Below are 121,896 nucleotides of genomic sequence, written 5' to 3'. Positions count from 1 at the left end.
CAAGGATCTTAAGATGGGTCGTCATTTCATCTTCCAACAAGACAACGACCCAAAGCACACAGCCAAGAAAACCAAGGACTGGTTCAAGAGGCAAAAAATCAAGGTGTTGCAGTGGCCTAGTCAGTCTCCTGACCTTAACCCAATTGAAAACTTGTGGAAGGAGCTCAAGATTAAAGTCCACATGAGACACCCAAAGAACCTAGATAACTTGGAGAAGATCTGTATGGAGGAGTGGGCCAAGATAACTCCAGAGACCTGTGCCGGCCTGATCAGGTCTTATAAAAGACGATTATTAGCTGTAATTGCAAACAAAGGTTATTCCACAAAATATTAAACCTAGGGGTTGAATAATAATTGAGCCACACTTTTATGTTTAAAATTAATAAAAATTTAACTGAGCAACAAAACTTTTTGGTTTGTAAGATTTATGCTTCTGTTAATAAATCCTGCTCTTGTTTGAAGGCTCTAATTTATTTGCATCTTATTAAACCTGCTAAATCTGCAGGGGGTTGAATACTACTTGTAGGCACTGTAACAGAGTAATCCACCAGGGTGTGCAGGGACGGGGAAGAAAGCAAAACAGGGACAGATAGGGAATTTCCAAGCGTACAAACCAAACAACAGTCGCTAATAAACTCCTCCAACTCTCCTCCTCCCACTCCAATGTCATGCAGCAAGAGCTAACTCTGACAAGGACTTGGCAATAGAGCAAAGATTTTATAGGGAAAAAGTATTGGCTAACCGAGCACAGCTGAATGTAGGAGTTTCCAATATGGCCGGTTAATCCCTGTTATCAGGGCCGGACTGGCCATCGGGCACTTTTGGCAAATGCCAGAAGGGCCGGTGCCAGGAGTGGGCCGCTGCCGCTATCAGCGGTGCCAGGGCCGACTCCTCTTGCCAGCACCGACTCACCCCCCCGATCACCTGTCCCCGCATTCAACTATACCGACGTCTATGACATTGAATGCAATGATGGAGGAGAGAGCGTCAGCTGTTGCTCCCTCTCCCATCATTCCCCGCTCTGCCTCTGACACTGCGGGTGCACGATGATGTCATATCATCACGTACCTGCTGTGTAGCCAGGCATATTGCAGCTGCTGAGACCGGAGCCGGGAGCGGGGCATGAGGAGAGGTGAGGAGAGTGTTTTTTTTTTAATATATCAATGAGTGATAACTGGATTGTGGGGCATTTGGGGGGGGGGGGGCTGTATTACATTCTATGGGGGCTGTGCTGTATTACATTCTATGGGGGCTGTGCTGTATTACATTCTATGGGGGCTGGCTGCATTACATTCTATGGGGGCTGGCTGCATTACATTCTATGGGGGCTGGCTGCATTACATTCTATGGGGGCAGGCTGCATTCCATTCTATGGGGGCTGGCTGCATTACATTCCATGGGGGCTGTGCTGTATTACATTCTATGGGGGCTTTATTACATTCTATGGGGGCTGTTCTGCATTACATTCTATGAGGGGTTGTGCTGCATTACATTCTATGGGGGCTGTGCTGTATTACATTCTAGGGGGGCTTTATTACATTCTATGGGGGCTGGCTGCATTACATTCTATGGGGGCTGTGCTGCATTACATTCTATGGAGGCTGTGCTGTATTACATTTTAGGGGGGCTGGCTGCATTACATTCTATGGGGGCTATGCTGCATTACATTCTATGGGGCTGTGCTTCATTACATTCTATGGGGCTGGCTGCATTACATTCTATGGGGGCTGGCTCCATTACAATCTATGGGGGCTAGCTACATTACATTCTGTGGGGGCTGTGCTGCATTACATTCTATGGGGCTGGCTGCATTACATTCTATGGGGCTGGCTGCATTACTTTCTATGAGGGCTGGCTGCATTACATTCTATGGGGGCTGGCTGCATTACATTCTATGGGGGCTGTGCTGCATTGCATTCTATGGTGCTGGCTGCATTTCATTCTATGGGGACTGGCTGCATTACATTCTATGGGGGCAGTGCTGTATTACATTCTATTGGGGGGGGGCTGCGTTACATTCTATGGGGGCTGTGCTGTATTACATTCTATGGGGGCTGTATTACATTATATGGGGGGCTGTATTACATTTTATGGGGGATGTGCTGTATTACATTCTATGGGGGGCTGTATTACATTCTATGGGGGCTACATTATATTCCATGGGGGGTTGTATTATATTCTGTGGGGAAGTGGGCTGCATTACATTCTATGGGGTGCTGTATTATATTCTATGAGGGGTGATTGCATCATACTCTATGAGGGTGCTACATTATATTCTATGGGGAGCTGCATTATACTATATGAGGAGGGCTGCATTGTATTCTATGGAGGGGCTACATTATATTCTATGGGGGGCTGCATTATGCTCTGAGGGGGCTACCATATATATGCAGGGGCTGCATTATACTATATGAGGGGGCTGCATTATATTCTCTAGAGGGGTTACATTATACTCAGGGGGGCTACAATATATTCTGTGGGGTGGCTGAGTTATACTCTGGGGTGGCATCATTATACTATATGTGGGCTGCATTATACTGTTTTGAGGACTATGGGGAATACATTATACTATATGAAGAACTATGGGGTTTATTATACTATTGGAAGTGAATTGTACTACATGGATGACAATGGCAGGACATTATACTATATGGAGCACTATGAGAAGTGTATTATACTATTTGGTGGACTGTGGCAGTACATTATACTATATGGAGGACTGAGGAGTGTATTATACTATATGGAGGACTGAGGAGTGTATTATACTACATGAAGGACTATGAGGAGTGTATTATACTATATGGAGGACTGAGGAGTGTATTATACTATATGGAGGACTGAGGAGTGTATTATACTACATGGAGAACTGAGGAGTGTATTATACTATATGGAGGACTGAGGAGTGTATTATACTTTATGGAGGACTGAGGTGCACATTATAATATATGGAGGACTATGGGAAGTGTATTATACTATATGGAGGACTATGAGGAGTGTATTATACTATATGGAGGACTGAGGAGTGTATTATACTATATGGAGGACTGAGTAGTGTATTATACTATTTGGAGGACTGAGGAATGTATTATACTATTTGGAGGACTGAGGAGTGTATTATATTAAATGGAGGAATTGCTTTGTATTTTAATATATGGAGGACTGAGGTGTTATGTTAACCAATTCAGTATCACAATGGACATGGAGGTCAGAGCACATACAGTGATCTGACAATAACCCAAAAATAAAGAACGAGCTCTGAGACGTGGGAACTCTGCAGACCGCAATCCCTGATCCTATCAAACCACACTAAAGGTAGCCGTGGAGCGCTCCTGACCAGAACCTAGGCGCCTCGTCACAGCCTGAGAAACTAGCTATTCCTGAAGATAGAAAAATAAGCCTACCTTGCCTCAGAGAAATTCCCCAAAGGAAAAGGCAGCCCCCCACATATAATGACTGTGACTAAGATGAAAACACAAACATAGAGATGAAACAGATTTAGCAAAGTGAGGCCCGACTAGCTGAATAGAACGAGGATAGAGAAGATAACTTTGCGGTCAGCACAAAAACCTATAAATAACCACGCAGAGGGGACAAAAAGACCCTCCGCACCGACTAACGGTACGGAGGTCGTCCCTCTGCGTCTCAGAGCTTCCAGCAGGCGAGAAAAACCAATAAAGCAAGCTGGACTGAAAAATAGCAACAAAATAACATAAGCAAAACTTAGCTTTGCAGAGCAGCAGGCCACAGGAATGATCCAGGGAAAAAACCAGTCCAACACTGAAACATTGACAGGAAGCATAGATCAAAGCATCAGGTGGAGTTAAGTAGAGAAGAAGCCAACGAGCTCACCAGATCACCTGAGGGAGGAAACTCAGAAGCTGCAGTACCACTTTCCTCCACAAACGGAAGATCCCAAAGAGAATCAGCCGAAGTACCACTTGTGACCACAGGAGTGAACGCTGCCACAGAATTCACAACAGTACCCCCCCCCTTGAGGAGGGGTCACCGAACCCTCACCAGAGCCCCCAGGCCGACCAGGATGAGCCACATGAAAGGCACGAACAAGATCGGGAGCATGGACATCAGAGGCAAAAACCCAGGAATTATCTTCCTGAGCATAACCCTTCCATTTAACCAGATACTGGAGTTTCCGTCTTGAAACACGAGAATCCAAAATCTTCTCCACAATATACTCCAATTCCCCCTCCACCAAAACCGGGGCAGGAGGCTCAACAGATGGAACCATAGGTGCCACGTATCTCCGCAACAATGACCTATGGAATACGTTATGTATGGAAAAAGAATCTGGAAGGGTCAGACGAAAAGACACAGGATTAAGAACCTCAGAAATCCTATACGGACCAATAAAACGAGGTTTAAACTTAGGAGAGGAAACCTTCATAGGAATATGACGAGAAGATAACCAAACCAGATCCCCAACACGAAGTCGGGGACCCACACGGCGTCTGCGATTAGCGAAAAGTTGAGCCTTCTCCTGGGACAAGGTCAAATTGTCCACTACCTGAGTCCAAATCTGCTGCAACCTGTCCACCACAGTATCCACACCAGGACAGTCCGAAGACTCAACCTGTCCAGAAGAGAAACGAGGATGGAACCCAGAATTACAGAAAAACGGTGAAACCAAGGTAGCCGAGCTGGCCCGATTATTAAGGGCGAACTCAGCCAAAGGCAAAAAGGACACCCAGTCATCCTGATCAGCAGAAACAAAGCACCTCAGATATGTTTCCAAGGTCTGATTGGTTCGCTCGGTCTGGCCATTAGTCTGAGGATGGAAAGCCGAGGAAAAAGACAAGTCAATGCCCATCCTACCACAAAAGGCTCGCCAAAACCTCGAAACAAACTGGGAACCTCTGTCAGAAACGATATTCTCTGGAATGCCATGTAAACGAACCACATGCTGGAAGAACAATGGCACAAAATCAGAGGAGGAAGGCAATTTAGACAAGGGTACCAGATGGACCATCTTAGAAAAGTGATCACAGACCACCCAAATGACTGACATCTTTTGAGAAACGGGAAGGTCAGAAATAAAATCCATAGAGATATGTGTCCAAGGCCTCTTCGGGACCGGCAAGGGCAAAAGCAACCCACTGGCACGAGAACAGCAGGGCTTAGCCCGAGCACAAATCCCACAGGACTGCACAAAAGTACGCACATCCCGCGACAGAGAGGGCCACCAAAAGGATCTAGCCACTAACTCTCTGGTACCAAAGATTCCAGGATGACCAGCCAACACCGAACAATGAAGTTCAGAGATAACTCTATTCGTCCACCTATCAGGGACAAACAGTCTCTCCGCTGGGCAACGATCAGGTTTATTAGCCTGAAATTTTTGCAGCACCCGCCGCAAATCAGGGGAGATGGCAGACACAATTACTCCTTCCTTGAGGATACCCGCTGGCTCAGATAAACCCGGAGAGTCGGGCACAAAACTCCTAGACAGAGCATCCGCCTTCACATTTTTAGAGCCAGGAAGGTACGAAATCACAAAGTCAAAACGGGCAAAAAACAACGACCTTGTCTAGGATTCAAGCGCTTGGCAGACTCGAGATAAGTCAAGTTCTTATGATCAGTCAATACCACCACGCGATGCTTAGCTCCTTCAAGCCAATGACGCCACTCCTCGAATGCCCACTTCATGGCCAGCAATTCTCGGTTGCCCACATCATAATTTCGCTCAGCAGGCGAAAACTTCCTGGAAAAGAAAGCGCATGGTTTCATCACCGAGCCATCAGAACTTCTCTGCGACAAAACAGCCCCTGCTCCAATCTCAGAAGCATCAACCTCGACCTGGAACGGAAGAGAAACATCAGGTTGACACAACACAGGGGCAGAAGAAAAACGACGCTTCAACTCTTGAAAAGCTTCCACAGCAGCAGAAGACCAATTGACCACATCAGCACCCTTCTTGGTCAAATCGGTCAATGGTTTAGCAATACTAGAAAAATTGCAGATGAAGCGACGATAAAAATTAGCAAAGCCCAGGAACTTTTGCAGACTTTTCAGAGATGTCGGCTGAGTCCAATCATGGATGGCTTGGACCTTAACAGGATCCATCTCGATAGTAGAAGGGGAAAAGATGAACCCCAAAAATGAAACCTTCTGCACACCAAAGAGACACTTTGATCCCTTCACAAACAAAGAATTAGCACGCAGGACCTGAAAAACCGTTCTGACCTGCTTCACATGAGACTCCCAATCATCCGAGAAGATCAAAATGTCATCCAAGTACACAATCAGGAATTTATCCAGGTACTCTCGGAAGATGTCATGCATAAAGGACTGAAACACTGATGGAGCATTGGCCAGTCCGAATGGCATCACTAGATACTCAAAATGACCCTCGGGCGTATTAAATGCAGTTTTCCATTCATCGCCCTGCTTAATTCGCACCAGATTATACGCACCACGAAGATCTATCTTTGTGAACCAACTAGCCCCCTTAATCCGAGCAAACAGATCAGATAACAATGGCAAGGGGTACTGAAATTTAACCGTGATCTTATTTAGAAGGCGGTAATCTATACAAGGTCTCAGCGAACCATCCTTCTTGGCTACAAAAAAGAACCCTGCTCCTAATGGCGACGATGACGGGCGAATATGCCCCTTCTCCAGGGATTCCTTCACATAACTGCGCATAGCGGCGTGCTCAAGCACGGATAAATTAAACAGTCGACCTTTTGGGAATTTACTACCAGGAATCAACTCGATAGCACAATCACAATCCCTATGCGGAGGTAGGGTATCGGACTTGGGCTCATCAAATACATCCCGGTAATCAGACAAGAACTCTGGAACCTCAGAAGGGGTGGATGACGAAATTGACAGAAATGGAACATCACCATGTACCCCCTGACAACCCCAGCTGGACACCGACATGGATTTCCAATCTAATACTGGATTATGGGCTTGTAGCCATGGCAACCCCAACACGACCACATCATGCAGATTATGCAACACCAGAAAGCGAATAACTTCCTGATGTGCAGGAGCCATGCACATGGTCAGCTGGGTCCAGTATTGAGGCTTATTCTTGGCTAAAGGCGTAGCATCAATTCCTCTCAATGGAATAGGACACTGAATCCACAAATGCCATGACAGAATACGATGACAAAGAGCAGATCAAGGTAACGGACAGAAGAAATTTTGACTGTACCGTACCAATGGTGGCAGACCTAGCGAACCGCTTAGTGCGCTTAGGACAATCGGAGATAGCATGAGTGGAATCACCACAGTAGAAACACAGCCCATTCAGACGTCTGTGTTCTTGCCGTTCAACTCTGGTCAAAGTCCTATCGCACTGCATAGGCTCAGGTCTAAGCTCAGGTAATACCGCCAAATGGTGCACAGATTTACGCTCACGCAAGCGTCGACCGATCTGAATGGCCAAAGACATAGACTCATTCAAACCAGCAGGCATAGGAAATCCCACCATGACATCCTTAAGGGCTTCAGAGAGACCCTTTCTGAAGATAGCTGCCAGCGCAGATTCATTCCATTGAGTGAGCACGGACCACTTTCTAAATTTCTGACAATATACCTCTATCTCATCCTGACCCTGACACAAAGCCAGCAAAGTTTTCTCTGTCTGATCCACTGAATTAGGCTCATCGTACAGCAATCCGAGCGCCAGGAAAAACGCATTGATATTACTCAATGCAGGATCTCCTGGCGCAAGAGAAAATGCCCAGTCCTGAGGGTCGCTGCGCAAAAAAGAAATAATAATCAAAACCTGTTGAACTGGATCACCAGAGGAACGAGGTTTCAAGGCCAGAAATAACTTACAATTATTTTTGAAACTCAAAAACTTAGTTCTATCTCCAAAAAACAAATCAGGAATAGGAATTCTTGGTTCTAACATAGATTTCTGATCAATAGTGTCTTGAATCTTTTGTACTCTTGCCGAGAGCTGATCCACAAATGAAGACAGACTTCTAATGTCCATCGCTACACCTGTGTACTGAACCACCCAAATGTCTAGGGGAAAAAAAAGACAAAACACAAAGCCAAGAAAAAAAAATGGTCTCAGAACTTCTTTTTTCCCTCTATTGAGAATCATTAGTACTTTTGGCTTCCTGTACTGTTATGTTAACCAATTCAGTATCACAATGGACATGGAGGTCAGAGCACATACAGTGATCTGACAATAACCCAAAAATAAAGAACGAGCTCTGAGACGTGGGAACTCTGCAGACCGCAATCCCTGATCCTATCAAACCACACTAAAGGTAGCCGTGGAGCGCTCCTGACCAGAACCTAGGCGCCTCGTCACAGCCTGAGAAACTAGCTATTCCTGAAGATAGAAAAATAAGCCTACCTTGCCTCAGAGAAATTCCCCAAAGGAAAAGGCAGCCCTCCACATATAATGACTGTGAGTAAGATGAAAACACAAACATAGAGATGAAACAGATTTAGCAAAGTGAGGCCCGACTAGCTGAATAGAACGAGGATAGAGAAGATAACTTTGCGGTCAGCACAAAAACCTATAAATAACCACGCAGAGGGGACAAAAAGACCCTCCGCACCGACTAACGGTACGGAGGTCATCCCTCTGCGTCTCAGAGCTTCCAGCAGGCGAGAAAAAACAATAAAGCAAGCTGGACAGAAAAATAGCAACAAAATAACATAAGCAAAACTTAGCTTTGCAGAGCAGCAGGCCACAGGAATGATCCAGGGAAAAAACCAGTCCAACACTGAAACATTGACAGGAAGCATAGATCAAAGCATCAGGTGGAGTTAAGTAGAGAAGAAGCCAACGAGCTCACCAGATCACCTGAGGGAGGAAACTCAGAAGCTGCAGTACCACTTTCCTCCACAAACGGAAGATCCCAGAGAGAATCAGCCGAAGTACCACTTGTGACCACAGGAGTGAACTCTGCCACAGAATTCACAACACTGAGGAGTGTATTATACCAACTTCTCCACCATTACAGAAGATCGACTCTCCACTCTACTCTCAAGATCGCATCTCACCACCTGTGCACTTGACCCACTCCCATTCCACCTCATCCCAAACCTCACCACAGTCTTCATCCCAACCCTAACCCATCTCTTCAACCTATCACTAACAACTGGTGTTTTCACCTCAAGCTTTAAACATGCCTCCATCACACCTATCCTCAAAAAGCCCTCTCTTGACCCATCCTCTGTATCTAGCTATCGCCGTATATCACTTCTCTCTTATGCCTCAAAACTACTGAAACAACACGTTTACCTTGAACTGTCCTCCCATCTCTCTTCTTGCTCCCTCTTTGACGGCTTACAATCTGGCTTCCGGTCACACCACTCCACTGAAACTGCCCTAACTAAGGTCACCAATGACCTATTAACCGCCAAGAGCAAGTGACACTACTCTGTCCTCCTCCTCCTGGACCTGTCGGCTGCCTTTGACACAGTGGACCATTCCCTATTATTACAGACCCTCTCATCCCTTGGCATCACAGACTTGGCCCTAACCTGGATCTCACCATACCTAACAGACCGGACATTCAGCGTCTCCCACTCACACACCACCTCCTCACCTCGCCCCCTATCTGTCGGAGTCCCACAAGGTTCAGTCCTAGGGCCCTTGCTCTTCTCCATTTACACCTTTGGCCTGGGACAGCTCATAGAATCTCACGGCTTTCAGTATCATCTCTATGCTGACGACACACAGATCTACATCTCTGGACCAGATATCACCTCCCTACTAACCAGAATCCCTCAATGTCTGTCCACTATTTCATCCTTCTTCTCCGCTAGATTTCTGAAACTTAACATGGACAAAACAGAATTCATCATCTTTCCCCCATCTCACGCGACTCCCCAACGAACCTATCCATTACAGTACACGGCTGCCCACTCTCCCCAGTCCCACAAGCTCGCTGCCTCGGGGTAATCCTTGACGCTGATTGTAACGGAGAAGCGGGGTCAGTGGGTGCTCTTGTCCGCTCCCCCGGCTGTCTTTAGCAAGACTGCATGGACCACGCCTCATACCACTGAACGCCCGCTCTATCTCCCAGTGGGCAATACACTAAACAAACAACACAGGGTTAAGGTAAACCAGTGTGGCAATACTTTATTGAACCACAGCACACAATAGCAAACAGAACAATCCCAACATGGCTGGAATTGTAGGGGTACATGGGCGCATATAAAAGATCACTGTGTCTCCACGTATTTCCAGTATGACATGATGTCAGAGCTCCCAGGGTCGCTACTCCATCTGTGGATGCACACACAGAGAAGAGGTAACGACAAGCATTGGGAGATGACCAAGAACTGTCCATAGAGTCCATACAAGGTCCAAAGCCAGTTGACACGAGAGTCACCACCTGTCTTATCGGACCAGCTCCATGGAACCAAGCGACCAGCGGGTCCCAACCCTGGCTTTCTCCAAACATATCCATGGTTCAGAGATGGTCACTGGATCAGATCTGTGTCCTTCCAACCGGAGCCGAAAAGCCCTAGGTTGTATCCTATAGAATCAAAGATCAGTGTCCCTCGTGATGGTGCCATGATGAATTGGCTGCAGTCCTTTCTCTTGTCTGTTGGGTGGTTTGCAGAATGTCCGACTGGTAGCTCTGTTTTACTTCAGTCTCCCAAGATGTGATCTCTGAGTCAATTTATACCCAAGGCATGCAAGCTATTTTTAGAATTACCCAGTGTCTTTCAGTCCAACATCAAGATAAGGTAAACAATGGTGATGGGATTAAGTAGCACTATTAGCATATAAGCACACATCAATAAACAAAGCTTAACCCACTCAAGGTACAGTCCCTATTACAGACTTAGGGTACCGTCACACTAAACGATTTACCTACGATCACGACCAGCGATATGACCTGGCCGTGATCGTAGGTAAATCGTAGTGTGGTCGCTGGGGAGCTGTCACACAGACAGCTCTCCAGCGACCAACGATGCCAAGGTCCCTGGGTAACCAGGGTAAACATCGGGTAACTAAGTGCAGGACCGCGCTTAGTAACCCGATGTTTACCCTGGTTACAAGCGTAAAACTAAAAAAAAACAAACAGCACATACTTACATTCTGGTGTCCGTCAGGTCCCTTGCCGTCTGCTTCCCGCACTCACTGACTGCCGGCCGTAAAGTGAAAGTGAAAGTACAGCACAGCGGTGACGTCACCGCTGTGCTCTGCTTTCACTTTACAGCCGGCAGTCACTGAGTGCGGGAAGCAGACGGCAAGGGACCTGACGGACACCAGAATGTAAGTATGTGCTGTTTTTTTTTTTTTAGTTTTACGCTTGTAACCAGGGTAAACATCGGGTTACTAAGCGCGGCCCTGCGCTTAGTAACCCGATGTTTACCCTGGTTACAAGCGAACGCATCGCTAGATCGCATCGCTAGATCGGTGTCACACACACCGATCTAGCGATGCCAGCGGGAGATCCAGCGACAAAAGAAAGTTCTAAACGATCTGCTACGACGTACGATTCTCAGCAGGATCCCTGATCGCTGCTGCGTGTCAGACACAGCGATATCGTAACGATATCGCTGGAACGTCACGAATAGTACCATCGTAGCGATCGAAATGGCAGTGTGTGACGGTACCCTTACACAGTATGTTAGATAGTATATCAGGGGGCAGTCTGTCTTTTTGACCCACCAGACATAAACACTTAAATGCACAAGCCAATATACAAATGAAAAGTCAGTTCTTATTGGTTTGCAAAAAGGTAGCTGTCTGGGTAATTAAGATACAATCTGGTTTCTTCACACTGATCTCTCCTTCAAACCACATATCCAAGCCCTTTCCACTTCCTGCCGCCTTCAACTCAAAAATATTTCATGAATCTGTTCATTCCTCAACCAAGAATCTGCAAACATCCTAGTCCATGCCCTCATCATCTCTCGCCTTGACTACTGCAACCTCCTGCTCTGTGGCCTCCCCTCTAACATTCTTGCACCCCTCCAATCTATTCTAAACTCTGCTGCCCGACTAATCCACCTGTCCCCCCGCTATTCCCGGACTCTCCCCTCTGTCAATCCCTTCACTGGCTCCCCATTGCCCAGAGACTCCAGTACAAAACCCTAACCATGACGTACAAAGCCATCCACAACCTGTCTCCTCCATACATCTGTGACCTCGTCTCCCGGTACTTTCCTACACGCAACCTCCGATCCTCACAAGATCTCCTTCTCTACTCCCCTCTTATCTCCTCTTCCCACAATCGCATACAAGATTTCTCTCGCGCATCACCCCTACTCTGGAACTATCTACCACAACACATCAGACTCTCACCTACCATTGAAACCTTCAAAAAGAACCTGAAGACCCACCTCTTCCGACAAGCCTACAACCTGCAGTAACCACCGATTGACCAAACCGCTGCATGACCAGATCTATCCTCACCTACTGTATCCTCACCCATCCCTTGTAGATTGTGAGCCCTCGCGGGCAGGGTCCTCTCTCCTCCTGTATCCTCACCCATCCCTTGTAGACTGTGAGCCCTCGCGGGCAGGGTCCTCTCTCCTCCTGTATCCTCACCCATCCCTTGTAGATTGTGAGCCCTCGCGGGCAGGGTCCTCACTCCTCCTGTATCCTCACCCTTGCCTTGTAGATTGTGAGCCTCCGCGGGCAGGGTCCTCTCTCGTCCTGTATCCTCACCCATCCCTTCTAGATTGTGAGCCTCCGCGGGCAGGGTCCTCTCTCCTCCTGTATTCTCACCCATCCCTTGTAGACTGTGAGCCCTCGCGGGCAGGGTCCTCTCTCCTCCTGTATCCTCACCCATCCCTTATAGATTGTGAGCCTCCGCGGGCAGGGTCCTCTCTCGTCCTGTATCCTCACCCATCCCTTCTAGATTGTGAGCCTCCGCGGGCAGGGTCCTCTCTCCTCCTGTATTCTCACCCATCCCTTGTAGACTGTGAGCCCTCGCGGGCAGGGTCCTCTCTCCTCCTGTATCCTCACCCATCCCTTGTAGATTGTGAGCCTCCGCGGGCAGGGTCCTCTCTCGTCCTGTATCCTCACCCATCCCTTCTAGATTGTGAGCCTCCGCGGGCAGGGTCCTCTCTCCTCCTGTATTCTCACCCATCCCTTGTAGACTGTGAGCCCTCGCGGGCAGGGTCCTCTCTCCTCCTGTATCCTCACCCATCCCTTATAGATTGTGAGCCTCAGCGGGCAGGGTCCTCTCTCCTCCTGTATCCTCACCCATCCCTTGTAGATTGTGAGCCCTTGCGGGCAGGGTCCTCTCTCCTCCTGTATCCTCACCCATCCCTTGTAGATTGTGAGCCCTCGCGGGCAGGGTCCTCTCTCCTCCTGTATTCTCACCCATCCCTTGTAGACTGTGAGCCCTCGCGGGCAGGGTCCTCTCTCCTCCTGTATCCTCACCCATCCCTTATAGATTGTGAGCCTCCGCGGGCAGGGTCCTCTCCTCCTGTATTCTCCCCCATCCCTTGTAGATTGTGAGCCCTCGCGGGCAGGGTCCTCTCTCCTCCTGTATCCTCACCCATCCCTTGTAGATTGTGAGCCCTCGCGGGCAGGGTCCTCTCTCCTCCTGTATCCTCACCCATCCCTTGTAGATTGTGAGCCCTCGCGGGCGGGGTCCTCTCTCCTCCTGTATCCTCACCCATCCCTTGTAGATTGTGAGCCCTCGCGGGCAGGGTCCTCTCTCCTCCTGTACCCTCACCCATCCCTTGTAGATTGCGAGCCCTCGCGGGCAGGGTCCTCTCTCCTCCTGTATCCTCACCCATCCCTTGTAGATTGTGAGCCCTCGCGGGCAGGGTCCTCTCTCCTCCTGTACCCTCACCCATCCCTTGTAGATTGTGAGCCTTCGTGGGCAGGGTCCTCTCTCCTCCTGTACCAGTTATGACTTGTATTGTTTAAGATTATTGTACTTGTTTTTATTATGTATACCCCTCCTCACATGTAAAGCGCCATGGAATGAATGGCGCTATAACAAATAATAATAATATGGAGGACTGAGGAGTGTATTATACTATATGGAGGACTGAGGAGTGTATTATACTATATGGAGGACTGGGGAGCACATTATAATATATGGAGGACTATGGGGTGCATTATACTAAACAAGCAAAATGCTGCCTATTGATCGAGTGATTGGATTGTTTATGTGGGAATAGAAATCCTTGTTCTCAGCAGCACATCAATGGTGTAAACTGTAGATGTGCTGCTGATAACATGATACTGTATGGGGACAGATTGATCTAATTGTGATTGTTCTGTTGGTTCTCATCATTCTTTCTCAGTTGGTGTAAAGAGGCCGGGAAACAAGCGAACGACTTCACTATTGTCGATCACACTCGTTTAGCGGCCTGAGATCAGCGCATGTAAATACAGCAGAAATGCTTCGCAGGGAGATGAGGCAAGGATGATGACAGTTGTAGTTAGCACCCGGTGCCTGGGAATAGCGCTAACTCTGCTGCTTTTCTCAGCCGCCAGAGCATTTAATTCTGGTATGTGTAATGATTTTAGGGTTGATGTCAGCTGCGTAATGTCAGCTGCTATCAATCCCTGGTGTAAGTAATGGAGAGGTGTCTATCAGACACCCCCACTACTAGCCCAGGCCTGGCGAGACCCAGCGACTCTGAAGAGCGGTGACGGTAGTAACAATACCGCTCTTCACAGTCGCCGAGCTCAGCGCAAGACCCGGAATATCTGAAGAGCGGTGATGTTACTGATGTCACCGCTCGTCAGAGTCACCGGGTCTCGTGCTGCGCAGCGGAACCAAAAGTGTCTGTAGGCAAAGTGTATGGAGCGTCAGAATGAGGTTCCACAATCCCTTCATTATCTACGAGATCCAGTTATGGAGGTAAAGTAGCGGCTTTTCTTGGTTCTGCAACTAAAAGCCATAAATAGGACTGAGCTGTAATGCTGGATACAGCTGTGATTGAATGTTCTATAGTCGTGTTACACTCCCCTCACTTCTTGTAACCTACAAGTGTACAAAGATATTATACAGTCACCATGTGACAAGTGGGCGTGTACCTTCATATGCCAGGGCTGAATGTTAGTCCCAGTCCGGCCCTGACTGTTGTTATTATTAATAATGTAGCGGTGGCAGGTGGGGTTCCTATTTGTGGGGTTGATGTCACCTTTGTATTGTCAGGTCACATGAGCCGGGCACAGCGCCAGAATATGAGCGTCTACTAGATGCGCCTTTTCTGGGCAGCTGCTATTGTTAGGCTGGGGGGGGCTATATCCACGGCCCCTCACCAGCCTGAGATTACCCCCCCAGCTGTCAGCTTTACCAAGGCTGGGTGTCAAAAATAGGGGGGCGCTATGCCGTTTTTTTCATTATTTGGCGCGGGGAGCCCTCGGTTCTGGACGGCAGCCCTGCAGAAGCTGAGGGGATTGCCTGACTGATTATCACACGTCGTCAGCTGACGAGTCCGCCCCTCCTCCGCTCTCCTGCTATTACCGGCAGCCATCTGACCCCGGTGACACCTCCGTCCCAGTGTGTGATCCGCGGGTGTCTGACCGGCGGCAGGATGCCACCAGTGATCGTCAGCAGCGGTGTTTGCTGCACTGTGAGGTTTATGACAAACACCCGGTGTTGGGGGGTCCGAACCCGAACAATAACTGACCCGCCCACCTCTAAGGAACCACCAATCACTGTATGTCTCGCCGGCAGGTTCGGAGATCACATGGTACATGACGTCATTATAGTTCAACCCACTACACCTGCATCGCGCCTATCACTGCAGACCCCGCCTATGGGAAACCTTTAGCCCCTCCCACTAGGCCTCTCCCCGCCCTTTCTCGTCGGTACCTCCCTATTAGGCTATCACCTTTTCGGCTCCGCCCCGTCTCCTCAGTAATAGTGGTTGTCTCCTCCCACAGTCAGTCACCTTGCCGTGTTGCCGGAGGTGCGCTCTGACGTCAGCCGGGTGCTCCTCTCTGATTGGTGGGAGCGGTTGCAGAGTTTGATTGCACGGCCGCCATCTTTGTTGATGTGTCAGTCAGAGGAACCGAGGATGGTGCAGAGCTGAGGAGAAGCGCGGAACCGGCGGTGAGAGAGTGCGGGGACACCGGGGGACGGAGATACCGAGGGACTGGGACACCGGGGGGCGGAGATACCGAGGGACTGGGACACCGGGGGGCGGAGATACCGAGGGACTGGGACATCGGGGGATGGGGAGCCGGGGGACGGAGATACCGAGGGGCTGGGACATCGGGGGACGGAGATACCGAGGGACTGGGACATCGGGGGACGGAGATACCGAGGGGCTGGGACACCGGGGGACGGAGATACCGAGGGACAGAGATACCGGGGGACGGAGATACCGAGAAACTGGGACATCGGGGGACGGAGATACCGAGAAACTGGGACATCGGGGGACGGAGATACCGAGAAACTGGGACATCGGGGGACGGAGATACCGAGAAACTGGGACATCGGGGGACGGAGATACCGAGGGACAGAGATACCGGGGGACGGAGATACCGAGAAACTGGGACACCGGGGGACGGAGATACCGAGGGACTGGGACACCGGGGGGCGGAGATACCGAGGGACTGGGACACCGGGGGGCGGAGATACCGAGGGACTGGGACACCGGGGGGCGGAGATACCGAGGGACTGGGACACCGGGGGGCGGAGATACCGAGGGACTGGGACATCGGGGGATGGGGAGCCGGGGGACGGAGATACCGAGGGGCTGGGACATCGGGGGACGGAGATACCGAGGGGCTGGGACATCGGGGGACGGAGATACCGAGGGACTGGGACATCGGGGGACGGAGATACCGAGGGACTGGGACATCGGGGGACGGAGATACCGAGGGGCTGGGACATCGGGGGACGGAGATACCGAGGGACAGAGATACCGGGGGACGGAGATACCGAGAAACTGGGACATCGGGGGACGGAGATACCGAGAAACTGGGACATCGGGGGACGGAGATACCGAGGGACAGAGATACCGGGGGACGGAGATACCGAGAAACTGGGACATCGGGGGACGGAGATACCGAGAAACTGGGACATCGGGGGACGGAGATACCGAGAAACTGGGACATCGGGGGACGGAGATACCGAGAAACTGGGACATCGGGGGACGGAGATACCGAGGGACTGGGATATCGGGGGATGGGGAGCCGGGGGATTGGGACACCGGGGAACGGAGATACAGAGAAACTGGGACATCGGGGGACGGAGATACCGAGGGACGGAGATACCGAGGGACTGGGACATCGGGGGACGGAGATACCGAGGGACTGGGACATAGGGGGACGGAGATACTGAGGGACTGGGACATAGGGGGACGGAGATACCGAGGGACTGGGACATCGGGGGACGGAGATACCGAGGGGCTGGGACACCGGGGGACGGAGATACCGAGGGGCTGGGACATCGGGGGATGGGGAGCCGGGGGACTGGGACACCGGGGAACGGAGATACAGAGAAACTGGGACATCGGGGGACGGAGATACCGAGGGGCTGGGACACCGGGGGACGGAGATACCGAGAAACTGGGACATCGGGGGACGGAGATACCGAGAAACTGGGACATCGGGGGACGGAGATACCGAGGGACTGGGACATCGGGGGATGGGGAGCCGGGGGATTGGGACACCGGGGAACGGAGATACAGAGAAACTGGGACATCGGGGGACGGAGATACCGAGGGACGGAGATACCGAGGGACTGGGACATCGGGGGACGGAGATACCGAGGGACTGGGACATAGGGGGACGGAGATACTGAGGGACTGGGACATAGGGGGACGGAGATACCGAGGGACTGGGACACCGAGGGACAGAGATACCGAGGGACTGGGACACCGAGGGACGGAGATACCGAGGGGCTGGGACACCGAGGGACGGAGATACCGAGGGGCTGGGACACCGGGGGACGGAGATACCGAGAAACTGGGACACCGGGGGACGGAGATACCGAGAAACTGGGACATCGGGGGACGGAGATACCGAGGGACGGAGATACCGAGGGACTGGGACATAGGGGGACGGAGATACCGAGGGACTGGGACACCGAGGGACGGAGATACCGAGGGGCTGGGACACCGGGGGACGGAGATACCGAGAAACTGGGACATCGGGGGACGGAGATACCGAGGGACGGAGATACCGAGGGACGGAGATACCGAGGGACGGAGATACCGAGGGACGGAGATACCGAGGGACGGAGATACCGAGGGACGGAGATACCGAGGGACTGGGACATCGGGGGACGGAGATACCGAGGGACGGAGATACCGAGGGGCTGGGACATCGGGGGACGGAGATACCGAGGGACGGAGATACCGAGGGACTGGGACATCAGGGGACGGAGATACCGCGGCATTGATCGGAGACAGACATCTCCTAAGGGATTTCCCTGCGATTTACCTCGCTTACAGTAGCATTTCCTCAGCGGTTCTCCTAAACTCTTCTTAGTACGTAACTGACGAAGGCCAGACCAGGCCGAAACGTTTTTCGTACTACGAAATAAAATACCACCAGTTTGACTCAAGTTGAGTGCCGGGTTCTATTTATCTATATGTATACGGCCTGGGAACCTACCCGTGCACCTAAGTAGCTGTGCCCACGTCTTTTGATTCTCCGATACCGAGGAACTGGGACACCGGGGGACGGAGATACCGGGGGACTGGGACACCGGGGGAGGGAGATACCGAGGGACTGGGACATCGGGGGATGGGGGACTGGGACATAGGGGGACGGAGATACCGAGGGACTGGGACACCGGGGGACGGAGATACCAAGGGACTGGGGGACTGGGACATCGGGGGACGGAGATACCGAGGGACTGGGACACCGGGGGACGGCGATACAGAGAAACTGGGACACTCAGGGATGGGGCGCCGGTAACCATACCTGTGTGACCGATCATGTAATGTGTCATCTCTGGGGAGAGGGCTGCAGACTCGTGTCCTGGGAAAAGAGGACAACTGGTGGGGGAAGATAGGGGGAGGACGGAGGTGCCCGTCTCCTTATTGTAGGGGGAGGACGGAGGTGCCCGTCTCCTTATTGTAGGGGGAGGACGGAGGTGCCCGTCTCCTTATTGTAGGGGGAGGACGGAGGTGCCCGTCTCCTTATTGTAGGGGGAGGACGGAGGTGCCCGTCTCATTATAGGGGGAGGACGGAGGTGCCCGTCTCCTCATTGTAGGGGGAGGACGGAGGTGCCCGTCTCCTTATTGTAGGGGGGGAGGACAGAGGTGCCCGTCTCCTTATTGTAGGGGGGGAGGACGGAGGTGCCCGTCTCCTTATTGTAGGGGGGAGGACGGAGGTGCCCGTCTCCTTATTGTAGGGGGGAGGACGGAGGTGCCCGTCTCCTTATTGTAGGGGGGAGGACGGAGGTGCCCGTCTCCTTATTGTAGGGGGGAGGACGGAGGTGCCCGTCTCCTTATTGTAGGGGGGAGGACGGAGGTGCCCGTCTCCTTATTGTAGGGGGGAGGACGGAGGTGCCCGTCTCCTTATTGTAAGGGGGGGGGGGAGGACGGAGGTGCCCGTCTCCGTATTGTAGGGGGAGGACGGAGGTGCCCGTCTCCTTATTGTAGGGGGAGGACGGAGGTGCCAGTCTCCTTATTGTAGGGGGGAGGACGGAGGTGCCAGTCTCCTTATTGTAGGGGGGAGGACGGAGGTGCCCGTCTCCTTATTGTAGGGGGGAGGACGGAGGTGCCCGTCTCCTTATTGTAAGGGGGGGGGGGAGGACGGAGGTGCCCGTCTCCTTATTGTAAGGGGGGGGGGAGGACGGAGGTGCCCGTCTCCTTATTGTAAGGGGGGGGGGGGAGGACGGAGGTGCCCGTCTCCTTATTGTAAGGGGGGGGGGGAGGACGGAGGTGCCCGTCTCCTTATTGTAAGGGGGGGGGGGAGGACGGAGGTGCCCGTCTCCTTATTGTAAGGGGGGGGGGGGGGAGGACGGAGGTGCCCGTCTCCTTATTGTAAGGGGGGGAGGACGGAGGTGCCCGTCTCCTTATTGTAAGGGGGGGGGGGGGGGAGGACGGAGGTGCCCGTCTCCTTATTGTAAGGGGGGGAGGACGGAGGTGCCCGTCTCCTTATTGTAAGGGGGGGGGGGGAGGACGGAGGTGCCCGTCTCCTTATTGTAAGGAGGGGGGGGGGGGACGGAGGTGCCCGTCTCCTTATTGTAAGGGGGGGGGAGGACGGAGGTGCCCGTCTCCTTATTGTAAGGGGGGAGGACGGAGGTGCCCGTCTCCTTATTGTAAGGAGGGGGGGGAAGACGGAGATGCCCGTCTCCTTATTGTAGGGGGGGGGGGGGAGGTGCCCGTCTCCTTATTGTAGGACGGAGGTGCCCGTCGCCGTGTGGTAGGGGGGGAGGACTGAGGTGCCCGTCGCCCTGTGGCAGGGGGAGGACAGAGGTGCCAGTTTGCCATTTTTTGGGAGTCTGGGGCACTAGTTGGGGGCATGAGGGGCACTGGTCACTTCTGTGAGAAGTGCCACTCCCTGGTTCTGTTTGGGGTCTTTGGTTGCAGAGGGGGGGGGGGGGGGGCAGTTGGTGTAACGTTGTTGTGGGGGTACACATTGGCACAGCAGCTGTGAGCAGAATATGAGGGGTCTCATATGTTCTTACATGGGGTCTGGCCTCATTCTCGCTGTACACATTGTCTGTCAGCAGACGTGCCGGGATCTCTGCATTTTTGTGCCTCCCTGTATCAGGTGCGGACCCCCACCCTCCCCCCACTCATCTATAGCAGGTGATGATCTCGGTATTCGGACGGCCTCCTGATCTCACAGGACGGAGTCCGGTCTCCTCCAGGGGTTGTATATACTTGTCCTGTACCCGGCTGTATACTCTGCTCTCCTCTATACAGCGCCCGTTGGAATAGCAGAGCCGGATTGTGTGCGCCACTCAGTATATATATATATATATATATATATATATATATATATATATATATATATATATGTATATGTGTTATCCTTTGTCAAGCCTTGACAAAGGATAACACATCCGAAACGTTGCCACGCCGTTCAGGCATTAAAGTCCACTTTTTTTCAATTATTTTGTGCTGCTTTTCCTTTTTTTTGACTATATATATATATATATATATATATATATATATATATATATATATATATATATATATATATATATATATATATATATATATATATATATATTCCGATCTCTGTAGATTATGTGCGGGAGAAATACACAGGCTATAATAATGAAGCCAGCGAGCTGAAGAGCCGGATCCCATGAGTCTGTGCTGACACAGGATCCCCGGAGCCAGCACCGAACGAACATGCAGGGAATGCTGGGAGATCTCGGCTGCAGAATGGTGAATTCAGCCCCAGAACGGTACAAGTCATGTGAGCGCCCGTTCCGTCACGGTTCATGCAGAGCAGGTTCTTGTCCCTGACACTTTTCTGTCTCCACTTTTCATATGGAAATTCGGTGATTTGCTTGTGGATGAGTTGCAATCCGGCAGCTGCTCTTCTGCTCATTGCTGGGGTCTGTGAGGGGCGTCGGAGCCCTGCACGGGTACTGTAGATTCTGTGCAGCCGGTGCGGCTTCAGATTACTAGTTTATATGATTTGCTCATTGGGACTTGTAGTTCCCTTCTGGCTCCTCGGCCTTATGGAGATGATTGTTCAGTTGTCCATCTGATAGTGGTCACAGGCGACCTCTGCACTCGTCATTTAAAGGGCCTGTCCCCTTTCAGAAAACTTTGGGCTATAAGTTGCAAGCAGAGATCTTGAAAATGATGAAGAAATGATTGCAAATTTGTAGTTTTTTATGATTCATTGGCCAAAAATAAGATGTGAGAGGATGAATGTCCTGATGCGATGATGAACCGTCAGGGTATGTGCACACGATCGGGCTCATGTCTGCTGCATCCAAAGTGCTGCCAGCTATTGACCACAGGTGAATCCGCATGTGATGACTGAAACGTGCGGATTCACAATGTCCAATACATTGCACGGGTGAAATTTCTCTTGTGGAGACATGGTGCTGTCTGGAGAGACGCGCTGCATGTCGGTCTCCGCGGGTGAGCTGCGGGCATCTTTGGAAATCTAGAAATCCCATCCACTATGCTGTAACGTCTAGACGCTGCACATGTACGCAGCGTCCAACCTCCAGTTATTACTGATCGTGTGCACAGACCCTCAGAATGCTTGTTGTCGCAGGCCTGTCCTGTATTCGTCACAGTGTGGCGGGTTTGCTGCGGCTCAGACACAAGTGCTCTGTTGTTTGGAGCCGCCGCTGGTTCTGCTGCTCAGATAATCGCTGTCGTCTGGGCGGCCACTAATTGTGCTGGGTCCACAATAGCCCAGTGTAACCCGTGTCCCCACTGAAGACGCTGAGCGGCTCATACCGTGACATGAAACATTTTACAACTTTCTACCAGACTTGGCTTCAGTCTTGTGTAAGATCTCTGCTTGCTGTGACGGGTGCACTTGTTGTTATGGCTCCGAGCGCTCGCTGTTCATCTCCGCACACAGGGTCAGGGCAGACAAGGTGAGTGGTCTTCAGCCTCTGGATGATTCCTGATCTCTGCTCCCTTGTTTCCATTCTCCGGCTAAACATGCTCCCTGAGCCTAGTCGTGCTCCCACAGCAGGGGGCTCATCACACCCGGCCTTCACATATCTACCCCGAAATGCTGGTTTCCAGGGAACCTGCCCAGTGCAGAGGCGTTAGCGGAGCTGATGGCTGCGGCCTTAACCGTCCTGTGCAGCTTCTTCTCTAGTGCCCTTCTATTCAGTGCAGACAGTAAATGGTATTCTTATCTGGCTTTAAAGGGTTACTCCTATCCCAAGCAGAGGTAATAACCTGTGGAGTCCTCCTCTGATCCTTTAAAGGACTGTAACTATGGTGCAGCGTTCAGCTGTCTCTGTCCCATATATATTCGGTGGAGCAGCGGCGTGCGCTCACGTCCTCCATTCCAATGCGGCACTTCAGAGCCTCGCTCAGCGGCTGAGCTTCTACCAATACCCAAGTAATGGCCAGTCCTTTGGAGTGTTGCGAATTGCCCATTTAAGGGGTCCTTATCAATTTTAGTCCCTTTAAATATGCAGTCTTTAGTGCAGTCAGTCGATTACTGAGCATCTTAGTTTCCCTGGAAAGAAGCTGATTTTGCTGAGCAATGTCATAGTCCGCCATAAAGTGACCCGACTACAGCCGCATAAGGGAAATGTCACCCACCTGGCCATCCATGTACTGAAAGGATTGCTCTGGGGCTGCTTGTAGAGGGGGTCCGTCCATGATGGTTCTATGGCCAACGAGGATTATGGAGGGGTTATTTTCATGGGAAAAGTCCATGTAAAGAGAACCTGTCACCAGTCTTGGCCATTATAAGATGCGGCCATCACCTTGCAGAGCTGATGTATAGCATTCTATAATGCTGTATATCTGCACCCAACCCGACCTGTAAGAGAAGAAAAATAACTGTTATTACACGCGCCTGCGGGGCGGTCCGGTCCGGTGGGTGTCGCTCTTCTTGGTCGGGGCGCCTCCATCTGTTTGCGATGCCGCCCTCCTGTTTGCATCGTGTGTATGACGTGTCGCTGCATCATCCACACAGTCCCCTCGGCACCGCGCTCCTGCGCAGGCGCGCTTATCTGCCCGCAGAGCAAAGTACTGCAGTGCGCAGGTGCCGGGACTCTTTGACCTTTTCTGGTACCTGCACACTGCAGTAGTTTGCTCTGCCCTCCAAAGGGGGAGAAGTGCTCCTGCGCCGGAGCAAGCCGGAGGAAGGACGTCACAAGATGGGAGGCGCCAGACCGAGAAGAGCGACACCCATCGGACCGGACCACCCGCAGGTGAGATCAAAGTTATTTTTCTTCACTTACTTGCTAGGTTGGGGGCAGATACACAGCATTGTAGAATACCATACAGTACAGACCAAAAGTTTGGACACACCTGCTCATTTAAAGATTTTTCTGTATTTTCGTGACTATGAAAATTGTACATTCACACTGAAGGCATCAAAACTATGAATTAATACATGTGGAATTATATACTTAACAAAAAAGTGTGAAACAACTGAAATTATGTCTTATATTCCAGGTTCTTCAAAGTAGCCACCTTTTGCTTTGATGACTGCTTTGCACACTCTTGGCATTCTCTTGATGAGCTTCAAGAGGTGGTCACTGGGAATGGTTTTCACTTCACAGGCGTGCTCTGTCAGGTTTAATAAGTGGGATTTCTTGCCTTATAAATGGGGTTGGGACCATCAGTTGTGTTGAGCAGAAGTCTGGTGGATACACAGCTGATAGTCCTACTGAATAGACTGTTAGAATTTGTATTATGGCAAGAAAAAAGCAGCTAAGTAAAGAAAAACGAGTGGCCATCATTACTTTAAGAAATGAAAGTCGGTCAGTCCGAAAAATTAGGAAAACTTTGAAAGTGTCCCCAAGTGCAGTTGCAAAAACCATCAAGCGTTAAAAAGGAACTGGCTCACATGAGGACCGCCGCAGGAAAGGAAGACCAAGAGTCACCTCTGCTTCTGAGGATAAGTTTATCCGAGTCACCAGCCTCAGAAATCGCAGGTTAACAGCAGCTCAGATTAGAGACCAGGTCAATGCCACACAGAGTTCTAGCAGCAGACACATCTCTACAACAACTGTTAAGAGGAGACTTTGTGCAGCAGGCCTTCATGGTAAATTAGCTGCTAGGAAACCACTGCTAAGGACAGGCAACAAGAGGAGAGACTTGTTTGGGCTAAAGAACACAAGAAATGGACATTAGACCAGTGGAAATCTGTGCTTTGGTCTGATGAGTCCAAATTTGAGATCTTTGGTTCCAACCACCGTGTCTTTGTGCGACGCAGAAAAGGTGAACGGATGGACTCTACATTCCTGGTTCCCACCGTGAAGCATGGAGGAGGAGGTGTGATGGTGTGGGGGGGGGGGGGGGGGGGGGGGGGCTTTGCTGGTGACACTGTTGGGGATTTATTCAAAATTGAAGGCATACTGAACCAGCATGGCTACCACAACATCTTGCAGCAGCATGCTATTCCATCCGGTTTGCGTTTAGTTGGACCATCATTTATTTTTCAACAGGACAATGACCCCAAACACCTCCAGGCTGTGTATGGGCTATTTGACTAAGAAGGAGAGTGATGGGGGGCTACGCCAGATGACCTGGCCTCCACAGTCACCAGACCTGAACCCAATCGAGATGGTTTGGGATGAGCTGGACGCACAGTGAAGGCAAAAGGGCCAACAAGTGCTAAGCATCTCTGGGAACTCCTTCAGGATTGTTGGAAAACCATTCCCGGTGACTACCTCTTGAAGCTCATCAAGAGAATGCCAAGAGTGTGCAAAGCAGTCATCAAAGCAAAAGGTGGCTACTGTGAAAAACCTAGAATATAAGACATATTTTCAGTTGTTTCACACTTTTTTGTTAAGTATATAATTCCACATGTGTTAATTCATAGTTTTGATGCCTTCAGTGTGAATGTACAATTTTCATAGTCATGAAAATACAGAAAAATCTTTAAATGACAAGGTGTGTCCAAACTTTTGGTCTGTACTGTATATCAGCCCTGAAAGGTGATGGCCGTATGTCTTATCGACCAAACCTGGTGAATGGTTCCCTTTAACATCAGAGTTTAATGTAACATTTTCTGCAGTGAAATTCTTAAATCATGAATTGAATACAAAGAAGTGACGCATTCTAATTAACGCTCCTGTGCGCATATTAATGAGCAAATCCAGTGCAGTAATTCCTGAGTGAGGTATTGTTGGCATCTGGGATGTATAACTAGCTTTACTGGATGACAATGAACTGACGCGTTGTATCGCCGGCTCCGGGCACATTGGACTAGTACTTTGTATCTCTGGCTTCGGGCACATTGGACTGACAGGTTGTATTGCCAGATCCGGGCACAATGGACTAATACTTTGTATCGCCGGCTTTGGGCACAATGGGCTGATACTTTGTATCGCCGGCTCCGGGCACATTGGACTGATACTTTGTATCGCCGGCTCCGGGCACAATGGACTAATACTTTGTATCGCCGGCTTTGGGCACAATGGACTAATACTTTGTATCGTCGGCTCCGGGCACATTGGACTGATACTTTGTATCGCCAGCTCCGGGCACAATGGACTGATACTTTGTATCGCCGGCTTTGGGCACAATGGACTGATAGGTTGTATTGCCGGCTCCGGGTACATTGGACTGATACTTTGTATCGCCGGCTCTGGGCACAATGGACTGATAGGTTGTATTGCCGGCTTTGGGCACAATGGACTAATACCGTACTTTGTATCGCCGGCTCTGGGCACATTGGACTGATACTTTGTATCTCCGGCTCCGGGTACATTGGACTGATACTTTGTATCGCCGGCTCTGGGCACATTGGACTAATACTTTGTATCGCCGGCTCTGGGCACATTGGACTGATACTTTGTATCGCTGGCTCCGGGCACATTGGACTGATACTTTGTATCGCCGGCTCTGGGCACATTGGACTAATACTTTGTATCGCCGGCTCTGGGCACATTGGACTGATACTTTGTATCGCCGGCTCTGGGCACAATGGACTGATAGGTTGTATTGCCGGCTTTGGGCACAATGGACTAATACCGTACTTTGTATCGCCGGCTCTGGGCACATTGGACTGATACTTTGTATCGCCGGCTTTGGGCACAATGGACTGACAGGTTGTATCGCCGGCTCCGGGCACATTGGACTAATACTTTGTATCGCTGGCTCCGGGCACATTGGACTGATACTTTGTATCGCCGGCTCCGGGCACATTGGACTAATACTTTGTATCGCTGGCTTTGGGCACAATGGACTGATAGGTTGTATCGCCGGCTCCGGGCACAATGGACTAATACTTTGTATCGCTGGCTTTGGGCACAATGGACTGATAGGTTGTATCGCCGGCTCCGGGCACATTGGACTGATACTTAGTATCGCTGGCTCTGGGCACAATGGACCGACGCGTTGTATCACCGGCTTCGGGCACATTGTATCGAGATGTTGTATAACTGGGTCCTACAGAAGAGCAGCAGATGTTGGCCCCTGTAGTGCTCCGTGTTTGGCCCCTGTTGCAGATCTGAGGCTCCAGCCTCCCTTCAGTCCTGAGATGATGCATTTACTTTATGACCCCCATGAATAATAATAATCTTTATTTTTTTTTTATATAGCGCTAACATATTCCGCAGCGCTTTACAATTTTGAACACATTATCATCACTGTCCCCGATGGGGCTCACAATCTAGAATCCCTATCAGTATGTCTTTAGAATGTGGGAGGAAACCGGAGTGCCCGGAGGAAACCCACGCAAACACGGAGAGAACATACAAACTCTTTGCAGATGTTGTCTTGGGTGGGATTAGAACCCAGGACCCCAGCGCTGCAAGGCTGCAGTGCTAACCACTGCGCCACCGTGCTGCCCGACCGAATATTACACGTTTTGGACTTTGGCAAATGCCGAGCAGCGCAGAGATGAAGCGGAGCATGCACTTTGTACCTGACTGTAATAAGCCTTTCCGGGACCATTGTATTCTGAGATATCGGAGCTTTGATTTAATGGGGGAGGGGAGGTAAATCACTAGTCAGCCGCCACATTGGACACTATATAAGCTGCCCTGGAGCTTTCCGTGTGTGCCTGATTGCTGGCCTCACCACGGTGGTCTGTATCGAGGGATGGGGGGCGGTGCGGGAATTTTCTGGCAGTTTGGTTCATCCTCATCGTATTATCATTGTGGTTAATAATTGAGTATTACATGACCGGACTAGAACCGTCACCATGCTCGCTGAATGCATCACTCCCATCATCATTGATGTTCAGATCCCTCTAGCTAAGCTTGCAGTTTCCTACACAAGATATCACTCCCATCATCCTTGTGATCTAAGCCCCCCATCTCGCACACTGGGAGTCGTATGACCTGTATTGACTGATCGCTGTGTATTTGGGGGCACCCATGGGAGGAAAGGGAAATAATTCCAGGGCTATTGAGCTTCGGCCCCTGGTCTGGTCGGGGACCGGTGCTGTGTAGGTATTTCTTGTATTTTGTGCTTTTCTTTCTGCACTTTATTCATTGCTGCTTTTTCTTTTCTTTCCAGCTGCACATATGACAGAGTGATGGAGGACCCCGATGGTCATTCTCTGGACAGGCCGCCCCCCGCTGCAGATGAACAGCCGCCTCCCCAGGACTATGAAGGAAATAATGGCGAATCAGAAGTGCGGTCAGCAGTGGAGAGGACACTGGGAAGTGAGGAGATGACACCGCCAGACATGGCGACACCGCCAGACATGGTGACCCCTCCGTCACCACAGGACACCACTGACTGTGACCCCCAGCAGTTAATTCAGTCTGACCCTGACACCCCCGATTCTACAAACCCCCCAGAGCATGTAGCTACTATAACTCAAACCTCAGAAACAGATGAACCCCGAACTGTCTCCCCAGAAATCCCCCCCGACCTCGAGACCCCGCATGTGAAGGACGATCTGGACGAAAACCTGGAGACCGAGATCTCTGTAGACACAATCAGCACCAAAGATCTTCTGTCCAAAATTCACCTCCCATCATCCCAGGAAACGTTACTGGACGAGATCGAGACGGAACTGAGCAGCTCTGAGGGGGACTACAAGTTGCACAATGGAAGAAACAAAGCCGGCTTAACCCTCACTATGCTGGAACAGTGTGTCCATGAGAAGTATGTACAGCAGGAAAACGCCATGAAAAGGTAAAGATCGTCCACTTGTACTGCAGAGTGTGTGATCAATGGCTGCACATGGAGAACCAGGGGAGGACGTGCTAATGTAATGCTGCCCTGTGTGTCCCCGGCCGGCTAAGGCTGCGCTCCCACCATGAGCTTTTGGTGAGTTTTTGATGCTGCGTGTTTTACAGTTCTAGCAAAGCAGGTGGCATTTATCTAAATCTCCTGCCCACTGTGCTGCTTTATTACTCTGCTAAACTCGCCTGCCATGCGTTTTTCACATCAGCCACATGTCAGTATCTTGCAGGTACGCTGAGCTTCCTGTGCGGAATTTCCCCATAGACTTGGATTAGGCGCGGAAATTCTGTAGGTAAAAAACGCACATGTGGTGTTAGTGCATTTCTGTGGCAGAAACGCATCAAAGATGTGATTCCCACCTAAGTCAATAAAGTTTTGTCACAGAAAAAAACAAAACAGGAAGTATCAAAAACAAAGCAGCTTTATTTACAGCATGACCCCAAGCGGAGACAAAAAACACAGATTCAAATGATAAAAATGCATGTTAAAAAAATGTAAGTAACCCAATTTAAAGAATAGATGCAGAAATTCTGCAATATAAAAAGCGCACGAAAAACTTACCGTGGGAACATAAGAGTTCATACAATTTATTTTGAACTGATGCTGCTTTCTACCCCAGAGCTGCACTCCCTATTCTGCTGGTGCAGTCACTGTGTACATACATTACATTACTGATCCTGAGTTACATCCTGTATTATACTCCAGAGCTGCACTCACTATTCTGCTGTCTGTGTACATACATTACATTACTGATCCTGAGTTACCTCCTGTATTATACCCCAGAGCTGCACTCACTATTCTGCTGTCTGTGTACATACATTACATTACTGATCCTGAGTTACCTCCTGTATTATACCCCAGAGCTGCACTCACTATTCTGCTGGTGCAGTCACTGTGTACATACATTACATTACTGATCCTGAGTTACCTCCTGTATTATATCCCAGAGCTGCACTCACTATTCTGCTGGTGCAGTCACTGTGTACATACATTACATTACTGATCCTGAGTTACATCCTGTATTATACTCCAGAGCTGCACTCACTATTCTGCTGGTGCAGTCACTGTGTACATACATTACATTACTGATCCTGAGTTACATCCTGTATTATACTCCAGAGCTGCACTCACTATTCTGCTGGTGCAGTCACTGTGTACATACTGTGTACTGATCCTGAGTTACCTCCTGTATTATACCCCAGAGCTGCACTCACTATTCTGCTGGTGCACTGACTGTGTACATACATTACATTACTGATCCTGAGTTACATCCTGTATTATATGCCAGAGCTGCACTCACTACTCACATACATTACTGATCCTGAGTTACATCCTGTATTATACCCCTGAGCTGCACTCACTATTCTGCTGGTGCAGTCACTGTGTACATACATTACTGATCCTGAGTTACATCCTGTATTATACCCCTGAGCTGCACTCACTATTCTGCTGGTGCAGTCACTGTGTACATACATCACTGATCCTGAGTTACATCCTGTATTATACACCAGAGCTGCACTCACTATTCTGCTGGTGCAGTCACTGTGTACATACATTACATTACTGATCCTGAGTTACATCCTGTATTATACCCCAGAGCTGCACTCACTATTCTGCTGGTGCAGTCACTGTGTACATATATTATTATTATTATTATTATTATACATTTTTATAGCGCCATTTATTCCATGGCGCTTTACATGTGAATACGGGGCAAATATAGACAAATACATTAACCATGAGCAGATAACAAGGCACACGAGTACATAAGGAGGGAGGACCCTGCCCGCGAGGGCTCACAGTCTGCAGGGGGTGGGTGAGGATACACTAGGAGAGGGAAGAGCTGGCTGTGCGGCTGTTCAGTAGGTTGAGGATCACTGCAGGCTGTAGGCTTGTCGGAAGAGATGAGTCTTCAGGTTCTTTTTGAAGGTTTCTATGGTAGGCGCAAGTCTGATGTGTTGGGGTAGAGAGTTCCAGAGTATGGGGGAAGCACGGGAGAAGTCTTGGATGCGGTTATGGGAAGAAGAGATGAGAGGGGAGTCGAGAAGGAGGTCTTGGGAGGATCGGAGGTCGCGTGTAGGTAGGTACCGGGAGACCATGTCACTATATTACATTACTGATCCTGAGTTACATTCTGTATTATACTCCAGAGCTGCACTCACTATTCTGCTGGTGCAGTCACTGTGTACATACATTACATTACTGATCCTGAGTTACATCCTGTATTATACCCCAGAGCTGCACTCACTATTCTGCTGGTGCAGTCACTGTGTACATATATTACATTACTGATCCTGAGTTACATCCTGTATTATACTCCAGAGCTGCACTCACTATTCTGCTGGTGCAGTCACTGTGTACATACATTACATTACTGATCCTGAGTCTACTCCTGTATTATACCCCAGAGCTGCACTCACTATTCTGTTGGTGCACTGACTGTGTACATACATTACATTACTGATCCTGAGTTACATCCTGTATTATATGCCAGAGCTGCACTCACTATTCTGCTGGTGCAGTCACTGTGTACATACATTACATTACTGATCCTGAGTTACACCCTGTATTATACCCCAGAGCTGCACTCACTATTCTGCTGGTGCAGTCACTGTGTACATACATTACATTACTGATCCTGAGTTACATCCTGTATTATACTCCAGAGCTGCACTCACTATTCTGCTGGTGCAGTCACTGTGTACATACATTACATTACTGATCCTGAGTTACCTCCTGTATTATACTCCAGAGCTGCACTCACTATTCTGCTGGTGCAGTCACTGTGTACATACATTACTGATCCTGAGTTACATCCTGTATTATACCCCAGAGCTGCACTCACTATTCTGCTGGTGCAGTCACTGTGTACATACATTACATTACTGGTCCTGAGTTACTTCCTGTATCATACCCCAGAGCTGCACTCACTATTCTGCTGGTGCAGTCACTGTGTACAAACATTACATTACAGATCCTGAGTTACATCCTGTATTATACTCCAGAGCTGCACTCACTATTCTGCTGGTGCAGTCACTGTGTACATACATTACATTACTGATCCTGTGTTACATCCTGTATTATATCCCAGAGCTGCGCTCACTATTCCGCTGGTGCAGTCACTGTGTACATACATTACATTACTGATCCTGAGTTACCTCCTGTATTGTACTCCAGAGCTGCACTCACTATTCTACTGGTGCAGTCACTGTGTACATACATTACATTACTGATCCTGAGTTACATCCTGTATTATACCCCAGAGCTGCACTCACTATTCTGCTGGTGCAGCCACTGTGTACATACATTACATTACTAATCCTGAGTTACATCCTGTATTATACTCCAGAGCTGCACTCACTATTCTGCTGGTGCAGTCACGGTGTACATGCAGACATTACTGATCCTGAGTTACCTCCTGTATTATACTCCAGAGCTGCACTCACTATTCTACTGGTGCAGTCATTGTGTGCATACATTACATTACTGATCCTGAGTTACATCCTGTATCATACCCCAGAGCTGCACTCACTATTCTGCTGGTGCAGTCACTGTGTACATACATTACATTACTGATCCTGAGTTACATCCTGTATTATACTCCAGAGCTGCACTCACTATTCTGCTGGTGCAGTCACTGTGTACATACATTACTGATCCTGAGTTACATCCTGTATTATACCCCTGAGCTGCACTCACTATTCTGCTGGTGCAGTCACTGTGTACATACATCACTGATCCTGAGTTACATCCTGTATTATACACCAGAGCTGCACTCACTATTCTGCTGGTGCAGTCACTGTGTACATACATTACATTACTGATCCTGAGTTACATCCTGTATTATACCCCAGAGCTGCACTCACTATTCTGCTGGTGCAGTCACTGTGTACATATATTACATTACTGATCCTGAGTTACATCCTGTATTATACTCCAGAGCTGCACTCACTATTCTGCTGGTGCAGTCACTGTGTACATACATTACATTACTGATCCTGAGTTACATCCTGTATTATACCCCAGAGCTGCACTCACTATTCTGCTGGTGCAGTCACTGTGTACATATATTACATTACTGATCCTGAGTTACATCCTGTATTATACTCCAGAGCTGCACTCACTATTCTGCTGGTGCAGTCACTGTGTACATACATTACATTACTGATCCTGAGTCTACTCCTGTATTATACCCCAGAGCTGCACTCACTATTCTGTTGGTGCACTGACTGTGTACATACATTACATTACTGATCCTGAGTTACATCCTGTATTATATGCCAGAGCTGCACTCACTATTCTGCTGGTGCAGTCACTGTGTACATACATTACATTACTGATCCTGAGTTACACCCTGTATTATACCCCAGAGCTGCGCTCACTATTCTGCTGGTGCAGTCACTTTGTACATACATTACATTACTGATCCTGAGTTACATCCTGTATTATACTCCAGAGCTGCACTCACTATTCTGCTGGTGCAGTCACTGTGTACATACATTACATTACTGATCCTGAGTTACATCCTGTAATATACTCCAGAGCTGCACTAACTATTCTGCTGGTGCAGTCACTGTGTACATACATTACATTACTGATCCTGAGTTACCTCCTGTATTATACTCCAGAGCTGCACTCACTATTCTGCTGGTGCAGTCACTGTGTACATACATTACATTACTGATCCTGAGTTACATCCTGTATTATACTCCAGAGCTGCACTCCCTATTCTGCTGGTGCAGTCACTGTGTACATTACATTACTGATCCTGAGTTACATCCTGTATTATACTCCAGAGCTGCACTCACTATTCTGCTGGTGCAGTCACTGTGTACATACATTACATTACTGATCCTGAGTTACATCCTGTATTATACTCCAGAGCTGCACTCCCTATTCTGCTGGTGCAGTCACTGTGTACATTACATTACTGATCCTGAGTTACATCCTGTATTATACTCCAGAGCTGCACTCACTATTCTGCTGGTGCAGTCACTGTGTACATACATTACATTACTGATCCTGAGTTACATCCTGTATTATACTCCAGCCAGAGGTGCACTCACTATTCTGCTGGTGCAGTCACTGTGTACATACATTACATTACTGATCCTGAGTTACCTCCTGTATTATACTCCAGAGCTGCACTCACTATTCTGCTGGTGCAGTCACTGTGTACATACATTACATTACTGATCCTGAGTTACATCCTGTATTATACTCCAGAGCTGCACTCACTATTCTGCTGGTGCAGTCACTGTGTACATACATTACATTACTGATCCTGAGTTACCTCCTGTATTATACCCCAGAGCTGCACTCACTATTCTGCTGGTGCAGTCACTGTGTACATACATTACATTACTGATCCTGAGTTACATCCTGTATTATACTCCAGAGCTGCACTCACTATTCTGCTGGTGCAGTCACTGTGTACATACATTACATTACTGATCCTGAGTTACATCCTGTATTATACCCCAGAGCTGCACTCACTATTCTGCTGGTGCAGTCACTGTGTACATACATTACATTACTGATCCTGAGTTACATCCTGTATCATACCCCAGAGCTGCACTAACTATTCTGCTGGTGCAGTCACTGTGTACATACAGTTAGGTCCATATATATTTGGACAGCGACAACATTTTTCTAATTTTGGTTATAGACATTACCACAATGAATTTTAAACAAAACAATTCAGATGCAGTTGAAGTTCAGACTTTCAGCTTTCATTTGAGGGTATCCACATTATAATTGGATGAAGGGTTTAGGAGTTTCAGCTCCTTAACATGTGCCACCCTGTTTTTAAAGGGACCAAAAGTAATTGGACAATTGACTCCAAGGTTATTTCATGGACAGGTGTGGGCAATCCCATCGTTATGTCATTCTCAATTAAGCAGATAATATGCCTGGAGTTGATTTGAGGTGCGGTGCTGCATTTGGAAGGTTTTGCTGTGAAGTAAACATGCGGTAAAGGAGCTCTCCGTGCAGGTGAAACAAGCCGTCCTTAAGCTGCGAAAACAGAAAAAACCCATCCGAGAAATTGCTACAATATTAGGAGAGGCAAAATCTACAATTTGGTACATCCTGAGAAAGAAAGAAAGCACTGGTGAACTCATCAATGCAAAAAGACCTGGGCGCCCACGGAAGACAACAGTGGTGGATGATCGCAGAATAATCTCCATGGTGAAGAGAAACCCCTTCACAACAACCAACCAAGTGACCAACACTCTCCAGGAGGTCGGCGGATCAATATCCAAATCTACCATAAAGAGAAGACTGCATGAAAGTAACTACAGAGGGTTCACTGCACGGTGCAGCCACTCATAAGCATCAAGAATAAAAAGGCTAAAAAACATCTAAAAAAGCCGCACAGTTCTGGAAGAACATTCTTTGGACAGATGAAACCAAGATCAACCTCTACCAGAATGATGGAAAGAGAAAAGTATGGTGAAGGCGTGGTACAGCTCATGATCCAAAGCATACCACATCATCTGTAAAACCCGGCGGAGGCAGTGTGATGGCTTGGGCATGCATGGCTGCCAGTGGCACTGGGTCACTAGTATTTATTGATGATGTGACATAGGACAGGAGCAGCCGAATGAATTCTGAGGTCTTCAGAGACATACTGTGTGCTCAGATCCAGCCAAATGCAGCCAAACTGATTGGTCGTTGTTTCATACTACAGATGGACAATGACCCAAAACATAAAGCCAAAGCAACCCAGGAGTTTATTAAAGCAAAGAAGTGGAATATTCTGGAATGGCCAAGTCAGTCACCTGATCTCAACCCAATTGAGCATGCATTTCACTTGTTAAACACTAAACGTCAGACAGAAAGGCCACAAACAAACAGCAACTGAAAGCCACCGCAGTGCAGGCCTGGCAGAGCATCAAAAAGAGGAAACAGCGTCTGGTGATATTCATGAGTTCAAGACTTCAGACAGTCATTGCCAACAAAGGGTTTTCAACCAAGTACTAAAAATGAACATTTTATTTAAAACTATTGAATCTGTCCAATTACTTTTGGCCCCTTTAAAAACAGGGTGGCACATGTTAAGGAGCTGAAACTCCTAAACCCTTCATCCAATTTTAATGTGGATACCCTCAAATGAACGCTGAAAGTCTGAACTTCAACTGCATCTGAATTGTTTTGTTTAAAATTCATTGTGGTAATGTCTATAACCAAAATTAGAAAAATGTTGTCTCTGTCCAAATATATATGGACCTAACTGTACATTACATTACTGATCCTGAGTTACATCCTGTATTATACCCCAGAGCTGCACTAACTATTCTGCTGGTGCAGTCACTGTGTACATACATTACATTACTGATCCTGAGTTACATCCTGTATTATACCCCAGAGCTGCGCTCACTATTCTGCTGGTGCAGTCACTGTGTACATACATTGCATTATTGATCCTGAGTTACATCCTGTATTATACCCCAGAGCTGCACTCACTGTTCTGCTGGTGCAGTCACTTTGTACATACATTACATTACTGATCCTGAGTTACATCCTGTATTATACCCCAGAGCTGCGCTCACTGTTCTGCTGGTGCAGTCACTTTGTACATACATTACATTACTGATCCTGAGTTACCTCCTGTATTATACTCCAGAGCTGCACTCACTATTCTGCTGGTGCAGTCACTGTGTACATACATTACATTACTGATCCTGAGTTACATCCTGTATTATACTCCAGAGCTGCACTCCCTATTCTGCTGGTGCAGTCACTGTGTACATTACATTACTGATCCTGAGTTACATCCTGTATTATACTCCAGAGCTGCACTCACTATTCTGCTGGTGCAGTCACTGTGTACATACATTACATTACTGATCCTGAGTTACCTCCTGTATTATACCCCAGAGCTGCACTCACTATTCTGCTGGTGCAGTCACTGTGTACATACATTACATTACTGATCCTGAGTTACATCCTGTATTATACTCCAGAGCTGCACTCACTATTCTGCTGGTGCAGTCACTGTGTACATACATTACATTACTGATCCTGAGTTACCTCCTGTATTATACCCCAGAGCTGCACTCACTATTCTGCTGGTGCAGTCACTGTGTACATACATTACATTACTGATCCTGAGTTACCTCCTGTATTATACCCCAAAGCTGCACTCACTATTCTGCTGGTGCAGTCACTGTGTACATACATTACATTACTGATCCTGAGTTACATCCTGTATTATACCCCAGAGCTGCACTAACTATTCTGCTGGTGCAGTCACTGTGTACATACATTACATTACTGATCCTGAGTTACATCCTGTATTATACCCCAGAGCTGCACTAACTATTCTGCTGGTGCAGTCACTGTGTACATACATTACATTACTGATCCTGAGTTACCTCCTGTATTATACCCCAGAGCTGCACTCACTATTCTGCTGGTGCAGTCACTGTGTACATACATTACGTTACTGATCCTGAGTTACCTCCTGTATTATACTCCAGAGCTGCACTCACTATTCTGCTGGTGCAGTCACTGTGTACATACATTACATTACTGATCCTGAGTTACATCCTGTAATATACTCCAGAGCTGCACTAACTATTCTGCTGGTGCAGTCACTGTGTACATACATTACATTACTGATCCTGAGTTACCTCCTGTATTATACTCCAGAGCTGCACTCACTATTCTGCTGGTGCAGTCACTGTGTACATACATTACATTACTGATCCTGAGTTACATCCTGTATTATACCCCAGAGCTGCACTAACTATTCTGCTGGTGCAGTCACTGTGTACATACATTACGTTACTGATCCTGAGTTACCTCCTGTATTATACCCCAGAGCTGCACTCACTATTCTGCTGGTGCAGTCACTGTGTACATACATTACGTTACTGATCCTGAGTTACCTCCTGTATTATACTCCAGAGCTGCACTCACTATTCTGCTGGTGCAGTCACTGTGTACATACATTACATTACTGATCCTGAGTTACCTCCTGTATTATACTCCAGAGCTGCACTCACTATTCTGCTGGTGCAGTCACTGTGTACATACATTACATTACTGATCCTGAGTTACATCCTGTATTATACTCCAGAGCTGCACTCACTATTCTGCTGGTGCAGTAACTGTGTACATACATTACATTATTGATCCTGAGTTACATTCTGTATTATACCCCAGAGCTGCACTCACTATTCTGCTGGTGCAGTCACTGTGTACATACATTACATTACTGATCCTGAGTTACATCCTGTATTATACCCCAGAGCTGCACTCACTATTCTGCTGGTGCAGTCACTGTGTACATATATTACATTACTGATCCTGAGTTACATCCTGTATTATACTCCAGAGCTGCACTCACTATTCTGCTGGTGCAGTCACTGTGTACATACATTACATTACTGATCCTGAGTCTACTCCTGTATTATACCCCAGAGCTGCACTAACTATTCTGTTGGTGCACTGACTGTGTACATACATTACATTACTGATCCTGAGTTACATCCTGTATTATATGCCAAAGCTGCACTCACTATTCTGCTGGTGCAGTCACTGTGTACATACATTACATTACTGATCCTGAGTTACACCCTGTATTATACCCCAGAGCTGCACTCACTATTCTGCTGGTGCAGTCACTGTGTACATACATTACATTACTGATCCTGAGTCTACTCCTGTATTATACCCCAGAGCTGCACTAACTATTCTGTTGGTGCACTGACTGTGTACATACATTACATTACTGATCCTGAGTTACATCCTGTATTATATGCCAGAGCTGCACTCACTATTCTGCTGGTGCAGTCACTGTGTACATACATTACTGATCCTGAGTTACATCCTGTATTATACCCCAGAGCTGCACTCACTATTCTGCTGGTGCAGTCACTGTGTACAAACATTACATTACAGATCCTGAGTTACATCCTGTATTATACTCCAGAGCTGCACTCACTATTCTGCTGGTGCAGTCACTGTGTACATACATTACATTACTGATCCTGTGTTACATCCTGTATTATATCCCAGAGCTGCGCTCACTATTCCGCTGGTGCAGTCACTGTGTACATACATTACATTACTGATCCTGAGTTACATCCTGTATTATACTCCAGAGCTGCACTCACTATTCTGCTGGTGCAGTAACTGTGTACATACATTACATTATTGATCCTGAGTTACATTCTGTATTATACCCCAGAGCTGCACTCACTATTCTGCTGGTGCAGTCACTGTGTACATACATTACATTACTGATCCTGAGTTACATCCTGTATTATACTCCAGAGCTGCACTCACTATTCTGCTGGTGCAGTCACTGTGTACATACATTACATTACTGATCCTGAGTTACATCCTGTATTATACTCCAGAGCTGCACTCCCTATTCTGCTGGTGCAGTCACTGTGTACATTACATTACTGATCCTGAGTTACATCCTGTATTATACTCCAGAGCTGCACTCACTATTCTGCTGGTGCAGTCACTGTGTACATACATTACATTACTGATCCTGAGTTACATCCTGTATTATACTCCAGAGCTGCACTCCCTATTCTGCTGGTGCAGTCACTGTGTACATTACATTACTGATCCTGAGTTACATCCTGTATTATACTCCAGAGCTGCACTCACTATTCTGCTGGTGCAGTCACTGTGTACATACATTACATTACTGATCCTGAGTTACATCCTGTATTATACTCCAGCCAGAGGTGCACTCACTATTCTGCTGGTGCAGTCACTGTGTACATACATTACATTACTGATCCTGAGTTACCTCCTGTATTATACTCCAGAGCTGCACTCACTATTCTGCTGGTGCAGTCACTGTGTACATACATTACATTACTGATCCTGAGTTACATCCTGTATTATACTCCAGAGCTGCACTCACTATTCTGCTGGTGCAGTCACTGTGTACATACATTACATTACTGATCCTGAGTTACCTCCTGTATTATACCCCAGAGCTGCACTCACTATTCTGCTGGTGCAGTCACTGTGTACATACATTACATTACTGATCCTGAGTTACATCCTGTATTATACTCCAGAGCTGCACTCACTATTCTGCTGGTGCAGTCACTGTGTACATACATTACATTACTGATCCTGAGTTACATCCTGTATTATACCCCAGAGCTGCACTCACTATTCTGCTGGTGCAGTCACTGTGTACATACATTACATTACTGATCCTGAGTTACATCCTGTATCATACCCCAGAGCTGCACTAACTATTCTGCTGGTGCAGTCACTGTGTACATACAGTTAGGTCCATATATATTTGGACAGCGACAACATTTTTCTAATTTTGGTTATAGACATTACCACAATGAATTTTAAACAAAACAATTCAGATGCAGTTGAAGTTCAGACTTTCAGCTTTCATTTGAGGGTATCCACATTATAATTGGATGAAGGGTTTAGGAGTTTCAGCTCCTTAACATGTGCCACCCTGTTTTTAAAGGGACCAAAAGTAATTGGACAATTGACTCCAAGGTTATTTCATGGACAGGTGTGGGCAATCCCATCGTTATGTCATTCTCAATTAAGCAGATAATATGCCTGGAGTTGATTTGAGGTGCGGTGCTGCATTTGGAAGGTTTTGCTGTGAAGTAAACATGCGGTAAAGGAGCTCTCCGTGCAGGTGAAACAAGCCGTCCTTAAGCTGCGAAAACAGAAAAAACCCATCCGAGAAATTGCTACAATATTAGGAGAGGCAAAATCTACAATTTGGTACATCCTGAGAAAGAAAGAAAGCACTGGTGAACTCATCAATGCAAAAAGACCTGGGCGCCCACGGAAGACAACAGTGGTGGATGATCGCAGAATAATCTCCATGGTGAAGAGAAACCCCTTCACAACAACCAACCAAGTGACCAACACTCTCCAGGAGGTCGGCGGATCAATATCCAAATCTACCATAAAGAGAAGACTGCATGAAAGTAACTACAGAGGGTTCACTGCACGGTGCAGCCACTCATAAGCATCAAGAATAAAAAGGCTAAAAAACATCTAAAAAAGCCGCACAGTTCTGGAAGAACATTCTTTGGACAGATGAAACCAAGATCAACCTCTACCAGAATGATGGAAAGAGAAAAGTATGGTGAAGGCGTGGTACAGCTCATGATCCAAAGCATACCACATCATCTGTAAAACCCGGCGGAGGCAGTGTGATGGCTTGGGCATGCATGGCTGCCAGTGGCACTGGGTCACTAGTATTTATTGATGATGTGACATAGGACAGGAGCAGCCGAATGAATTCTGAGGTCTTCAGAGACATACTGTGTGCTCAGATCCAGCCAAATGCAGCCAAACTGATTGGTCGTTGTTTCATACTACAGATGGACAATGACCCAAAACATAAAGCCAAAGCAACCCAGGAGTTTATTAAAGCAAAGAAGTGGAATATTCTGGAATGGCCAAGTCAGTCACCTGATCTCAACCCAATTGAGCATGCATTTCACTTGTTAAACACTAAACGTCAGACAGAAAGGCCACAAACAAACAGCAACTGAAAGCCACCGCAGTGCAGGCCTGGCAGAGCATCAAAAAGAGGAAACAGCGTCTGGTGATATTCATGAGTTCAAGACTTCAGACAGTCATTGCCAACAAAGGGTTTTCAACCAAGTACTAAAAATGAACATTTTATTTAAAACTATTGAATCTGTCCAATTACTTTTGGCCCCTTTAAAAACAGGGTGGCACATGTTAAGGAGCTGAAACTCCTAAACCCTTCATCCAATTTTAATGTGGATACCCTCAAATGAACGCTGAAAGTCTGAACTTCAACTGCATCTGAATTGTTTTGTTTAAAATTCATTGTGGTAATGTCTATAACCAAAATTAGAAAAATGTTGTCTCTGTCCAAATATATATGGACCTAACTGTACATTACATTACTGATCCTGAGTTACATCCTGTATTATACCCCAGAGCTGCACTAACTATTCTGCTGGTGCAGTCACTGTGTACATACATTACATTACTGATCCTGAGTTACATCCTGTATTATACCCCAGAGCTGCGCTCACTATTCTGCTGGTGCAGTCACTGTGTACATACATTGCATTATTGATCCTGAGTTACATCCTGTATTATACCCCAGAGCTGCACTCACTGTTCTGCTGGTGCAGTCACTTTGTACATACATTACATTACTGATCCTGAGTTACATCCTGTATTATACCCCAGAGCTGCGCTCACTGTTCTGCTGGTGCAGTCACTTTGTACATACATTACATTACTGATCCTGAGTTACCTCCTGTATTATACTCCAGAGCTGCACTCACTATTCTGCTGGTGCAGTCACTGTGTACATACATTACATTACTGATCCTGAGTTACATCCTGTATTATACTCCAGAGCTGCACTCCCTATTCTGCTGGTGCAGTCACTGTGTACATTACATTACTGATCCTGAGTTACATCCTGTATTATACTCCAGAGCTGCACTCACTATTCTGCTGGTGCAGTCACTGTGTACATACATTACATTACTGATCCTGAGTTACCTCCTGTATTATACCCCAGAGCTGCACTCACTATTCTGCTGGTGCAGTCACTGTGTACATACATTACATTACTGATCCTGAGTTACATCCTGTATTATACTCCAGAGCTGCACTCACTATTCTGCTGGTGCAGTCACTGTGTACATACATTACATTACTGATCCTGAGTTACCTCCTGTATTATACCCCAGAGCTGCACTCACTATTCTGCTGGTGCAGTCACTGTGTACATACATTACATTACTGATCCTGAGTTACCTCCTGTATTATACCCCAAAGCTGCACTCACTATTCTGCTGGTGCAGTCACTGTGTACATACATTACATTACTGATCCTGAGTTACATCCTGTATTATACCCCAGAGCTGCACTAACTATTCTGCTGGTGCAGTCACTGTGTACATACATTACATTACTGATCCTGAGTTACATCCTGTATTATACCCCAGAGCTGCACTAACTATTCTGCTGGTGCAGTCACTGTGTACATACATTACATTACTGATCCTGAGTTACCTCCTGTATTATACCCCAGAGCTGCACTCACTATTCTGCTGGTGCAGTCACTGTGTACATACATTACGTTACTGATCCTGAGTTACCTCCTGTATTATACTCCAGAGCTGCACTCACTATTCTGCTGGTGCAGTCACTGTGTACATACATTACATTACTGATCCTGAGTTACATCCTGTAATATACTCCAGAGCTGCACTAACTATTCTGCTGGTGCAGTCACTGTGTACATACATTACATTACTGATCCTGAGTTACCTCCTGTATTATACTCCAGAGCTGCACTCACTATTCTGCTGGTGCAGTCACTGTGTACATACATTACATTACTGATCCTGAGTTACATCCTGTATTATACCCCAGAGCTGCACTAACTATTCTGCTGGTGCAGTCACTGTGTACATACATTACGTTACTGATCCTGAGTTACCTCCTGTATTATACCCCAGAGCTGCACTCACTATTCTGCTGGTGCAGTCACTGTGTACATACATTACGTTACTGATCCTGAGTTACCTCCTGTATTATACTCCAGAGCTGCACTCACTATTCTGCTGGTGCAGTCACTGTGTACATACATTACATTACTGATCCTGAGTTACCTCCTGTATTATACTCCAGAGCTGCACTCACTATTCTGCTGGTGCAGTCACTGTGTACATACATTACATTACTGATCCTGAGTTACATCCTGTATTATACTCCAGAGCTGCACTCACTATTCTGCTGGTGCAGTAACTGTGTACATACATTACATTATTGATCCTGAGTTACATTCTGTATTATACCCCAGAGCTGCACTCACTATTCTGCTGGTGCAGTCACTGTGTACATACATTACATTACTGATCCTGAGTTACATCCTGTATTATACCCCAGAGCTGCACTCACTATTCTGCTGGTGCAGTCACTGTGTACATATATTACATTACTGATCCTGAGTTACATCCTGTATTATACTCCAGAGCTGCACTCACTATTCTGCTGGTGCAGTCACTGTGTACATACATTACATTACTGATCCTGAGTCTACTCCTGTATTATACCCCAGAGCTGCACTAACTATTCTGTTGGTGCACTGACTGTGTACATACATTACATTACTGATCCTGAGTTACATCCTGTATTATATGCCAAAGCTGCACTCACTATTCTGCTGGTGCAGTCACTGTGTACATACATTACATTACTGATCCTGAGTTACACCCTGTATTATACCCCAGAGCTGCACTCACTATTCTGCTGGTGCAGTCACTGTGTACATACATTACATTACTGATCCTGAGTCTACTCCTGTATTATACCCCAGAGCTGCACTAACTATTCTGTTGGTGCACTGACTGTGTACATACATTACATTACTGATCCTGAGTTACATCCTGTATTATATGCCAGAGCTGCACTCACTATTCTGCTGGTGCAGTCACTGTGTACATACATTACTGATCCTGAGTTACATCCTGTATTATACCCCAGAGCTGCACTCACTATTCTGCTGGTGCAGTCACTGTGTACAAACATTACATTACAGATCCTGAGTTACATCCTGTATTATACTCCAGAGCTGCACTCACTATTCTGCTGGTGCAGTCACTGTGTACATACATTACATTACTGATCCTGTGTTACATCCTGTATTATATCCCAGAGCTGCGCTCACTATTCCGCTGGTGCAGTCACTGTGTACATACATTACATTACTGATCCTGAGTTACATCCTGTATTATACTCCAGAGCTGCACTCACTATTCTGCTGGTGCAGTAACTGTGTACATACATTACATTATTGATCCTGAGTTACATTCTGTATTATACCCCAGAGCTGCACTCACTATTCTGCTGGTGCAGTCACTGTGTACATACATTACATTACTGATCCTGAGTTACATCCTGTATTATACTCCAGAGCTGCACTCACTATTCTGCTGGTGCAGTCAATGTGTACATACATTACATTACTGATCCTGAGTTACATCCTGTATTATACTCCAGAGCTGCACTCACTATTCTGCTGGTGCAGTCACTGTGTACATACATTACATTACTGATCCTGAGTTACATCCTGTAATATACTCCAGAGCTGCACTAACTATTCTGCTGGTGCAGTCACTGTGTACATACATTACATTACTGATCCTGAGTTACCTCCTGTATTATACCCCAGAGCTGCACTCACTATTCTGCTGGTGCAGTCACTGTGTACATACATTACATTACTGATCCTGAGTTACCTCCTGTATTATACCCCAAAGCTGCACTCACTATTCTGCTGGTGCAGTCACTGTGTACATACATTACATTACTGATCCTGAGTTACCTCCTGTATTATACCCCAGAGCTGCACTCACTATTCTGCTGGTGCAGTCACTGTGTACATACATTACATTACTGATCCTGAGTTACCTCCTGTATTATACCCCAAAGCTGCACTCACTATTCTGCTGGTGCAGTCACTGTGTACATACATTACATTACTGATCCTGAGTTACATCCTGTATTATACCCCAGAGCTGCACTCACTATTCTGCTGGTTCAGTCACTGTGTACATACATTACATTACTGATCCTGAGTTACCTCCTGTATTATACTCCAGAGCTGCACTCACTATTCTGCTGGTGCAGTCCTCCCATTTGGCTCAGGTGATTTTAATTAGCAGGAGACTGTACAGGGGTCTAGCCCATTTTGGCTCTCACTGAAGAGCTGGAGGAAGGTGAGTTTAAGTGCTCCTTTCATTTTGGTGTTGGTGCTGTGTGGCGGCCATTGTTGCTGTGGCTTTGTGCTGGTGGGGCGGCGCGGTCTGGAGTCTTGGGGGCTCAGTCTCGTAGCATGGGTGCTGTGGGGCAACAGGCCGTCCGCCCTGCTGGTGCATGGTGGCGGTGGTCGCCGCACGGCTCCGCTCCGTTAGGGCGATAGGACCCACTACGAGGTTTGCCGTGACGTGGCAGTGGGCTTCATACAGTCTGATCAGAATGTTAAACTGAAAACCTCATGTTCAGTATATAAATTTTTGCCTAGCGGCTTTAGATCAACGTATGATTTTGGGATGTGTGGTTCATGCTTTTTTTTTCTTTTTGTACAAAGTATTACATTACTGACCCTGAGTTACACCCTTATCCTCCTCTGTGATGGACTGGTTTCGTCTGTGTGCCCCCCTGGTTGCGTCTGTGTGCACCCCCCCCCTCCCGGTTGCACCCGTGTGCCCCCCCCGGATGCGCCTGTGTGCCCCCCGGTTGCGCCTGTGTAAACCCCCCCCCCCCCCCCCCCCCGTTGCGCCTGTGTAACCCCCCCCCCCCGGTTGCGTCTGTGTGTCCCCCCCCCAGACATGTCTGCCCTGCTACATTGTAACAGCCCCACCGCTCATTATCAGTGTTTTTTTCAGACTCTACCTGTAAACTGTAATTGTTTGACAGCAAAAGATGACAAATGTAAATGCAGAGTATATTGAAATATGCACAATGTTTTATTAAAGCCGTCTGACATCATAAATGGGCTGAAAGGTTCTGGTAATAACTTTGCAGTTTATTTACCGTACCTCTTGTTAAAATCCTTTCTGTTCTGAAGAATGAAGGATTGTTATTGTCATTGTTTGCTGCTTGTTGTCCAGGTTGCCGTCCACCTCTGCGTCTTGTCAGCAGGCCGGTCTCCTGGGCAGGGAGTTCAGCTTGTAAGCGCCGCTCCGGAGGTTGGCCGATGGCTGGTGCAGCTCCTCTCCTCTGCTGCGGCACAGGCCAGGCTTCCTATAACCACAGCAGAGAGCGCAGGGTTTGGGCCGGCAGCGCCACCGTATCTCCGGTCCGAGCGATCAGTCAGGAGCCTCCTACCCCTTAGTAACTCGTCTTCTCTGACCCGTTAGTATGTGCTGCTCACGTGTAGGACGTGTACAGGTCAGACCTGTCGGTATGAATGGCCGCCGTGTCCTACTGTATTACCGCTGCAGTGGGATCGCCAGCGATCATCTGATCACATCACTGTAGGGTGCGTGCGGCGAGACAATGGCCCCGAGTGCAGCCTTACTCTGCAATTCTGGGCTTTGTTTAGTATTTGATCGGATTATGAAGCTTTTGTGCAGCAGAAAATCCCCGACTGCTGCAATGTGTGGCCGGGAGACGGAGCGAAGGCAGCGAGTAACGTCCTCGCACCAAGGATCAGGATATTACTGCACAGGAAGCTTTTGTAGAGACCATTAGGGATGGACGGAGCCTACATCATGCTTGTATAATTTAGAACTACTTTCTATACTTCATTTCCACATCGTATTTTTCATATAAAAATAACTGAAATCTTGTCATTTTCACTCTTAATGCTAGAGCCATACTGCCTATCCTGGATTGAAGACCTTTCAGCAGTCTCATTATCACCACAGACAGGATTATGCTCTAGATGCTGTGTATAGCAGTTTCTTCATTCACAGTCGGTGATGTCACAGCTCACCTCCTCCCCTCCTGTACAATGGTGTTTTGGCCTGAGGCGAGCGTGATGGAAAGTAACCTGGCAGCTGGCTGCGTTATTGTCACTGCAGGGCTGTGGAGTCGGTAAGCCAAACCTCCGACTCCTCATTTACCAGGACACTGACTCCACAGCCCTGTGTAAGGACATTATCTATATATATAATTGCCTAAGGGTCACTTCCGTCTGTCTGTCCTTCTGTCACGGTTATTCGTTCGCTGATTGGTCTCGGCAGCTGCCTGTCATGGCTGCCGCAACCAATCAGCGATGGGTACAGTCCAATTAGTCCCTCCCCTACTCCCCTGCACTCACTGCCCGGCGCCCGCTCCGTAATCCCCTCCACTCACCGCTCACACAGGGTTAATGGCAGCGGTAACGGCCCGCGGTGTAACGCACTCCGTTACCGCTGCTATTAACCCTGTGTGTCCCCAACTATTTACTATTGATGCTGCCTATGCAGCATCAATAGTAAAAAATATGTCATGTTAAAAATAATAAAAAAAAACAAAAAACCTGCTATACTCACCATCCGCTGCCTTTTCCGCTCCTCGCGACGCTCCCGGGACCGCTCCATTGCAAGCGGCAGCTTCCGGTCCCAGGGCTGGTGTGCGACAAGGACCTGCCGTGACGTCATCATAGGTCCTGCGCTCACACCAGCCCTGGGACCGGAAGCTGCCGCCTGCAATGGAGCGATCCCGGGAGCGTCGCGAGGAGCGGAAAAGGCGGCGGAGGGTGAGTATAGCAGAACTTCAACGGGCCTTCGGAAGGTGAGTATATGTTTTTTTTTTTTTTTAAATGTCTCTATACTACGTGGCTCTGTGCTGGCCAATATAGTACGTGGCTGGGCAATATACTACGTGGCTGGGCAATATACTACGTGGCTGGGCAATATACTACGTGGCTGGGCAATATACTACGTGGCTGGGCAATATACTACGTGGCTGGGCAATATACTACGTGGCTGGGCAATATACTACGTGGCTGGGCAATATACTACGTCGCTGGGCAATATACTTTGCGGCTGGGCAATATATTACGTGGCTGGGCAATATACTACGTGGCTGGGCAATATACTACGTGGCTGGGCAATATACTACGTGGTTGGGCAATATACTACGTGGTTGGGCAATATACTACGTGGCTGGTCAATATACTACGTGGTTGGGCAATATACTACGTGGCTGGGCAATATACTACGTGGCTGGGCAATATACTACGTGGCTGGGCAATATACTACGTGACTGGGCAATATACTACGTGGCTGGGCAATATACTACGTGGCTGGGCAATATACTACGTGGCTGGGCAATATACTACGTGGCTGGGCAATATACTACGTGGCTGGGCAATATACTACGTGGCTGGGCAATATACTACGTGACTGGGCAATATACTACGTGACTGGACAATATACTACGTGGCTGGGCAATATACTACGTGGCTGGGCAATATACTACGTGGCTGGGCAATATACTACGTGGCTGGGCAATATACTACGTGGCTGGGCAATATACTACGTGGCTGGGCAATATACTACGTGGCTGGGCAATATACTACGTGGCTGGGCAATATACTACGTGACTGGGCAATATACTACGTGGCTGGGCAATATACTACGTGGCTGGGCAATATACTACATGGACATGCATATTCTAGAATACCCGATGCGTTAGAATCGGGCCACCATCTAGTAACTACTATGATACTGGAAAGAAGCCACAGAGCTCAGCTCACCTCCTCTCAGTCCCGCCGCGTGGGTCATGCCGTGCTGCAATAGTATGAAGGTGAAGCAGAAGTCCCGCGTGGACGATGTCCATAAAAAATACCTTTTTATTCCATTTTCATTAAAGCACATAAGTCCAGAATCCATCTTTCCATCCAGAGACACAGTCGGTGATTCCTACCAGTCACGGTCCCGGGCTTAGAGGCATTTATGTGTTCCGTGGCCGTGCCGCCTTAGTCCTTGTGATGTTTTGCTCCAGTTCCGGTCCGTGTAATGTGCGGTTTTCATTTCCTTTGTTTTCCAGGTTAATCGGGGAGAATAAGAAGCATCAGCAGCTGATCTTGGATATTTGTTCTGAGAAAGATCATCTAAGAGAAGAACTGAAGAAAAGAGGGGAGACCGAGGTCCTGCACCTCCAATCCATCAAAAAGGTAGAACTGTCCTGTTATAATCATCAGCAGGAAGTAATAATAAGAATTCCTCCCGTGGTCTGCAGTCGAAGCCCACCCTAAGGCTGGGGTCATATTTGTGTCCGCATGCGTCTTGATTTCCTGTCTTTCACATTGTAGACGCAGGTGAATGCTTTCGCCCGCGTTTGCTTACTCATGCGTTTTTTTGGCGATGTGCGGCTGAAGCACCATGTTAAAACATTTTTGGCGTCAAATTTCCGCCGCCATACGCATGCGGACGCTGGCGGAAGGAGTGCATCAAAACAACGCATTATAGTCTATGGGAACGCATAGGAACTCAAGGACATGGATTCGCACAAGGGTCTATACACAGAAATCCCATGCTTGTCAATGAAATTCTTCAAAAATGTTTTCATAACAAACGCATGCACATAAACAACTCAAACGCGTCGTGTTTTGGCGGACCGTTGTCACATAAGTTACATGTAACGTTTTTTTGAGCGACGTGCCCGCCATTTTTGACTGCGCATGCGTGGCCGGAACTGCGTTAAAAAAACTGCATCCGCTGCCCCGTTGTTCATTTATTTCACAACGCCCGTTGGTACGTCGGGCCAACGCATGGCGACGGCCCCGTACCAACGGAAGTGTGAAAGTCGCCTTATCCGTCATGCATAAGTTGATGCTGATGAACGCAGCATTATCATGTGTTTACATTCGTTTTGCCATGCACTTGCGGTTGCGTACGAAACGCTGCGGACTGAACCGCAAATGTGAACCTAGTCTAAGCTAGGATAGAAGCTAGTACTATAATAGTTATTCTTGTCAGTATTATTGTACTTTTTTTGCACATAGGAGCAGTATTATAGTAGTTATATTCTTGTACATAGGAGCAGTGTTATAGTAGTTATATTCTTGTACATAGGAGCAGTATTATAGTAGTTATATTCTTGTACATAGGGGCAGTATTATAGTAGTTATATTCTTGTACATAGGGGCAGTATTATAGTAATTATATTCTTGTACATAGGAGCAGTATTATAGTAGTTATATTCTTGTACATAGGAGCAGTATTATAGTAGTTATATTCTTGTACATAGGGGCAGTATTATAGTAGTTATATTCTTGTATATAGGAGCAGTATTATAGTAGTTATATTCCTGTACATAGGAGCAGTATTATAGTAGTTATATTCTTGTATATAGGGGACAGTATTATAGTAGTTATATTCTTGTACATAGGGGGCAGTATTATAGTAGTTATATTCTTGTACATAGGAGCAGTATTATAGTAGTTATATTCTTGTACATAGGAGCAGTATTATAGTAGTTATATTCTTGTACATAGGGAGCAGTATTATAGTAGTTATTTTCTTGTACATAGGGGCAGTATTATAGTAGTTATATTCTTGTACATAGGGGCAGTATTATAGTAATTATATTCTTGTACATAGGAGGCAGTATTATAGTAGTTATATTCTTGTACATAGGAGCAGTATTATAGTAGTTATATTCTTGTACATAGGGGCAGTATTATAGTAGTTATATTCTTGTACATAGGAGCAGTATTATAGTAGTTATATTCTTGTACATAGGAGCAGTATTATAGTAGTTATATCCTTGTATATAGGGGCAGTATTATAGTAGTTATATTCTTGTACATAGGAGCAGTATTATAGTAGTTATATCCTTGTATATAGGGGCAGTATTATAGTAGTTATATTCTTGTACATAGGGGCAGTATTATAGTAGTTATATTCTTGTACATAGGAGCAGTATTATAGTAGTTATATCCTTGTATATAGGGGCAGTATTATGGTGGTTGTATGTTTGTATTGTTAGCTGTTTTGTCGCTCCTCTGATTATTTGGTGACTCCTCTCTTCCGGTGTCACTCTTTGCTAGTTGCGTGCTGTGTTCGCCTGTTGGTTGGTGACGTCTCGCTCTGATTCACGGTGTAGTCGGATGTGTAGGAGATGCTTTTACGTTGTGTCATCGGCCTCACGTGTAGGAATGAGATTCGTCGCCCCCAGCTCACTCCTGTCACCTGCAGAGTCAGAGTTTTGGCTTATTAGAAAACTTGTTAGGCGACCTACTTAATGTCTTAGTCTTGGAGCAGCGGTGTTGTTACAGTGTATCAGTGTCAGGGAGCTGACGACAGAAGTCACGTTTTGCCTATAATTACCCATTGTGTACAATGTTGTATGAAAAGTCCAGAAGCTTTTTTTAGCCCAGACCCGAATGCTCATGAGCGGCTCCTTACCAGGGGTGCAGGCCTCCCCTCCCTAATATCGATGAGGGGGGCTTTACAATGAATTAACCCCGTAGTCACCAGCCGACTGCACTTCACAGTCAGCATAGTAAGACCTGTACATGGCTGCAGTCACCCGCCAGACTCTGACTCCGCCGTCCGTGGTTTTGGCAGCATAAATTTATGGCAGGTTCCCTTTAATGCTCCATTTGTTTGTCTAGCAATTACTTCCATTTTTTTTTTATATCATTTTGGGATAAAAAAAAAAAAAATCAGAAATAAGAATATTCAGTACAGAAAGGGAACAGAAATGTCATCAAATGTCCCTTTTTGCCTCTTTTTCGTCCGCTTTTCATTTCTTAACAGGAAGAAAACAAATGTTTTCATCCAGCCAAGAAAGTGATCAATGTACAGTACAGACCAAAAGTTTGGACACACCTTCTCATTTATAGATTTTTCTGTATTTTCATGACTATGAAAATTGTACATTCACACTGAAGGCATCAAAACTATGAATTAACACATGTGGGATTATATACTTAACAAAAAAGTGTGAAGCAGCTGAAAATATGTCTTATATTCTAGGTTCTTCAAAGTAGCCACCTTTTGCTTTGATGACTGCTTTGCACACTCTTGGCATTCTCTTGATGAGCTTCAAGAGGTAGTCACCGGGAATGGTTTTCACTTCACAGGTGTGCCCTGTCAGGTTTAATAAGTGGGATTTCTTGCCTTATAAATGGGGTTGGGACCATTAGTTGTGTTGTGTATCTGGTGGATACACAGCTGATAGTCCTACTGAATAGACTGTTAGAATTTGTATTATGGCAAGAAAAAAGCAGCTAAGTAAAGAATAACGAGTGGCCATCATTACTTTAAGAAATGAAAGTCAGTCAGTCCGAAAAATTGGGAAAACTTTGAAAGTGTCCCCAAGTGCAGTGGCAAAAACCATCAAGCGCTACAAAGAAACTGGCTCACATGAGGACCGCCCCAGGAAAGGAAGACCAAGAGTCACCTCTGCTTCTGAGGATAAGTTTATCCGAGTCACCAGCCTCAGAAATCGCAGGTTAACAGCAGCTCAGATTAGAGACCAGGTCAATGCCACACAGAGTTCTAGCAGCAGACACATCTCTACAACAACTGTTAAGAGGAGACTTTGTGCAGCAGCCTTCATGCTAAATTAGCTGCTAGGAAACCACTGCTAAGGACAGGCAACACGCAGAAGAGACTTGTTTGGGCTAAAGAACACAAGGAATGGACATTAGACCAGTGGGAATCTGTGCTTTGGTCTGATGAGTCCAAATTTGAGATCTTTGGTTCCAACCACCGTGTCTTTGTGCGACGCAGAAAAGGTGAACGGATGGACTCTACATGCCTGGTTCCCACCGTGAAGGAAGGAGGAGGAGGTGTGATGGTGTGTGATGGTGTGGGGGGGCTTTGCTGGTGACACTGATGGGCATTTATTCAAAATTGAAGGCATACTGAACCAGCATGGCTACCACAACATCTTGCAGCGGCATGCTATTCCATCCGGTTTGCGTTTAGTTGGACCATCATTTATTTTTCAACAGGACAATGACCCCAAACACCTCCAAGATGTGTAAGGGCTATTTGACCAAGAAGGAGAGTGATGGGGGGCTACACCAGATGACCTGGCCTCCACAGTCACCAGACCTGAACCCAATCGAGATGGTTTGGGATGAGCTGGACGCAGAGTGAAGGCAAAAGGGCCAACAAGTGCTAAACATCATGGGAACTCCTTCAGGATTGTTGGAAGACCATTCCCGGTGACTACCTCTTGAAGCTCATCAAGAGAATGCCAAGAGTGTGCAAAGCAGTCATCAAAGCAAAAGGTGGCTACTGTGAAGAACCTAGAATATAAGACATAATTTCAGTTTCACATTTTTTTAAGTATATAATTCCACATGTGTTAATTCATAGTTTTGATGCCTTCAGTGTGAATGTACAATTTTCATAGTCATGAAAATACAGAAAAATCTTTAAATGAGGTGTGTCTTAACACAGGATCAGTAATGTAATGTATGTACACAGTGACTGCACCAGCAGAATAGTGAGTGCAGCTCTGGGGTATAATACAGGAGGTAACTCAGGATCAGTAATGTAATCTATGTACACAGTGACTGCACCAGCAGAATAGTGAGTGCAGCTCTGGAGTATAATACAGGATGTAACTCAGGATTAGTAATGTAATGTATGTACACAGTGACTGCACCAGCAGAATAGTGAGTGCAGCTCTGGAGGATAATACAGGAGGTAACTCAGGATCAGTAATGTAATGTATGTACACAGTGACTGCACCAGCAGAATAGTGAGCGCAGCTCTGGGGTATAATACAGGAGGTAACTCAGGATCAGTAATGTAATGTATGTACACAGTGACTGCACCAGCAGAATAGTGAGTACAGCTCTGGGGTATAATACAGGAGGTAACTCAGGATCAGTAATGTAATCTATGTACACAGTGACTGCACCAGCAGAATAGTGAGCGCAGCTCTGGAGTATAATACAGGATGTAACTCAGGATCAGTAATGTAATGTATGTACACAGTGACTGCACCAGCAGAATAGTGAGCGCAACTCTGGAGTATAATACAGGAGGTAACTCAGGATCAGTAATGTAATGTATGTACACAGTGACTGCACCAGCAGAATAGTGAGTACAGCTCTGGGGTATAATACAGGAGGTAACTCAGGATCAGTAATGTAATCTATGTACACAGTGACTGCACCAGCAGAATAGTGAGCGCAGCTCTGGAGTATAATACAGGATGTAACTCAGGATCAGTAATGTAATGTATGTACACAGTGACTGCACCAGCAGAATAGTGAGTGCAGCTCTGGGGTATAATACAGGATGTAACTCAGGATCAGTAATGTAATGTATGTACACAGTGACTGCACCAGCAGAATAGTGAGTGCAGCTCTGGAGTATAAGACTGTGGAGACCTGGGTGTCGTAACCAGTGCCTTCCCCCCTCCCATCAGTCCCGTAATCAAACACACACAGTCCTAGGTGGGTTGAACAGGTCGGTCACAGTTTATTAATTAAATAAGCAGAGAAAGGGCAATTACATATCGTAACGAGCGGCTCGCGCCGAGCTCCTGTCCGTGATCGACAGGGGAATTGGCCCAACGAGCGGTTACGACCTTTGCCCTCCCCCGCTTCTTCCGCTGTGACTTAATAAAGGTTACCAGGGTTAGTTATATCACATACGTATGCAAAAAAACACTTTTTTTTTTTTTTTTTTTTTTTTTTTAAATATTACAACATAATTTACACATTTACATTCTCCTGCGGGTTAGTATCATAATTAGCCTTTAAAAGGGAGGGTGGGTGGGACAAACGCTTCCAGGTGTCCGCCGAGAGTGAAAGAGAAAGTTTCCGGCCGGACACCTGGATTTAACCCCTGTAGGAGTGGCCGTAGGACCCCTCCCCTCTAGTGCCCACTGGCCGGCTGGGGGTCTTCTAATTAGTGCATCACTAAGGGGGGAGTGATGCTAGGGGGGAACTGGCACAGACCACCTTTACATGCAGCTCTCTGTGTGCTCCCCAGTCAGAGACGCGCACCTTATACAGTACCGCGTCTGCCAGACTGCGGAGACCTGGGTGTCGTAACCAGTGCCTTCCCCCCTCCCATCAGTCCCGTAATCAAACACACACAGTCCTAGGTGGGTTGAACAGGTCGGTCACAGTTTATTAATTAAATAAGCAGAGAAAGGGCAATTACATATCGTAACGAGCGGCTCGCGCCGAGCTCCTGTCCGTGATCGACAGGGGAATTGGCCCAACGAGCGGTTACGACCTTTGCCCTCCCCCGCTTCTTCCGCCACGGAGGATCCCGTGTACTACCTACGCGGGACTCCGACCCCACCCCTCAATGTTAAGGCCTGTTCAACCCCATCCTGTAAACCAGACAGAAAAATATCGAGGCCAATGTCCGTTAGGTGAACTCCGTCCGGTCTTAATTGTGGCGTGTTATCCCCTTGTAGCTGGTGGTGACGGATCACGATACCGCCTCTTCCTCTCACATATTTTCCAATCCGAGCATTGAATTTGCTCCTTGTCCGCTCTATGGCTTTTTTATCTCTTGCTCCGTGCCAGACGGCCCGTGGTGTTATATCCGACCACACCAGGATCATTTTCCTGAATAGACAGCTGAACCTTTCCATATCAGTTGTCACCCATTTGTACAATTCGGCCACCTTTTGTTTGCCCAGGTCATTGCCACACGCGTGTACCACCATTATCACCGGGTGTTCCGCCATCCCTGCTATTCCAACCATCTCTTTGAACACCTGTTTCCACTGGAGGCCTCTGACACCCCTCCATTTAACTTTTATGCCCGGGAGGTAAAGATTTATCCCTCCTGGCCGCCGTTCGGCCCTCTTTTCGGCCCAGTAAACGTAGGAATCTCCTACCACCCAAACTTCAACCCCTGTAAGAGACAACACATGTTAATTAAGCAAGTCGGGTCTAATGTATCTGGCGAAGCATGCGGACTTCCAACGACCCATTCTCTGCACCTCGGCCTCTGACACTCCTGCCCTGGCCGCTTCTGTGGCTGCACCTATGCGGAACGAATGTGTTCCGTACTCGTTTGGATTAGCGCCGGTTTTTTCCAAGCATAGCTTGAACATCGCCTGGAATTGGTACTTGGTCAGAGGGGACCCGTCTGTATGAGTGAAGAAAAATCTACCAGCGTGTCTTATCTCGGCGAATCTTCTAACCATTTTTAGCGGGTAAGCTGGGCCCTCTGTGGAGTTAACCAGGACCCATGTTCCCCTACCGGTGGGATCGCATTTGGATTTTCTAACCCTGATGCGCAGGGCGTCGCTGCATATTACTATGTCCTCATAAATTAGGCCGCCTTCCGACGCGTTTTTTGACCGCGGTAGCAATTCACTGATACGCAGTGCTCCGAAAAAGACGGTCGCAAAAGCTGCCGATAAGAGGGCTGCCTCGTATTGCGATGAGCAGACTGACGGGGATAACGCAATCAGGTCCTGCAATAGTCTCAGTGAAATGGGGCGGCGACATTCTTGGCTTGGCTGAAGCCTTTTCCAACCTTTTATGGCTTGTCTTATGCAAAAGGACTTAGTTACGTCTACCCATCCCAATAATTGAAAGAAAAATGCTAGCCCCGATAATTTCCGTTGTGCCGAGGTGCCCGACGCCCCATCTCCTCTCATCCGCATTAGAAAATCAGTCGTCACCGCGCTTCGTGCTTGATCGCATTTATCGACTGGCCTACCCCGAATTAGTGAGCACCACTCCTCCCAAGCCTTACCATACACCTGCCAGGTAGCTGGCGAAACGGAGGCCCGGATTAAGGGCATCAATGATTGGCCACTGTATCCCACAGGGACAGTGGACACAGGATACCCAGGGGTTGCGCGTTGGGCTGCTGGATTCTGAAAGCCTGCCAATTGGAAAATAACAATGGGTTAATGATATTCTCGTCAACATCCGCCACCCCGGTGGCTCTACACCAAATATTGTTTTCTAGGCATATCAGTGCGAGCCGTCGCAAGAGAGCGAGTATGGGCAAGGATGAAGACGACATGTGATTTAGACTCCTCGCTGTTTTCACATTTTTAGTTTGGAAACGAATGTTCATGTTCCTCAACAGATCGGCCCATATCTCCAACGCTGCTACTACCGCAAACAATTCCCATAGGGCTGGGTCTTGCCCCCACTTTGTTGTCGTCCATCTTTCTGGCCAACCAGATTTGCACCATTGGTTTTTATAGATTGCTGCGAAACCCTCCTTTTTGTTCCACCCTATTGTCAGCCCTAATTCCTTGCTTGTGATCTCTCTAGCCATGACACACGTGTGACCGTTGTACGATTGCAGGAACGTCTGCCATACCAGCAGATCAGCTTTTAGCGAACGAGTGAGCCTAATTCTATGGCCGGGCTGCGAAGCGCCTTTTGTTGCCAGATATAGTCTGCGCGAGAATGCTCTGCCGACCGGCATTACGCGGCAGGCAAACGTCAGTAGACCCAATAACGCCTGCATTTGCTGTAGGGTTACCTTTTTAACTTCGCGGAAGCCTTTCAACATTTGCAGGGTTTTTTGTATTTTATCCTCTGGTAAGCGGAACACCATCAAGTTGGTGTCTATTTCAATGCCCAGAAAGGGCAATACATTACATGGACCCTCCGTTTTCTCCGGTGACAATGGCACGCCGAATTTGAGTGAGATAGATTTGAATTTTTCTAGTAGATCGGAGCAGAGTTTAGAATTTCTGGGGCCGACGAACAGGAAATCGTCGAGGTAGTGAATTAGGGATTTACTGCCCGTTTCGTACTGAACTACCCAATCTAGGAAGGTGCTGAATAGCTCGAAATAGTGACATGAGATGGAACATCCCATTGGGAGGCACATGTCGAAGTAATAGTGTTGGTCCACTTTGCAGCCCAGCAGGTGGAAACATTCGGGGTGCACGGGTAGTAAACGGAATGCCGATTCAATGTCCGATTTGGCGAGCAGGGCGCCGGTCCCGGCTGCCCGCACTAATTCTACCGCCCTATCAAAAGACGCGTATGAGACCGAAGCTTCTTCTGGAGTAATTGCGTCGTTAACCGAATCGCCCTTTGGGTGAGATAAATGATGGATTAGGCGGTATTTCCCGGGTTCCTTTTTTGGTATGATGCCTAACGGTGATATTTTAATGTTTTTGAAGGGGAGCGACGTAAAGGGGCCTGCTACCCTACCCAATTCGACCTCCTTTCCAATTTTTTGCCTAAGAATTTTGGGGAATTCGCGAGCCGATTTAAGGTTATCGGATAGGGTTGGCGTTCTTGTTAGCCTAAAGGGAATAAAGAACCCGTCGGAGAATCCCGCCTGCAGCTGCTGAGCCGCTTTCTTATTGGGGTAGAGCTTTAGCCAGGGGGCCATCGCGGTTACGCTCACTGGGGTTCTGCCTTGTAGGCCCTTTGTGCGGCTGACGAGTGCACCTTGATGCTTGGTGTCCCCCCCCGCAAGCGGAGCATTCGTGTCTGAACTTGCATAGCGCGTGGAAACGGCAGTTTCCCTCGTTATATAGCCAGCAGGCCCCGGGTTTTCGCACGACCACTGAGTTCTGACCTGCGGCTCCGGAGTAATTAGTGGTCGTGGCTGAAAAGGGGGGCTGCTTTTGAGACAACATCATACGCAACCACACGTCTGTCGCTTTTACCCCCCAGCCTAGATCGGGCTGTAGGGCCAGACGCCTGCGGAACTCCTCGTCGTACCTTCGCCAGGCTGAACCGCCGTGCGACTTGTATGAACTATATATCATGTCCTGATATATAAACAATTCGGAGCAGCGTTCCGGATGTTTCTGGCCCATAATACAGCCCAATACTGCGAAGGCCTGGAGCCAATTATTCATGGTTAGAGCAATTTTCGATCTCCCCCTATCAAAACCCCTATCGTTCGCTTTATCCACCGATTGTTGGTCGGCTGATAACAGCGACCATATATCTATGTAATCGTTGCTCCATATCTTCAGTCTCGTTTCCTGGTCTATATGAGCGCCTAGCGGACTGATCCCGCAAAAGAAGGCGTCTTTGTGTAGATTAGCGGATTGTGGTATTGAATTGTTCACCACATTTCCCCTTGCCTGAGATAATTGCAGGATTATCTCCTTTAACGCTGAAGTTAGCTCCATTTCCTTCACATTAACCCCGTAGCGTAACGTTTCCTCGCTACCCTTGGAACACTCACCGCTGTGTGATTCTGGACGAGTGGACACCGATCCTGGAGGAACCCCCGCCGATGTTGACGGGGGGATGTCGCAGGACGGGGAAACTCTGGCTCCCGCTACAGCGTGGGACTGGACGATGTGCTGAGTATCGTGCGTTGGAGCCCGATTACTACCACATAGTGGCGGATTGATGGCTCCGTCTTCAGCGACTGCGCGGTGATAGTTGTGGCTGGAAGCCGCGGGGGGAGCCCGATTACTACCACATAGTGGCGGATTGATGGCTCCGTCTTCAGCGACTGCGTGGTGGTTGTTGTGGCTGGAAGCCGTGGGGGATTGTTCTCCCCGGCTGAAAGCCCTAGAGGGTGCCCGCGATTTAGAGGACTTGCCACGTGCACGATGACTCCTATCAGGACTTAGCGATACCTCGGACCCCTCGGATGTTGCTGATGACGGCCATCCTGTGGCCCGGGATCTGCGGCGGCTCCTATGGGAGCTGCGTCTGCGACGGTGACGGGAGGGGCGTTTAGAGGAGTAGCGGGAACGGCGACGGGAGTTATCGGAGGAAGATTGGGAGGACGTGTGGCGCCTACGCCTTCGTCCGCCGTTATTATGCGGTGCAATGGGGGGGATTCTATCAGTAGACAGAGGGGGATAATTGGCCGTAGCTGGTCCTGTAACGCTAATCGGAAGGGGGGGCGTCAGGAGGTAACCATATTCATCCCCATTGCTGGGATTTGACGGGGCAGCGGTTAACGGATAATTTTTATTTAGGTTTTGGGCAGTGGGGGGAGGTGATAATGTGTTTGTGTTTGGTGCGTTTACTGAGGTGTCGCCATGATTCCCGCTGCGCGGCTGTTGAGCGCCTTGCTCGGTCCCATGGGACCGAACAACGCGCTCCTCAGCCGCCCTGTGACCTCTCCGGCCTGACCCCTGATACCCCCGTACAGGCATCAGGGCTGCGTCTGCCGGGGGTAGGCTGGTGGTCAGGCCAGGTGATAAATCAGCACGCTGATCGGTCGATTTCGACCGATCAGCGCACTGTGGGGAAAGTGAGGGGTTAAAACCAAGCCCCAGGTTACCCCCTGCGGGCGGCGTATATGTGCCCGCAGGGAAGGCAACCGAGGACTGGCCAGCGCTGTGTTCAGCGCTCATCTGCCGCGACCGGAAGTGGGTGGGCGGGGACCGGAAGTGGCTGGGCGGAGCCTCCCCAGCACTCCGAGCGGTGTCCGAGGCCTCCGGAAGACGCCTGCAGCTGCGAGGCGGCGAGGCCCTCCCCTCCCCGACCTGGAGCCGCTCCGGGGCGCGGGGCAAGCGGGCGGATCGCCTGCCACCCGGCGCCACCACCGGCCTCTCCGGAGCGGCCGGGGAAGGGGGCGACACCGTCCGCCGCCGGATGTAGCCCCGCACAGCCGGGACGGAGCCGGCTGCCCATCACTGCCATCTGCCCCCACCGGAGTCCGGACAAGAACCGGCGAGGAGATGCCGGCCACCCTCCGACGGGTGCGACGCCCGGCTCTACCCCGCCGCCTTCGAGAGGCCCCCAGACCCCCTACAGCCGAGGGGTCCGGCACAGACAGCGGCGCAGAGAGGGGCCTCTGTCCACCGATCGGGGCCGGGCCTAACGACGGACCGCAGGGCGCTGGTGCTCCCGAAGGTCTTGGAGGTGAGCTAGGCCCGAGGGGGCCCGATGGCGGAGGGGTGAGGGAGAACAGCCCTGGAGAAGGGATACTGGGGGAAGGACCCAGGGGACCAGCGGGCGATGGGGTAATATAGGACGGACATACGGGACCAGGGGACAATGGGATAATGGAGGACGGACCTATGGGGCCAGGGGACGAAGGGGTGAGGAAAGACAGAGCGGGGTCAGGAGAAGGCCCAGGGAGGTGAGCCCTGAGGCCGGTAAGGATGGCCTGAAGCCAGTGCTCACCTCTCTGTTCCAATCCTTTCCGCAGGGCCTCGACCAGGGGGTCCGACATTACTACAGGAATGCAGGGACAAACGCTTCCAGGTGTCCTGCCGAGAGTGAAAGAGAAAGTTCTCGGCCGGACACCTGGATTTAACCCCTGTAGGAGTGGCCGTAGGACCCCTCCCCTCTAGTGCCCACTGGCCGGCTGGGGGTCTTCCCATTAGTGCATCACTAAAGGGGGTGGGGGGAGTGATGCCAGGGGGGAACTGGCACAGACCACCTTTACGTGCAGCTCTCTATGTGCTCCCCAGTCAGAGACGCGCACCTTAGTCAGTACCGCGTCTGCCATACAGGATGTAACTCAGGATCAGTAATGTAATGTATGTACACAGTGACTGCACCAGCAGAATAGTGAGTGCAGCTCTGGAGTATAATACAGGATATAACTCAGGATTAGTAATGTAATGTATGTACACAGTGACTGCATCAGCAGAATAGTGAGTGCAGCTCTGGAGGATAATACAGGAGGTAACTCAGGATCAGTAATGTAATGTATGTACACAGTGACTGCACCAGCAGAATAGTGAGTGCAGCTCTGGAGGATAATACAGGAGGTAACTCAGGATCAGTAATGTAATGTATGTACACAGTGACTGCACCAGCAGAATAGTGAGTGCAGCTCTGGGGTATAATACAGGATGTAACTCAGGATCAGTAATGTAATGTATGTACACAGTGACTGCACCAGCAGAATAGTGAGTGCAGCTCTGGAGGATAATACAGGAGGTAACTCAGGATCAGTAATGTAATGTATGTACACAGTGACTGCACCAGCAGAATAGTGAGTGCAGCTCTGGAGGATAATACAGGAGGTATCTCAGGATCAGTAATGTAATGTATGTACACAGTGACTGCACCAGCAGAATAGTGAGTGCAGCTCTGGGGTATAATACAGGATGTAACTCAGGATCAGTAATGTAATGTATGTACACAGTGACTGCACCAGCAGAATAGTGAGTGCAGCTCTGGGTATAATACAGGATGTAACTCAGGATCAGTAATGTAATGTATGTACACAGTGACTGCACCAGCAGAATAGTGAGTGCAGCTCTGGAGTATAATACAGGAGGTAACTCAGGATCAGTAATGTAATGTATGTACACAGTGACTGCACCAGCAGAATAGTGAGTGCAGCTCTGGAGGATAATACAGGAGGTAACTCAGGATCAGTAATGTAATGTATGTACACAGTGACTGCACCAGCAGAATAGTGAGCGCAGCTCTGGGGTATAATACAGGAGGTAACTCAGGATCAGTAATGTAATGTATGTACACAGTGACTGCACCAGCAGAATAGTGAGTGCAGCTCTGGAGTATAATACAGGAGGTAACTCAGGATCAGTAATGTAATGTATGTACACAGTGACTGCACCAGCAGAATAGTGAGTGCAGCTCTGGGGTATAATACAGGATGTAACTCAGGATCAGTAATGTAATGTATGTACACAGTGACTGCACCAGCAGAATAGTGAGTGCAGCTCTGGAGTATAATACAGGAGGTAACTCAGGATCAGTAATGTAATGTATGTACACAGTGACTGCACCAGCAGAATAGTGAGTGCAGCTCTGGAGTATAATACAGGATGTAACTCAGGATTAGTAATGTAATGTATGTACACAGTGACTGCACCAGCAGAATAGTGAGTGCAGCTCTGGAGGATAATACAGGAGGTAACTCAGGATCAGTAATGTAATGTATGTACACAGTGACTGCACCAGCAGAATAGTGAGTGCAGCTCTGGGGTATAATACAGGATGTAACTCAGGATCAGTAATGTAATGTATGTACACAGTGACTGCACCAGCAGAATAGTGAGTGCAGCTCTGGAGGATAATACAGGAGGTAACTCAGGATCAGTAATGTAATGTATGTACACAGTGACTGCACCAGCAGAATAGTGAGTGCAGCTCTGGGGTATAATACAGGATGTAACTCAGGATCAGTAATGTAATGTATGTACACAGTGACTGCACCAGCAGAATAGTGAGTGCAGCTCTGGAGGATAATACAGGAGGTAACTCAGGATCAGTAATGTAATGTATGTACACAGTGACTGCACCAGCAGAATAGTGAGTGCAGCTCTGGGGTTTAGTGCCGTCTGTGTTGGCAGATTTTTAGCTAATATTGTGGACATTTCTTCTTTTTTGCAGCTTGAGGGGAGGATTGAAGAACTCGGCCGAGAGCTGAAATTCGCGAGAGACCGGCTGCTTTCACAAGATGCGTCTTCTAAAAACACCATTCAGCAGCTGCATAAGGAGATGGCGCTGAGGACGGAGCAGGTATCGGCCGCAGGATTAACTCCCTGTGTTGATGTGTAAATGTTGTATCGGCAGTGATGTTTGCACCGTGTGGCGGTATTAGACATTGTGACGGTGGGTGATTTGCACGTGAAGGACCCATCCGATCTTCTACCCCATATCCATCATCCGTATTCACAGATCGATTAAGTTCTGTGTTATAATGGCTGCAGCATGGGTTCTTAAAAGTGTGACCCCCCTACTGGCTATGTTGGGCCATATCCAGTAGGACCCTTCTTTCCTTCCAGTCTGTAACCAGCATTTTTTAGTTGGCCAGTATGAACCTCCGGCATTCCTCAGTCCTGTCCTAGGTCACTGCTCCCCCTTGTGGTGGAACGTATTATCTGCAGGCGTCTGTTCTCTCGGGTAGTAACTTCTCTCCTTTCTCTAATCTCCAGGCCAATAAAAAATGTGAGGAGTCTCGACAGGAGAAGGAGGCGATGGTCATGAAGTATGTGAGAGGCGAGAAAGAGTCTCTGGATCTCCGGAAAGAGAAGGAGGCTCTGGAGCGGAAACTGCGAGAGGCCAACAAGGAGATGGAGAAGAACAGCGCCAGGATCAAGATCCTAACTCAGGAAAAAGGGCGACTGCACCAGCTGCATGAGGCCAAGGTACCGGGCGGTGACACGAGCGATGCTCCGGCAGTGACGGCCATCAGCCGCTCGACATTTCCACCCCTCACTCTATTTACTCCAGGGGCAGAAAAGCGAAGGATTCAGATCATTATTGCTGGTAGTTGGGGGCTCAGTACCCCTATGGGTGGGATGTATACTGCCCTTCCCTCCCGTAACATCGCCCCTTTCTGGTCCCATTACGTGGTGGGAATTCTCTGTCCCTCCGACCTCCTGGCAGATTTCTTCTATTTCCCTCTAATCCAGGAGAGCGAGACGAGCCGGCAGAGCCGCGACATCGAGAAGCTGAAGGAAGAGGTGAACTCCTACGCCATCAAAGTGAAGTGGGCCCAGAACAAGCTAAAATCGGAGCTGGACTCGCACAAGGTGAGTGCCGGGCATGAAGCCGGTATGTGGCAGGTGCAGGACACACCAGCGGCTTCCTAGGCGCTGTTCATACCAGTACCCTCCCACTGCCTGCAGTCATGGGTGCGAGCCCGGGTAAGACCGACTACTAAAAGGGGGTGGTCCGCACAGCTTTCCATCAAAGATCTTTTCTGGAAGACCCCTATAAAGAGTTATTAATGTCTTTGGCCTCTCTTGATCGTATCCTTCGCAGACTTCAGGTCGCTGGAGAAAATAGTGACTTGTTTCCAATCCGTCAATATGAAAGGTCTGATCTTTGTCTCGTTTTTAATCATCAGGAAACCAAAGACAAACTGCGAGATACGGCGGCCAAACTGAACCAAGCCAAGGAGGAGTCCGAGCAGATCCGCAGGAACTGCCAGGAAATGATAAAAACCTATCAGGTATGGACTTACTGGTGTGTGGGGTGGCCTGCGTAGTGTGGGGCGTAGTGTGGGGCGGCCTGCGTAGTGTGGGGCGGCCTGCGTAGTGTGGGGCGGCCTGCGTAGTGTGGGGCGGCCTGCGTAGTGTGGGGCGGCCTGCTTAGTGTGGGGGGCGGCCTGCTTAGTGTGGGGCGTAGTGTGGGGCGGCCTACGTAGTGTGGGGCGTAGTGTGGGACGGCCTGCTTAGTGTGGGACGGCCTGCTTAGTGTGGGACGGCCTGCTTAGTGTGGGACGGCCTGCTTAGTGTGGGACGGCCTGCTTAGTGTGGGACGGCCTGCTTAGTGTGGGACGGCCTGCTTAGTGTGGGGGCGGCCTGCGTAGTGTGGGGCGGCCTGCGTAGTGTGGGGCGGCCTGCGTAGTGTGGGGCGGCCTGCTTAGTGTGGGGGGCGGCCTGCTTAGTGTGGGGCGTAGTGTGGGGCGGCCTACGTAGTGTGGGGCGTAGTGTGGGACGGCCTGCTTAGTGTGGGACGGCCTGCTTAGTGTGGGACGGCCTGCTTAGTGTGGGACGGCCTGCTTAGTGTGGGACGGCCTGCTTAGTGTGGGACGGCCTGCTTAGTGTGGGACGGCCTGCTTAGTGTGGGACGGCCTGCTTAGTGTGGGGCGTAGTGTGGGGCGGCCTACGTAGTGTGGGGCGTAGTGTGGGACGGCCTGCTTAGTGTGGGGCGGCCTGCTTAGTGTGGGGCGGCCTGCTTAGTGTGGGGGGCAGCCTGCGTAGTGTGGGGCGGCCTGCGTAGTGTGGGGCGGCCTGCGTAGTGTGGGGCGGCCTGCGTAGTGTGGGGCGGCCTGCTTAGTGTGGGACGGCCTGCTTAGTGTGGGGCGGCCTGCTTAGTGTGGGGGGCAGCCTGCGTAGTGTGGGGCGGCCTGCGTAGTGTGGGGCGGCCTGCGTAGTGTGGGGCGGCCTGCGTAGTGTGGGGCGGCCTGCGTAGTGTGGGGCGGCCTGCGTAGTGTGGGGCGGCCTGCGTAGTGTGGGGCGGCCTGCGTAGTGTGGGGCGGCCTGCGTAGTGTGGGGCGGCCTGCGTAGTGTGGGGCGGCCTGCGTAGTGTGGGGCGGCCTGCGTAGTGTGGGGCGGCCTGCGTAGTGTGGGGCGGCCTGCGTAGTGTGGGGCGGCCTGCGTAGTGTGGGGCGGCCTGCGTAGTGTGGGGCGGCCTGCGTAGTGTGGGGCGGCCTGCGTAGTGTGGGGCGGCCTGCGTAGTGTGGGGCGGCCTGCGTAGTGTGGGGCGGCCTGCGTAGTGTGGGGCGGCCTGCGTAGTGTGGGGCGGCCTGCGTAGTGTGGGGCGGCCTGCGTAGTGTGGGGCGGCCTGCGTAGTGTGGGGCGGCCTGCGTAGTGTGGGGCGGCCTGCGTAGTGTGGGGCGGCCTGCGTAGTGTGGGGCGGCCTGCGTAGTGTGGGGCGGCCTGCGTAGTGTGGGGCGGCCTGCGTAGTGTGTAACATTCAGCATAGGGCTGGACGGCCTGCGTAGCGGGGGGCATCCTGCATAGTGCGGGGCAGCCTGTGTGCAGCATGTAGTATGGGGGCATCCAGTGCAGTGCGGGACAGCCTGTATATATCACGTAGTACGGAGCCGCCTATATACATCAGGTATTGTAAGCCATCTGGACTCTGGGGGATATTGTGAGTCCTATGGGGGGATGTTGTGGGCCCTCTGAACGTTGGGTGGGATATTGTGGGCCCTCTGGATGCCGGGGTTCGGGGTATTGTGGGCCCTCTGGATGCCGGGGTTCGGGGTATTGTGGGCCCTCTGGATGCCGGGGTTCGGGGTATTGTGGGCCCTCTGGATGCCGGGGTTCGGGGTATTGTGGGCCCTCTGGATGCCGGGGTTCGGGGTATTGTGGGCCCTCTGGATGCCGGGGTTCGGGGTATTGTGGGCCCTCTGGATGCCGGGGTTCGGGGTATTGTGGGCCCTCTGGATGCCGGGGTTCGGGGTATTGTGGGCCCTCTGGATGCCGGGGTTCGGGGTATTGTGGGCCCTCTGGATGCCGGGGTTCGGGGTATTGTGGGCCCTCTGGATGCCGGGGTTCGGGGTATTGTGGGCCCTCTGGATGCCGGGGTTCGGGGTATTGTGGGCCCTCTGGATGCCGGGGTTCGGGGTATTGTGGGCCCTCTGGATGCCGGGGTTCGGGGTATTGTGGGCCCTCTGGATGCCGGGGTTCGGGGTATTGTGGGCCCTCTGGATGCCGGGAGGTATCATGAGCCCTCAGGAGTCGGGGGGTATTTTGTGAGCCCTCTGGAGTCTGGGCTGCCAGTAGCCCCTCTTCAGCTCTTCCTATGATGTCCTGCTTTCTGATATTCTGTGATTTTCCTTCTCGCGACGTCCCTTACAATCGATCTCATTTGTTTCTTACTAGGAGTCTGAAGAAATCAAGTCCAATGAGCTGGATGCGAAGCTGCGAGTCACCAAGGTGGAGCTGGAGAAGCAGAAGCAGGAGAAATCCGACAACCTGGAGGTAACTGGACTCAGAAACTTGGATTCACTCTTTGACTATTTTTTTTCAGTTTTTCTTGCTGTCAGTGAATGTGAACATCAGTTACATTCAGGCCGATGTCCTGTCCGTGTCCGGCTGACACAGCTGCTGGTCTTGTTATGAGCAGCCGGTGACACACTGTAACGAACCACTGTGTATCTGTGCCAGCCGGACATGATCGGGGCGAGTGACCAGCTTTAGTAACTAATGTTATCGTGTATTGACAGCAAGCGGAGATCTTGTAAATTAAGCACAAACTAAATGAAAAGTCATTCACTTTGTTCTTCAGCCACTGTGAAACTACCAGTCCCCGTCTGTGGGCAGCCATAGATCCTCTGATGTCCCAGATTTGTGGTGAACCGGTGACTCTTATTATCGCTATTGATTTGGACTCGTTTCCCTATGAGTTCCGTACAGTAATTGTACATATTATTGTAGCAACAAGAATCAAAATTGCTCGTTACTGGAGAGACTCCAAATGCCCCTCACTGTCCGAGGTCGTATCACTGATCAACGAGAATTGCCTATCGGAAAAAATAATCGCTACATCTAATAATAATATAGCTCGATTTCATAAAAAATGGAACAATTGGTTATCTTTCCGTTTAAATACCGTTATTAAATAACTTCGCAGATTCGCATATAGAGAATGTGATTGGATAGTTATTGTAATGTCACCATTTCCCCGTCCTCTTCCCTTCCCTAACCCCCATAACATTGTGTTAATCATTAAGAATTTACAGTTAATAAGATGTAATGCTCAACACAATTTGTAAATAAATAAAAATGTACGTTTAAAAAAAAAAGAAAGAGACTACAACTCCCAGCATGCACTGACCGCCTTATCTGATTACATTGTGTCTGACTTTCTTTTTCGTCTTTATGTTACATGATCCTAAGGTTCATCAAGCCAAAATGAAGGAGCTGGACGACCTGAAACGAACGTTCACGGAGGGCATGGACGAGCTGCGCACATTGCGGACCAAGGTACGAGCACGAGAGCCGCCAGAGTATTGGATGCTGGATGAAAGGAATTTCCTTATAGATCCGGCACTCACTGTAAATGACTGATCGGTGGGGTCCGGCCGCTGTCCACGTACCCGTGTGGCCGCACCCTACGGGATATTTTGGGGATGGTCTGAATGGTACTTTGGTGGGATCCCCCCTTTATCCCATTGGCTTCTCCTGTCTCACGTGTACAGTGGGTGGGCACACTGCGTGGTTGGGGGGGCCTAGTGTCACTATCTCCGATCACAATACTTAACCACGAAGACGCCGCTGACAAGTGACAGCTGCATTTCAACGGTTAGGAAAAATTGTGAATTGTGACGTCACTTGCTAATATTTCTAAAAAAAAAAATAGTTATAAATATTTATTTAGCTGTTTAGTTCCCCCTTATCCTGAATGGAAAAAAAAGCTAAAATCTAAAATGTTAATCTTATCTGTTATCTCTTCTGAAATTGTCCTAATTAGAGGGGCTGTCTGGGTTTGAGACGAACGTCTGCAGTTTCTGTGACTGTCGGCTGCCCGATCGCCCGCTGTCGATATTCCAGTGCAAATAGGTGGCCATGTGACCGGATGTCTGCGATTTGCATATTTTCGGCTAGACTCGTCTGTTTCTTCTCAGCTGACTTCTATGGAGAGAAGCCGACCGCGTCTACAGAGCATGTGACCGCGAGTATGCGAATCGCAGGCGTACGTACACTCACATGACCGCCCGCGCCGGCAATATTGGGCAATCGTCACAGCGTGCGCCGCACACTCGCACCATCACGTTTGACAAACCCTGTTGTGCCGTAAGGTGTAAAAAAATCCTGATCTTGGTACAGCGATGGGTAAAGTGAAGCATCCCTACAATGGCCGCCTCTCGGAGGGGTGCATGCGGGGTAGTGATGGACGCCGGGGTCTCCGGGGCTCGCTCCTCATCTCCTCTGTCACACAGGTGAAATGTCTGGAAGCCGAGCGGCTGAGGACGGAGGAAGAATTGTCCAAATACAAAGAGCTGATTAACCGGCAGAAGACGGAGATCCAGACCCTCCTGGAGAAAGTGAAGGTGGTGGAGGAGCAGGAGCTGCGGCACCACAGGTACCAGCACACCTTTCTGCTTCGTGTCTCGGCATGAAGTTCAGCTCTGCAGCCACAGCTGCCACATAACGGTGCGCTCCATACACTGATTTGTGCTGTTCTTTTCAGAGACCTGCAGGAGATTCAGAGCCTTCGGGATGAAGCCGGCGGCCTGAACGCGCTCATCGCTGACCTGCAGCGGGATATAGAGGGCAGCAGGACGCGGGAGGCCGAGCTGCTGGGGTTCACCGAGAAGCTGACCAGTAAGAACGCCCAGATCCAGTCCGAGAGCAACGCCTTACAGGCCCAGCTGGACAAGCTGCTGTGCAGCGAGAGTGTGCAGCGCACCCACCTGGAGGAGCTCCGGCACCGCAGCACTGAGCTGGTAGGGGGCGCTCCGCCGTCTCATGCACCCGATTCCTTCCCTCCTGTAACCCACACTGGGGATCAACCCATAACCAGTGACCCTTTCCAAGATCTCTGCTTGCTGTCAGTGCCATCACATTCACAAACTTTTTGAACTTTTTGAAGACTTCACGTTTTTTATTGGTCTGTTTTCTATCCAGACCTTCCATCATAATTTACAGACATATCTCCAGTCCTGAGAGTTTGTTACAGTGTATCAGTCTGAAATGTGAGGCTGCGCGCCCAAGATCCGGAATAGCAGCCAAATAGCTCGCCTGCGCTGCGTTCTACATTAGACGCACAGTGGATGGATTTCTATAAGTCCTGTGCCCGCTGTGCTTCTATCTGACGCTGTGTATACTCCCCCGCAGTGTGGGACTACAAGCCCCAGCATGTCCATTATCTGCAGGTAGTCGCTGGTCTCACCCACAGCCGTTCATTAGACGCACAGTGGATGGATTTCTATAAGTCCTGTGCCCGCTGTGCTTCTATCTGACGCTGTGTACACTCCCCCCCGGTGTGGGACTACAAGCCCCAGCATGTCCATTATCTGCAGGTAGTCGCTGGTCTCACCTACAGCCGTTCATTAGACGCACAGTGGATGGATTTCTATAAGTCCTGTGCCCGCTGTGCTTCTATCTGACGCTGTGTACACTCCCCCCCGGTGTGGGACTACAAGCCCCAGCATGTCCATTATCTGCAGGTAGTCGCTGGTCTCACCTACAGCCGTTCATTAGACGCACAGTGGATGGATTTCTATAAGTCCTGTGCCCGCTGTGCTTCTATCTGACGCTGTGTACACTCCCCCCCGGTGTGGGACTACAAGCCCCAGCATGTCCATTATCTGCAGGTAGTCGCTGGTCTCACCTACAGCCGTTCATTAGACGCACAGTGGATGGATTTCTATAAGTCCTGTGCCCGCTGTGCTTCTATCTGACGCTGTGTACCCTCCCCCGCAGTGTGGGACTACAAGCCCCAGCATGTCCATTATCTGCAGGTAGTCGCTGGTCTCACCCACAGCCGTTCATTAGACGCACAGTGGATGGATTTCTATAAGTCCTGTGCCCGCTGTGCTTCTATCTGACGCTGTGTACACTCCCCCCCGGTGTGGGACTACAAGCCCCAGCATGTCCATTATCTGCAGGTAGTCGCTGGTCTCACCTACAGCCGTTCATTAGACGCACAGTGGATGGATTTCTATAAGTCCTGTGCCCGCTGTGCTTCTATCTGACGCTGTGTACCCTCCCCCGCAGTGTGGGACTACAAGCCCCAGCATGTCCATTATCTGCAGGTAGTCGCTGGTCTCACACACAGCCGTTCATTAGACGCAGTAAACCCGAATGCTTCACTGTACACGTCCGGATTTACCTGCGTGATTACTATGTAGAGAAAATACGGTGCATCCAAAACGCTGCTGTATCTGATCGTGGGGACGTGGCCTAAGTCGTTTAGCTCCTGAGCATTGTCCATTTCGAATACACTGTAACAAATCTTCATCTGTGAAGCAGGTCAGACTGTGCTTATTACTGGAGCGTGCAAACTTACATTCAGTGATATATTGCAGAGCTCATCATTGCAGGACAGTAAAGCATCTTCACCATCTAGTTTTCAGCTGTTGTTTCTGTGCCGTGGCGCTCCCCCTGCTGTTGCTGTACGAGTGCCGTGGCGCTCCCCCTGCTGTTGCTGTATGTATTCTGTGGCTTTACGTGTGCTGTGGCGCACCCCCCGCTGTTGCTGTACGTGTGCCGTGGCGCACCCCCCGCTGTTGCTGTACGTGTGCCGTTGCGCACCCCCCCGCTGTTGCTGTACGTGTGCCGTGGCGCACCCCCTGTTGTTGCTGTACGTGTGCCGTGGCGCTCCCCCCGCTGTTGCTGTACGAGTGCCGTGGCGCTCCCCCTGCTGTTGCTGTATGTATTCTGTGGCTTTACGTATGCTGTGGCGCACCCCCCGCTGTTGCTGTACGAGTGCCGTGACGCTCCCCCTGCTGTTGCTGTATGTATTCTGTGGCTTTACGTATGCTGTGGCGCACCCCCCGCTGTTGCTGTACGTGTGCCGTGGCGCACCCCCCGCTGTTGCTGTACGTGTGCCGTTGCGCACCCCCCCGCTGTTGCTGTACGTGTGCCGTGGCGCACCCCCTGTTGTTGCTGTACGTGTGCCGTGGCGCTCCCCCCGCTGTTGCTGTACGAGTGCCGTGGCGCTCCCCCTGCTGTTGCTGTATGTATTCTGTGGCTTTACGTATGCTGTGGCGCACCCCCCGCTGTTGCTGTACGAGTGCCGTGGCGCTCCCCCTGCTGTTGCTGTATGTATTCTGTGGCTTTACGTATGCTGTGGCGCACCCCCCGCTGTTGCTGTACGTGTGCCGTGGCGCACCCCCCGCTGTTGCTGTACGTGTGCCGTGGCGCACCCCCCACTGTTGCTGTACGTGTGCCGTGGCTCACCCCCTGTTGTTGCTGTACGTGAGCCGTGGCCCACCCCCCGCTGTTGCTGTACGTGTGCCGTGGCGCACCCCCCGCTGTTGCTGTACGTGTGCCGTGGCGCACCCCCCGCTGTTGCTGTACGTGTGCCGTGGCGCACCCCCCGCTGTTGCTGTACGTGTGCCGTGGCGCACCCCCCGCTGTTGCTGTACGTGTGCCGTGGCGCACCCCCTGTTGTTGTACGTGTGCCGTGGCGCTCCCCCCGCTGTTGTTGTACGTGTGCCGTGGCGCACCCCCCGCTGTGGCTGTACGTGTGCCGTGGCGCACCCCCTGCTGTTGCTGTACGTGTGCCGTGGCGCTCCCCCCGCTGTTGCTGTACGTGTGCCGTGGCGCACCCCCTGTTGTTGCTGTACGTGTGCCGTGGCGCACCCCCTGCTGTTGCTGTACGTGTGCCGTGGCGCACCCCCCGCTGTTGTTGTACGAGTGCCGTGGCGCTTCCCCTGCTGTTTCTGTACTCGTGCCGTGGCGCTCCCCCTGCTGTGGCTGTACATGTGTTGTGGCGCTCCCCCTGCTGTTTCTGTACTCGTGCTGTAGCGCTTCCCCTGCTGTTTCACACGTTCCATGGCGCTCCCCCTGCTGTGGCTGTACGTGTGCTGTGGTGCTCCCTTTGCTGTACACGTGCTGTGGCACACCCCCTGCTGTTTCTGTTCTCGTGCCGTGGCGCTCCCCCTGCTGTTTCACGCATGCCGTGGCGCTCCCCCTGCTGTTTCACGCGTGCCGTGGCGCTCCCCCTGCTGTTTCATGCGTGCCGTGGCGCACCCCCTGCTGTTTCTGTACTCATGCCGTAGCGCTCTCCCTGCTGTTTCACGCATTCCTGTTGTGGCTGTACGGGTGTTGTGGCGCTCCCCCTGCTGTACACGTGCTGTGGCACACCCCTTGCTGTTTCTGTACTCGTGCCGTGGCGCTCCCCCTGCTGTTGCGGTACGTGTTCTGTGGCGCTCCCCCTGCTGTTTCACGTGTGCAGTGACGCTCCCCCTGCTGTTGCACGCATGCCGTGGCGCTCCCCCTGCTGTTGCACTAAGTGCTATGCCGCAGGTAGTTCTGTCTGCGCTCGCTGACGTGCTATTGTGCTCGCTTACAGGAGCAGGCGCTGTCCGTGGAGCAGACTCTGAGGAAGCAAGAGATGCAGGTGCTGCAGACAGAGGCAGACGGTCAGCGGCAGCTCGTGGCCTCCCTGAATACTCGGATAGAGGAGCTGAATGACGACCTGGTCACCCAGAAGAGGAAGCACGCCGTCAATCTGAAGGACCTCACCAAGCAGCTCCAGCAAGGTGAGGGGCCCGGCTTATAAGGAAAGCTCCAGCAGGGACACAGACCCCATCTGGTACCGGGCCGGCTGCCCACTGCGTCCTGCGCAGCCGCAAGCAGCAGGTCAGAAGCCGAGCGAGAGGAAAGCTGAGCCGGCAGCATCGGCAGCTGTCAGGGACGCTTTCACTATAACCCCTTAGATGCTGCACTCAGTCACAGCTGTGGCATCTACCCGGTTATACGGAGGGTGAGCGTCTTCTCTCCCCATCCGCCCTCCTCTCCCGTCACCGCAGTGCGATTTACATAGGATGCCATTGCCTAATCAACACTCTGTCATGGGGGCGTGCAGGGATGAAAACCGCACATCGGAGGGCCGTGATGGGCCCGGATCTGGCGGGTCACCTGTGGCGTAAAGCCATGAACGCTTCATCCGATGGATCCTTTCCTTGGGAGAAGCCGTTCACGTTTCTGGGCGCAGCAGAGGATCCGATGTTTAGTCCCCACCTCGCACACAAGATGCCGCTTGCATTTTTATACTTATTTTCTTGCATTTCTGCAGCGCGGAAGAAGGTGGAGCAGATGGAGAACGGCAACTACGAGAAGGACGTGGGCAGCATGGGCAGCCGCTCCAGTTCTTCCGGTAAGTGGCGCATATCTGCAATGTCGCATCTGATAGTTTTCCTTTTTCTCCAGAATCTGCTGCCATCACGCTGTGGTTATGGGAAACTTTCCGGATTACTGGACTTTATGCGCCACCTTTATTCCCGTAGTTATACGTGGTATGTTTGTGGCGCTTATCTCTGGTGTTCTCCCTGCAGGATCTCTGAACACTCGGAACCACGAGGAGCGATCTCCGGAGAATATGGGGGGGACGACGACCGCGGTGGATAATTTCCCTGAAGTGGACAAGGCCGTCCTGATCGAGAGGATAGTCCGTCTCCAGAAGGCGCACGCCCGGAAAAACGAGAAAATAGAGTTCATGGAGGACCACATAAAGCAACTGGTGGAGGAAATTAGGAAAAAAACAAAGTATGTATGACGCTTCCTGCAGACAGGAGGGCGACGCTGGTCTGCGGGCGATGCCTCCTGACCGCTCCTGCCACCGCTGTCACGTTCTGTTACTAATCTCGTGTCCCCGGAGGATCTCTGTGCACAATAATTATTGGGGTCTTCAGTTTCATGTCAATAAAGCTTAAAGGCTTAGACTGTTAGCGATTATGCCAAAAAAGTCCCGTTCTCTGCCCAGAGCGCTGTATCGCCATGGTGACAGACTACAAACAACCCTGGTAGTCAGATCCTACATTGATTTCTACAGGATGTGTTTGTAGCCTGTCACTAAGGAGACACATGAGTCTGCATCAGAGCTGTGGACACAAAACAGTGGTTTTTCAATAAAAAGGTTACTTTTATTCTAGAAAGTTCTGTAACTTTCTTATGTTACTTGGAGAATCTCCTGGACCCTAGACTGACACATTGTAGCGAACCATCAGTTCAGGAGCGGATCGTGTAACCTGGATCCGTCTGTAACAATGGGGTAACACTAATTCTCTGGAGAACACAAACTGCAGAAAGTTCCTGAACCTTTCCTGTGCCGTGATGAAGCTTTATTGATATGGGATGGGCCCTGTACTAACCCTCTGAGCTCTCCGGGCCCCCGTGGCCGCCTCCACCAGTTGCCTTCTGTGTCTTCTTCGGCTCGTCCTCTGTGCGTCTCGTCTGCGGATTCTGCTTTCTCCACTCTGTGATTTGAGGCTTCACGTTCTGTTTGTTTCTGGTGACATAAACGTCCGTTCCCGGAAGGGTCGCCGCTCCGCTCCCGGTGGTCTGAAGAGGGTCGCCGCTCCGCTCCCGGTGGTCCGGAGAGGGTCGCCGCTCCGATCCCGGTGGTCCGGAAAGGGTCGCCGCTCCGCTCCTTGTAGTCCGGAGAGGGTCGCCGCTCCGCTCCCGGTGGTCCGGAAAGGGTCGCCGCTCCGCTCCTTGTAGTCCGGAGAGGGTCGCCGCTCCGCTCCCGGTGGTCCGGAGAGCGTCTCCGCTCCCGGTGGTCCAGAGTGGGTCGCCGCTCCGCTTGCCGTGGTCCGGAGAGGGTCGCCGTTCCACTCCCAGTAGTCCGGAGAGGGTCGCCGCTCTGTTCCCGGTGGTCCGGAGAGGGTCGCCGCTCTACTCCCGGTGGTCCGGAGAGGGTCGCCGCTCCGCTCCCGGTGGTCCGGAGAGGGTCTCCGCTCCTGGTGGTCCGGAGTGGGTCGCCGCTCTGCTTGCCGTGGTCCGGAGAGGGTCGCCGTTCCACTCCCAGTGGTCCGGAGAGGGTCGCCGCTCTGTTCCCGGTGGTCCGGAGAGGGTCGCCGCTCCGCTCCCGGTGGTCCGGAGAGGGTCGCCGCTCCGCTCCCGGTGGTCCGGAGAGGGTCGCCGCTCCGCTCCCGGTGGTCCGGAGAGGGTCGCCGCTCCGCTTGCCGTGGTCCGGAGAGGGTCGCCGCTCCGCTCCCGGTGGTCCGGAGAGGGTCGCCGCTCCGCTCCCGGTGGTCCGGAGAGGGTCGCCGCTCCGCTCCCGGTGGTTCCGAGAGGGTCGCCGCTCCGCTCCCGGTGGTCCGGAGAGGGTCGTCGTCCTCATTATTTATTACCGTGTGCACCTACAGATAATGCACACTCCTGTGCTGAAATCATCTGTGCTGATCCGGGACCTGTTGTTTCCATAAAATTCCCAGTCTGTTACTGCTCGGCTCAGCATGCTCCTTTACTAAAATGCTGGGAAATTCTGCCCCGTTTAATATGTAACAAAACCACCCTGAAATACTCTGTGCTGCTGGGAACCCTGCTCCTTTCACTATATAACTGTCTTTGGGATCCTGCTTTCCCTACTTCATTCCTGTCATTAAATACTCTGTGCTGCTGACCGACGCCGCAATAAAATTGTGTATATAAAGGGTTACTCTCCCCTGGTCGGATACCGCTTGTTACTACGAGCAATTTTGCCATTTACTTCTTGTGAAAATGTTCAGATGTTCTTGAGATATTAACATTTTTCTTATGTTTACAGCTCGTTACCATGGAGACCGACCACTGCTGTTATCACTTCACCCGTTCTGCTTCTTACAAGATATTTTCTGTCGAACTTGTACACTCTGTTTTGAAGCCGTCCAGTATCGCTGGAGAGCGTGGCTATCTCCTAATCCTGCCCAAATTCAGTGCAGCGCTTATAAACGCTTATAAGCAACACAGCAGCGGTGGTCGGTCTCCAAGGCAACGAGCTGTAAGCAAAAGAAAATTGTTAATATCTCAAGATAGGCTGCAAATTTTAATAAGCAGCAAATTGCAAAAGTGCTAGACTTTACATTCAAAATTCGACATGATCTATGAAAAGGAGAAATATCCCTTTAATAGAGATATAAAAGGTGCAACATCGGCCGAGCGTGGCTCTGGGCTCATTGTATCCAGTATTTTATTTTTGAGTCTTCCATTGATAAATTTGTGACATCCAGTGAGGTCCAGAAATATTTGGGCAGTGACACAAGTTTTGGCATTGTAACCGTTTACCAAAACCTATTCCAGATCCATCCCTTTAATCAGTCTGGGCGTAAAGTGCAGACTCCCATCTGTAATGTGAAGGGTTCATGAATTGAAGCTCTCTAATATGGAGCTGCCTCTTATTAAAGGGACCAAAAGTAATTGGACAATATCTCAGACGCTCTTTAATGGCTGCATTGGCTCTTTCTTCATTAATGCATCATTAAGTAGGTAAAAGTGCTGGAGCTCATTCCAGGTGCGGCATTTGGAAGCTGTTGCTGTGAACCCACAACATGCAAAGGAGCTCTCAATGGAAGAGCAACAGACTATCATTATGCTGAAAAAAGAAGGAATCCTTCAACGAGAGCAGAAATATTAGGAGAGGCTAAATCAACAGTTTGTGCATTCTGCAAAAATAACGAGCTCTCTGACGAGCTGGGAACTGAAAGGTCTGGACATCCCAGGAAGATAACAGCGGTGGATGATCATAGAATCCTTCCCATGGTGAAGAAAAACCTCTTCATGACATCCCACCAAGTGAAAACCACTATTCGGGAAGTCGATGTCTCAGTATCTAAGTCCACCATAAGGAGAATACGTCATGAGCGCAAATACCGAGGGGTCACCACAAGGTGCAAACCACTAATCAGCCGGAAAATAGAAAGAAGGCGCCCAATGCTGAAAAAACAAAACAGAGATCTAGCTGTACGAGAATTATGGTGAGAAGAAAGTCTGGAGAAGGCTTGGAGCGGCTCCTGAACCTCGGCAAATCCTGTGTAACACATGGCGGACGTGGTGTGATGGCGCGGGCATACATGGCAGCCAGTGGCACCGAGTCACTAGTGGTTATTGATGATGTGACAGAAGCAGCCGGATGAATCCTGTGCACAGGGCGAGACCTTCTGCTCAGATTCAACCACATGCAGGGAGGTTGATTGGACGACGTGACACAGACAGACGGACAATAACCCAAAACATCCTGTGAAAGCAAAGAATATTCTGCAATGGCCGAGTCCTCACCAGATCTCTCCCCATCGAGCCGCATTTCACCGGCTGAAGGCAGAAAGTCACTGCAGTAAAGGCGGCTAAGCCTCACACCAGAGGAGACCAGCGATGGTGATGTCCGTGGCCTCCAGACTTCAGGCCATCATTGCTGTAAAGCCTCACATCGGAGGAGACAAGCGATGGCGACAGCCATGGCCTCCTGACTTCAGGCTGTCATTGTTGTAAAGCCTCACACCGGAGGAGACCAGCGATGGTGATGGCCATGGCCTCCAGACTTCAGGCTGTCATTGCTGCAAAGCCTCACACCGGAGGAGACCAGCGATGGTGATGTCCATGGCCTCCAGACTTCAGGCCGTCATTGTTGTATAACCTCACACCGGAGACCAGTGATGGTGACATCCATGGCCTCCTGACTTCAGGCCGTCATTGCTGCAAAGCCTCACACCGGAGGAGACCAGCGATGGTGATGTCCATGGCCTCCTGACTTCAGGCCGTCATTGCTGCAAAGCCTCACACCGGAGGAGACCAGCGATGGTGATGTCCATGGCCTCCAGAATTCAGGCCGTCATTGCTGTATAGCCTCACACCGGAGACCAGCGATGGTGATGGCCATGGCCTCCAGACTTCAGACCGTCATTGCTGTATAACCTCACACCGGAGACCAGCGATGGTGACGTCCATGGCCTCCTGACTTAAGGCCGTAATAGCTGTAAAGCCTCACACCGGAGGAGACCAGCAATGGTGATGTCCATGGCCTCCAGACTTCAGGCCGTCATTGCTGTATAACCTCACACCGGAGACCAGTGATGGTGACATCCATGGCCTCCTGACTTCAGGCCGTCATTGCTGCAAAGCCTCACACCGGAGGAGACCAGCGATGGTGATGGCCATGGCCTCCTGACTTCAGGCCGTCATTGCTGCAAAGCCTCACACCGGAGGAGACCAGCGATGGTGATGGCCATGGCCTCCAGAATTCAGGCCGTCATTGCTGTAAAGCCTCACACCGGAGGAGACCAGCGATGGTTATGTCCATGGCCTCCAGAATTCAGGCCGTCATTGCTGTATAGCCTCACACCGGAGACCAGCGATGGTGATGGCCATGGCCTCCTGACTTAAGGCTGTCATTGCTGCAAAGCCTCACACCGGAGACCAGCAATGGTGACGTCCATGGCCTCCTGACTTAATGCCGTCATTGCTGTAAAGCCTCACACCGGAGGAGACCAGCGATGGTGATGGCCTTGGCCTCCTGACTTCAGGCCATCATTGCTGTAAAGCCTCACACTGGAGGAGACTAGCGATGGTGATGTCCATGGCCTCCAGACTTCATGCTGTCATTGCTGTAAAGCCTCACATCGGAGGAGACCAGCAATGGTGATGGCCTTGGCCTCCTGACTTCAGGCTGTCATTGCTGCAAAGCCTCACACCGGAGGAGACCAGCGATGGTGATGTCCATGGCCTCCAGACTTCAGGCTGTCATTGCTGTAAAGCTTCACACCGGAGACCAGCGATGGGGATATTCAAGGCCTCCAGACTTCAGGCTGTCATTGCTGCAAGGCCTCACACTGGAGGAGACCAGCGATGGTGACGGCCATGGCCTCCAGACTTCAGGCTGTCGTTGCTCTAAAGCCTCACACCGGAGGAGACCAGCGATGGTGACGGCCATGGCCTCCTGACTTCAGGCCGTCATTGCTGCAAAGCCTCACCCCGGAGGAGACCAGCGATGGGGATATTCATGGCCTCCAGACTTCAGGCCGACATTGCTGTAAACCCTCACACCGGAGGAGACCAGCGATGGTGACGGCCATGGCCTCCTGACTTCAGGCCGACATTGCTGTAAACCCTCACCCTGGAGGAGACCAGCGATGGTGATGGCCATGGCCTCCTGACTTCAGGCCGTCATTGCTTTAAAGCCTCACGCCGGAGGAGACCAGCGATGGTGATGGCCATGGCCTCCTGACTTCAGGCCGTCATTGCTTTAAAGCCTCACACCGGAGGAGACCAGCGATGGTGACGGCCATGGCCTCCTGACTTCAGGCCGTCATTGCTGCAAAGCCTCACCCTGGAGGAGACCAGCGATGGGGATATTCATGTCCTGCTGACTTCAGGCCGTCATTGCTGCAAAGGATTCTCTACAAAGGGTTAAACAAAAACATTTTATTTGTGGGAAAGTGAATTTGTCCAATTACTTCTGAGCCCTGAAAAGAGGATTTGTCGAAAAATGGCCACAATTCCCGAACGTTTCACAGGAGATTTCTGTTCAACCCCTTTAATTTAACCAAAACATCTCCACTTCAATTGTACATCCAAGAATAGCGACCTGCAGAGCTGAAATCACGAAGGTCCAGTCACTGTCCAAATATTTCTGGCCAGAGCCGTGTATTATAGGATGTTGCTGGGGGGTAAGCACTAAGCCCCTGCAATCTGTGCAACGTCGTCTTCTGCAGACTGCGCCTGCACAGGGATGCTCCTTCATGTCACCATCTCTGCTTGCAGTCAGTGAATGGACAGATGAAGCGCTTACATTTCCCTTTTTTGTCTTGGTCCTGTTCACACAGCTCAGGTTGTAAGAGGAGATGATTTGGTGGACTGGAATTTTATTATATTTGCAAGGTGACATGAGCGGACCCTAAAAGGGGCTCATCCACCCGTGCACATATATCCGTGTGATTGGCTAGAAGTGTCCGCGCCGGGACCCCCCAAAGAATCACCACATTACCTGATTTCCTCCTGATTTACGCTGCATTAAAAATAAATATAAAATAAAAACATGAGAACCAATCTCCTTTTTCCTGGATAAAATCCCAATTCAGCCATTTATTTTATAAGCTTACATCTGATCTGGGAAAGCTGGGTGACTGGCAGCACGGCCTCCATGAGGTTTGTCACTGAGCTTTTTCAGCCTCCCTTGTGACCTCCCTAGCCCTGTAACTACAGTCGCCATTCAGGCATCTGGAGAAGCTGGGTGATGTTTCGATATTCGCTCCTGTGAGTAGACCAGACCTCATTGCAGCCGTGCACAGTCTATAGATATAGGCAGGAAATGACAGAGGCACCAAGCTTTCCCAGATACCCAAACTAGTGGAGCATGACATAACCAAGATGAGGCGCCTGGTAGGGCTGTCACCCAGCTTTCCCAAAATGAAAGATGTAAATATAATCATAATAAAGATAAGATCCGTGCTGCTGGTGAGATGGGGCTGCGCCATTCCCCAAATGAAGCTGTAGTCCCCGGACATCTCGGGTCGCCCAGTGGAGATGCGGGGTCTCCGTGCCCCCCAGTGACGGCTGTGATATTCTGGACTCTTGTTCCTCTGGGTGATACAATGTGGCGTCTCCTGATGCAGACACGGAATGCGGAAATTACAATTCCTCAATATAGGGTTGTTCTCTGTCGCTCATCGCCTAGGAAAGCCGTGAGACCGGACCTGGTGCTGCTGTCATGGCGGCCATGTTGGTCATCACCCAGCTTTTCCTGGATCAGATAAATATGAGACGGACATCAGAAGACTGAAGAATCTGAGGTCACACATCTGTTTTGCCAGTTTAAGAACAGAAAAATGACAGCGCTCACCGTCTGCGAAAAAAATCCGTATATTTATACCTTTATATATTTACACCTGGCACGGACCGTGAGGCTGCGGCGACAATGGCCGCGATGTGAAGGTCGCCAGATGGCGCTGCGACATGGCAGCACAATACACGCGGGTGGGGGTCGCGGTAACATTGGAGTCACTTCTATCGTGCTGCCGCGACACTGGCCACAGGACGGGTGTTGTGGTCGCCGTGGCCCCAACAAGGTCGACGCGCTGCTTGTTTTCGTCTGTGCAGAAGAGTAAAGCGTCCGTTCTCGCTTGTCCCGCAGCCCCGGCGAGCGCAGTTATTTTCTCTAGACGCCCGGTTTTCCTCCGCACGTCTTGACTTTGGGGGCCTCAGTGGACGCTTCTACATTTGTGGTGACGGCGGTTTTGCCGAATCGTCTGTGTCGCTGCGTTCTCTCCTGGTTTTTAGCTAATAACTGCTGATTGTTCCTGCAGAATCATCCAGAGCTACGTGTTACGGGAGGAGGCCGGGACGCTGTCATCAGAGGCCTCCGACTTCAACAAGGCTCATCTGAGCCGGCGTGGTGGGATCATGGCCTCCCTGTACACCTCCCACCAAGTGGACAGCGGCCTGACCCTGGAGCTGTCCCTAGAAATCAACAAGAAGCTGCAGGCGGTGCTGGAAGACACGTTACTGAAGAACATAACCCTCAAGGTGAGCGCCCCGATCTCCACCAGGACCGACCCTATCACACTGGTTGTCGTCATAGCCGGGAACTGTCATACTGGTTATCGCCAGAGCCGGCTTCATCACAAGTACTGGGCACTAGAGGGAGCTCACAACATACAGATTTATACAATCACCACTAGGGGGAGCTCACTGCATACAGATATATACAGTCACCACTAGAGGGAGCTCAGTATATACAGATTTATACTGTCACCACTAGGGGGAGCTCACTGAATACAGATTTATACAGTCACCACTAGGGGGAGCTCACTACTTACAGATTTATACAGTCACCACTAGGGGGAGCTCACTATATACAGATTTATACAGTCACCACTAGGGGGAGCTCACTGCATACAGATTTACACAATCACCACTAGGGAGAGCTCACTACATACAGATTTATACAGTCACCACTAGAGGGAGCTCACTACATATAGATTTATACAGCCACCACTAGAGGGAGCTCACTACATATAGATTTATACAGCCACCACTAGGGGGAGCTCACAACATACAGATTTATACAGTCACCACTAGGGGGAGCTCACTGCATACAGATTTATACAGCCACCACTAGAGGGAGCTCACTACATATAGATTTATACAGCCACCACTAGGGGGAGCTCACAACATACAGATTTATACAGTCACCACTAGGGGGAGCTCACTACATACAGATTTATACAGTCACCACTAAAGGGAGCTCACTACATATAGATTTATACAGCCACCACTAGGGGGAGCTCACAACATACAGATTTATACAGTCACCACTAGGGGGAGCTCACTGCATACAGATTTATACAGCCACCACTAGAGGGAGCTCACTACATATAGATTTACTAGATTGTGGCCCGATTCTAACGCATCGGGTATTCTAGAATATGCATGTCCCTGTAATATATGGACAATGATGATTCCAGAATTTGCGGCAGACTGTGCCCGTCGCTGATTGGTCGAGGCAACCTTTATGAGATCATCGTCGCCATGGCAACCATTATGACATCATCATCGCTGTGCCTGTTGCTGATTGGTCGAGGCCTGAATCAGAAACGTGGGATTTCTACGTCCTTTATGGCATCATCGTTGCTGTGCCCGTCGCTGATTGGTCGAGGAGGACTGATCAATATAGAAGTGTCAGGAGGACTGATCAATATAGAATGTCAGGAGGACTGATCAATATAGAAGTGTCAGGAGGACTGATCAATATAGAAGTGTCAGGAGGACTGATCAATATAGAGGTATCAGGAGGACTGATCAATATAGAAGTGTCAGGAGGACCGATCAATATAGAAGTGTCAGGAGGACTGATCAATATAGAAGTGTCAGGAGGACTGATCAATATAGAGGTGTCAGGAGGACTGATCAATATAGAAGTGTCAGGAGGACTGATCAATATAGAAGTGTCAGGAGGACTGATCAATATAGAGGTATCAGGAGGACTGATCAATATAGAAGTGTCAGGAAGACTGATCAATATAGAAGTGTCAGGAGGACTGATCAATATAGAGGAGTCAGGAGGACTGATCAATATAGAAGTGTCAGGAGGACTGATCAATATAGAGGTGTCAGGAGGACTGATCAATATAGAAGTGTCAGGAGGACTGATCAATATAGAGGTATCAGGAGGACTGATCAATATAGAAGTGTCAGGAGGAATGATCAATACAGAAGTGTCAGGAGGAATGATCAATACAGAAGTGTCAGGAGGAATGATCAATATAGAAGTGTCAGGAGGACTGATCAATATAGAGGTATCAGGAGGACTGATCAATATAGAAGTGTCAGGAGGAATGATCAATACAGAAGTGTCAGGAGGAATGATCAATACAGAAGTGTCAGGAGGACTGATCAATATAGAAGTGTCAGGAGGACTGATCAATATAGAAGTGTCAGGAGGATTTATCAATATAGAGGTGTCAGGAGGACTGATCAATATAGAATGTCAGGAAGACTGATCAATATAGAGGTATCAGGAGGACTGATCAATATAGAAGTGTCAGGAGGACTGATCAATATAGAAGTGTCAGGAGGACTGATCAATATAGAAGTGTCAGGAAGACTGATCAATACAGAAGTGTCAGGAGGAATGATCAATATAGAAGTGTCAGGAGGATTTATCAATATAGAGGTGTCAGGAGGACTGATCAATATAGAGGTGTCAGGAGGACTGATCAATATAGAAGTGTCAGGAGGACTGATCAATATAGAGGTATCAGGAGGACTGTTCAATATAGAAGTGTCAGGAGGACTGATCAATATAGAAGTGTCAGGAGGACTGATCAATATAGAAGTGTCAGGAGGACAGATCAATATAGAAGTGTCAGGAGGATTTATCAATATAGAGGTGTCAGGAGGACTGATCAATATAGTAGTGTCAGGAGGACTGATCAATATAGAGGTATCAGGAGGACTGATCAATATAGAGGTGTCAGGAGGACTAATCAATATAGAAGTGTCAGGAGGACTGATCAATATAGAAGTGTCAGGAGGACTGATCAATATAGAAGTGTCAGGAGGACTGATCAATATAGAAGTGTCAGGAGGACTGATCAATATAGAAGTGTCAGGAAAACTGTCAGGAGGACTGATCAATATAGTGTTGGCGCTATATAAATAAAAATTATTATTATTATTATTATTATTATTATTATATAGAAGTGTCAGGAGGACTGATCAATATAGAAGTGTCAGGAGGACTGATCAATATAGTGTTGGCGCTATATAAATAAAAATTATTATTATTATTATTATTATTATTATATAGAAGTGTCAGGAGGACTGATCAATATAGAAGTGTCAGGAAGACTGATCAATATAGAAGTGTCAGGAGGACTAATCAATATAGAAGTGTCAGGAGGACTGATCAATATAGAAGTGTCAGGAAAACTGTCAGGAGGACTGATCAATATAGAGGTATCAGGAGGACTGATCAATATAGAAGTGTCAGGAGGACTGATCAATATAGAAGTGTCAGGAGGACTGATCAATATAGAAGTGTCAGGAGGACTGATCAATATAGAAGTGTCAGGAAGACTGATCAATATAGAAGTGTCAGGAGGACTGATCAATATAGAGGTATCAGGAGGACTGATCAATATTGAAGTGTCAGGAGGACTGATCAATATTGAAGTGTCAGGAGGACTGATCAATATTGAAGTGTCAGGAGGACTGATCAATATTGAAGTGTCAGGAGGACTGATCAATATAGAGGCATCAGGAGGACTGATCAATATAGAAGTGTCAGGAGGACTGATCAATATAGAAGTGTCAGGAGGACTGATCAATATAGAAGTGTCAGGAGGACTGATCAATATAGAATGTCAGGAGGACTGATCAATATAGAGGTATCAGGAGGACTGATCAATATAGAAGTGTCAGGAGGACTGATCAATATAGAGGTATCAGGAGGACTGATCAATATAGAAGTGTCAGGAGGACTGATCAATATAGAAGTGTCAGGAGGACTGATCAATATAGAAGTGTCAGGAGGACTGATCAATATAGAAGTGACAGGAGGACTGATCAATAGAGGTATCAGGAGGACTGATCAATATAGAAGTGTCAGGAGGACTGATCAATATAGAAGTGTCAGGAGGACTGATCAATATAGAAGTGTCAGGAGGACTGATCAATATAGAAGTGTCAGGAGGACTGATCAATATAGAATGTCAGGAGGACTGATCAATATAGAGGTATCAGGAGGACTGATCAATATAGAAGTGTCAGGAGGACTGATCAATATAGTGTTGGCGCTATATAAATAAAAATTATTATTATTATTATTATTATTATTATTATTATATAGAAGTGTCAGGAGGACTGATCAATATAGAAGTGTCAGGAGGACTGATCAATATAGAATGTCCGGAGGACTGATCAATATAGAGGTATCAGGAGGACTGTTCAATATAGAATGTCCGGAGGACTGATCAATATAGAGGTATCAGGAGGACTGTTCAATATAGAAGTGTCAGGAGGACTGATCAATATAGAAGTGTCAGGAGGACAGATCAATATAGAAGTGTCAGGAGGACTGATCAATATAGAAGTGTCAGGAGGACTGATCAATATTGAAGTGTCAGGAGGACAGATCAATATAGAAGTGTCAGGAGGACAGATCAATATAGAAGTGTCAGGAGGACTGATCAATATAGAAGTGTCAGGAGGACTGATCAATATAGAAGTGTCAGGAGGACTGATCAATATAGAAGTGTCAGGAGGACTGATCAATATAGAAGTGTCAGGAGGACTGATCAATATAGAAGTGTCAGGAGGACTGATCAATATAGAAGTGTCAGGAGGACTGATCAATATAGAAGTGTCAGGAGGACTGATCAATATAGAAGTGTCAGGAGGACTGATCAATATAGAAGTGTCAGGAGGACTGATCAATATAGAGGTATCAGGAGGACTGATCAATATAGAAGTGTCAGGAGGACTGATCAATATAGAGGTATCAGGAGGACTGATCAATATAGAAGTGTCAGGAGGACTGATCAATATAGAAGTGTCAGGAGGACTGATCAATATAGAAGTGTCAGGAGGACAGATCAATATAGAAGTGTCAGGAGGATTTATCAATATAGAGGTGTCAGGAGGACTGATCAATATAGAGGTGTCAGGAGGACTGATCAATATAGAGGTGTCAGGAGGACTGATCAATATAGAAGTGTCAGGAGGACTGATCAATATAGAGGTATCAGGAGGACTGTTCAATATAGAAGTGTCAGGAGGACTGATCAATATAGAAGTGTCAGGAGGACTGATCAATATAGAAGTGTCAGGAGGACAGATCAATATAGAAGTGTCAGGAGGATTTATCAATATAGAGGTGTCAGGAGGACTGATCAATATAGAAGTGTCAGGAGGACTGTCAGGAGGACTGATCAATATAGAGGTGTCAGGAGGACTAATCAATATAGAAGTGTCAGGAGGACTGATCAATATAGAAGTGTCAGGAGGACTGATCAATATAGAAGTGTCAGGAGGACTGATCAATATAGAAGTGTCAGGAGGACTGATCAATATAGAAGTGTCAGGAAAACTGTCAGGAGGACTGATCAATATAGTGTTGGCGCTATATAAATAAAAATTATTATTATTATTATTATTATATAGAAGTGTCAGGAGGACTGATCAATATAGAAGTGTCAGGAGGACTGATCAATATAGTGTTGGCGCTATATAAATAAAAATTATTATTATTATTATTATTATTATTATTATTATTATATAGAAGTGTCAGGAGGACTGATCAATATAGAAGTGTCAGGAAGACTGATCAATATAGAAGTGTCAGGAGGACTAATCAATATAGAAGTGTCAGGAGGACTGATCAATATAGAAGTGTCAGGAAAACTGTCAGGAGGACTGATCAATATAGAGGTATCAGGAGGACTGATCAATATAGAAGTGTCAGGAGGACTGATCAATATAGAAGTGTCAGGAGGACTGATCAATATAGAAGTGTCAGGAGGACTGATCAATATAGAAGTGTCAGGAAGACTGATCAATATAGAAGTGTCAGGAGGACTGATCAATATAGAGGTATCAGGAGGACTGATCAATATTGAAGTGTCAGGAGGACTGATCAATATTGAAGTGTCAGGAGGACTGATCAATATTGAAGTGTCAGGAGGACTGATCAATATTGAAGTGTCAGGAGGACTGATCAATATTGAAGTGTCAGGAGGACTGATCAATATAGAAGTGTCAGGAGGACTGATCAATATTGAAGTGTCAGGAGGACTGATCAATATAGAGGCATCAGGAGGACTGATCAATATAGAAGTGTCAGGAGGACTGATCAATATAGAAGTGTCAGGAGGACTGATCAATATAGAAGTGTCAGGAGGACTGATCAATATAGAATGTCAGGAGGACTGATCAATATAGAGGTATCAGGAGGACTGATCAATATAGAAGTGTCAGGAGGACTGATCAATATAGAGGTATCAGGAGGACTGATCAATATAGAAGTGTCAGGAGGACTGATCAATATAGAAGTGTCAGGAGGACTGATCAATATAGAAGTGTCAGGAGGACTGATCAATATAGAAGTGACAGGAGGACTGATCAATAGAGGTATCAGGAGGACTGATCAATATAGAAGTGTCAGGAGGACTGATCAATATAGAAGTGTCAGGAGGACTGATCAATATAGAAGTGTCAGGAGGACTGATCAATATAGAAGTGTCAGGAGGACTGATCAATATAGAATGTCAGGAGGACTGATCAATATAGAGGTATCAGGAGGACTGATCAATATAGAAGTGTCAGGAGGACTGATCAATATAGTGTTGGCGCTATATAAATAAAAATTATTATTATTATTATTATTATTATTATTATTATTATTATATAGAAGTGTCAGGAGGACTGATCAATATAGAAGTGTCAGGAGGACTGATCAATATAGAATGTCCGGAGGACTGATCAATATAGAGGTATCAGGAGGACTGTTCAATATAGAATGTCCGGAGGACTGATCAATATAGAGGTATCAGGAGGACTGTTCAATATAGAAGTGTCAGGAGGACTGATCAATATAGAAGTGTCAGGAGGACAGATCAATATAGAAGTGTCAGGAGGACTGATCAATATAGAAGTGTCAGGAGGACTGATCAATATTGAAGTGTCAGGAGGACAGATCAATATAGAAGTGTCAGGAGGACAGATCAATATAGAAGTGTCAGGAGGACTGATCAATATAGAAGTGTCAGGAGGACTGATCAATATAGAAGTGTCAGGAGGACTGATCAATATAGAAGTGTCAGGAGGACTGATCAATATAGAAGTGTCAGGAGGACTGATCAATATAGAAGTGTCAGGAGGACTGATCAATATAGAAGTGTCAGGAGGACTGATCAATATAGAAGTGTCAGGAGGACTGATCAATATAGAAGTGTCAGGAGGACTGATCAATATAGAGGTATCAGGAGGACTGATCAATATAGAGGTGTCAGGAGGACTGATCAATATAGAGGTATCAGGAGGACTGATCAATATAGAAGTGTCAGGAGGACTGATCAATGTAGAAGTGTCAGGAGGACTGATCAATATAGAAGTGTCAGGAGGACTGATCAATATAGAAGTGTCAGGAGGACTGATCAATATAGAAGTGTCAGGAGGACTGATCAATATAGAAGTGTCAGGAGGACTGATCAATATAGAAGTGTCAGGAGGACTGATCAATATAGAAGTGTCAGGAGGACTGATCAATATAGAAGTGTCAGGAGGACTGATCAATATAGAGGTATCAGGAGGACTGTTCAATATAGAATGTCCGGAGGACTGATCAATATAGAGGTATCAGGAGGACTGATCAATATAGAAGTGTCAGGAGGACTGATCAATATAGAGGTATCAGGAGGACTGATCAATATAGAAGTGTCAGGAGGACTGATCAATATAGAAGTGTCAGGAGGACTGATCAATATAGAAGTGTCAGGAGGACTGATCAATATAGAAGTGTCAGGAGGACTGATCAATATTGAAGTGTCAGGAGGACTGATCAATATAGAAGTGTCAGGAGGACTGATCAATATAGAAGTGTCAGGAGGACTGATCAATATTGAAGTGTCAGGAGGACTGATCAATATAGAAGTGTCAGGAGGACTGATCAATATAGAAGTGTCAGGAGGACTGATCAATATAGAAGTGTCAGGAGGACTGTCAGGAGGACTGATCAATATAGAGGTATCAGGAGGACTGATCAATATAGAAGTGTCAGGAGGACTGATCAATATAGAAGTGTCAGGAGGACTGATCAATATAGAATTGTCAGGAGGACTGATCAATATAGAAGTGTCAGGAGGACTGATCAATATAGAAGTGTCAGGAGGACTGATCAATATAGAGGTATCAGGAGGACTGATCAATATAGAAGTGTCAGGAGGACTGATCAATATAAAAGTGTCAGGAGGACTGATCAATATAAAAGTGTCAGGAGGACTGATCAATATAGAAGTGTCAGGAGGACTGATCAATATTGAAGTGTCAGGAGGACTGATCAATATAGAAGTGTCAGGAGGACTGATCAATATAGAAGTGTCAGGAGGACTGATCAATATAGAGGTATCAGGAGGACTGATCAATATTGAAGTGTCAGGAGGACTGATCAATATAGAGGTATCAGGAGGACTGATCAATATTGAAGTGTCAGGAGGACTGATCAATATAGAAGTGTCAGGAGGACTGATCAATATAGAAGTGTCAGGAGGACTGATCAATATAGAGGTATCAGGAGGACTGATCAATATAGAAGTGTCAGGAGGACTGATCAATATAGAAGTGTCAGGAGGACTGATCAATATAGAGGTATCAGGAGGACTGATCAATATAGAAGTGTCAGGAGGACTGATCAATACAGAATGTCAGGAGGACTGATCAATATAGAAGTGTCAGGAGGACTGATCAATATAGAAGTGTCAGGAGGACTGATCAATATAGAAGTGTCAGGAGGACTGATCAATATAGAGGTATCAGGAGGACTGATCAATATAGAAGTGTCAGGAGGACTGATCAATACAGAAGTGTCAGGAGGACTGATCAATATAGAGGTATCAGGAGGACTGATCAATATAGAAGTGTCAGGAGGACTGATCAATACAGAAGTGTCAGGAGGACTGATCAATATAGAGGTATCAGGAGGACTGATCAATATAGAAGTGTCAGGAGGACTGATCAATACAGAAGTGTCAGGAGGACTGATCAATATAGAGGTATCAGGAGGACTGATCAATATAGAAGTGTCAGGAGGACTGATCAATATAAAAGTGTCAGGAGGACTGATCAATATAGAGGTATCAGGAGGACTGATCAATATTGAAGTGTCAGGAGGACTGATCAATATAGAAGTGTCAGGAGGACTGATCAATACAGAAGTGTCAGGAGGACTGATCAATATAGAGGTATCAGGAGGACTGATCAATATAGAGGTATCAGGAGGACTGATCAATATAGAAGTGTCAGGAGGACTGATCAATACAGAAGTGTCAGGAGGACTGATCAATACAGAGGTATCAGGAGGACTGATCAATACAGAAGTGTCAGGAGGACTGATCAATATAGAAGTGTCAGGAGGACTGATCAATATAGAGGTATCAGGAGGACTGATCAATATTGAAGTGTCAGGAGGACTGATCAATATAGAAGTGTCAGGAGGACTGATCAATATAGAATGTCAGGAGGACTGATCAATATAGAAGTGTCAGGAGGACTGATCAATATAGAGGTATCAGGAGGACTGATCAATATAGAAGTGTCAGGAGGACTGATCAATACAGAATGTCAGGAGGACTGATCAATATAGAAGTGTCAGGAGGACTGATCAATATAGAAGTGTCAGGAGGACTGATCAATACAGAAGTGTCAGGAGGACTGATCAATACAGAAGTGTCAGGAGGACTGATCAATACAGAAGTGTCAGGAGGACTGATCAATACAGAAGTGGCGGCCTCGACCAATCAGAGTCGCGGGATTTCTACGTCGATGCTGTGCCGGTCTCTGATTGGTCGAGGCCGCCAGGCCTCGACCAATCAGAGAGCCGGGATTTCCAGGACAGACAGACAGACAGACAGACAGACGGAAAAACCCTTAGACAATTATATATATAGATACAGCCACCACTAGGGGGAGCTCACAACATACAGATTATACATACACCACTAGAGGGAGCTCACTACATACAGATTTATACAATCACCACTAGGGGGAGCTCACTGCATACAGATATATACAGTCACCACTAGGGGGAGCTCACTGCATACAGATTTATACAGTCACCACTAGGGGGAGCTCACTGCATACAGATTTATACAGTCACCACTAGGGGGAGCTCACTGCATACAGATTTATACAGTCACCACTAGGGGGAGCTCACTGCATACAGATTTATACAGTCACCACTAGGGGGAGCTCACTGCATACAGATTTATACAGTCACCACTAGGGGGAGCTCACTGCATACAGATTTATACAGTCACCACTAGAGGGAGCTCAGTATATACAGATTTATACATTCACCACTAGGAGGAGCTCACTGCATACAGATTTATACAGCCACCACTAGGGGGAGCTCACTACATACAGATTTATACAGTCACCACTAGGGGGAGCTCACTGCATACAGATTTATACAGTCACCACTAGGGGGAGCTCACTGCATACAGATTTATACAGTCACCACTAGAGGGAGCTCACTACATACAGATTTAAACAGCCACAACTAGAGGGAGCTCACTACATACAGATTTATACAGTCACCACTAGGGGGAGCTCACTACACACAGATTTATACAGTCTCCTCTAGAGGGAGCTCACTACATACAGATTTATACAGTCACCACTAGGGGGATCTCACTACATACAGATTTATACAGTCACCACTAGAGGGAGCTCACTGCATACAGATTTATACAGTCACCACTAGAGGGAGCTCACTGCATACAGATTTATACAGTCTCCTCTAGAGGGAGCTCACTACATACAGATATATACAGTCACCACTAGGGGGATCTCACTACATACAGATTTATACAGTCACCACTAGAGGGAGCTCACTACATACAGATTTATACAGTCACCACTAGAGGGAGCTCACCACATACAGATTTATACAGTCACCACTAGAGGGAGCCCACTACATACAGATTTATACAGTCACCACTAGAGGGAGCTCACTGCATACAGATTTATACAGTCACCACTAGAGGGAGCTCACCACATACAGATTTATACAGTCACCACTAGAGGGAGCCCACTACATACAGATTTATACAGTCACCACTAGGGGGAGCTCACTGCATACAGATTTATACAGTCACCACTAGGGGGAGCTCACTACATACAGATTTATACAGTCACCACTAGGGGGAGCTCACTGCATACAGATTTATACAGCCACCACTAGAGGGAGCTCACTACATACAGATTTATACAGTCACCACTAGGGGGAGCTCACTACACACAGATTTATACAGTCTCCTCTAGAGGGAGCTCACTACATACAGATTTATACAGTCACCACTAGGGGGATCTCACTACATACAGATTTATACAGTCACCACTAGAGGGAGCTCACTGCATACAGATTTATACAGTCACCACTAGAGGGAGCTCACCACATACAGATTTATACAGTCACCACTAGAGGGAGCTCACTGCATACAGATTTATACAGTCACCACTAGGGGGAGCTCACTACATACAGATTTATACAGCCACCACTAGAGGGAGCTCACTACATACAGATTTATACAGTCACCACTAGAGGGAGCTCACTACATACATTTTTTTTTCACTTTTCATTCATGTGAAATATTGAAAATCTTTTTCTCAGTGAAGCTTCGTATTTTCGGTTTCTCACAGTCGATCTTTCTTCACTTTAAGTTGTTTTTTAATCCTCAGGAAAATCTGCAAACTCTGGGATTGGAGATTGAGCGGCTGATTAAGCAGAAGAATGATGGTGAGCGCAGGGTGTAGGCGTCCCTGGCAGCGCAGGATGTAGCCACCGTCGTCAGCGCAAGACGTGGGGCTCCTGGATTTTCAGGATCCCGTCCGGTTGTGCGATACCTTATAAACATTTATTTATCGGAAGAAGCTTTTGCACTAGACACGAGGAGGACCGGCGAGACGATCGCTCCTGACTCCGCCATCATCGTCGCTTCCATTCAGGTTACTCAAACGGTTTTATTACTATTTTCCTTTTGGAAAGTTTCTGTGGCTGTGGAAGATGAGCTGGCCCACTACAAGTCCCAGCAAGCCGGAGAGCCCTGACCGCTCAGTCTCTCTTCTCCACTCTTCATTATTCTCCTTGGTGGTCACGTTTTCTTGTAGCGGCCTAATGGCGACTGAGACCTTCTCTAGTGTCGGACTGTCACCGGGAAAGAGCAGACATTTCTTCTTTGTCTCTGGGAAAGCTGGGTGACGGCTAATATCTCCAAACAGGTTGCCACTCGGCATTCCTAGATCTGCCTGTACAGCAGGGAGTGGGTGCGAAGCTGTCCATCAGGATCCTGGTAAAGCTGGGTGACTTCTCATGAGTCTGCCATTAGGAACACTTTGGTTATCGCTTATCTTTCTTAGACACGTTGATGTCAGTAGTGAGATCATCACTTAAAAACCTCTGCCATTCAGGAATCTAGAAAAGCTGGCTGGCCATTAGGTGGTCGCGATTACAGCTTCCCTCATGTCCTCAATCTCTTTAATTACAGACTGAAGTGAGGGCAGATATAATCAGGCTGCAGACAAGATGTCATTCAGGAGCCAGGGAAAGCTGGGTACCAGCCTACATGGCCGCTAGTAGATCTCCAGCAGGGGTTTCTTGTGACACAACTTTCCGTGGATCCATCACTGAAATCTGACATTCAGGAGTCTGGGAAAGCTGGAGTCTCGGTAAGACTGAAAGTACGAAATGGCTGAGTATGAACCCGTAGATAATAAAGCGGTCACTGAAGATGGCGGGAGGTGATCGCAGGGGTCACTCTCCGCTCTATTTTATCCGCCACTTTAAATAAAAAGGTGTAATCTACCTCTACTCCAATCACAGCCAAAGCTGCAAAGTTTTCCATGGACTCGGCAGGTTTCCTCTGCTACTTTTTACACAGCTGGGGCTAGAAATCCAATGTAATCTGATAGTCTGTGCCCCTCTGACAACTCTTCCTGTCAGCTGGGTTCAGACACCAGATCCCTGTGATTGATGCCGTCATCATGAATGAAGTAGTTAATTAGCACTCGGCTGTAATTGATGGGACAGATGTGCGCTGATACGTGCGCGGCCGCTCGCAGCCCTCGCTGTAACCACATTACCCATCCGACGGAGACTCGCCGGCACCAGCCCTCCGCGGCCGATCAGGTCTGTGCTCCTAATTATCACAGTGTGAACGTGCGCCAGTCGTGATCTCGCTGGTGACTACAACTCCCAGACTGCTCAGCGCTGTGCCGAGACGCTTGTGACTACAACTCCCAGACTGCTCAGCGCTGTGCCGAGACACTTGTGACTACAACTCCCAGACTGCTCAGCGCGGTGCCGAGACACTTGTGACTACAACTCCCAGACTGCTCAGCGCTGTGCCGAGACGCTTGTGACTACAACTCCCAGACTGCTCAGCGCTGTGCCGAGACACTTGTGACTACAACTCCCAGACTGCTCAGCGCTGTGCCGAGACACTTGTGACTACAACTCCCAGACTGCTCAGCGCTGTGCCGAGACGCTTGTGACTACAACTCCCAGACTGCTCAGCGCTGTGCCGAGACACTTGTGACTACAACTCCCAGACTGCTCAGCGCTGTGCCGAGACGCTTGTGACTACAACTCCCAGACTGCTCAGCGCTGTGCCGAGACACTTGTGACTACAACTCCCAGACTGCTCAGCGCTGTGCCGAGACGCTTGTGACTACAACTCCCAGACTGCTCAGCGCGGTGCCGAGACACTTGTGACTACAACTCCCAGACTGCTCAGCGCTGTGCCGAGACACTTGTGACTACAACTCCCAGACTGCTCAGCGCTGTGCCGAGACGCTTGTGACTACAACTCCCAGACTGCTCAGCGCGGTGCCGAGACGCTTGTGACTACAACTCCCAGACTGCTCAGTGCGGTGCCGAGACGCTTGTGACTACAACTCCCAGACTGCTCAGCGCGGTGCCGAGACGCTTGTGACTACAACTCCCAGACTGCTCAGTGCGGTGCCGAGACGCTTGTGACTACAACTCCCAGACTGCTCAGTGCGGTGCCGAGACGCTTGTGACTACAACTCCCAGACTGCTCAGCGCGGTGCCGAGACACTTGTGACTACAACTCCCAGACTGCTCAGCGCTGTGCCGAGACACTTGTGACTACAACTCCCAGACTGCTCAGCGCTGTGCCGAGACACTTGTGACTACAACTCCCAGACTGCTCAGCGCGGTGCCGAGACGCTTGTGACTACAACTCCCAGACTGCTCAGCGCGGTGCCGAGACGCTTGTGACTACAACTCCCAGACTGCTCAGTGCGGTGCCGAGACGCTTGTGACTACAACTCCCAGACTGCTCAGTGCGGTGCCGAGACGCTTGTGACTACAACTCCCAGACTGCTCAGCGCGGTGCCGAGACGCTTGTGACTACAACTCCCAGACTGCTCAGCGCGGTGCCGAGACGCTTGTGACTACAACTCCCAGACTGCTCAGCGCGGTGCCGAGACGCTTGTGACTACAACTCCCAGACTGCTCAGTGCGGTGCCGAGACGCTTGTGACTACAACTCCCAGACTGCTCAGTGCGGTGCCGAGACGCTTGTGACTACAACTCCCAGACTGCTCAGCGCGGTGCCGAGACGCTTGTGACTACAACTCCCAGACTGCTCAGCGCGGTGCCGAGACGCTTGTGACTACAACTCCCAGACTGCTCAGCGCAGTGCCGAGACGCTTGTGACTACAACTCCCAGACTGCTCAGCACTGTGCCGAGACGCTTGTGACTACAACTCCCAGACTGCTCAGCGCGGTGCCGAGACGCTTGTGACTACAACTCCCAGACTGCTCAGTGCGGTGCCGAGACGCTTGTGACTACAACTCCCAGACTGCTCAGTGCGGTGCCGAGACGCTTGTGACTACAACTCCCAGACTGCTCAGCGCGGTGCCGAGACGCTTGTGACTACAACTCCCAGACTGCTCAGCGCTGTGATGAGACGCTTGTGACTACAACTCCCAGACTGCTCAGCGCGGTGCCGAGACGCTTGTGACTACAACTCCCAGACTGCTCAGCGCTGTGCCGAGACGCTTGTGACTACAACTCCCAGACTGCTCAGCGCGGTGCCGAGACGCTTGTGACTACAACTCCCAGACTGCTCAGCGCAGTGCCGAGACGCTTGTGACTACAACTCCCAGACTGCTCAGCGCAGTGCCGAGACACTTGTGACTACAACTCCCAGACTGCTCAGCGCAGTGCCGAGACGCTTGTGACTACAACTCCCAGACTGCTCAGCGCAGTGCCGAGACGCTTGTGACTACAACTCCCAGACTGCTCAGCGCTGTGCCGAGACGCTTGTGACTACAACTCCCAGACTGCTCAGTGCTGTGCCGAGACACTTGTGACTACAACTCCCGGCGAAAACAATGAGTGTGCATAACGCTGGATATCCGGGAACACCACGCTCCGTCACCCTCACACGCCCGCCCGCTGGATGACAGCTGCTCCTGCCCTGCAGTGGTAAGGAGGGCGGTCACCCATCTTTCCTCTCACCCTGAATGGTGTCTATATCTGCGGCGTCGTGCTACACATCCAGCTAAGAATTGTGACACTAAAGTCCACTCCACCTGCACACCTCCCAGGGCGCCACCAGGGCTGCGTCCCCTTCTCCTCCCGCCATGCCCCCCACCCCTGTCCTGTCAGACATCGCCCTGGCCGGCGGCCATCTTTGTCTCGCCATGATCGCGGGTGCAGTCTGTATTGTCAGTGCCGTTCTCGGCGCGTCTGTAAGTCTCCTCTCAGCTCATAAATAAGATGTCGCCGTGTATAATTCCGCCATCGCTGGCGCTTATGGTTACCACTGAGCAGAGGTGACATGTGGGCCGGGCGGCAAGATAATGACTGCCTGCAGCGGTTTACGCCAAGTTCACACATTTCCATGTGTCTGAGCTGTAATTCCTCACACGGCCTGTAGACACTGGATAATAGGAAAATTCCTATTCCCAGGCAATCCCTTTTAAGGTGCTGTGACTCAACTTTCCCAGCATCCAGAATGACAGAGTCCTCTGACCTCCGTGCAGGGCATTCCTTGCTGGGAAGATTTACCGTTCAGGGCTCTAGGTTAGCGGGGTGCACAGCCGCATGGGAGCAGTCATCATGGCGCACACACAGCAGTTTTTCCAGATCCCTAAACGTCATTACTTAAGCCAAGGAAAACGTTCAGGACACCTGGGAAAGCTGGGTGACAAGTCCTGAGGACTAGAGCAGCAGCTATACTAGGTGTCACCCAGCTTTCCTGGGTGCAGACTCCATGGAGAGTGGAGAAGTTTGATATCTAAAATTATCCACACCCTGCTGGGAATTGTAGTCTCCCCTGGTCGCAGAGCCTGCTGGGATTTGTAGTCTCCCCCAGTCGGAGAGCATGCTGGGATTTGTAGTCTCCCCCAGTCTGAGAGCATGCTGGGATTTGTAGTCTCCCCCAGTCGGAGAGCCTGCTGGGATTTGTAGTCTCCCCCAGTCGGAGAGCATGCTGGGATTTGTAGTCTCCCCCAGTCGGAGAGCCTGCTGGGATTTGTAGTTTCCCCCGGTTGCAGACACACCGGTCTGTGAGTTTTTATTTTCTCCAAGATTCAATCACGATTCACTCCAAGATCTGAATCCGCTGATTTATCCCCAAATTCCGTCCCCGCCGTGACAGGTCCGAGCTCCCAATGCCAGACGTCTCCCGCAGCCGCGCATAAATCAGCGACTGCACGGAAACCTCCAGATTTATCGTCCTCTCTTATCTCCTGAAATCAGATAAAATCTTATCCAGGTTTTTCTTTTCCTTTTGTGTCGAAATCTTTTTATCAGAATTATGTAAAAAAAAAAAAAATTGTAAATTAAATCTGTATTTTTTCATAATTTTGTGTGTTCTTTTTATAAATTGATTTGTTCTGCGCAGATGAGACGCCACAGGGGGCAAAGACTGGGACGGTAACACTTTTACCAGGCCTGAAAGGGAAATTTCTTAAAGGGATAAAACAAGAAAAATATGGCAGCTTTGTTCCAAAAAAAAAGTGCCACAAGTTGTATCTAGGCCCCGAGCAGTTTAATAGCGCCGTAATACCAGACACGACATGTGGACCAGGGAGGGGCTGATATTTTTTGTTTGTTTTTTTTTTTTTTATTCTTTTGAGCAATTTTTCACTTGGGATCCGCCCACTTGTCACATTTGGCGGTCTGATGTAAGCGGCTGTGTGTAGAGGTAATGTGGCGGATGGTAAAGGTCCGTCATTATCTGTTATTCCAGCTCCGCTGCGTTTTGGGTGGTCATGTGACCACGGGAACATAACTGAATGTAAAGGGATATTTATTCTATGAACAATTAAATTGTTTCTAAATGTATCCAGGGTCGTAAAAGGGACAATTGTATCCATAAAAACCGGGCAGCGCTGGTTCTGCTCCACTTAAAGGGGCGATCCAGCCACAGAATCTGGAGCCCCAAAAAGAACCCCTTAACTGTCTGCAGAGCATTGCTCCCCATTCTTTGGGGGGTCTCTGTCTATGACAAGTCATAAAAGGCATGAAATCCCCCTTTAAATTAAAGGTTGGGGCCTCGCGGTTCCACTAATCATCATTGACTATTGATATCTGGACAATCAGATTGGGGGGCCGGTCGATGGCTGTTTTATGCCATTAATGTGACCACAAGCAATCAGGAGGGCATACTATCACCTATCTGGAAATTTCCAGAATTGTTTAACTCTTTAATTGTTGTCTGCCTCAATGTCTTCTTCAAGGGGCCATGCACTAGTGCCGCATGTGGCAGTAATGGCGAGATGCGTCCTCTGCGGTGATAGCCAGCACTCCCCTCACTATACAGCGGACCCTGTGATCGGTGCGGCACACGATTACGTGGTAGGATCACTCCTGTATCTGTATGTATGTGACCCCCAAACCTGGACTGTAGCACTCCCAGGAATCACCCTGATGTATATGGTGTAATGTACAATGGATCCTGCTGATCTGTAAATATCTGTGTAAATTATTCCTGGATTCTGTATATCTGCACATGTTAAATAAATTGTACAGCGAAACCCAATGTTGTCGTTCTATTATCGCTATATGTGCAGTCTCTGGTAAGTCTGTTCCTCCTGTGCAGTCTCCATCCTCCTCCTGTGCAGTCTCCATCCTCCTCCTGTGCAGTCTCCATCCTCCTCCTGTGCAGTCTCCATCCTCCTCCTGTGCAGTCTCCATCCTCCTCCTGTGCAGTCTCCATCCTCCTCCTGTGCAGTCGCTCTTTCTCTGTCCTCCTCCTGTGCAGTCGCTCTTTCTCTGTCCTCCTCCTGTGCAGTCGCTCTGTCGCAGTTTCCGTCCTTCTCCTCCTGTCCACTCGTTCTGTCGCAGTCTCCATCCTCCTCCTGTGCAGTCGCTCTTTCTTCATCCTCCTCCTGTGCAGTCGCTTTGTCGCAGTCTCCATCCTCCTGTGCAGTCGCTCTCTCGCAGTTTCCGTCCTCCTCCTCCTGTGCAGTCGCTGTCACAGTCTCCATGCTCCTCCAGTGCAGTCACTTTCTTCGTCCTCCTCCTGTGCAGTCTTTCTCTGTCCTCCTCCTCCTGTGCACTCGCTCTTTCTCTGTCCTCCTCCTCCTGTCCAGTCTCTCTTTCTCCGTCCTCCTCCTCCTGTGCAGTCTCTCCGTCCTCCTCCTCCTGTGCAGTCACTCTTTCTCTGATCGCCCATGACAGCACCACGGAGAGAGGGGATCCGCCCACCAAGGACAGGAAACCTACGGATAAAAAGGCGGTACCACTCTCCTGCATCAGTTGGTTTCCTGTCCTTGATGGGAGACCTACGGACTTACCGGTTCAACGTTGGAATTCCGGGGCCAACCAGTCCAACTCAGGCAGCTGGGGTCCCTCTGCCTCGGCTGGGGTGGTGACCCGAAGCACCACCGCTGGGGGCTAGTGGGCCTCTAGGGTGAGTGGGGGAGGTGATAAGGAGTTCGCGGTCACCTCCCCAGGTAAGATGCAGCAGCGGCAACATCCAGGGGGGTCCCTCTGTGGTTGCGGGAGTTGCGGCGCGGCCCTCCCCTAGCACGCGTAAGCCTGCACACTGCACGCCATCGGGCATGCAGAGCCGCGCGGTAGGGTCTGCATAGGACCGGGGGTGCCGGTCAGCAGCGCCATAACTGCACTCCGGGCGGCCATCTTGAGAGTACGGCGCATGCCCGGAGTTGCGCTGGTCTCGCGAGACGCTGGGGCTTGGATCTGCGCAGGCGCCGCCGGAACCGACTGCGCAGGCGCCGGCGTTCGGCGCTCCTCGCCGTTGTCTGGACGCCACTGCGCAGGCGTCGCCGATCTGACGCTTGGGCGTTGCAAAGGCGCCGCAGAAGCGTCTGCGCAGGCGCCGGCGTTCAATGCTCCTCGCCGTCGGCTGAAGCGCTACTGCGCAGGCGCCGGGGAAAGAGAGAAAAAAAAAAAAAAAAGCGGCGGGAGCTTTAAAAGGGAGGTTTTACTTCCTCCCAGTGGCTCTGCAGTATATCGGCAAGAGCCTTAGGAGCTACTAGTTGTCGAAGCAGCAAGCGCAGCACGCATTATTGGCACTGACAGCAGACCAGCAGCAGTATGAGCGACCCGGCATCTCCCTTGCCTGAATCACCTCCACCTACAGCATCGCCTCAGCAGCAGCAGCAACAAAAAAGGCGACAGCAGAAAGGTCACCAGGACACCAGCAAAGAACGCCAAAGGTCTCAGTACAGCAAGGAGTCCAGCACGGCGTCGGGGGGAAAAAGCCAGAGGCAGAGAACCCCCAACCGGTATTTATGGGTCCTGGAGGTGCTAAGTTGATCTTCGTGAAAGTTAGAGACAGTAAGATTATTATTTGTCTCTTTTAGGGGAGGAAAAGCGTAGGTAAAACAAAGCACAAAGTCTGTGCCATCTGTAAAGAGGATCTTCCACCCGCATGAGAGAAGCAGCTATGTAATTCCTGCATACAGCAAACAGTATCAGAAAGCCTGCCCGGGTTTGCAACAGATCTTAAAAACCTGATTAAAGAGCAGGCGGAAGACACCTTTAGATCCCTTAAAAGGGGAAAAAAACGGAGAAGGACCAGACACAGGTCCCCGTCCCCAGTCTCTAAATCTGACAGCGATAGCGAGAGTTCAGCATCCTCCTCCTCCTCCTCCTCATCATCCACTTCTTCCTCAGGAGGTCACAATTGTTTCCCGCTAGAGGACACCGATGGCCTCATAAAGGCAGTGAGGAGTACTATGGGATTAGTAGACTCCCACCCTAAAAAGTCAGCACAAGACATCATGTTTGGGGGCTTAGAACAAAAAAAGAGAAGAGCTTTCCCGCTTAATGAAGCAATTGCAGCGTTAATTAAGAAGGAATGGAAAAAACCCATGAAAAAGACTCTCCTAACTCCAAAAAGGAAATACCCCTTTGAGGATGAATCCTGCTCCTTTTGGGAAAAAGCCCCCAAATTAGATGTAGCAATAGCTAAAGCATCAAACAAATTCGCTCTCCCGTTTGAGGACATGGGGGTCCTAAAAGACCCTATGGACAAGAAGGCGGACGCCTTCCTCAAAGTCTCTTGGGAGTCAGCGGGAGGAGGCCTGAAACCGGCAGTGGCAGCAGCTTGCACATCCTGCTCCCTAATGATCTGGTTAAATCAACTAAAGGGTCAATTAAAAGGGAAAACTTCCCGAGACTCGATGCTGAAGACATTACCTGTAATAAGGGGAGCTGCGGCTTTTCTGGCTGACGCCTCGGCAGACTCTATCAGATTAGCTGCCAGGTCAGCAGTGTTTGCCAATGCGGCCAGGCGTGCCCTCTGGCTTAAGAATTGGCCTGGCGATCTGCAAACAAAAACAAAACTGTGTACTATCCCCTGCGAAGGAGAGTTTTTGTTCGGTTCCACATTAGACGACATCTTGGAAAAAGCCGGGGACAAGAAAAAGTCCTTTCCCTCTCTAGGTCTCCCCTCTTACCGGAAGCCCTTTCGGAACAAGAAGTTTTTCTGTAAGAACCCTGGGAGAGGCCAGGGAAAGTGGGAGGATAAGAGGAACAAAAACAAGGGGTTCATCTTTAACAAAAACCCCAGCGATAACAAGAAACCTTCTCAATGAAGGTTCGCCCCAGGTGGGAGGGAGATTATCTCTCTTTCTCCCAGCCTGGAAAAAGATTACCTCCAGTCGATGGATTCTAAACATCATAGAATCAGGCCTGAGGCTGACATTCAAAAGATGCCCCCGTCCCTCTTTTACGATGACATCTATAAGATCTTCGGCAGAAGAACAGCTGGCACTGGAAAACGAGGTCATCGAGTTAGTAAAAAAGGGAGTACTCCTGGACGTTCCCCCACAAGAAAGAGGGCAAGGGTACTATTCCCCTCTATTCCTGAGGAAGAAACCAGACGGTTCCTTCAGGACCATTATAAATCTAAAAAAACTAAACGATTACCTGGAGGTTCAAGCATTCAAGATGGAAACGATAAAATCATCTATCAAGATGTTGTTTCCCCAATGCTTCATGGTGGTCCTGGACCTAAAGGACGCATATTATCACGTCCCAATACACAAGGATCACCAGAGATTCCTCAGGATGGCAGTTCACATCAGGGGAGTCCTAAAACACTTCCAATTTTCAGCTCTACCATTTGGCCTTGCCATAGCCCCGAGGGTTTTCACAAATCTGATAGCAGAGGTAATGGCTCACCTCAGGGAAGAAAATACCCTAATCGTTCCATATCTGGACGATTTCTTGGTGATAGGCTCCTCCCCGCAACATTGCGAGGACCAACTGGCAATAGTGATGCATTCTTTGAAGGAATTGGGCTGGCTAATAAACATGGGAAAGTCCAGACTGGTGCCTTCTCAGGTCCAGGAGTACTTGGGTCTCACTCTAGACTCCAAAAAGATGGAATGTCGGCTCCCGGAGAACAAGATACAAAAACTATAATAATAATAATTTTTATTTATATAGCGCCAACATATTCCGCAGCGCTTTACAAATTATAGACGGGAATTGTACAGACAATAGACATTACAGCATAACAGAAATACAGTTCAATACAGATACCAGGAAGAGTGAGGGCCCTGCTGCTCGCAAGCTACAAACTATGGGGAAAAGGGGAGACACGAGAGGTGGATGGTAACAATTGCTTTAGTTATTCGGACCGGCCATAGTGTAAGGCTCAGGTGTTCATGTAAAGCTGCATGAACCAGTTACCTGCCTAAGTATGTAGCAGTACAGACACAGAGGGCTATTAACTGCATAAAGTGTATGAGAACATGATGCGAGGAACCTTTTTTTTTTTTTATAAATAGGCCACACAGGGATCGTTAGGTTAATGCATTGAGGCGGTAGGCCAGTCTGAACAAATGAGTTTTTAAGGTACGCTTAAAACTGTGGGGATTGGGGATTAATCGTATTAACCTAGGTAGTGAATTCCAAAGAATCGGCGCAGCACGTGTAAAGTCTTGGAGACGGGAGTGGGAGGTTCTGATTATTGAGGATGCTAACCTGAGGTCATTAGCGGAGCGGAGGGCACGGGTAGGGTGGTAGACTGATACCAGGGAGGAGATGTAGGGTGGTGCTGAGCCATGGAGTGCTTTGTGGATGAGGGTAGTAGTTTTGTACTGGATTCTGGAGTGGATGGGTAACCAGTGTAATGACTGGCACAGGGTAGAGGCATCGGTGTAACGGTTGGTGAGGAATATGATCCTGGCAGCAGCATTCAGGACAAATTGGAGCGGGGAGAGTTTGGTAAGAGGGAGGCCGATTAGTAGAGAGTTACAATAGTCCAGACGAGAATGAATAAGTGAAACAGTCAGAGATTTTGCAGAGTCGAAAGTAAGAAAAGGGCGAATTCTAGAAATGTTTTTGAGATGCAGGTAAGAAGAGCGAGCCAGTGATCGGATGTAGGGGGTGAATGAAAGGTCAGAATCAAGGATGACCCCAAGGCAGCGGGCATGTTGCTTTGGAGTAATGGTGGAACCGCACACGGAGATGGCAATGTCAGGCAAAGGTAGGTTAGTAGAAGGAGAGAACACGAGGAGTTCAGTTTTTGACAGGTTTAGTTTCAGATAGAGGGAGGACATGATGTTAGAGACAGCGGTAAGACAATCACTGGTGTTTTCTAAAAAGGTCGGTGTGATATCAGGAGCAGAAGTGTATAATTGGGTGTCGTCAGCATAGAGATGGTACTGGAAACCAAATCTACTGATTGTTTGTCCAATAAGGGCAGTATACAACGAGAAGAGGAGGGGGCCTAGGACTGATCCTTGAGGAACCCCAACAGTAAGGGGAAGGTGAGAGGAGGAGGAACCAGCAAAACATACAGTGAAGGATCGGTCAGAGAGATAGGAGGAGAACCAGGAGAGAACGGTGTCCTTGAGGCCGATGGAGTGGAGCATAGTGAGGAGGAGCTGATGATCCACAGTATCGAATGCTGCAGAGAGATCCAAGAGAATTAGCATGGAGTAGTGACCATTAGATTTAGTTGTTAGTAGGTCATTAGAGACTTTAGTGAGGGCAGTGAGGGCAAACTAAGGAGTTTAGTGTCGAGAACCCAATCTCTCCCCTCCATAACACTCCGTCAGGCCATGTCCCTCTTAGGCTCTATGACCTCTTGCATCCCCGCAGTCCAGTGGGCCCAATTACATTCAAGAGAACTTCAATGGCAGATATTGTCGGAGCAAATCCATCTAGGAGGGCATTTAGATGGGCAGTTAACTCTATCTCCTCGCACCAGTCACTCTCTGACATGGTGGAAATCGCAGGAAAATCTTTCCCAGGGAGTCCCGTGGGTAATTCAGATCTCGAAAGTCCTGACTACGGACGCAAGCCCTTCAGGGTGGGGGGCTCATCTGGGCGACCTAGTAACCCAGGGCATTTGGTCTCCATCTACAGTAAACAAATCCTCCAACATGAAGGAGCTCCTTGCAGTAAAATTTGCCCTTCAGGAATTCTTGGGGGTCCTTCACTCTCACCATGTAAGAGTAATGTCGGACAACCGGGTGGTAGTATCTTACCTAAATCACCAGGGGGGTACCCGTTCCAAAAATCTAATGGAAGTGACCAAATCAATCCTGCAAATAGCCGAGAGCAACCTCTTATCCCTAACAAGCCTACACATAAGGGGAGTAGACAACTACAAAGCAGACTTCCTCAGCCGGTCCAGTCTAAAACAGGGGGAATGGGAACTAAACCAGGCGGTATTCACCCAGATCACAGAAAGATGGGGTGTTCCCAAAATAGATCTCTTTGCGAGCCATCTAAACAAAAAAGTAGCCTCCTTTTGCTCCCTATCTCCCCTGGGGAACCCAGTAGCTGTGGACGCCTTCCTGATGTCTTGGGGGTCACCATCTGGTCTATGCCTTCCCTCCTCTCATTCTGATTCCAGCAGTGCTGAGGAAGATTCGGGAGGACGGGGCGCTGGTCATCTTAATTGCCCCGTTCTGGCCGAAGAGACCTTGGTTCTCATGGATGAGGAAGTTATCAATATCCGACCCTTGGGTATTACCAGACCTCCAAGATCTGTTGACACAGGACCCAGTCTGTCATCCGCAGGTCAAGAACTTGCACTTGACAGCCTGGCTCTTGAAAGGAAATTACTAGAAAGCAGGGGGTTCTCTCCGGGGCTAATCTCAACTCTATTACAAAGTAGGAAGCCTGTTACAACAAAACAATATGGCAAGATATGGAAAAAATTTCTGTCATCATCAGGTGCAAAAGTAGGGAAAGAAATTCCCCTTAATTCCATATTAGAATTCCTACAAAACGGGTTGGAGATGGGTTTAGCCACTAACACCCTAAAAGATCACGTGGCGGCTTTGGGAGCCCTATTCAATTTTGATTTAGCCTCAAATAGGTGGGTCTCTAGATTCATCAGGGCGGCAGGAAGATCAAGGCCTCTTCCAGTAAAAGTCGTTCCTCAATGGGACTTAAACTTGGTCCTTAAAGCCCTGACTAATCCTCCATTTGAACCATTACACGAATCTACAATAAAAAACCTATCTCTCAAAACAGCTCTATTAGTCGCCCTCACTTCTGCCCGTAGGGTTAGCGATTTACAGGCTCTCTCAGCTAACCCTCCCTACACACAATTCCTAGAGGATAGGGTCATTTTAAAAACAGACCCAGCATATCTCCCGAAAGTGGCTTCAAAATTTCACAGGTCTCAAGAGATATCTCTCCCCTCCTTCTGTCCTAATCCTAAAAATAAGGAGGAACAAACACTACATACACTAGATGTAAGGAGATGTCTCTTACACTACCTAGAAGTCACTAGAGAGAGTAGGGAGGATTCCTCTCTGTTTGTGTGTTTCCAGGGTCCCCGGAAGGGGAAAAAAGCATCTAAAGCCACCATAGCAAGATGGATCACGGACGCCATCAGTCTCTCATACTCGGCAAGTGGGATGTCCGTTCCCGGGGAGATTAAGGCTCACTCAACAAGGGCAGTAGCGACTTCCTGGGCGGAGAAGGCCGGAGCTTCCATTGACCAGATATGTCAGCTGCTACCTGGTCCTCACCATCCACATTCTATAGGCACTAGAGATTGGACCTAATCTCCTCTTCAGACCTTACTTTTGGTAAAAGGGTTCTGGAGGCGGTGGTCCCTCCCTGAATGTACTATCTATGCAATTCTCTCTGTGGTGCCGTCATGGGCGAGCAGAGAAAAATATAGTTCTTACCGATAACGGTATTTCTCTGAGCCCATGACGGCACCCGTACATTCCCTCCCTTCACTTGTGGGTGCTCACATCAAAATAGTGCCATAGTCTACTCATAGTGTTAAAAGTCACGCGGTATCTAGTTATGATAAACAGTTAAAATTTAACAAATGTCTTAGTAGTCTCCCATCGTTCTCTATGTAAACAACTGATGCAGGAGAGTGGTACCGCCTTTTTATCCGTAGGTTTCCTGTCCTTGGTGGGCGGATCCCCTCTCTCCGTGGTGCCGTCATGGGCTCAGAGAAATACCGTTATCGGTAAGAACTATATTTTTCTCCGTCCATCATCCTCCTGTGCAGTCTTTCTCCGTCCTCCTCCTCCTGTGCAGTCGTTCTCCGTCCTCCTCCTGTCCAGTCTCTTTCTCCGTCCTCCTCCTGTGCAGTCTCTTTCTCCGTCCTCCTCCTGTCCAGTCTCTTTCTCCGTCCTCCTCCTGTGCAGTCTCTCTTTCTCTGTCCTCCTCCTGTGCAGTCTCTTTCTCCGTCATCATCCACCTGTCCAGTCTTTCTCCGTCATCATCCTCCTGTGCAGTCTTTCTCCGTCCTCCTCCTCCTGTGCAGTCTTTCTCCGTCCTCCTCCTCCTGTGCAGTCTCTTTCTCCGTCCTCCTCCTGTGCAGTCGCTCTTTCTCCGTCCTCCTCCTCCTGTGCAGTCTTTCTCCATCCTCCTCCTCCTGTGCAGTCTCTTTCTCCGTCCTCCTCCTCCTGTGCTGTCGATCTTTCTCAGTCGTCCTCCTCCTGTGCACTCCCTCTTTCTCTGTCCTCCTCCTCCTGTGCACTCGCTCTTTCTCCGTCCTCCTCCTCCTGTGCAGTCGCTCGTTCTCCGTCCTCCTCCTCCTGTGCAGTCGCTCTTTCTCTGTCATCCTCCTCCTGTGCACTTGCTCTTTCTCCGTCCTCCTCCTCCTCCTGTGCTGTCGCTCTTTCTCTGTCCTCCTCCTGTGCAGTCTTTCTCAGTCCTCCTCCTCCTGTGCAGTCGCTCTTTCTCTGTCCTTCTCCTCCTGTGCACTTGCTCTTTCTCTGTCCTTCTCCTCCTGTGCACTTGCTCTTTCTCCGTCCTCCTCCTCCTGTGCAGTCTCTCTTTCTCCGTCCTCCTCCTGTGCACTTGCTCTTTCTCCGTCCTCCTGTGCACTCGCTCTTTCTCCGTCCTCCTCCTCCTGTGCACTCGCTCTTTCTCCGTCCTCCTCCTCCTGTGCAGTTGCTCTTTCTCCGTCCTCCTCCTCCTATGCAGTCGCTCTTTCTCAGTCCTCCTCCTCCTGTGCTGTCGCTCTTACTCCGTCCTCCTCCTCCTGTGCAGTCTTTCTCTGTCCTCCTCCTCCTGTGCAGTCACTCTTTCTCCGTCCTCCTCCTCCTGTGCAGTCTCTCTTTCTCCGTCGTCTTCCTGTGCACTTGCTCTTTCTCCGTCCTCCTCCTCCTGTGCACTCGCTATTTCTCCGTCCTCCTCCTCCTGTGCACTCGCTCTTTCTCCGTCCTCCTACTCCTGTGCAGTCACTCTTTCTCTGTCCTCCTCTTCCTGTGCAGTTGCTCTTTCTCCGTCCTCCTCCTCCTCCTGTGCTGTCGCTCTTTCTCTGTCCTCCTCCTGTGCAGTCTCTTTCTCTGTCCTTCTCCTCCTGTGCACTTGCTCTTTCTCTGTCCTTCTCCTCCTGTGCACTTGCTCTTTCTCCGTCCTCCTCCTCCTGTGCAGTCTCTCTTTCTCCATCCTCCTCCTGCTGTGCACTTGCTCTTTCTCCGTCCTCCTCCTCCTGTGCTGTCGCTCTTTCTCCATCCTCCTCCTCCTGTGCAGTCTCTTCCTCCGTCCTCCTCCTCCTGTGTAGTCGCTCTTTCTCCGTCCTCCTCCTCCTGTGCAGTCGCTCTTTCTCCGTCCTTCTCCTCCTGTGCAGTCGCTCTTTCTCCGCCCTCCTCCTCCTGTGCACTTGCTCTTTCTCCGTCCTCCTCCTCCTGTGCTGTCGCTCTTTCTCCATCCTCCTCCTCCTGTGCAGTCTCTTCCTCCGTCCTCCTCCTCCTGTGTAGTCGCTCTTTCTCCGTCCTCCTCCTCCTGTGCAGTCGCTCTTTCTCCGTCCTTCTCCTCCTGTGCAGTCGCTCTTTCTCCGCCCTCCTCCTCCTGTGCACTTGCTCTTTCTCCGTCCTCCTCCTGTGTAGTCTCTCTTTCTCCGTCCTCCTCCAACTGTGCAGTCTCTTTCTCCGTCCTCCTCCTTCTCTGCAGGGGTTTTTCCAATCTCTACTACTGAAGTCCCCCTGTATAAATTAAAGAAAAAAAAAACCACAAACCTCCAAACTTCTCCAACCACATCAAGACACTTTCTGATGTTACTTCAGCGCTGCAGCTGATCAGTTCCTGATGACTGGCTGCAGCGGTAATGTGCCATAGCAATGACACGTGTTCACCAGGAGAGAGCGCTGACAATGCTGGATCGGCGCCGGTCTGGGAGGTTTGTGTTATTTTTTTTTCTTAGGCTACTTTCACAGTAGCGTCGGCCCGTTGCAGTGCGTCGGGCCGACGCATCCTGTGACAACGCAGCACAGCGGGGACAGCGGATGCAGTATTACAACGCAGCCGCTGCCCCATTGTGAGTTGCGGGGAGGAGGGGGCGGACACAAGCAACGTTTTTTTGGTGCCGACGGTCCGACACGACACAACCGTCGCTAATACAAGCCTGTGGAGAAAAAACGCATCCTGCAAACAACTTTGCAGGATGCATTTTTTCTGCAAAACGACACATTGCGACGTGCGTCGTACGACGCTAGTGTGAAAGTAGCCTTAGTTTGGGGCATTTTAGCAGTTTGATAAGTCAGGACGGTGCAGCCACATCCTCCCTCGCTGAGCGGCTTTCTTTGGCCCCCGATCACTTTCCCTCTCCCTGCGGACGGTCGGTGTCGGACCCTCTTTCTTTGCAGACAGACTTCATTGATTGTTGTGAAGCGTCACGTTATCTGTCACTACAGACCGATGGATCCTTCCTGCGTCAGACACCAAGGACGGAGCTGCAGGCGACACCTGGGGCCTAACGGCAGGAACGTAAAGGTGACACCTGCTCTTCATTACACTCAGGAGTGTGGGAAAGCTGGGTGACAAGTGCTGTGCAAGAATATTTTACCTTCCCATTACATCAGACAGCGGTGTTGTTATATCCCGACCGACCGCGGCCGAGAAACAGCGAGATATTATCACATTATTACATCACAGAGCAGTGATTGTTTCTGTAGTTTATCCTCAATTAACCGCATCTATAATTACTGTAGATTTATATTCACCTCCGATCCACATTGTAAATCTATTATATCCGTGTATTGTTCTCCAGAGCTGCGCTCAACATTCTGCTGCTTCTTGGAAGCCGTCAGCAAGATTGTAGTCAAATGCTGCAGAATTGTGCATCCCCCATATTAATGTCAATGGATGTAGATGAGGACAGAGAAGCCCCCGCAGGTGGATGTGGGGGGCACATACTTTCTCCATATTAATGTCTATGGATGTAGATGAGGACAGTGAAGCCCCCGGAGGAGGATGTGGGGGGCACATACTATCTCCATATTAATGTCTATGGATGTAGATGAGGACAGTGAAGCCCCCGCAGGTGGATGTGGGGGGCACATACTTTCTCCATATTAATGTCTATAGATATAGATGAGGACAGTGAAGCCCCCGGAGGAGGATGTGGGGGGCACATACTTTCTCCATATTAATGTCTATGGATGTAGATGAGGACAGAGAAGCCCCCGGAGGAGGATGTGGGGGGCACATACTTTCTCCATATTAATGTCTATGGATGTAGATGAGGACAGAGAAGCCCCCGGAGGAGGATGTGGGGGGCACATACTTTCTCCATATTAATGTCTATGGATGTAGATGAGGACAGAGAAGCCCCCCGGAGGAGGATGTGGGGGGCACATACTTTCTCCATATTAATGTCTATAGATGTAGATGAGGACAGAGAAGCCCCCGCAGGTGGATGTGGGGGGCACATACTTTCTCCATATTAATGTCTATAGATATAGATGAGGACAGTGAAGCCCCCGGAGGAGGATGTGGGGGGCACATACTTTCTCCATATTAATGTCTATGGATGTAGATGAGGACAGTGAAGCCCCCGGAGGAGGATGTGGGGGGCACATACTTTCTCCATATTAATGTCTATGGATGTAGATGAGGACAGTGAAGCCCCCGGAGGTGGATGTGGAGGGCACATACTTTCTCCATATTAATGTCTATGGATGTAGATGAGGACAGAGAAGCCCCCGGAGGAGGATGTGGGGGGCACATACTTTCTCCATATTAATGTCTATGGATGTAGATGAGGACAGAGAAGCCCCCGGAGGAGGATGTGGGGGGCACATACTGTCTCCATATTAATGTCTATGGATGTAGATGAGAACAGTGAAGCCCCCGGAGGAGGATGTGGGGGGCACATACTGTCTCCATATTAATGTCTATGGATGTAGATGAGGACAGTGAAGCCCCCGGAGGAGGATGTGGGGGGCACATACTTTCTCCATATTAATGTCTATGGATGTAGATGAGGACAGTGAAGCCCCCGGAGGAGGATGTGGGGGGCACTTACTTTCTCCATATTAATGTCTACGGATGTAGATGAGGACAGTGAAGCCCCCGGAGGTGGATGTGGGGGGCACATACTTTCTCCATATTAATGTCTATGGATGTAGATAAGGACAGAGAAGCCCCCGGAGGAGGATGTGGGGGGCACATACTTTCTCCATATTAATGTCTACGGATGTAGATGAGGACAGAGAAGCCCCCGGAGGAGGATGTGGGGGGCACATACTGTCTCTATATTAATGTCTACGGATGTAGATGAGGACAGAGAAGCCCCCGGAGGTGGATGTGGGGGGCACATACTGTCTCCATATTAATGTCTATGGATGTAGATGAGGATAGTGAAGCCCCCGGAGGTGGATGTGGGGGGCACATACTTTCTCCATATTAATGTCTATGGATGTAGATAAGGACAGAGAAGCCCCCGGAGGAGGATGTGGGGGGCACATACTGTCTCCATATTAATGTCTATGGATGTAGATGAGGACAGAGAAGCCCCCGGAGGAGGATGTGGGGGGCACATACTGTCTCCATATTAATGTCTATGGATGTAGATGAGGACAGAGAAGCCCCCGGAGGTGGATGTGGGGGGCACATACTTTCTCCATATTAATGTCTATGGATGTAGATGAGGACAGAGAAGCCCCCGGAGGAGGATGTGGGGGGCACATACTTTCTCCATATTAATGTCTATGGATGTAGATGAGGACAGAGAAGCCCCCGGAGGAGGATGTGGGGGGCACATACTTTCTCCATATTAATGTCTATGGATGTAGATGAGGACAGAGAAGCCCCCGGAGGTGGATGTGGGGGGCACATACTTTCTCCATATTAATGTCTATGGATGTAGATGAGGACAGAGAAGCCCCCGGAGGAGGATGTGGGGGGCACATACTTTCTCCATATCAATGTCTATGGATGTAGATGAGGACAGAGAAGCCCCCGGAGGTGGATGTGGGGGGCACATACTTTCTCCATATTAATGTCTATGGATGTAGATGAGGACAGAGAAGCCCCCGCAGGTGGATGTGGGGGGCACATACTTTCTCCATATTAATGTCTATGGATGTAGATGAGGACAGAGAAGCCCCCGGAGGTTGATGTGGGGGGCACATACTTTCTCCATATTAATGTCTATGGATGTAGATGAGGACAGAGAAGCCCCCGGAGGAGGATGTGGGGGGCACATACTTTCAACATATTAATGTCTATGGATGTAGATGAGGACAGAGAAGCCCCCGGAGGTGGATGTGGGGGGCACATACTTTCTCCATATTAATGTCTATGGATGTAGATGAGTACAGTGAAGCCCCCGGAGGTGGATGTGGGGGGCACATACTGTCTCCATATTAATGTCTATGGATGTAGATGAGGACAGAGAAGCCCCCGGAGGTGGATGTGGGGGGCACATACTTTCTCCATATTAATGTCTATGGATGTAGATGAGGACAGAGAAGCCCCCGCAGGTGGATGTGGGGGGCACATACTTTCTCCACATTAATGTCTATGGATGTAGATGAGGACAGAGAAGCCCCCGGAGGAGGATGTGGGGGGCACATACTTTCTCCACATTAATGTCTATGGATGTAGATGAGGACAGTGAAGCCCCGGAGGAGGATGTGGGGGGCACATACTTTCTCCATATTAATGTCTATGGATGTAGATGAGGACAGTGAAGCCCCGGAGGAGGATGTGGGGGGCACATACTTTCTCCATATTAATGTCTATGGATGTAGATGAGGTCAGAGAAGCCCCCGGAGGTGGATGTGGGGGGCACATACTGTCTCCATATTAATGTCTATGGATGTAGATGAGGACAGTGAAGCCCCCGGAGGAGGATGTGGGGGGCACATACTTTCTCCATATTAATGTCTATGGATGTAGATGAGGTCAGAGAAGCCCCCGGAGGAGGATGTGGGGGGCACATACTTTCTCCATATTAATGTCTATGGATGTAGATGAGGACAGTGAAGCCCCGGAGGAGGATGTGGGGGGCACATACTTTCTCCATATTAATGTCTATGGATGTAGATGAGGTCAGAGAAGCCCCCGGAGGTGGATGTGGGGGGCACATACTGTCTCCATATTAATGTCTATGGATGTAGATGAGGACAGTGAAGCCCCCGGAGGAGGATGTGGGGGGCACATACTTTCTCCATATTAATGTCTATGGACGTAGATGAGGACAGTGAAGCCCCCGGAGGAGGATGTGGGGGGCACATACTTTCTCCATATTAATGTCTATGGATGTAGATGAGGACAGAGAAGCCCCCGCAGGTGGATGTGGGGGGCACATACTTTCTCCATATTAATGTCTATGGATGTAGATGAGGACAGAGAAGCCCCCGGAGGAGGATGTGGGGGGCACATACTTTCTCCATATTAATGTCTATAGATGTAGATGAGGACAGTGAAGCCCCCGGAGGAGGATGTGGGGGGCACATACTTTCTCCATATTAATGTCTATGGATGTAGATGAGGACAGAGAAGCCCCCGGAGGAGGATGTGGGGGGCACATACTTTCTCCATATTAATGTCTATAGATGTAGATGAGGACAGAGAAGCCCCCGGAGGAGGATGTGGGGGGCACATACTGTCTCCATATTAATGTCTATGGATGTAGATGAGGACAGAGAAGCCCCCGGAGGAGGATGTGGGGGGCACATACTGTCTCCATATTCATGTCTATGGATGTAGATGAGGACAGAGAAGCCCCCGGAGGAGGATGTGGGGGGCACATACTTTCTCCATATTAATGTCTATGGATGTAGATGAGGACAGAGAAGCCCCCGGAGGAGGATGTGGGGGGCATATACTTTCTCCATATTAATGTCTATGGATGTAGATGAGGACAGAGAAGCCCCCGGAGGAGGATGTGGGGGGCACATACTTTCTCCATATTAATGTCTATGGATGTAGATGAGGACAGAGAAGCCCCCGGAGGTGGATGTGGGGGGCACATACTTTCTCCATATTAATGTCTATGGATGTAGATGAGGACAGTGAAGCCCGCGGAGGAGGATGTGGGGGGCACATACTGTCTCTATATTAATGTCTATGGATGTAGATGAGGACAGAGAAGCCCCCGGAGGTGGATGTGGGGGGCACATACTTTCTCCATATTAATGTCTATGGGTGTAGATGAGGACAGAGAAGCCCCCGGAGGAGGATGTGGGGGGCACATACTGTCTCTATATTAATGTCTATGGATGTAGATGAGGACAGAGAAGCCCCCGGAGGTGGATGTGGGGGGCACATACTTTCTCCATATTAATGTCTATGGATGTAGATGAGGACAGAGAAGCCCCCGGAGGTGGATGTGGGGGGCACATACTTTCTCCATATTAATGTCTATGGGTGTAGATGAGGACAGAGAAGCCCCCGGAGGAGGATGTGGGGGGCACATACTTTCTCCATATTAATGTCTATGGATGTAGATGAGGACAGAGAAGCCCCCGGAGGAGGATGTGGGGGGCACATACTGTCTCCATATTAATGTCTATGGATGTAGATCAGGACAGTGAAGCCCCCGGAGGAGGATGTGGGGGGCACATACTTTCTCCATATTAATGTCTATAGATGTAGATGAGGACAGTGAAGCCCCCGGAGGAGGATGTGGGGGGCACATACTTTCTCCATATTAATGTCTATGGATGTAGATGAGGACAGAGAAGCCCCCGGAGGAGGATGTGGGGGGCACATACTTTCAACATATTAATGTCTATGGATGTAGATGAGGACAGAGAAGCCCCCGGAGGAGGATGTGGGGGGCACATACTGTCTCCATATTAATGTCTATGGATGTAGATGAGGACAGTGAAGCCCCCGGAGGAGGATGTGGGGGGCACATACTTTCTCCATATTAATGTCTATGGATGTAGATGAGGACAGTGAAGCCCCCGGAGGTGGATGTGGGGGGCACATACTGTCTCCATATTAATGTCTATGGATGTAGATGAGGACAGAGAAGCCCCCGGAGGAGGATGTGGGGGGCACATACTTTCTCCATATTAATGTCTATAGATGTAGATGAGGACAGAGAAGCCCCCGCAGGTGGATGTGGGGGGCACATACTTTCAACATATTAATGTCTATGGATGTAGATGAGGACAGAGAAGCCCCCGGAGGAGGATGTGGGGGGCACATACTTTCTCCATATTAATGTCTATGGATGTAGATGAGGACAGAGAAGCCCCCGGAGGTGGATGTGGGGGGCACATACTTTCTCCATATTAACGTCTATGGATGTAGATGAGGACAGTGAAGCCCCCGGAGGAGGATGTGGGGGGCACATACTTTCTCCATATTAATGTCTATGGATGTAGATGAGGACAGTGAAGCCCCCGGAGGAGGATGTGGGGGGCACATACTTTCTCCATATTAATGTCTATAGATGTAGATGAGGACAGAGAAGCCCCCGGAGGTGGATGTGGGGGGCACATACTGTCTCCATATTAATGTCTATGGATGTAGATGAGGACAGTGAAGCCCCCGGAGGAGGATGTGGGGGGCACATACTTTCTCCATATTAATGTCTATAGATGTAGATGAGGACAGAGAAGCCCCCGGAGGAGGATGTGGGGGGCACATACTGTCTCCATATTAATGTCTATGGATGTAGATGAGGACAGAGAAGCCCCCGGAGGAGGATGTGGGGGGCACATACTGTCTCCATATTAATGTCTATGGATGTAGATGAGGACAGTGAAGCCCCCGGAGGAGGATGTGGGGGGCACATACTATCTCCATATTAATGTCTATGGATGTAGATGAGGACAGTGAAGCCCCCGGAGGAGGATGTGGGGGGCACATACTTTCTCCATATTAATGTCTATGGATGTAGATGAGGACAGAGAAGCCCCCGGAGGTGGATGTGGGGGGCACATACTTTCTCCATATTAATGTCTATAGATGTAGATGAGGACAGAGAAGCCCCCGGAGGAGGATGTGGGGGGCACATACTGTCTCCATATTAATGTCTATGGATGTAGATGAGGACAGAGAAGCCCCCGGAGGAGGATGTGGGGGGCACATACTGTCTCCATATTAATGTCTATGGATGTAGATGAGGACAGAGAAGCCCCCGGAGGTGGATGTGGGGGGCACATACTATCTCCATATTAATGTCTATGGATGTAGATGAGGACAGTGAAGCCCCCGGAGGAGGATGTGGGGGGCACATACTTTCTCCATATTAATGTCTATGGATGTAGATGAGGACAGAGAAGCCCCCGGAGGTGGATGTGGGGGGCACATACTTTCTCCATATTAATGTCTATAGATGTAGATGAGGACAGAGAAGCCCCCGGAGGAGGATGTGGGGGGCACATACTGTCTCCATATTAATGTCTATGGATGTAGATGAGGACAGAGAAGCCCCCGGAGGAGGATGTGGGGGGCACATACTGTCTCCATATTAATGTCTATGGATGTAGATGAGGACAGAGAAGCCCCCGGAGGAGGATGTGGAGGGCACATACTGTCTCCATATTAATGTCTATGGATGTAGATGAGGACAGTGAAGCCCCCGGAGGAGGATGTGGGGGGCACATACTTTCTCCATATTAATGTCTATAGATGTAGATGAGGACAGAGAAGCCCCCGGAGGAGGATGTGGGGGGCACATACTGTCTCCATATTAATGTCTATGGATGTAGATGAGGACAGAGAAGCCCCCGGAGGAGGATGTGGGGGGCACATACTGTCTCCATATTAATGTCTATGGATGTAGATGAGGACAGTGAAGCCCCCGGAGGAGGATGTGGGGGGCACATACTATCTCCATATTAATGTCTATGGATGTAGATGAGGACAGTGAAGCCCCCGGAGGAGGATGTGGGGGGCACATACTTTCTCCATATTAATGTCTATGGATGTAGATGAGGACAGAGAAGCCCCCGGAGGTGGATGTGGGGGGCACATACTTTCTCCATATTAATGTCTATAGATGTAGATGAGGACAGAGAAGCCCCCGGAGGAGGATGTGGGGGGCACATACTGTCTCCATATTAATGTCTATGGATGTAGATGAGGACAGAGAAGCCCCCGGAGGAGGATGTGGGGGGCACATACTGTCTCCATATTAATGTCTATGGATGTAGATGAGGACAGAGAAGCCCCCGGAGGTGGATGTGGGGGGCACATACTTTCTCCATATTAATGTCTATAGATGTAGATGAGGACAGAGAAGCCCCCGGAGGAGGATGTGGGGGGCACATACTTTCTCCATATTAATGTCTATGGATGTAGATGAGGACAGAGAAGCCCCCGGAGGAGGATGTGGGGGGCACATACTGTCTCCATATTAATGTCTATAGATGTAGATGAGGACAGTGAAGCCCCCGGAGGAGGATGTGGGGGGCACATACTGTCTCCATATTAATGTCTATGGATGTAGATGAGGACAGTGAAGCCCCCGGAGGAGGATGTGGGGGGCACATACTTTCTCCATATTAATGTCTATGGATGTAGATGAGGACAGAGAAGCCCCCGGAGGAGGATGTGGGGGGCACATACTGTCTCCATATTAATGTCTATAGATGTAGATGAGGACAGTGAAGCCCCCGGAGGAGGATGTGGGGGGCACATACTTTCTCCATATTAATGTCTATGGATGTAGATGAGGACAGTGAAGCCCCCGGAGGAGGATGTGGGGGGCACATACTGTCTCCATATTAATGTCTATGGATGTAGATGAGGACAGAGAAGCCCCCGGAGGAGGATGTGGGGGGCACATACTGTCTCCATATTAATATCTATGGATGTAGATGAGGACAGTGAAGCCCCCGGAGGAGGATGTGGGGGGAACATACTGTCTCCATATTAATGTCTATGGATGTAGATGAGGACAGTGAAGCCCCCGGAGGTGGATGTGGGGGGCACATACTTTCTCCATATTAATGTCTATGGATGTAGATGAGGACAGTGAAGTCCCCGGAGGAGGATGTGGGGGGCACATACTTTCTCCATATTAATGTCTATGGATGTAGATGAGGACAGTGAAGCCCCCGGAGGTGGATGTGGGGGGCACATACTGTCTCCATATTAATGTCTATGGATATAGATGAGGACAGTGAAGCCCCCGCAGGTGGATGTGGGGGGCACATACTTTCTCCATATTAATGTCTATAGATATAGATGAGGACAGTGAAGCCCCCGGAGGAGGATGTGGGGGGCACATACTTTCTCCATATTAATGTCTATGGATGTAGATGAGGACAGAGAAGCCCCCGGAGGAGGATGTGGGGGGCACATACTTTCTCCATATTAATGTCTATGGATGTAGATGAGGACAGAGAAGCCCCCGGAGGAGGATGTGGGGGGCACATACTTTCTCCATATTAATGTCTATGGATGTAGATGAGGACAGAGAAGCCCCCCGGAGGAGGATGTGGGGGGCACATACTTTCTCCATATTAATGTCTATAGATGTAGATGAGGACAGAGAAGCCCCCGGAGGAGGATGTGGGGGGCACATACTTTCTCCATATTAATGTCTATAGATATAGATGAGGACAGTGAAGCCCCCGGAGGAGGATGTGGGGGGCACATACTTTCTCCATATTAATGTCTATGGATGTAGATGAGGACAGTGAAGCCCCCGGAGGAGGATGTGGGGGGCACATACTGTCTCCATATTAATGTCTATGGATGTAGATGAGGACAGTGAAGCCCCCGGAGGTGGATGTGGGGGGCACATACTTTCTCCATATTAATGTCTATGGATGTAGATGAGGACAGAGAAGCCCCCGGAGGAGGATGTGGGGGGCACATACTGTCTCCATATTAATGTCTATGGATGTAGATGAGAACAGTGAAGCCCCCGGAGGAGGATGTGGGGGGCACATACTGTCTCCATATTAATGTCTATGGATGTAGATGAGGACAGTGAAGCCCCCGGAGGAGGATGTGGGGGGCACATACTTTCTCCATATTAATGTCTATGGATGTAGATGAGGACAGTGAAGCCCCCGGAGGAGGATGTGGGGGGCACATACTGTCTCCATATTAATGTCTATGGATGTAGATGAGGTCAGAGAAGCCCCCGGAGGAGGATGTGGGGGGCACATACTTTCTCCATATTAATGTCTATGGATGTAGATGAGGACAGTGAAGCCCCCAGAGGAGGATGTGGGGGGCACATACTTTCTCCATATTAATATCTATGGATGTAGATGAGGACAGTGAAGCCCCCGGAGGTGGATGTGGGGGGCACATACTTTCTCCATATTAATGTCTATGGATGTAGATGAGGACAGTGAAGCCCCCAGAGGAGGATGTGGGGGGCACATACTTTCTCCATATTAATGTCTACGGATGTAGATGAGGACAGTGAAGCCCCCGGAGGTGGATGTGGGGGGCACATACTTTCTCCATATTAATATCTATGGATGTAGATAAGGACAGAGAAGCCCCCGGAGGAGGATGTGGGGGGCACATACTGTCTCTATATTAATGTCTACGGATGTAGATGAGGACAGAGAAGCCCCCGGAGGAGGATGTGGGGGGCACATACTGTCTCTATATTAATGTCTACGGATGTAGATGAGGACAGAGAAGCCCCCGGAGGTGGATGTGGGGGGCACATACTGTCTCCATATTAATGTCTATGGATGTAGATGAGGATAGTGAAGCCCCCGGAGGTGGATGTGGGGGGCACATACTGTCTCCATATTAATGTCTATGGATGTAGATAAGGACAGAGAAGCCCCCGGAGGAGGATGTGGGGGGCACATACTGTCTCCATATTAATGTCTATGGATGTAGATGAGGACAGAGAAGCCCCCGGAGGAGGATGTGGGGGGCACATACTGTCTCCATATTAATGTCTATGGATGTAGATGAGGACAGAGAAGCCCCCGGAGGAGGATGTGGGGGGCACATACTTTCTCCATATTAATGTCTATGGATGTAGATGAGGACAGAGAAGCCCCCGGAGGAGGATGTGGGGGGCACATACTTTCTCCATATTAATGTCTATGGATGTAGATGAGGACAGAGAAGCCCCCGGAGGAGGATGTGGGGGGCACATACTTTCTCCATATTAATGTCTATGGATGTAGATGAGGACAGAGAAGCCCCCGCAGGTGGATGTGGGGGGCACATACTTTCTCCATATTAATGTCTATGGATGTAGATGAGGACAGAGAAGCCCCCGAGGTTGATGTGGGGGGCACATACTTTCTCCATATTAATGTCTATGGATGTAGATGAGGACAGAGAAGCCCCCGGAGGAGGATGTGGGGGGCACATACTTTCAACATATTAATGTCTATGGATGTAGATGAGGACAGAGAAGCCCCCGGAGGTGGATGTGGGGGGCACATACTGTCTCCATATTAATGTCTATGGATGTAGATGAGGACAGAGAAGCCCCCGGAGGAGGATGTGGGGGGCACATACTGTCTCCATATTAATGTCTATGGATGTAGATGAGGACAGAGAAGCCCCCGGAGGTGGATGTGGGGGGCACATACTGTCTCCATATTAATGTCTATGGATGTAGATGAGGACAGTGAAGCCCCCGGAGGTGGATGTGGGGGGCACATACTTTCTCCATATTAATGTCTATGGATGTAGATGAGGACAGTGAA

At 49.2% G+C, this 121,896-nt stretch overlaps 2 protein-coding genes across 3 annotated transcripts; both read left to right on the top strand.

Moving 5' to 3' along the window:
• Positions 1 to 15,882: 15,882 nt before the first annotated feature.
• Positions 15,883 to 98,950, top strand: CCDC186 (coiled-coil domain containing 186). Of its 2 annotated transcripts, none has more exons than XM_069754353.1 (16): positions 15,883 to 15,986; positions 27,985 to 28,611; positions 49,171 to 49,297; positions 63,347 to 63,475; positions 63,892 to 64,104; positions 64,372 to 64,491; positions 64,809 to 64,913; positions 67,297 to 67,395; positions 68,314 to 68,400; positions 69,357 to 69,499; positions 69,608 to 69,863; positions 73,439 to 73,628; positions 74,165 to 74,245; positions 74,424 to 74,634; positions 82,143 to 82,362; positions 93,793 to 98,950. In XM_069754353.1, the coding sequence occupies exons 2-16, from the start codon at positions 28,004 to 28,006 to the stop codon at positions 93,865 to 93,867; spliced, it is 2,664 nt and encodes an 887-aa protein (XP_069610454.1). In that variant the 5' UTR covers positions 15,883 to 15,986; positions 27,985 to 28,003; the 3' UTR covers positions 93,868 to 98,950. The 2 variants fall into 2 exon arrangements, with proteins under 2 accessions (XP_069610454.1, XP_069610453.1); XM_069754352.1 differs by having other exon boundaries at positions 67,297 to 67,396; positions 68,306 to 68,400; positions 93,793 to 94,014.
• LOC138666886 (uncharacterized PE-PGRS family protein PE_PGRS54-like) lies at positions 16,109 to 18,373 on the top strand. Its single transcript, XM_069755066.1, has one exon. The coding sequence runs from the start codon at positions 16,109 to 16,111 to the stop codon at positions 18,371 to 18,373; it is 2,265 nt and encodes a 754-aa protein (XP_069611167.1).
• Positions 98,951 to 121,896: the final 22,946 nt, after the last annotated feature.

The sequence above is a fragment of the Ranitomeya imitator genome, chromosome 2, assembly GCF_032444005.1.
Source record: "Ranitomeya imitator isolate aRanImi1 chromosome 2, aRanImi1.pri, whole genome shotgun sequence".
Classification (NCBI taxonomy): domain Eukaryota; kingdom Metazoa; phylum Chordata; class Amphibia; order Anura; family Dendrobatidae; genus Ranitomeya; species Ranitomeya imitator.
This window is presented reverse-complemented; position numbering and strand designations above follow the sequence as displayed.

What these genes read in the sequence shown, in the direction of transcription:
- CCDC186 (XM_069754352.1), top strand. Translation starts at nt 28,004, where the DNA reads ATGGAGGACCCCGATGGTCATTCTCTGGACAGGCCGCCCCCCGCTGCA. An exon ending in CAGGAGCTGCGGCACCACAG is followed by an intron (nt 69,500 to 69,607) that starts GTACCAGCACAC and finishes TGTTCTTTTCAG; the next exon opens with AGACCTGCAGGAGATTCAGA. An exon ending in CAGCCGCTCCAGTTCTTCCG is followed by an intron (nt 74,246 to 74,423) that starts GTAAGTGGCGCA and finishes TTCTCCCTGCAG; the next exon opens with GATCTCTGAACACTCGGAAC.
- LOC138666886 (XM_069755066.1), top strand. Translation starts at nt 16,109, where the DNA reads ATGGGGAGCCGGGGGACGGAGATACCGAGGGGCTGGGACATCGGGGGA.